Source organism: Bos indicus, chromosome 21, assembly GCF_029378745.1.
Source record: "Bos indicus isolate NIAB-ARS_2022 breed Sahiwal x Tharparkar chromosome 21, NIAB-ARS_B.indTharparkar_mat_pri_1.0, whole genome shotgun sequence".
NCBI classification, from domain to species: Eukaryota; Metazoa; Chordata; class Mammalia; order Artiodactyla; family Bovidae; genus Bos; species Bos indicus.
Window position 1 is genome coordinate 61207196 of NC_091780.1, and position 114905 is coordinate 61322100.

At 40.0% G+C, this 114905-nt stretch overlaps 2 protein-coding genes across 12 annotated transcripts; one reads left to right on the forward strand and one right to left on the reverse strand.

Annotated features, from left to right (window-relative positions):
* Positions 1 to 8467: 8467 nt before the first annotated feature.
* Positions 8468 to 91082, reverse strand: ATG2B (autophagy related 2B). Of its 9 annotated transcripts, XM_070775657.1 has the most exons (44): positions 89703 to 89864; positions 81707 to 81869; positions 78211 to 78363; positions 77415 to 77517; positions 73891 to 74053; positions 72923 to 73102; positions 67422 to 67518; positions 66741 to 66926; positions 65592 to 65746; positions 65396 to 65501; positions 64425 to 64686; positions 63036 to 63186; positions 62212 to 62334; positions 61915 to 62103; positions 60244 to 60517; positions 58788 to 58890; positions 54397 to 54592; positions 53946 to 54088; positions 49933 to 50079; positions 48761 to 48918; positions 48196 to 48368; positions 47588 to 47738; positions 46193 to 46392; positions 45549 to 45629; positions 44238 to 44344; positions 43989 to 44081; positions 43370 to 43440; positions 42364 to 42440; positions 41930 to 42100; positions 41178 to 41195; positions 39213 to 39354; positions 36777 to 36979; positions 35798 to 36024; positions 34857 to 34965; positions 33740 to 33934; positions 30849 to 30950; positions 23150 to 23228; positions 21868 to 22075; positions 18612 to 18681; positions 18209 to 18291; positions 17489 to 17610; positions 16746 to 16900; positions 15943 to 16092; positions 8468 to 13413 (listed from the first exon to the last, which is right to left on the reverse strand). In XM_070775657.1, the coding sequence occupies exons 1-44, from the start codon at positions 89862 to 89864 to the stop codon at positions 13183 to 13185; spliced, it is 6432 nt and encodes a 2143-aa protein (XP_070631758.1). In that variant the 3' UTR covers positions 8468 to 13182. The 9 variants fall into 9 exon arrangements, 8 of the variants coding, with proteins under 8 accessions (XP_070631758.1, XP_070631756.1, XP_070631753.1 ...); XM_070775655.1 differs by lacking the exon at positions 81707 to 81869 and having other exon boundaries at positions 62242 to 62334; positions 89703 to 91078; XM_070775652.1 differs by lacking the exon at positions 81707 to 81869 and having other exon boundaries at positions 41936 to 42100; positions 89703 to 91078.
* GSKIP (GSK3B interacting protein) lies at positions 89728 to 112231 on the forward strand. Of its 3 annotated transcripts, XM_070775663.1 has the most exons (4): positions 90515 to 90539; positions 100351 to 100505; positions 105668 to 105926; positions 110340 to 112231. In XM_070775663.1, the coding sequence occupies exons 3-4, from the start codon at positions 105669 to 105671 to the stop codon at positions 110499 to 110501; spliced, it is 420 nt and encodes a 139-aa protein (XP_070631764.1). In that variant the 5' UTR covers positions 90515 to 90539; positions 100351 to 100505; position 105668; the 3' UTR covers positions 110502 to 112231. The 3 variants fall into 3 exon arrangements, with proteins under 3 accessions (XP_019839110.2, XP_019839109.2, XP_070631764.1); XM_019983551.2 differs by lacking the exons at positions 90515 to 90539; positions 100351 to 100505 and adding an exon at positions 89728 to 89865; XM_019983550.2 differs by lacking the exon at positions 100351 to 100505 and having other exon boundaries at positions 90486 to 90539.
* Positions 112232 to 114905: the final 2674 nt, after the last annotated feature.

The following is a 114905-nucleotide window of genomic DNA, read 5'->3' on the forward strand; positions in this document are numbered from 1 at the left end:
CTCCAGGGGATCTTTCTGACCCAGGGATCAAACCCACATCTCTTACCTCTCCTGCTTTGGCAGGTGGAGAAGGAAATGGCAATCCACTCCAGTACTCTTGCCTGGAAAATCCCATGGACAGAGGAGCCTGGTAGGCTACAGTCCGTGGGGTCGCAAAGAGTCGGACACGACTGAGCGACTTCACTTCCACTTTCTTCACCACTAGGCCACCTGGGAAGACTGATGCTGAAATGCAAATCTGATTCCTGAGAGTTTCCACAAAACTTCTTGGCAAAGCTGGCACGAATGTTCTTGACACCAGACACTTAGAGCAGACAGCTCTTGGTTGGGAGGGCCGTCTTGGGCATCGTAGGCTGTTTGGCAGAGTCTCAGGCCTCTAACAACTAGATGCCAGGAGCGCCCGCCGTCCCCAGTATGACAGCCTCAAAGTCTCCAGATGTGACCGAATGTCTTCTGGAAGCAAAATCACCTTCCATCCCCAGCTGAGAACCACATTTTGGCTAATGTGACTCAGTTATGTCGACAATGGCCTCAAGGAAAGGCTAGCAAACTGGGGGGACTTCTCGGAGGGGGAGGACTTCAGCCCTGAAGGACTGAACTTAACAAAGGGAAGGGGAGGGGCCACGGTCCTAGGAAAGCGTGTGCAAAGGGAGGCTGGAAGGCCAGCGGAGATAAGGGGTTGGGGAACGGGTACCACACATGCCACCGTTGGGACAATTAAATCACATCACTCAGAATTGCACACACGGTCAGCGTTTGCTAATCTCACTGCAGCAGAGGCTCTCCTCCAGTCCAAACAGTGACATCAGTTGATAGCAACTAGCCATCACTGATTCTGGCATCACTCCCCAGGGTTGAACAATGAATCCCCCCTCCACCCGCACCTTGTAGCTGTTCCTGTATCATTTTCCCTGCATCCCACCATAGCCAGCCTTGTGATGTGCCGGGGTGGATAAGATCGGGAAAGAGGGAGAAAAGGCAGGAATGCGATTCAGTCATAATGAGCAAAATACCACATTTTAAGGAAAGACAGGATCCGGCAGACTCGGCTGAGAGGGAGGCCACTGAGATGAGGAGGGAGGTGCAGGGGCCATGTTGTCTTTATTTAAAATGTTCCTGCTTTGTTCATCATGGGTGTTTTGCATGCATTCTGAGTTTTTAAAAACATTGCATTCTGAGGCTTCTCTGGTGGTACAGTGGATAAGGATCCGCCAGCCAATGCAGGGGACACAGGTTAGATCCCTGGTTCGGGAGGATTCCACATGCTGTGAAACAGCTGGGCCATGCACCATGGCTACTAAATCTGCGCTCGGGAGCCCACATGCCACAACTACCGAGGCCCGTGTGCCTGGAGCCTGCGCCCTGCAGGAAGAGAAGTCACCACACCCGGGAGCCCATGCACGGCAGCCAAGAGTGTCTTCCACTCACTGCCACTATAGAAAAGCCTGCACACAACCACGGAGACCCAGCACAGCCTAACTGATTAAAAAAAACACATGGCATTCAGTTACTATCTTGGTCACTGCAGTGCCCCTGAACACGACCCCCTTCTTAAACTTTGTGCCCAAGGGGAGGACCCCGGCCGCCTCAACTTAGTCCCAGCCCTGAGTAGTGGGATTCGGGGACGGGGGTTGCATTTTCCCAGAGGAATGAATCAGCAGAGAAGCTCCTATTTCAGACTCACTTTTACGTACCCGCTCCCCCACCTTGCAAGGAAAACACAACAAAAGATCTTTATCTGAATATAAAGCACGTTTCAATTATCTCAGGTCCCAAATATTCCCTTATCAACTTTCTGTGAACACTGGCAACTTTCACAAGCCCTGGGGATTGAGAGAGGGGCCGGGTGTACTTTATCACCCAACCTGGTATTTACAGGGAGAAATTAATCGTGACATCAAGTGACATTTTTATATTCAATTTGAAGTCATGTCCTCGACTAACAGGAAGCTGCCACAGACTAGCCTTGTGAAAGGGTTGGGATAATTAGGACTTTTCCAAAACCTTCCCACTCTTTGTGGGGCCAGGATTTGCTCAGATTCAGCTGGGCTGCGGGGGCTTTGTGGGGCAAATGCAAGAAATCAAAGCTCCACTCAGAAGGGGAGCGGGCGCCTCCTGCTGGCCTCCAAGGAGGAGCACTCTTTCCCCAGAAATGTTTCTGCACAAATTTTTAAAGCCAAGTCCTTGAATGGGTTACAGCAGATATGTTCCAAAACGTAACAAAACACGAAATGTGAAGAGACAACAATTTCTCTTGAGCCCTGTTGGTGGATACTTACGTAGGTACAACTTCTACAAAACGGAAATTGGCAACAGCCATTCAAATTTTAAATGGATGTCACATATCATTGATTCGGTGTTTCCCCTGGTTAGTGATCCATCTGTGAGATAAAGTAAGATGGTGCAGATCAACTGAGACAGGCTTGGACCTTGGACCCTTTGCTGCAGTGCTGCAAAACTTTGCGTGTGTGCTAAGTCACTTCAGGCGTGTCTGACTTTGTCTGACCCTATGGACTGCAGCCTGCCAGGCTCCTCTGTCCATGGGATTCTCCAGGCAAGAATACTGGAGTGGGTTGCTATTTCCTCTTCCAGGGGATCTTCCTGACCCACGGATCAAACCCGTGTGTCTTACATCTCCCGCATTGGCAGGCAGATTCTTTACTGCTAGCATCACCTGAGAAGCCCGATTAGTATGAAAACCACTGAGAAACTGAGGTGCAGCCAAGTTAGGGGACTAGCTCAAGGTCAGTTTTTGGGGTAGAGAGTGGGCTGAAACCCCAGTTCAGCAAACAGGACATAAAGACTAAAAAGATGACTCAAAATGAAATCTGGTATGAAAGATTAAGGAGGTTTTGAAGAAAATAGTATTTAAAAGAAAACAGGTGGGGTGAGGGGGAAATAAGTAAAACCAGTTTAAACTTAAATAAAGGGAGGTATTTATTTGGCCTTAGAAATGTTCATTATAACATTTCTGTTACATATATGAAAAGAGAATCTCTAACAATTGAGCTATGCTATTGATGAAATGAAGTGAAATGAAAGTCACTCAGTCGTGTCCACCTCTTTGCGACCCCATAGATAGTCCATGACAGAGGATGAGAAGGTTGGATGGCATCACCGACTTGAGGGACATGAGTTTGAGTAAACTGTGGGAGTTGGTGATGGACAGGGAGGCCTGGGATGCTGTGGTCCATGGGGTCGAAAAGAGTCGGACACGACAGAGCAACTGAACTGAACTGAACTAAGATAGTCCATGGAATTCTCCAAGCAAGAATACTGGAGTAGGCATACAGTATTGATGATACTGATAATGCTTTTTAAATAGCATAGTTTTTTGAGGGGTGTGGGGATTGTGCAGAACTTTTACTAAATGTTAAGTGCTTTTCGAGTCATAGCCTTGAGGTCTTCATTGCTCAAAAATAAATAGGTCACATCTGGGCTGACAAAGGCTCACGTTAGGTTTTGGAAGCAACGTTAGTACTTGGCAGTGAGCAGTCATGTTTTCCTTTATACCTCAATGAAATCTAAATGTAAGAGAATGTTTTGCCCTCTTCTGACAGCCTTAGAAATTCTTACTGTAAAGATGTGCTAATGTTCATTTTCCTCAGAAAACCCAAAACTGCAAAGACTTTGCCTCCAGCACCCTCCTTGACTTTTATTTCCACATGCTACCCAAGATGTACCCTTCAAGTCAAATTTCCCTGGAACCAGTCAATCCCGAACATCAGGCTGAAAAGCGAACTGGCTTCTCTGGCTTTCCCAAGGCTTCCCCAGCTCTGTGTTTAATGCCAGGAAAGCAGATGTCTGGATGGCAGCGAAAGAGAGGACCAGGTGGCATCTTCAAAATCAGGAATTCCAGTTCTAAGACTATTTTGAGTGACTTCTCCTTTCCTTGGCTTCATAAAATGCCACCCAATTTCTCAGAAGCAAGACAAACTGATTTTATACGGAACAAAAGGCTGGAATAATTAGCCATGTCTAATCTGTCTTATATTAGATTTTGACATCTTCTCGGGGGTTCCAAGTTCCCCAAAGTCGAGGACCATATCTTTCATAGGACTTGCCAGGTGACGCTACTGGTAAAGGATCCACTTGAGAACGAATGCAGAAGACACAAGAGATGCAGGTTCAATCAATACCTGGGTCGGGAAGATTCCCCTGGAGGAGGAAATGACAACTCACTCCAGTATTTTTGCCTGGAGGATCCCATGGACAGAGGAGCCTGGTGGGCTACAGTCCATGGGGTCACCAGGAGTCGGACAAAACAAGCACACACACACACGTATCTTTCATATCTACCCCAGGGCATTACTCATAGTTGGCATTCAGGAAACAGTAACCATAATATCTAACACTTAGATGGTGCTTACTATGTGTCAGACACTATTCTAAGCACTTAGCATACGTGAACTCAGATAATCCTCATAAAATCCTATTATTAGCTCCATTTTATAGAGGAGGAAACTGATGCACAGAAAGATTCAGCAACTTCCCCAAGGCCACACAGCTAACAAGCAGTGGAGCATGGTTTCATATCCAGGCAGTTTGACTCAAAAATATACATTCTTAGCCACTACCCCGGTGGCCCCCAGTGTGTCTTGCACAGCAGGCACCTGGAGAGCTTCAAAAACACACCTTCAAAAAGGACATTTAATACATTAAACTGTGATTTAATTGGTCTTGGGTTTTGGAATTTTTAAAAGCTCCTCGGGTGATTCCAATATACTGGCAAGTTTTGAGAACCATTACATTATACTATCCTGCCTCATCCCGCAGCCCATGTTTGCTGAATTTAATTTGTTTGCTCCATGAGGAACTGCTTTCAGGAGGTAAACAAACAAGCAGGGGAAAAAAAAAAATGTCCAACTTTGGTTGTATCAAATTACCTTGGAGTGTAACGAATTGTAATTCCAGCAGAGCATGTGCTAAGAGCACGGGTCTGGAGTCAGACATTCTCTGATTAAAATCTCTGCATGTAGCAGGGTGTGAGTGGAAAATGTTGCCTGCCGATCAGTAAACAAACGGTGTTACAGCCACCTAGTCGCTGCAGCTGCCCTGGCGGTGAGGAAATGCAGGATGCAGACAAAGGGGTTGCCCGTTGCCATGTCTGTTGCCTTGCCCGCAGCCACTGTGGCTGCCCCTACCGTGTGTACCCCGAGGGAACTCAGGGCGAGAAAACACCAGGCACTGACCCCAGACAGCTGAGGTGCACACCAAAGGAGTGACTCGAAGGAGTCTAGACTCTCACACCTTTCCACCCCACACACAGAAAACTGCTAAAGTCCTTAACTTCAGACGTTTGTCTTCAATTAACAGCTATCTTTAGATGTCCAACCACCTGGTAGTTGCAAAAACTTCTATTTACCTTGGCTCCCTCCATACCTCTTTAGAGAAGTCGCTCAGAGCTATCTGAGAGGCTGTCTTCTAGGCTTGAAATGCTCAGAAAGGCTACAAAATAAAAAGTAATTCTGGACTTTGAGGTTGTATTTTTTTTTTTTTTTTTTCCGGACAGGAGTCCTGCTACTTCTCAACAACCCCCATTTCCTTCCTGGGCACACAGCAAGACTACATTCCCCAGCTTCCCTTGCAGCTGGATGGGATCATGTGATAGGATTCTGACCAATAGAACGTGGGCAAAAGTCTCCAGCCCAAGTCTCCTCTCTCTCCTGTGAGGCAGAGCCACAAGATGGAAGGAGCCAGGGCTCCTCCATCACCACTTAGAGGAGGGCTGCCAGATATTCAGGAACACTAACTGGACTTGATGTAAATGAGAAATAAACTTTTTTTGTTAAACTGCTAGGATTTGGGGGTTTATCTGTCATCAGCATATTAAAAAGCCGAGACATTACTTTGTCAGCAAAGGTCTGTCTAGTCAAGGCTATGGTTTTTCCAGTGGTCATGTATGGATGTGAGAGTTGGACTATAAAGAAAGCTGAGCACTGAAGAATTGATGCTTTTGAACTGTGGTGTTGGAGAAGACTCTTGAGAGTCCCTTGGACTGCAAGGAGATCCAACCAGTCCATCCTAAAGGAGATCAGTCCTGGGTGTTCATTGGAAGGACTGATGTTGAAGCTGGAACTCCAGTACTTTGGCCACCTGATGCGAAGAGCTGACTCATTTGAAAAGACTCTGATGCTGGGAAAGATTGAGGGCAGGAGAAGGGACGACAGAGAATAAGATGGTTGGATGGCATCACCGACTCAATGGACGTGAATTTGGGTAAACTCCGGGAGTTGGTGATGGACAGGGAGGCCTGGCATGCTGCGGTTCATGGGGTTGTGAAGGGTAGGACACGACTGAGTGACTGAATTGAACTGAACTGTTAGCAGTGACTACTGTTTGTTCACTAGCACATTGTATGGCTTTGGGTAGGTTACTTATCCTAAGCCTCTTGTGTTGTCATGTGCAGAATGAAGAGAATAGTATAAATGCGAATTGTGTCTGAATGCTGGACAGCTTTCATCTGCCCCCCTCCAGATCCATTCTCCACCCCTCTGCTCTGTTTTCCACTGTGCTTTCTGCCAGGATAAGCTTGAGATACTGAACTATAGGCTCAACCTGTGAGAAGCTCCAGCAGGAGATGGGAGGGCGGGAGCCCAAGGGGGTCAAATAGTTGTCACACCCCTCTGGCTCCTTGGCTCCACCTAAGGCCACAGCCACTGTCCGGCAGCCCTGTCCTTCAGCTACAGGTTCTGTGAGTCACTGCTTTGTCCCTCAGGCCTGCGAGGAGGCTTAGCCTCAGTATCCCGAAGGATGGAATAGAGGAAGAGAAGGAGCCTCACATTCCTGCAGCCAAGGGGAGCAGGAAAACGTCAGCCATCACCTGAGTCACAGACCTGAGGCCTGGGGAAGACCCAGAGTCAGCTCTCAAGGCGCTTCGGGTCTCCTGTGCCCCTGTTCACCTATGCTAAGTCCCTTCCTTACACTGCCCTCAGTCACCTCAGTAGCCGTCTGCTCCCTGCCAGGACTCCAGCTGATAGCAAATGTGAATGCCATGTTGTTGAGGGCTGAACAAAGTAGTAGTCACATAGCAAATACTTAACACTCATTGACTTTAAAATGAGAGATGTGCCACAAAGTGTCTTGACAGGAGTGTGTGCTATCGTAAAGAGGTGAGGGTGGCTGGGCCTGTCTGAAAATTATAATCTTTAAGCTAAGAGGAACCAGGCAGAATATTCTAGAACGTAACGTGGGGAAGCTCTTAGGCACTGTTCTCACTCCAGGTTGCACGTGATTTTCACCAGGGAAGCTTTTAACCCAGCCATTTGCACCAGGGGTTTTTTGCCACCCAGGGGACATTTGGCCATGTCTGGAGACCTTTTGGTTCACACAGCTGGGGAGGAGCTACTACCTGCATGTACTGAGTAAGCCCAAAGGACGCTGTGAAACATTTCACAATGTGCAGGACAGACCCACAGAATGTAACCAGCCCCAAGGGCAAGATTCTTTAACTGGAAGGACTCTAATTTAGCCCCATTCCCAGACTTATGACTGTGACTGGAGCCCAACCAGGGGAGGAGAGAGGGGTGAAGATGCAGGATAAGCAACTTTGTCAGACTTAAGTATTCAAAGAGCCTTTAACCTCAACTTTTTAGCAAAACTTCTTTCTTGGTTTCCTTATTAGCGAAGAATTTTCACTAATTTAGACAACTGCACCTCTTAAATGAAATCCTAGAATGAGCATGGGCTTTGGGAGTCAAACCATGAGACTGTGAGCAAGTACCTTGACCTCTCTGAACCTATCTCCTCCTCTGGAAAACAAAAACTATTATAACCACCCCTCAGAGGGGCTACGAGGTTATGCAAATAATACAATACCTGGCTCACAGCAGGCACCTCACAAAGCTTCGCTTCCCTCTCTCTCACAAGAGTTTGGGGGAGAATGGATACATGTATATGTATGGCTGAGTCCCTTTGCTGTCTACCTGAAACTCTCACAACATTGTTTGTTAATTGGCTATACCCCAATGTAAAATAAAAAGTTTTAAAAAAAAGTCGTGTGAGGTGTGTTGTGACCCATGACCTTTCTCTGATGGTGCAAAGTGAACGGTCATGTAATGAGATCTGTCATCAAAGCATCTTTCAAAGTATTGTCTTTAAATATTTCTTTAAAATATTCCTAAATAATAAGATTCCTCCAAAAAGAACAGATTTTTTCAAGTATTTATCTAGGTCCCTAAGACCAAAACTATGTGTTTGCTGCAAGTCTACATTTTAGAGATAAAACAACTAATGCAGCAATTAATATCCAAAAGGGGGAAGGGTTGGCAAACTCTAACAGAATATGCCCTATATACTGACATCTCAGAAACTGGTAGCAGGTAAGCTCTAAGTACCAGGATCAGAGGAAGACCATTTCCCAAGAACAGGATCTGACACAGACCTACCCTCTGCTTCGAAAAATGTTATACAGGTTTTTTATACAGGGAGCATTTCTTGGAGAGAGACCATAGTGTTTAAAGCAAACTCCAAAGAGTAAATATTTTAATTTTCTTCAAGAATATCCTTAAATTCATAATACTTTAAATAGTCACACTAACAAGTTAACATTGCCACAAAAATACTCATACAGCATCAGTATTCTTAAAGTATTTACATTTAGAATTACTTCCATGAGGAAACAGCAACGACGACAGTCAACATACACGACGTGTTTTTTACTTGTGGTGAGATCAATTCAATGTCCAAAATAAATCGGGATGGATTAACATTAAGAGCTGAACTGGAGTCCCTACCAAATTTCACAATGGAAAAGCAAACAGTCCTGTGTGATGGCAAATTATACAAACAACATAAGACAAATCCAACTAGAAATTGGAAGCTGCCATTTCATATACACAAAATACATGTGAAACAGCAAAGTAAACATACTCTTACAGGAGGGGCTGCCATTTCAACCCCACCTCCCCTCCCTCCCAACACACACAGCACTAGAGATGTCCTTGAGTCAGCCAGTATCAAGTCTACAATCTCCTGAAATAATACATCAGATAGCACTCTGGTGTCTTCTATGAGGCTACGTGCTTGAAACCAAGGGGCTGACACTGGGTACAGGAGGCAAAAAAATGTGTAACACCTCTGTTTTTCAAAACTACTGACATTTCAAAATATGAATTGTTGAAACTCACATAAATTTCTTATCCCTCGCCACAAAGAAACTAATTGTGATGTACTAGACGGCCTTCTCTTTGACTTGTAGACACTACCATGAAAAGGAAATTCTTTTGATTAAAACTGACTGACTTGCAACTGTGCATATAAAGTCTATTACAGGGAGCAGAGTGCCTAGCATGATCCTGAAACTATTGTGATAAAAATAAAATGCATTAAAGCACTCAGTTATTCTCAATGAAAAGACTGACTGTATTTTCCATAAAAAGAAACAAGATTTCTTGGTGGTAAGGGGGAAAAAAAAATCTTTTTTCTCCCCCTTCACTATCTACACACTATCTAAACAACTTTCCTTTTCAACCTGAGACTCACAAACTTGTATTTGATTTATTCAATTTGGTACCAATGGGTCCGTCCAATTGATGCATCTGCCGATACCAAGTATCACTTTGTATTTGCATAGGGCCTTTTACTTTCAAGAGGCTTAAAGAACTTTACAGACGTTTTCTCTCATGTCTTAGGTCATGTCAAGAGGACGTGAAGGGAAGCAGGGAATAGACTGCTCACCACAGACCACTACCCCTGCCAGTCCCCATGAAGCTGAGGACACACACCCCACGAAGGTCTGAGAAAACTGAAGCAAAGCAGAGTTAAATGATTATTCTTAAGTCAGGTCATGTGGCTTTTATATATATATATATATATAAGATCTAAATTAATGTTAAGATAATAAATTGTTAATCCTAAAACTACTTAGTGCAAGTGTGGACTTCCGGTTTAAAACTGCTGAACTCCACCTCTGCCCTGTCTCGTCTCTGGTGAGGGCAAGCTTGGGGCACACGAGCTGACTCGACAGTGCCCGCGGGTGGCGAGTGGCCCCCAGGTAGCGGGCGTAGTTGTTTGGCCTGTTCGAGAACTGAACGAAGGCACCAAACCTACACGACACAGTTTTTAAGGAGGTGGTTAAAAAGTTATTCCCTTAAAACTGAAACTATTTCAACAGCATTTAAAAGTGACACATAGCAGGAGCAAGAGATACTAGTGTTTTGTCTTTTTGCCATTTTAGGCACATGGCTACTTGGGAAGATTTTTTTTTTTCTCGAGTTCTGTATTATAAATATATTGATGTTACATACATGTGCTTAATGGGAATCCAAATTGGACTCAAGCCTTACTAAAATGGAAGTCTTTGCTATGATATCTACAAAAAATATGCCATCCTATCTGTCCTAAAAGGCGAGTGCTGAGCGGACATTGTACTTGTAAACGATAGCCATCTGTGGACAGACAGGAAGGGAAACCAGGGGATCCCAATCAACCCGAATCAAGAGAAGACGTCCCCATGGCCCCTGCTGCCTTTATAATGTAAGGCGGTCTTACTGTGTTCCTGTAACCCTGGGAGGTTCTGAAACTCACTGATGCTTCCTGATCAAGCTTGCTTACCTGGACCCTCGGGGAGATACACACACAGACTCAATGCAGTGATACACAGACATGCTCAGTCTGCCCCATGAAGAGGTCAGCCTTGAAGGCACCATTCACAAACACATTAGTCTAAGAGATGAGAGACCTGGAGGAGCCGGGGCTTCCGTGGGTGCCATGCAGCCAGGGCTCTTGTTAGACAATGCCACCTATTCAAGGTGTCCCAGGCCTGGGGCCCACGACTAAGTGCTTCATCCCACACCGTCATTCCCACGTGCATGCTTGCTCGCACACGTGTGCATGCTCCAATCATCTGAAAATCTCTGCTGTCATAAGAAGCCCCTTCATTTACAGACGGGACACTGAGGTTTAGAGCTGAATGCCTTGGCAAAGTCACCACTTGGTAAGTCACAGACCTGGCCGCACAAGCATCCTGCCAACACGCTTTACTGTATCGGCGTGGTGTAAAAGTTTGAAAAGACGCTATTAAAAAAGAAAAAAATTAAGGATATTTAACAATGGCAAAGTGTTCAAACACACACACTTCTTCCACGTAAACACCTCAGGTAAACAGCATCTTGGTTAAAGTGACAATGAACAGACCCTTGACACTAAATCTTTCTGAGACACAAGGTTTCTGATCACACAGGTAGATTCTATCAAAAGCAGGTGCAGGAGGGCAGAAGAGACAGCCATGGAAATTACATAATAAAGATATGCTTAATGGGACTTATAAACCCAATTTGTCAAAAAATCGGTCCATCTGCAACTCAAGAGTTCAGAGAAGAGGATGATTATTTCTCCCTATACTAATTAAGTTCAATTAGATACAATATGGAAAATATATTTAAAAGTTAAGGAGATTTTATATTTTTAAATTTGAGTGGTGAAGTTTGATTACTCATCACAGATACCATACCCAGCATGTTCCATGTAAGGGAAAATGCTGGGATTGATGCAAGGGTGCCCAGAGAGTGCCCCAGAAGCAGGCTGAAGCTTCATACAGTAAACAGCCATGATTCGTGTGTACTCAGGACCACATTCTAGGTGGGCTCCATCCAGCTGGGCTCCAGTAACAAATGGTCCTCTGATGGTTCAGTAGGTGGTTTTCTGAGCACTAGCCTTTCAAGTTTTCCAGCAGTAAAAAGAGAACAAGACAGAATTACATGCTACTTGACAAAATTTTACAAATTTTAAATGTTCGGATTTTTGCTTTCTTGTAGAAAGTTTCAAGAATGAAACTGATTCAATGTCATTTTTCAAACCCCAAACTGAAAGTAGTTCTGAAATTCAACTTCAACTCGAATGCATCTCCCTATTCTAGGAAATGAGAGCGTTCACATCATGACACTTTAAATAGAGGATGAATACAAAGTCCTATGTTTTCTTTCTGCTAGATTAATCTAAAGTCAAAGACAGAGTTCTGGAGAACCATTTCCTTCTCACATCTAGGTAATGATCTGCTTAACATTAAGCAAAATCAATTTTGAGAAAGTGTTCCCAAGGATTTTGGAGTAAACCCTAGCATTGCATCTATGAATATGCTCTAAGAGAAGCAAAATATTCATGGAAGCATAAAACAACTTTACCTTTAAATAAAAATACTTTATTCATTCCTGACAGAATATCAAAATGTACATTGTTAACCAAGTAAAAATGGTGCTTCGAAATAGCTGACTAGGGCATATTTGGAGGATTTTTGGCTAATTTCAAAAGAGTAAAAACCACGTTCAATCTCCCTTTCCACATACGCCTAATAAGCTTGCACTATACCTGCTTAAATTTGAACAAATAAACAATTATATGGGCCCCAGTTCATCACAGAATGCACATTTTCATTATACTTAGAATAAATGAAAGTTACTGCATTTGAGTTACCTTCCTTTGCCAAAAACCTTCAGACTTAGTCCTCTTTATAGTTTGTGTAACTCTGTAAATTACATGTAGAATATAGCACATGACTTGTATTAATCTAAACACACAAACACACACACACACACACATAATAAAGTGCAACACAACAGAACAAGTCTGCGACATTCATGTTCTCAAACTCCCATGGAAGGATTTTCTGAGCAAATGGAAACGACGTTCTTGACTGCGTGAACACTAACTCCAACAGACTGGGATATTTTTTCCTCACTGATATTTATATTGAAAATCCTATTTGCTTTATTTTCCCTGTGGCTTCTGTCTCTCATTTTTAATGAAAGTTTCGAAGCTGTGATTCTCTTTAAACCTGGAGAAAAATCAACTCCTTGGAGCAACATAAATATAGTGCTTTCAAAGTACTCAAAACGTTTCTGAGCACCCTGTACTGTAAAAGGAGGTTTCCAATGATAGCTTGTCTGTAACAAGGAAGATTACAGTCATTTTAATAAAAGCAAGCATTCCACTAACTTGGCAGCAAATGCTTTACAGACTTTTGACACCAGCCACCAAACGTGTCTACTGGAAAGTACCAACTAGCCCTAAAATGTCAAAAGGTTTTGGTTGCATGTTGCTTTGATACTATATTATCTCACTAAGAAATGGTTTTGTTCCTGAGATGAGCGCGGTAACAGTAAATGAGTTCCCTCTGAAGTCGCCGGTGGGGCCCTCTGCTCCACATCTCCCCCCTCGTCTTCATCAAGAATCTCGTCTGAAACATCAGTCGTCCCCATGGCGCCACTTCTGCGACTCGTCCTGCCGAACATCTGGTCTGATCTGGTTTCTCATGCCACCCAAGACATTCGATGTCGCTTCTGTGGCGACGATCAGAGGTTTCACCACGGCCGGGGGGAGCTGGCGCAGGACTTCCCCCACGGCGCCCGTCACCCCCCGGCTCTCGTGTTCCCGAGCAGCAGTTTCGTAAATGGTCTGAGCCGTGTCTGCGATTCCCTGAGGAAAGAGGGGAGAAGGGAGTAAATCACTGCTCAGAAGACTCTCTAAATAATCTCGTAACACATTAACTATAGAGTTCATCAAGAGCAGGTTTGTAACCAAACGGAAATCAAAGCAGAAACTGTACTTTTGAGGTAACCCAGGATAATTACTTCTATGACAATTCTAAGGGAAAGTGGTAGTCCCTCAGTTGTGTCCGACTCTTTGTGACCCCATGGACCATAGCCCACTAGGCTCCTCTGTCCATGGAATTCTCTAGCCAAGAATACTGGAGTGGGCTGCCGTTTCCTTCTCCAAAGGGAAAGTAAGGGACAATTACAATTCAGCATTTTGTTATGACACTTATATACAGAAAATGTAGCTAGACTACAGCTTCACACAGGGATGTGCACGGAAATAGTTAATACTCCAAGAATAGCTTCTCTGGCACAATTAATCACTCTGGTTAAATCAAATTTAGCAAACAAAGCTTCCTGAATAAATACAATCACTAAATGAACATGGCGATAGCTCCTGTGACTCAACTGCAACAGGAAAACCTAATTCTACTGAGCTCCATAAAATAATTTAATTAGTTTTAAATTACTGGCTATGCACTAGAAAAGATAACTGGAACATTCAATTAAGATAAGAGACTAAATAGAACACTTTATTAAATAGAGAAAACTCTGAGAACACAAAGCAGGAACATGTTTAATAACCACAAATGAAGTTTTTGTAGCATTTTTCATCCTTCTTACAACTGTGTGACATGAAAATAATCATGACTGCTGAGCTTTAGAGCTGACTATGTAAATGTGTAGGTCGAGCCAGGGTGGTAAAACGTCACGCTGTTGTCACTGGTCAGTCATCACGTATGGGTTTCAAACCTCTCCCTTTTGTCTAACTCAGGACCCCTAAGGGCCACAAAGCAGTGTCCTCTTGTGATGGTTTCAGTGAAGGGCCTGGAGAGAAGAACTTCACACTCTCAGGGAAATCAAGGAACCTCGTCCTGGCCCCAAATCTAGTCCTCACTTTCACAATCTGTGAAGTGAAGTGTTAGCTGCTCAGTTGTGCCTGACTCTTTGTGACCCCATGGACTGTAGCCTGCCAAGCCCCTCCATTGGATTGGATTTTCCAGGCAAGAATACTGGAGTGGGCAGCCATTCCCTCTCCCAGGGGATCTTCCTGACCCAGGGATCAAACCATCGTCTCCTGTGTCTCCTACACCGGCAGGCAGATTCTTTACTCCTGCACCACCCAGGAAGCCCAAAGTGCTACATACCCAAGTGCTATAATATCCTGCTGCCAGCTGCCCCTGCTATGCCTGAAAGCCCAGGATCGTTTTTACAAACCTGATTTCTAACATGTCTACTGATAACTGGCCCAATCCTGACATCTATAGGAACAGAACTGACAGGTAATCAGCTCTCTTTATTCTAACAACTAAATCTCTTTTTAAGAGAGGTGACCAATGGCCTTGCCTTTATTTAGCCACTAATACATATCCTTACTTCAATGGTCTTCCTGCATTTGGAACCACAGAGGTCACTTTTGTCAGGTAAAAGACTGTCCTAAGGCACTTCTGTCTATCGGAATATGACAGAGGAAAATATCGTTAATGAAATCCTAATACACAAATCATAAGTAAAATGACCTCAAACTTCCTCATATGTCAATGAAAAAAAGAAAAAGATTAAGACAGGGAGGGAATGCTCCTGTCAACATCCATAAAGAACCAGGATTCACTGGTGCAACTAAACTACAATCTGGCAATGCTTAATAAATCGGGCAACATTTAATAAGTCTCAGGATTCAAACGGTTAGAAATCACCAGTTCTACCTTTAACAACCTCTTGCACATGTGAACAAAGGGGCATTTAAATGACATTCCAATAGAAGTATTTTAGGGGAAAAAATGGAAACTGTCCACCAACACAAAGATAAATAAATTATGCTATATTCACACAATGAAACACGATAAAAGTTTAAACCAGACCTACACATATCAACAAGGATGTATCTTTAAAGACAAAATATACAGATATATATGATACCATTTATGCTAACTTTTAAAATATAAACAATAGTATTTGCTTATGATGCCATACTTATATGAAACTATAAAAATATGCACAGAAAAAAAATGTACCATCTTCAGGATTGTGAACGCATGGGAACGGAATTAGGGTTTGCGATTAACCTAAAAAAAATTTGCTTTTTAAACAAATCTGAGGAAAACAGCAAAATACAAACATGGGTAAACTTCCCTGGTGAGTTCATGGTGTGTTTCTACCACCCCTTGCTTTCTTCTGTCCATAAAGAGACCAGTCTTCCCACGAGACTGCTAGTCTTCTTGAGAGCCTGCAGGCCAGGACGTAGCCCTCCCCTCTTCCCTACACACACATCTGCACTCATCAGTGGCAAAACAGTCCCAAAGCCACCCTAGGGTCCTTCAGAACGAAGCCCAAGCCCTGCTGCTCTTTAGACAAACTCCAGGGAAGGACGCAAACTGCTCCTGGTCCATCCCCTGGGGCAGCCACTCACCTCCTTCACGACACTGTAGGCCTTGGCCACCCCTTCCCTCAGGTCCACTGGCTGGTGGGCTAACCGGTGATGGGGGAACCTCCTGACCTTCTTGGGCTCGATAGAAAGGGTGCCTGGAGACACCATGTCATACGCAGTCTCCGCTGCTGCCTGGATCGTTTCATCAGAGAGGAAAGAGTGAGTCAGAACAAAGTCTGGGGAGTTACGCTCCAGCAGCACACTTCCTAAGGGGAGTGAGGAGCGGCAGAGGAATTCTGCAGAGGAATTCTGCAGCGACGGAATTCTTTACAACCAGAACGTATTCCTTTTATAACAAGAACGTTAACGTATACATTAGTATCTGCGTTGAGCAGCTTTTTTCAGTTCCTCATCTCTCTGAGAACACTCTGTTACCAGGCTAGACAAGAATGCATGGTCTGTGCACAACTGGGTAAGGCCAACTGGAGCTTAATACTTACTAGCAAACCTGCATACAACTACTATCGGCTCTCTAGTGCCTTCATTACATTCAGCTATGATCTCTCCACATAAATGTGCTGAAATAAATCTTTGGCTAACTTAATAGTTATAATTTACCTGAAACAGGCAAACAAATTTGACACTGTAGTCCACCACTTTATTCTACTAATTATTTAACAATGGACAGCTAATCAAAAAAAATTTTAATGATACTAAGTCATTACAAATAAAATATTCTCAGTATTTTATACATTTTCATGGTGCCATTTTAAAACCAAGATAAGTCAAGTGTTTCTAATGGCTCTCCCTCTTTCTGGAGATTAAGCTGGTCTATGGAAAGTTACCTGTATGGTTTGAACCATTCTGTTCGTGAGCTCGAGAGCAGCCATCGCTGTCGAGGTGCCAAAGGAGGCAGCCCCTCTCTGAAACCCTCTGACAATGCGGCCGTCCTTTCGGTACTGCTCAATTGGTAACCAGACCAAGTCCTTGAGGCCTTGAACTAGAACAGCAGTCAACATGCAGAAATTAATAGAGTACTGGAGTACAGCAGGTGAAGACAAACACTGCTTGCTTCCATTTATACAAGGTGCCTAGAACAGGCAATGTATATTCCTCAATTCATAGAGTGGGAAAATACACTGGCAGATGTTGGAGGTGGGTTAGGCGGGTGGTGAGGAATGAGGACTTACGTGTTTAATGGGGACAGAGTTCAGTTTAGGAAAGTGGAAAGTTCAGGAGACAGATGATGGTGAGAGCTGCACAACAACGTGAACGTCCTCAGCGCCACTGAAGCGTAGTTAAATACGGTTTAGACAGTGTGTTTTATATTATGTGACTTTTACCACAATCAGAACACATGTAAAAAGAAAAACAGGAGCACTGGAGCTCAAATCTCTGCTATATCCTAACCCTAGGATTTTTAACCCCTAAAATGCGAGGCAACATTTTTTGTGTATCACTAACAGGTAGGTTTTTCTAGAAAGATGATCCTCACATAGATTCTCGAAGGCATCCATAGTCCCGAAAGGGTAAAGAATCACTGATCAGGTAAAATAAATTATCTTCTAATTAAAAAAAGAACACTCACCTAGCTGTACTAGTGAATGCATAGGCCCAACACCTCCCAGGATTCCTGGCAGCTGGTTCTTCTTAATGTCAGTAAGCCACTCGGTGATTGCGTATGAGAATAATTTGTCCACACCTAGCAAACTAGAGAAAATGACTATTAGTATATGGGAAGAAGAGTGAAATTTATAGGTTTACACAGTTTGGGGGATTTTTTTTTTTTTTTTACTTAAGACAAAAAAATCTACAAATTACATGGATGAAATTTTATAGATTTTGAATTTTACTATATATATGTGTGTATATACATACATTTAACCTAATTGTAATGCTAATAATTCCTATAAAAGGCTAAGGTAATATATACAAGTGTGCATTTCCACTGTTTTTACTTCTTTAACATCTAAAGCTTTAACATCTAAAGGATTAATTCAACGTCTCTAATTGTCACACAGTTCTTAGCTAGTAAGGACCATTACCTTGTGAACTTCCATATAGGCTAATTTATAACTTTGCGAAATTATAAAAAAAGTCCTAACTATAGCTGCTTTTGGGGGAAATGCTCTCTTCAAACTGCTACTATTCTCTCAGAATAAAAAAAATAGCCCCTAGCCGGTAAAAATCCTCTAAAAATGAGCTCTCTGCAAATAACATTGTAAAATAATTAACTTATGTATGTTGGCTAGTTGTAAACTAACTTTAGTAACTACATCTTAAAGTCTCATATGATAAATCAACTTACCCATGCCGATAGAAAAGCCTCTTCAGCTTTAGTTCAGAGCAGTTTAACTGGGCGAGACCAATCAAAATCCCAGCTAATGTACCCTTTAAAATAAAAAAAAATTTCACTAATTAAGCTAAAACACCTAAAATATGTATAGCAAAAAAATATATGTATTTTATAAGACCCAACTGACATCCAAATTTTACTTAAGTAAATTAAGTAATTTTACTTAATTTACTTAAGTAAAATTTGGATCCTTAAGTAAAAATTATATTTACTTTAAAAATAGAATTAAATTTTAAAATCTTACACTTCATTTCAAACACATAAACTATGATCGAAAAAGTTTCCTAAAAACTGAGTCCACTAGAAAAACAAATGAGATAATTCTGTAGAGTATATCTGTGCAAAATTTCCAGACCTGATCCATTGATACGTGTTTCCCATGATAATCAAGTCGAATAGGAACTTCTGATGTGAATCTAAATTCTCTGAAGATAAAGAAAGAAGGGGAGTTATTTATATTAAAAATTACTAATAGCTGAAATTAGATGTAAATTAACCTTTTCAACTGGAGAATAAAAACCACAAAATAAATAATGTGGATATATTAAGATCTAAATAAAAGAGAATGTCTTTCAGCCGTATACCTTCTTAAGACAATATACCAACTAAACAATGTTAATCTTATAAATTTTATTTATTTTAAAAACCCTTTCCTTGTTTACTAAACAAAATTTAAGTTAGAGAAATTTATTCTGGCAGGTATTCAATTCATACAGAGAGTAAACTAACAAAAATAACTTTCAAGATTAAACCAAATAATATAATCATCACCAAGAAGTAAAAAAGAAGAGCTAAGGTATTTATTTTAGTTCCATGATGAAACAAACCTCCAGAAGACCCAGACATGAACCCTAGTTTTATCAGTTATATGGGATACAGTCAAGGCAAGTAATTTAAACTCTCTGAGCCTAAGTGTCTTTATCAGTTAATTTTTAAACCCCATCTACATTGGTGAATTCTGACACTCTTGAAATTAATGCTTGTAAACGGGATACTGACACACTTGGGAATTCTGAATGAAATTACAATTATACACATCAAACAAAAGCAGTTGGCTTCCAAAAGTTGGACTGTAAACTGTAAGTTGAAACACATTTTATTACAGAATTAATGTCAGTGGTTATATCCTAAGTTATCCCAAGTCATCCTGGAAAAGTCCTTAACTGACTCTAAAAAGGAAGTGCTAAATCTACATCAGTGACTACAGGAGTCTGGGGTCCAGGTCACCCCTCATCTTCCAAACAGCCGTCTGTATCTGGTTCTACGCCAACAGCCCCTCAACACCTGTGGGGCTTTCTCACTCTGTTCCTCCAAGGCATGTAACAGGGTAGACCAAATATTTTAATTATCTGTAAGCTCAACTCAAGAGAGATTTTTCTCTACTCTGTTCACTGTACCTAGAACAAAATCTGACATACATATACTGTGTTCAATAAATATTTGTGGAGTGAATAAATGTTTGCAGGAGAGGAGACTATTATGTCATTAATTGGAAAATGTACTGAATTTGGGCTTAAGAAAACCTCCATTCTAGTCCCGGCTTGGCAACTGTGTGGCCTTGAGCAAGTCACCTCTCCTCTCTCGCATTAAGCTCCTCACCAGCGAAGTGAGTAATCTAAACCACGTCACTAAGGACTACACTGGGGTCCGAGGCACTCCAGCAGTTTTTGAGAGCAGAAACAGAAATCTACAAGCTATTAAGTAGTCTAATGGAAAAAACACATATTTACCTAAGCAAGTGGGGCTATACAAACTGATTAAAAAGTGCCAAGTTTCCATGTTCTCAGACCAAAATTGTAACGATTTGATTTTTTTTAATAACGGTTATCCAGTGTTCACAAAAAACAAAAATCGGCAGCTTATACGTGATTAATATAAAATGAGAGTTCAAATTATTTCTTAGGATACACAGTTTTTTGGTAGAAAAAAATTTTAATACAAGCTATTAAGTAGTCTAATGGAAAAAACACATATTTACCTAAGCAAGTGAGGCTATACAAACTGATTAAAAAGTGCCAAGTTTCCATGTTCTCAGACCAAAATTGTAACGATTTGATTTTTTTTAATAACGGTTATCCAGTGTTCACAAAAAACAAAAATCGGCAGCTTATACGTGATTAATATAAAATGAGAGTTCAAATTATTTCTTAGGATACACAGTTTTTTGGTAGAAAAAAATTTTAATAAAAAAGCAAAATAGGAAAATAATAAAAGAGGCTCTTCCTTTATGATGGAAAAGTTAAGAATCACCAGAGAACCTCTATCTCAGGATCTTTCCAATTCTCATATTCTATTATATTTTCTGACTATTTTCATCAATACACAAGATATTCAAAACATGAAAACACTTTAAAATAGTTGTACTGCTTAGAACTTCCCAGGTGACTCAGTTGTAAGAATCTCCTGCCAATGCAAGAGACATGGATTTGACTCCTAAGTAAGCAAGATTCCCTGGAGAAGGAAATGGCAACCCATTTCAGGATTCTTGCCCAGGAAATCCCATGGACTGAGGAGCCTGGGGGGCTACAGTCCATCAGGTTGCAAAGAGTCAGACATGACTCAGCGACTGAACGACAACAACTGCCCACTTTGGGCCATACCTAAAGTCTAACCTTAGAGAGAAAGATAGAACTTGGGGAACACTGATGTCAGCAGGAGAGGAGTACAGAAAACCAGGGAAGGGAGTTGTCTCTCATAACAGAGGTGGTTTTGATCTTTGACCTCTTTCCTTCCGATACAGATCCTAGGCTCCATCCCCACCATCAAGGGCTGGGAAAGAAAGAAGGGAAGAATGAATGAAACTGGAAATGACGGACAACAAGCTAGTGGCTGGCTGTAGTCACAGCAGCCAGCAGCAGTATAGGGACCTGGGTTTCCCTATGATGCCAACTTAGCCAGAGGACAGAGGGTCACAAGAGACACAGCAGTGATAGGGAAGGGCAGAGAAATCAGACAGAAAATCCCCATAAGGGAAAAGGGAGGGGTGCTGAAGGTGAGGTGTGTAAGGGAAAAAGACAGCATCATGGTCATGGAGACACCAACAGGCTCTGAGAGTGATCAGAAGAGACGGACAGAAAGAGGAAAAAGGAAGAGACTAAGTGAAGAGAAAATTTCTGCTACAGGTTCAACAGGAGGCTGAGTCCTGAGCCAGGGTTATTATGTGTAAATGAGAGGTGCAAGTGGGGGGGGCCCACGTATAAACGTGTGTGTGTGTGTCTGTGTTTGTGCGGGCTCAGCCATGTCCAACTCTTTAGAGTCCCATGGACTGTAACCCACCAGGCTCCACTGACCATGGAATTTTCCAGGCAAGAATACTGGAGCGGACTGCCATTTCCTCTTCCTGACTCAGGGATCGAACCCGCATCTCTTGTGTCTCCTACACTGGCAGGTGGATTCTTTACCACTGACAGCACCCAGGAAGCCCCATGTAAATAAGTATGCATGCTTGTATGCTAAGTCGTTTCAGTCATTCTGACTCATACCCACTGATTATTTGCCAGGGCAGAGAAAAGCTAAAGTAATTCCACGATTTCTATGTCACACAAACACGTTAAAGAACAACTTTCAAACTCTAAAATAACGTCTTTTGTTATCAAAATTAAATGATTTACCTAAAAAACACAGGCTGATCACTAAACAACGCTTCTTCAGGAGAGAAGTCCTTCTCTTCTTTCCCATTAACCGCTTGCACTGAATTGGCACTGCCATTTGGGGAAGGCTGCTTTGGCCCGGGGAAAGAAAGAACTAGATTTGGCTCTTTTGAGGCGCTTAAATGCCTTGGCAAACTGCAGGTGACATCAGCCCCTGGAGACTTTTTAACTGAAAAGGTAATGTGCACATTTGGAAAATTAGGTACATGCTTCTTTAGAGCAACTTAAACCAAGCTACAGTTAACTTGTTTTACAGTATTTCGTTTAATAAATATAACTACTGCTACAGATAAATCTTTCACAGTAGCCCCCTCTCCATCTTTGGTTTCACTTTCCAACTATGGTCCAAAAATATGAAATGGAAAATGTCAGAAATAAACAACTTCTAAGTTTTCAACCGCATACCACTGAGCAACATGATGAAATCTTGCACCATTTCCCTGCCCCACCGGAAGGTGAATCAGCCCTCTGTCCAGCATATCCCGCCCGTGAGTCACTGGGTGGACGTCTCGGTTATCAGGTCGGTGCTTATGGTAAGTAACCCTTATTTTATTAATAATGACTCCAAAGTGCAAGAACAATGATGCTGGCAATTCCAATACACCAAAGAAAAGCCATAATATATTAAGTGAAAAGATGAAAGTTCTTAATAAGGAAAAAAAAAAACCATATGCTCAGCTTGCTAAGATCTACAGTAAGAACAAATTTGTACAACTGTGATGAAGGAAAAAGGAATTCGTGCCCATTTTGCTGTCATACCTCAAACCACAAAGGTTATAGCCACAGTGCATGGTAAGTGTTTAGCTAAGATGGAAAAGGCATTAAATTTGTACAAGATATTTTGAAAGAAAGAAAGAGATCATACTCACCTAAGTTTTATTATAGTATACTGTTACAATTGTTCTTATTAGTTATTATTGTTAGTCTCTTACTGTGCCTAATTTATAAATTAAACTTTGTCACAGGCTAGTATGTAAAGAAAAAACTTAGTACATTTAGGGTTTGGTACTATCTGCAGTTTCAGGCACCCACTGGGGGTCTTGGAACGTACCTCCTGAGGATAAGGGGGAACAACAGTACTTTTACATAAACTGCATATGCACAACTTAAGAAAAATAATCATGGAACACATTTATATAAATGAGAGAAAAGATCTGTAAGTCCATTCTCAAAAAGGTCTCGTAACAATCAAATCAATCCAAGTACACATTACAGACGTTTTCAGATTCTACATATTTAATACCTTCTGGATCTGGAGTCATGAGCAGCTCTACTTCTGTAGAAAGACTTGTGAAGAAATCCTTCAAGAAGAACAAGGCATCCTAAAATTGAGAGATGTAATTATAACTAAAAGGGTTTAAAAAGGTGCAGCTATTTTTAAAACTGTGAAAGGAAGTAACGTGAAGTCTCTCATTTCACTCATTGTTCATATACAGCTATAATTTATCCAGTGCCAGCGCTGTGCCTATTCTCAATTCCTTTCTCTCTCTCACTCTTCCTTGTTAATTCTCACAACTCTCAGAAAATTAATTTATAGATGTGGAAATTAATGTACAGATGAGTTAGAAATTAAATGGCCATTTCTAAATCAAAGAACATTTTAGTTTTCATAGAAATATAGAAGTCTCTTTCTTATTTGGCATTGGGTCTCTGAATTGGTAGCAGTAGTATTACTAACAATAATAATAGCAGCTAGCAAGTACTCAATACTTAGATGTGACTTAAAAGTTCTTAATGTCTTATTTCTGCTTTTAACACTATGTTATATTGCCTGAGTACATTTTCTTCACTGGACATGATATTCAAAATAAAAACTAAAAGTAAATAAAATCACCCACTCAGTGTGGTCTCTTCTGAAATTGGACTGGTCTTGATGTTGTATATGCAAGCCATATTTGCCCATTATTAGCAGCTTCACAGCAACTGACAAATCCATTTTGGAGAATATGAAAATTAAATACCTGAGCCTGTTCTTTCTTATTCTTCCTTTCCATTAAAAACAATCTTAAATTAATATAAAACATTAAAACTGCACCAAAACACAACGTGAAAGTGAATTACAGGGTCACAATATGCCACAGCACACTGAAAGCCTGAGTGGCATTCCAAAGGGTCTGATCTATTGATCACACTTGTCAGAGGTGTCAATGACGGATGCTAAAAAGGTATTTTTTTAGGTAATGTTGCATATGAGAAACTGGGGGCTGGACTGAAGAACAAGCAGACAGCTTCAATAGTATTAGAATATTCTGGTTCTGCAGTCGAGGAGTAAGTTGGTGAATTGTTCATTACATTATTATTCTTTACACATATGTATTTATGTAGATGTTTATATGTTATTTACATTTTATACATTTATTAGAAATTGCTATATATATGGTACATGTGCATGTTAAGTCACTTCAGTCATGTCCGACTCTGCGATCTTATGGACTGTAGGCTTCTAGGCTCCTCTGTCCATGGGATTCTCCAGGCAAGAATACTAGTGGGCTGCCACGCCCTCCTCCAGGGGATCTTCCCAACACAGGGTTTGAATCTGCATCTCTTACGTCTCCTGCGTTGGCAGGCAGTTGTTTACCACTAGCACCACCTGGGAAGCCCAGATATGATATATACATGTATCAAATATTACATGTTAATAGTATATAAAATGTTATCCTTTGCCACCAAATGGCAATATTTTAATACTATAAATGTTTTGCCTCTATGACTGCCTTCAAAAAAAGAGAAAAGGACAACTAACAAGGCAGTGGTTTTTATACGTTTTTACTACAAACAACAGACAAAGATATATTAATCATCAGCTTTTCAAAATGTTCTCCAAATGGTTGATTGTGGTATTTATGCTGAACTCTTTTGCTGTTCAGTCGCTCAGTCGTGTCTGACTCTGCAACCCCACAGAATGCACGCGGCACGCCAGCTTCCCTGTCCTTTACCATCTCCTGGAGCTTGCTCAAACTCTTGTCCATTGAGTCAGTGATGCCATCCAACCATCTCATCCTCTGTCGCCCTCTTCTCCTGCCCTCAATCTTTCCTACAACTCAGTAAGACAAACAACCTAACTTTGAAACTAGAAAGATACAGAGACTTCAAAACAGATGTACAAGTGTTGAATAAGCTCATGAGATGATGCTCAGCATCATCAGTCATCAGATCAGATCAGATCAGATCAGTTGCTCAGTCGTGTCCGACTCTTTGCGACCCCATGAATCGCAGCACGCCAGGCCTCCCTGTCCATCACCAACTCCCGGAGTTCACTCAGACTCACGTCCATTGAGTCAGTGATGCCATCCAGCCATCTCATCCTCTGTTGTCCCCTTCTCCTCTTGCCCCCAATCCCTCCCAGCATCAGAGTCTTTTCCAATGAGTCAACTCTTCGCATGATGTGGCCAAAGTACTGGAGTTTCAGCTTTGGCATCATTCCTTCCAAAGAAATCCCAGGGCTGATCTCCTTCAGAATGGACTGGTTGGATCTCCTTGCAGTCCAAGGGACTCTCAAGAGTCTTCTCCAACACCACAGTTCAAAAGCATCAATTCTTCGGCACTCAGCCTTCTTCACAGTCCAACTCTCACATCCATACATTACCACAGGAAAAACCATAGCCTTGACTAGGCGACCTTTGTTGGCAAAGTAATGTCTCTGCTTTTGAATATGCTATCTAGGTTGGTCATAACTTTCCTTCCAAGGAATAAGTGTCTTTTAATTTCATGGCTGCAGTCACCATCTGCAGTGATTTTGGAGCCCCAAAAAACAAAGTCTGACACTGTTTCCACTGCTTCCCCATGTATTTCCCATGAAGTGATGGGACCAGATGCCATGATCTTCGTTTTCTGAATGTTGAGCTTTAAGCCAACTTTTTCACTCTCCTCTTTCACTTTCATCAAGAGGCTCTTTAGTTCCTCTTCACTTTCTGCCATAAGGGTGGTGTCATCTGCATATCTGAAGTTATTGATATTTCTCCTGGCAATCTTGATTCCAGCTTGTGCTTCTTCCAGCCCAGCGTTTCTCATGATGTACTCTGCATAGAAGTTAAATAAGCAGGCTGACAATATACAGCCTTGACATACTCCTTTTCCTATTTGGAACCAGTCTGTTGTTCCATGTCCAGTTCTAACTGTTGCTTCCTGACCTGCATATATTCTCAAGAGGCAGGTCAGGTGGTCTGGTATTCCCATCTCTTGAAGAATTTTCCACAGTCTATTGTGATCCACACAGTCAAAGGCTTTGGCATAGCCAACAAAGCAGAAATAGATGTTTTTCTGGAACTCTCTTGCTTTTTCCATGATCCAGCAGATATTGGCAATTTGATCTCTGGTTCCTCTGCCTTTTCTAAAACCAGCTTGAACATTAGGAAGTTCACGGTTCACATATTGCTGAAGCCTGGCTTGGAGAATTTTAAGCATTACTTTACTAGCGTGTGCTAAGTGCTAAGTCGCTTCAGTCATGTCTGACTCTGAGCGACCCCATAGATGGCAGCCCACCAAGCTCCCCCGTCCCTGGGATTCTCCAGGCAAGAACACTGGAGTGGGTTGCCATTTCCTTCTCCAATGCATGAAAGTGAAAAGTGAAAGTGAAGTCGCTCAGTGGTGTCCGACTCTTAGCGACCCCATGGACTGCAGCCTACCAGGCTCCTCCGTCCATGGGATTTTCCAGGCACGAGTACTGGAGTGGGGTGCCACTGCCACTAGCGTGTGAGATGAGTGCAATTGTGCAGTAGTTTGAGCATTCTTTGGCATTGCCTTTCTTTGGGATTGGAATGAAAACTGACCTTTTCCAGTCTTGTGGCCACTGCTGAGTTTTCCAAATTTGCTGGCATATTGAGTGCAGCACTTTCACAGCATCATCTTTCAGGATTTGGAATAGCTCAACTGGAATTCTACCACCTCCACTAGCTTTGTTCCTAGTGATACTTTCTAAGGCCCACTTGACTTCACATTCCAGGATGTCTGGCTCTAGGTCAGTGATCACACCATCATGATTATCTGGGTCATGAAGATCTTTTTTGTACAGTTCTTCAGTCATCGGGGAAATCCAAATTAAAATGGCAATGAACACCAAATAAGAGAGCCAAAATTAAAAAGACAACACCAGGTTTGGTCAGAGCATGAAGCAGCTGTTGCTCTCATCTCTTACTGCCAAGAACCTGCAATGGTACAACCACTGTGGAAAACTATTTGGCAGCTTCTTATGATCGTAAACACACATTCACCCTATGACCTAGACATCCTGTTTATCATTACCCAAGAAAACTGAAAAATATGGCCATTAAAAGACTTCAAATTTCATAACAGCTTTATCCATTAAGAGCCAAAAACAAGGAAACAATCCACTGTGAATTAGTAAGTAAATGAATAAACAAGTGTTGTACCCATACAATGAAACACTGCTCAGGAGTAAAAATGAATGGACTGCTGATACATGCTACAACACAGAAAAATCTCCCGGGCATAATGTTGAGAACAGGAAGCCAGATACAATTCCATTTATAGGCTGTAGAACAAAAAAAGCTGCTCTACAGTGATGAAATGAGATCAGCGGTTGCTTTGGGATGGTGGACTGACCACAAAGGGACACAAGCGAATTTTGCAGAGTAAAAAAATTGTTCTATATCTCAACTGGTGCGGTAGTTACTCAAGTGTATATATCTGTCAAACTCAAACTGTATACCTAAAAATCTCTGCCTATTATTATATATAAATTATACCTCAGTACATTTTTTTTAATTTTAAAAAGTATGGTTTATTTATACTAAACTTGAACTATAAAACAGTTATTTCTAGCTTTAAGGTCCTATGATAAAGGCTACTATCAGTGAGATACGACTTAAGGTTTAAAAGAATTACTTTCAATGTCATACTCAGGTGATGCTGAAAAAAGTCACAAACATGCAAACTGGTGCTGCTACATGCTCACCATTTCCGACCTCCACTGGGCACCTGTCCTACCCAACGGCCTCACGTCTCATCTCATAACCTGCATTAGGCCGTCAATGCCTTTACAAATATTCACAGTTGTACATTCCTTAGGACCAGCTTGAGTGTTACCTCCAGAAAGCCTTTCCTGATCACCCCTTATCTTCCAAACTCCCAGCCCAGGCTAAAAGTCCTCTTTCAATGGGACTTATCTTTATGCCTACTTCATCACAGGGTGTTAAAGTCCTCTGTTTTTTTGGCACTCTCTCTATTACATAGAGATCTCTGAGGAAGGGATGTTTCTTCATCTATGTATTCCCAGCATCCTAGTTCAGACCTGGGACAGTTACTCAGCAAATGATTTGGAATTAATATGACTCACTGGAAAAGATCTTGATGCTCAGAAAGATTGAGGGCAGGAGAAGGGGACGACAGAGGATGAGATGGTTGGATGGCATCACCAACTCAATGAACATGAGTTTGATCAAGCTCCGGGAGTTGATGATGGACAGGGAAGCCTGGCATGCTACAGTCCATGGGGTCACAAAGAGTTGGACATGACTGAGCAACTGAACTGAACTGATGTCTTCCCTACACAGATTTACAGGCAGTTCAATACTAAAATGATCACCAGACTAATAAAGTCAGGAAATCTGGCCCCTTCAGATTTTGAATCTCCAGCATCCTACTTACACAACCTCCATCATCTCCTCACCTCCCCACGTGGAAGTCACTCCATCTTAGTGACCCCAGTGTCCTGCCTGTCCTACAGGTACCCTGAGCTGTGGAATCAACTGCACCAAATGTCAACAGCAATGCAGCTTTTTAAAAACATGAGCAAACAACATGTTGCTCTGATCCAGTTAAGATAAAGTCAGAGATATGCTTGGTAAAAAACATATTACTCAAAACATTATCATCATCAACTGATTTGTTTTTAAAAGAAAAATACAAATTTGGCTTGCTATTCAAATGACTGCTTGGCATAGTACGTCAGTCTTAGAAGAAAGGACTCTTTTGTATTGTAATATTCCTCACTAAGTCATACATTTGTAGCATGGCTTTGTTTCCATAGGTTTCACATCTTGGGAAATGATTTCCCATTCCTCCTCAGTTTAGTCGTAACATTTATTTCCCTGATTTTTTTTTTCTAAGATTAATATTTCTCCATTTTAAAATCATACTGTTTAATAGTTCTACAGAAGAAATTAACATTCAATATTAAAGAAAAGGCTTATTAGAGAAAATTGGGCTTACTAAGTCTGGTAAAGTCATGCCATAAAGATAAAACTTGTTCAAATTCTTGCTCACACTGGTGATTTTTCAGACTAAATTTCCCATAAATACTGCATCATATTCCTACTAGGCCAATATGGATAAATTAAATTAAAATACAGATTTCAAAAGATTGTTACCATAATGAGAAAACATAAATCTAAGTACACACTGGCAAGTCTGACCCAGCTCAGAAGCTACACATAGTAATGTAAAGTTGTGCTACACGTCTGTGCTTCACAATACATTTTCTCTGAGCTAGGCCTATAGTTTGTTTACAATATAAACATCATTTAAGATTATTCCTGATATATCTGCTACTTATTTAAATAGTGAATCAGCATTAATCAATATTATTGAGCAAATAATATTACCCAACATATACACTGCTTCCAAACCTGAGCTCACACCAATATATATGATACAACAGGAAGGCTTTGTTATTTCAAAAGCAGATCATTATAAAAACTCCATTTATTTTATACAGTTGTTATATGCTTCAGTTAATGACGGTAACAGGTAACACTTGTGATCTTTAACACTGTGTGTCAGGCACCAAGGTAAGTGTTTTATAGACGCTGCTGCTGCTAAGTCGCTTAAGTCGTGTCCAACTGTGTGCCACCCCATAGACGGCAGCCCACCAGGCTTCGCCGTCCCTGGGATCCTCCAGGCAAGAATACTGGAGTGGGTTGCCATTTCCTTCTCCAATGCGTGAAAGTGAAGTCACTCAGCAATGTCCAACTCTTCGCGACCCCATGGACTGCAGCCCACCAGGCTCCTCCGTCCATAGGATTTTCCAGGCAAGAGTACTGGAGTGGGGTGCCATTGCCTTCTCCGTTTACAGACGCTGCTGCTGCTGCTGCTAAGTTGCTTCAGTCATGTCTGACTCTGTGCGACCCCACAGACGGTAGCCCACCAGGCTCCCCTGTCCCTAGGATTCTCCAGGCAAGAACACTGGAGTGGGTTGCCATTTCCTTCTCCGATCCTCATGTTTTAAAAAATGATGCTAAATGTACTATGTTTTCCATTTTATCAGCGAAGAAACTGAGGCTTAGAGAGTTAGTTACTTACCCAAAGCCACACAATTAGTAAAAGAGAACTGAGATGTGAGCCCAGGTCTGACCGCAAACCCATGCTTTCACCACTACACTGCAAAGCATCCCGTCTTCAGAGGCCTTGAACAGAGCTTGTAGAGGAGGCACCAACTATGCCTTAGACTGCTCTCTGGGTGAATGCAAAACCCAGAACTGTTTGATGGGGTGCTTGCTAGAATATAGGAAAATGAATTTCTTTATTTCCATAAATTTGTTTCGTTTGTGACCTGTTTAAGTGCCAATCTACTAATTTGTCATTTTGCCCAGGAATTCCTTTACAGGTGCTGTGATTATAGCCCCCTATACCTTTCAATAATATATATCAAGGAGTCCTTCCATCTCCTGAAAACACCTGTGTATCTGCATCAGGAGTATGTGTGTAAAGATCAGAGAATGTAAGAGGCAGGTATTAAGTGCTCTGTCACGTAGACAGTAAGTAGGAGACAGAAGGATAACATCTAATGTTTACTCACAGTTCAGATTTCAAACACCAAATGTATCTGTCCTGTCCTTTACCAGCAGAAGTCTGTTTTAATTATGCAAACTCCATAAACTTTAAATAATAAACAACATTATAATTCTAATAAATTAAATTTCTCACTCTGAACACAGGATATCTATTTAATCATACCTCCATGCAATTCTGCTTGCAATACAAACCTGGTCAATATTGAGGCGAAGTGGCATTAGTGATACTCTGAGGCAGCACTCCTGTGGGGACCTGCCAGACTCTGGACGCACGTGTAGTGCTTTAATTGTCAACTGCAAGGCGAGAGAGAGAAACACGTTTTTCTCCAATGACATTATGACCTTGTTTTCATTAAAAAAAAAAAAAAGAGAGAAGAAAACCATGCTATATCTAGTCCCTATATTAGACAGAAAGTCGGTTTACCCTCTTTCCTTAGAATCCGGAATCTAACTTTTTTTGGTCAGATACTCTTTTAAGAATCTGATGCAAGATACGGATTCTCTTTAGCGGGGAAAAAAAGCAAATGATAATGTTGTACTTGCAGTCTCAGAGGAGTCTGCTATGCCCCTGAATCTAAATCCATAGATCCATACTCCAAAGGTAACCTCTATAATGTTTTCTTCTGAAAGCCCTCAGCTGAGAATTTCTATGCTACTAAAATTGAAAAAGTTAGAAATCTGGAACACTGCTAACAATTCTGTGTCAATATCATGTGTGTGTGTGTGTGTGTGTGTGTGTGGCGCACTTGACCACATTGTGTGGCTTGTGGGGTCTTATTTCCCTCTGTGTCAATATCATGTGTGTGTGTGTGTGTGTGTGTGTCGCGCACTTGACCACATTGTGTGGCTTGTGGGGTCTTATTTCCCTCTGTGTCAATATCGTGTGTGTGTGTGTGTGGCGCACTTGACCACACTGTGTGGCTTGTGGGGTCTTATTTCCCTCTGTGTCAATATCGTGTGTGTGTGTGTGTGTGTGTGTGTGTGTCGCGCGCTTGACCACATTGTGTGGCTTGTGGGGTCTTATTTCCCTCTGTGTCAATATCGTGTGTGTGTGTGTGTGTGTGTGTGTGTGTGTGTGTGTCGCGCACTTGACCACATTGTGTGGCTTGTGGGGTCTTATTTCCCTCTGTGTCAATATCGTGTGTGTGTGTGTGTGTGTGTGTGTGTGTGTGTGTCGCGCACTTGACCACACTGTGTGGCTTGTGGGGTCTTATTTCCCTCTGTGTCAATATCGTGTGTGTGTGTGTGTGTGTGTGTGTGGCGCACTTGACCACACTGTGTGGCTTGTGGGGTCTTATTTCCCTCTGTGTCAATATTGTGTGTGTGTGTGTGTGTGTGTGTGTCACGCACTTGACCACACTGTGTGGCTTGTGGGGTCTTATTTCCCTCTGTGTCAATATCATGTGTGTGTGTGTGTGTGTGTGTCGCGCACTTGACCACACTGTGTGGCTTGTGGGGTCTTATTTCCCTCTGTGTCAATATCGTGTGTGTGTGTGTGTGTGTGTGTCGCGCACTTGACCACACTGTGTGGCTTGTGGGGTCTTATTTCCCTCTGTGTCAATATTGTGTGTGTGTGTGTGTGTGTGTGTCGCGCACTTGACCACATTGTGTGGCTTGTGGGGTCTTATTTCCCTCTGTGTCAATATCGTGTGTGTGTGTGTGTGTGTGTGTGTGTCGCGCACTTGACCACACTGTGTGGCTTGTGGGGTCTTATTTCCCTCTGTGTCAATATCGTGTGTGTGTGTGTGTGTGTGTCGCGCACTTGACCACACTGTGTGGCTTGTGGGGTCTTATTTCCCTCTGTGTCAATATTGTGTGTGTGTGTGTGTCGCACACTTGACCACATTGTGTGGCTTGTGGGGTCTTATTTCCCTCTGTGTCAATATCGTGTGTGTGTGTGTGTGTGTGTGTGTGTGTGTCGCGCACTTGACCACATTGTGTGGCTTGTGGGGTCTTATTTCCCTCTGTGTCAATATCGTGTGTGTGTGTGTGTGTGTGTGTGTGTGTGTGTGTGTCGCGCACTTGACCACATTGTGTGGCTTGTGGGGTCTTATTTCCCTCTGTGTCAATATCGTGTGTGTGTGTGTGTGTGTGTGTGTCGCGCACTTGACCACACTGTGTGGCTTGTGGGGTCTTATTTCCCTCTGTGTCAATATCGTGTGTGTGTGTGTGTGTGTATCGCGCACTTGACCACACTGTGTGGCTTGTGGGGTCTTATTTCCCTCTGTGTCAATATCGTGTGTGTGTGTGTGTGTGTGTGTGTGTCGCGCACTTGACCACATTGTGTGGCTTGTGGGGTCTTATTTCCCTCTGTGTCAATATCGTGTGTGTGTGTGTGTGTGTGTGTGTGTGTGTGTGTGTGTGTGTGTGTGTGTGTGTCGCGCGCTTGACCACATTGTGTGGCTTGTGGGGTCTTATTTCCCTCTGTGTCAATATCGTGTGTGTGTGTGTGTGTGTGTGTGTTGCGCACTTGACCACATTGTGTGGCTTGTGGGGTCTTATTTCCCTCTGTGTCAATATCGTGTGTGTGTGTGTGTGTGTGTGTGTGTGTGTGTGTGTGTGTGTGTGTGTGTGTGTCGCGCGCTTGACCACACTGTGTGGCTTGTGGGGTCTTATTTCCCTAACCAGGGTATCAAACCTGGGCCCTTGGCAACGAAAGTTCAGAGTCCAAACTATTGGACCACAAGGGAGGTCCTTGCGCACGTGTTTCGTGTAGATCACAACGGACTTCTGGTTTTCCTCAGGTAATCTGTTATAACAGAGTTTCTGTTTCATGTTTTGGTCTTCTGGCTGTGAGGCATGTGGGATCTTGGCTCTATGACCAGGGATCACACACACACACCCTGTGTTGGAAGGCAAAGTCTTAACCACTGGGCCACCAGGGAAGTCACAAAATAATTTTTTAAAAATAAAACTTTAAGCAGCATATTTAAAAGGGATTTTAATAGTAAAACGAAAATCTCATAATTTTCCCCAAATCTTCTGCAGTTAAAATAGGTATAATTTATATATATTTTAGATATAATAGAAATACTTTTCCTAAACAAATATAGCAACAAAATATATGAAGTTTTAAATTTTACCATGTTGGAATGAGCTTTCCGAGGCATTTCTTTACTGCAATACAGGTACAAAAATTTATTCATTTGTGACGTTGCCAGACGATCTCGAATTTCAAGATCCTGCACGATGAACACCTGCCGGGACACCGGGTGCTCCACAAGGCTCGACTCGCATTCTGGTTTGCAGGGCGGGTACACCTCGTGCTGAAACTTCACCTTCACAGACGGAAAGAATACAGAACCACCTCGACACTCTATTTAAAACAGATTTTCTCTTTAAAATGTAAAATATCACACATTTTCGTTAAATTCTCAGCTTCTGATTCCGCTTTCAGAGAACAGTGTAACAATCCTCCATTTGTTCACATATTTACTTATTAATCCACGTGTATTGGATCATACAAGGATAAGCCTGACTGACATTTCCTATCTGACCTTGGTAAAATCCCCATCCTCTTCAAGCAAAACCTTCAATAGGATTAACTCATAAAATTATCATCTTGTTCCCCAAATGAAACTGCTTGGAGGCAAGGTTCAAGTTCCAAAAAGGGGCAAGGATACAGTTAAGTATATGGAGCTGTCACCATTGCCATATTAAGCACCCTAACATATGACACCTATCAGAACCCCAGACAAGCTGACAGAATTAAATGCATCAGTGTCCCTGGCAGCCTGGCCCTCCTGGTCTCTAGATGTTCACACCGGACCTGACCTGTGTGCTTATTCCATGGCAGGCCTCCCCAGAGACACTCCAGGGCGGTGGTTCCCCAAGTGTGGTCCTGGGTAAAGTAGTATCAGAATCACCTGGGAACTTATTAAAAATGCAAATTCATGGGCCCTTCTGCAGCCCTACTGAACTAGAAACTCTGGACCCAGCAACCTGTGTTTTACTAAGTCCTCAGGGGGATTCTGGTGCTTGTTCAACTTTGAGACATTGTTCTGGAGGGTAGCCTGGAAAAACAAAAACTAAATCTTTTCAGAATATCTGAAAAAGAGTAAGAGGTAAGATTTATACAAGTCCGCTGCACTTTTCCACTTAGGCTCCAAGATCACACAGGGCAGCGGGCAGGATAGAACCAAAGAACCGTCACTAATGCTCTTACTTCAGTGGATTTTTCCTTTTAAAATGCCATCTTACCTTGCTTAACTGTATTTCCATTAAAAAGTCATGGTTTCTTCCTTTTCCCCCACAAACCATATTATGTCCATGTCTTGTAGGTGTGTGAGAAGGTGAGCTATGGGGACTACTATAAATGAAAAAATAAAACCTTTTATTAAAGGAATAGTCAAAGGAAGGCAACGAATGACATCAGGAAAAATAACAAGATGAAAAGAGAAAACAAGATTACAGACCTATCAAAACATTGCCAAAAACTGTATTGTTATACATTTAAAGTACATCTTTTATACCTTGGAGGCACTGAGAGCATACATTTTATTACTGTCATCACAGCAATCATCTACTTGCTAAGTATTTAAAAGTACAGAAGAATCTAACTATGATGTTGGTGTGCGTATCACAGACAGACTTAGAAATGAGACCTCCTTGTAAGTTCCTACTACTTCAGAAACCCGAGAATCAGAAGACAAGTCTGAGAAATTCCAATTAATACATAAAAGAATTACAGGAAAGTGTCAAGTTTTTTAAAAAGCACTTTTAAATAGAAAAAGTCCTCACAATGTCGTGTCCGAGGTTCCTGCTACATGAAGCCTTTTCTGACCCTCCCACCCCAAGAGAACGCTTGCCCCCAGTCTCCACCTAGTCTCTCTGTCTAGTTTTCTTTCAGAACTAAAGGATAACGCACTCACTTTTAATAGGTACTTCAGAGGCATCAACTCTGTGCTTGGTACCCTGCCGGGTGCTGGATGCTAGAGAACCAGGGGCACGTGAGGTCCCTAACTCCTGACAGACCCTTCACTTCACTGCCCTCATTTGCTCATGTAACTGTTTCTCCCTTTTGAACACAGACAGGCTCTGGGTCATACTTATTAATAATTCTTGAAAGAGTAAATCCTATGTATTTTTAATGAAAAGAATATATTGGCCTGCCAAATAGACGTATGTAGAAATTTACTTACATGTAACTTTTAGCTGGAGAAGTAGGAGGGGCTGTTCCAAAATCTTTTCCTCCATAAAGATGCCAAACAAGAGAGACTTCTTTAACCAGGTACCGAACGACAGGAATGGGAAAGTGTAACGGGGCTTTGCTCGTATCTGTCTTCTTAACAGGCAGACTAAAATAATTCTCTTTTATCACAATTGGATCATCAACCATTATTTTTACAACTGGTTCTTCTTCCTTCTCCTAAGACAAAGGAACAGTTAATACATACTCTCTTATCTAAGTAGAAACCATTGAGTACCATTCCCTTCTCAAGGGAAATTCTTGACTCTGCATTCTTTTGAATAATTTCCTTATATAAAGTGGACACTAAATACTGACAATAATTGTCACATAATACACTTTGCTTCCTTCACTACAAAATGAATTTGCTCTTCTATGTGAATCATTCCTAAGAATTTTTTATAGTCTACAATTTGGCTTTTACTACTTGTTTGATAATAAAAAGGCATAGAGTCAGTGCTTAACCATTTTGTTTAGTGAACTGTGGATTCATTAAATCCAGACTATGCTTTTTAAATGTAAGCATGACAATAAAGTGGAAATTACATCTATTAGTCAACCATCAGCCTTCACACAAACCACATCTTATCTTTCCCAATTCTTGTGTTAACACCTCTGTATAGAACTCTTCTGCCATTTAATTTCATTACCCTGAAGAGGTACTTTAGGGTACAAACTACACACTTCCTCTGTAGTTCAATAAACCATGCAGGAGATTTTAAAAATAGCATTCTTCCGAGTCCCTCACAGACGTGTCATAAAAAGGGTAAAGTATAACAAACATTTACAAAGCATCAACAGTAAATTACAAAAGCAAGTAATTCTGAATTGTGAAGAGTTAACAAAATCTAAAGAATCTTTTTCAGATGACCTTTGGTCACTTCTATTTGTAACATTATTTCAAGACTTTAATTTTGTTATCAATTTACTACCTGAACAGTTGCTCTTGGTGCAAAAAGAATGCAAAAGTCGTCATTTTCCGTGGGCACGCCTGTCACTGCATCACTAATCAAGTGGTGGGTGAATGAGGCGTAAGTGGGGCCAGGCTCCTGGGACACGTTTCCACTCTCATCAGGAAACAGGAAGAGGTCTGAACAACATGGTTCCTGAACTTGAGATTTTTCATCAGAAACACCTAGGGGAAAAGATTACAACAGTCAATTTCGGCACATTTCGGAACATCAATAATAACAACATTTATTAAACACTTTAGTCATGAGTCAGTTATGCATTATGTTAGCGCTCTTACCCACAGTATCTCATTTATTTCTTACAATAATCTTCTGACTTCTAATAAAAAGACTAATAATAAGTTTTAAGTTTCCTAAGAAAACAGCAAACGATGAACTCATAAAGTTACAGACATCTCCTCAAAGTTATTCAGTGTCAGAGAAGTTCAGGAATTCGGCAGCAAGCAGTGAGTGTTGATTGCAGTTCTACTTTGGCCAGAATTGCATACTGAATTATGTCCTGTAGGTGGCGTTCTGGAACAAACTCTCCTTGGACGATATAGCAAGGGGAAGGGAAATCGCTGCACCCAGTGGTGCCTCACCTACAACTGCGGGAAATCTCTACCTGGGGTCCGGGGGTGGGGGGATTGGAACAGTTCCCAAGCATGTCTTCAGCCAGGCAATGATTCTGAGCAATAAAAAGACTCCTTGGGGCACTGGATACACAAACAGGACACAGATCAGCTATCTCAATATAAAGACAAAAAGTTGCATGTGTGCAAAAATCTGTATGTAGGAAATTTCCTGCTGGTCCAGTGGTTAAGACTTGCTTCTACTGCAGGGGGCACAGGCTGGGGAACTAGGATCCCGCATGCTGCAGAGGTGCACCCAAAAAATAAAATTAAAAAAAAAAAATCTGTATGTGAACACTTATTTTTACACATTTATATCGCGTATTAGACACATTAATTCTTTCCCCATTCACTCATTCAAACCAAATCCTGTGATATGGACTAAAGACACTAAGATGAATATGGTGATATCTTAGCTTCACAAGGCTCACAAATTAGACTTTAAATTCTTCTGTGGCAGCATGTTGAACCCGTTCACACTTGTAAGTGCCCAGCACTCAGTACAGAATCTTGGGTAATGAAGCTGCTCAATAAATACTCATTAAATGTTCTTTCCAGTATAAGTAGGTTAGTTGCAAACATTTATTACAAATAATGCCTAGTACATAGGGAGCTAAAAATTCCCATTTGCTTCCTTAGCTCTGATTTATTCTAAATTAGAATGTAAGCAACATTGAATGTGAGACTTTTACCACATTATGAAACAATTTTTTAAAATTAAGATTTCACAACATGTAGAAATTAGAATGCTCATCTAAACAGAAAAAAATGTTTTCTATATAAATACTTCAAAAATATTTAGACACTTCACTTGGCTTTCAGAATTCTCCGTCTGGCACCTCCCAATTATCTAATGTTATTAGCTAATTCTTCTCAATAAGAAGGGAACTTTTGCTACAGTATTAATAGCCTGAGTTACTACATCATTAAGGCTCACACATGCCTATCTGTGATTCTTGGCATTAATGACCTTGCTAAAATTATCTTCTCTTTTACTCTACACACCTAAGTCCTATCTACTTTTTCAAAGCCAACTCATCTCAGCTTTCACGAGTCTAAAGAGAGGATTCCAAATTTTTTCCAAACTGATTACAGAGTATATACTACCTTTTGAAGTGTCTTCTTCGATCATTTCTCAATCATTCTAAATACTAGCATCAGTCTGGTTTAGCGCCAGTTTGTTTTACTAAACTATAAGCTACCAGAAAACATAAGCTTTGTCTTGCAACTTATCTGTGTCTCCTATAAAAATCTGTTGTTGTTGTTGTTCAGTTGCTCAGTCACGTCCGACTCTTCGTGACCCCATGGACTGTAGCCCGCCAGGCTCCTCTGTCCATGGGATTTCGCAGGCCAGAATACTAGCCGTGAGTTGCCATTTCCTCCTCTAGGGCATCTTCCCCACCCAGGCAGCAGACCCACATCTCCTGCATTGGCAGGCAGATTCCTTACGGCTAAGCCACCAGGGAAGCCTCTGCTAAGTCACGTCAGTCGTGTCCGACTCTGTGCGACCCCATAGACGGCAGCCTACCAGGCTCCGCCGTCCCTGGGATTCTCCAGGCAAGAACACTGGAGTGCGTTGCCATTTCCTTGTCCAAGGGAAGCCTCTAGCCAGTATTATTTATTTATTTACTAGATACTCAATAAACACAAACTGACTGACTAATAAATACCCACCAAAACTCAGACTTGTCTTTTAGTTACTTATTGAGCAATCTGTAAGAATGCAAACACTGTCAGCCTCAACTACATCGCAGCTCTCAGGGAAAAAGTCCTGGGTCTGTCTCACCATTAGACTGTGGTTTTACAGATGAAGCTGCTTCTTGCATGTCAATCTCCTCCATAGCATCACTCATCAAATCTCGTAATATCTGTTGATCTGCTTCAGGAAGTACTGGACCGCGTGAGGATGACCGACCAACAGAATCTACCTACAGCCAAAAACACTAATTAGAAACAATTGAAAATGCTCTAAACAGCACACTACTTGAAAGTTATTTTGTCCTGGAAATAGACCACATTTTATACAAACATCAGAAACAGAAATGTGTTCATTTTTCTATATTCTACTCAACAGCTGTTACATTTTTAAGTCTTTAGTATCATTGTTTTCACACCAATGACTGCTGGCAAATAGAAATAAGTGTGTTATCATTTCAATGCCAGCACAGTTTAACTGAATTTTGAAGAGGTAACAGATTAGAAGAGAAGAAAGGTGAAAAACGCTGCACTGAAGCTGGGGGATAAGGGATCTCTCTGCAGAGTCTGATCTGCTCAAATCTGACTGCTGCCATGACCTTCACCTTGGAGGCAAAGCCACTGCAGAGCCAAGTCTCATTTCTTGGAACAAACATATACCTAAAGACAGTAGGGGGAATATATGAGAGGGGAGATCTACTAAATGGTGGTTCATGAGGTTATATTCTAGCACCAATGCTTAACAATTTATGTTAACGAACTATGGATTCATTAAATCCAAATCATGCATTTAAAATGTCAGCATGACTCTAAAATGGAAAGATTTCATTTGGAAGTGAAAGTGAAGTTGCCCAGTCGTGTTCGACTCTCTGCAACCCCATGGACTATAGCCTACCAGGCTCCTCCGTCTATGGGATTTTCCAGGCAAGAGTACTGGAGTGGGTTGCCATTTCCTTCTCCATTTGGAAGGGATAATTTAAAATAATTTCTAATAAACTGTAGATTAACTTCTATGCAGTGTACATCATGCAAAATGCTGGGCTGGATGAAGCACTAGCTGGAATCAAGATTACAAGGAGAAATATGAAAAACCTCAGTAACGCAGATGATACCACCCTTACGGCAGAAAGCAAGAGGAACTAAAAACCCTCTTGATGAAGGTGAAAGAGAAGAGTGAAAAAGCTGGCTTAAAACTCAATATTCAAAATGAAGATCAGGGCATCCAGTCCCATCACTTCATGGCAAATAGATGGGGAAACACTGGAAACAGTGACAGACTGTATTTTCTTGGGTTCCAGAATCACTGCAGATGATGACTGCAGCCATGAAATTAAAAGATGCTTGCTCCTTGGAAGAAAAACTATGCCAAACGTAGATAGCACATTAAAAAGCAGAGTCATAATTTTGCCAACAAAAGTCCGTAGAGTCAAACCTGTGGTTTTTCTAGTAGTGATGTGTGGGGGTGAGAGCTGAACCATAAAGAAAGGTGAGCATCAAAGAACTGATGCTTTTGAACTGTGGGGCTGGAGAACTCTTGAATCCCTTAGACAGCAAAGATATCAAACCAGTCAATCCTCAAGGGGACCAACCCTGAATATTCACTGGAAGGACTGATGCTGGAGCTAAAGCTCTAATACTCTGGCCACCTGAAGCAAAGAACTGACTCATTGGGAAAGACCCTGATGCTGGGAAAGACCGAAGGTGAGAAGAGAAAGGGAACGACAGAGGACGAGATGGTTGGATGGCATCACTGACTCAATGGACATGAGTTTGACCAAACTCCAGGAGACAATGAAGGGAAGCCTGGTGTGCTGCAGTCCATAAGGCTGCAAAGAGTTGGACATAAATGAGCAACTAAACAACAACAAAAAAACTGGAAATTGTTTTTAAAAAGAGAAGAACCAGTAGGGAGAGTATGTCATCAATCACTTTATTATCAACGAGACAATAGCAGGAACAAGGAAACAAAAACAGAAGTGTCACCTAAATGAGGAGTAAGATCAGCCTGAGGGAAAGGTGACACGAGGCCTGTCAGATCGTTAGTGAGACTACTGACCTGAGGGGGCTGAGAATTCTGTCCACAGAAGAGGCCACGAAGAAGAATGAAAACACTGAAAAACAGAAAACGCTAAACAAACCGGACACTGTTCCATCTGGACATAGAGGGCAAAGAAGTGACAGCTAGGGGCACAGGAAAGCCCTGAACTGGGAATTGAAACATAGGCATATTGTGGCTGTATCTGCTCTTAATTAGGGTAAATTCCCTAAATTCTCTGGGTCTTGACTTATTCATCTACAAAATAGAGATAATAACCTTTAACCTGTTGACTGTGCTGGGTAAGAGGAAATCACATTGAGAAAGTATACTCAAAATTGGATCCTTTCAAACATGAAAGGGAATATCACATAAATGAGTCTTCTGGTAATAATACTAATTCCTGCCATCTACTTTCTCATAGCATTTTTACATACAACTTGCATATAACAGGCTCTCGCATGATGATAAATGTTTTCTTTCTTCTCTGAGGACATACAAAAATAACGTAAGTCTGGGAAAACGTTTGCTGGTTGAGAAGATGAATGTTCTAAAATCAAGAGCATCAAACAGCAGAACTGTTTTCCCAAAAGGCCTGTGGAATCACCTTTCTAGGCCCCACTGCCTTAAAACTAAGGAAAAGACAGATGATTTTTCAGTTTCCTTTTTACCCTACAACTGCCAAGAAGACCTCGCTAATGTCCCCATGCCACTCATCTGGATGGAACCGGGCCGGGCTAGTGATTTCTTAAGAATATGGTTGGTGGCTGTACCTTCACCTTTCTTTGAGGAGCTCCTGGCTTCACGTCTGCCTTGTTAGTGGCATGTAAGTCCCCATAGCTTGCAATATATTGAATTAGATTCATTAGAGCAGCACAAGAGTCTGAGCACGTTCTAACATGGACGACGTCACTCGAACAGTGCAATTCAAAGTGCGGTTCAGTCTGGACAGGAAAGAGGGAAAAAAAGGATAAGAACGTTTACCAAAACAAGAGAAGAAACATTTTCGCAGAGGTTTACATTAAATAAAATATAATTTGTTTTGCCACAGGAAATATGTATTTATAATAACTCAATCTTAATTTTAAAATATTTTATCTATTTCTGACCAAATTTAGGCAAGTAGAAAAAAGTTCAGTATGTTTTTAGCCTCTTCTATAAAATAAAAATACTCAAGTAAAAATATCTATTTATTTTAATAACTTACTTGCTCTCCATCGGAATCAGACTTTACTGCAGTTATGGTTAATTCCAAAAGTCCCATATCCATCACACGAACATAATCTAAACAAATTTTAATTAATAAAATATCTGAGTATAACTTTTAAAAAATGCTTATCCAACAGACATCTAATAAAACTAGCATTTCTTTAAAATTTGTGGCAGGCAGTACTGCAAATACTTATAATGGAAATACAGCTTCAACCTACAAAAATCCTACAGTTCTCTTTTAGTTAGAAACAAAATTTGCCTTATATTAATTAAGTATATATAATTTGATACATTTCATCAATGTTAGTGATATTACAAACTGGTATTACAATATTCAAACTGATAAGACCCTTCAGTTCAATTCAGTCACTCAGTCGTGTCCAACTCTTTGCCACCCCATGGACTGCAGCACGCCAGGCCTCCCTGTCCATCACCGACTCTTGGAGTTTACTCAAACTCATGTCCGTTGAGTTGGTGATGCCATCCAACCATCTCATCCTCTGTCGTTCCCTTCTCCTCCCGCCTTCAATCTTTCCCAGCATCAGGGTCTTTTCAATTTAGTCAGTTCTTCACATGGGGTGGCCAAAGTATTGGGAGTTTCAGCTTCAGCATCAGTCCTTCCAATGAACATTTAGGACTGATTTCCTTTAGGATGGACTGGTTGGATCTCCTTGCAGTCCAAGGGATTTTCAAGAGTCTTCTCCAACACCACAGTTCAAAAGCATCAATTCTTCGGTACTCAGCTTTCTTTATAGTCCAACTTTCACATCCATACATGACTACTGGGAAAACCATAGCCTTGACTAGACGGACCTTTGTTGGCAAAGTAATGTCTCTGCTTTTGAATATGCTGTCTAGGTTGGTCATAACTTTTCTTCCAAGGAGTAAGGGTCTTTTAATTTCATGGCATTATTTCAGAGTTAAAATATTTAAAAAATATTGAGATACAAAAAATAAAACTGCATTCATCTATCCTAGATACTGTTTTTTTTAACTCTTACCTCTATTCAAATTTATAGTAACAGTATTACACTTGTCAGACAGGTGTAAAGCAGCTTCATCCAAAATTATTCTGGGGAGAAAAAAAAGATAAAATCAAGACCTGAAAAACTAACCTCAAATATACGCTGCATGATCACTTAGTTGTACCATTCTATCTCATATAAATGTTATCAAAGTCATATGAAGACTCTAACTTATAAATGTCATCGAACATTTTCTTTAAAACTCACTGTTTATGAGTAACAAATATTTAAATGGTGTGACTGAGATTAAACATCTGCTCAAATTAATTCTAAATTTTTAGCAGTTTTAATAGATGACCAAATCACAAAGTTTAAATTAGGAAAATAAAGTGCATCAAGTCTTATAGGAAGTTTATACATAAATGTTTTAAAAAGTAAACTAACAATCTCAAGAGTTAATTTTCACCCTAAAAAATGAAATACAGTAATGAACTGAAGAGATGTGATGAATCACCTGAGAAAGAAAAATGGAAAACTTAGATAAAGGAACATGACTAACAGTAAAAGAATGTTGCTTTTAACACACAATTGAGACTTTAATTAAAGGTATGTTTTGAACAGCTGCATTCAGTGGACAGTGAGGTTTATATGGTACCTGAGAGTAGAAGATGATTTATCCAAGGCGACACTACTTGAAACGCTGAATGTTTCAACAGTAAGAAGAGATCGGATTGGCAAATAAAGAGGCCTAATATGACACAGAAACAAGAGAACATTAGTCTATCACAACAAAAGAAACCCCTTTAAAGAGCATTTTGAACCTTAACTCTACTGAATATTTTTTTCAAAACTCAGTACATATCTTAAAGAGTAAAACTTTATTTTGCTCCACTTAGGAACTCACCTGTAATCAAGTGCACAGCTCCAGAGATGAACATGAAAGGTTGTAAATGAAGTTGGAGGATTATATCCCAGAACAGGTTCATCAGCAATATTCAAGAAGTATAAAATCTATAATCACAAAAATATAAAATGCCCTGCTTTAGAAGAAAAAAAGAGTTTTGATATGATATCCTTAATACCAACATGAAATAAAATCGCTTATAAAAAAAATTAACCATTTAATGAAAAATCATAATGTTAGAAGAAAAAAAAATCATCATTTGAAGGAATTTACTTCAAAAAGTATTTGCAAAACTAGGATTTGAAATGAAGAGATTCATCTAACAATCACACTGCTACAGGGATCTTGGAAAAATCATCTCCTATGAAACTACAAAAGTATGTATAATCTACCATCAACATGATTTTGCTTGGAATAATTTTTTTTGAAAAAAATAAATAAATAAAAAAAAATTTTTTTTCCTAAAGTCTGTTTAAAACTCTCCTTCTGGTTTTTTGTAAACCCACTGTGGGGAGAAGTTCCTTTCCCGTTCATTTATACCCAGGTCGGTCTGAAAACCAGTCCTCTCACCACCATTTACCCTCCTATATTTCTATCTAAATTAAAAGGTTAGGCTGAATCTCTCTCTTACCGACAGCCAGCAGACTAACCATCTCTCTATCCCCTCTCTATATACACTTTATGTTTCAGGATGTTTCTGAAAGCATTTAAGTTTAAAACAACTTATTTTCCAAAAGCAAAGAAAAGGTTTCTCTTTCTAAGAAAAATGAACAAGAATTACATAGAGTACAGTTTTTATTCTCAGGTAAAGAAGAGTGAACTTTACCCAAAGTTTCCTCTGAAAAAATATAATTAACCAAATACAGTTATTACATTGGAAATTTATTACATAAATCCTTATAAATGCCTCAATGTATGTTGTTGGCCTAGGGAATAATTCTGAAACTATGATACTTGAATATATGGTTATTAAAAAAGGAAAAAAAAGAATATACAGTTATAAGTGCAAGTCAACACATCATTTATTTTCCTCTATGACAGGCACTGTATTGGTCCTGTCCCTTTAATGACAGAAGATAACTCTGTTTTCGAGATGTTTAAGAACCAAACATTAAGGTAAAAAATCAATTACATTCTGGGGTGGTGATAATGTCCTATTTTCTAACATAAGAGGCAATGTTTATATAGGAGTATTTACTTCATGAAAATTCAATGAGCACTGAACATTTATGATTTGTGAACTCTTCAGTAAGTGCAGTACATACTAACAGAGTAAAAAATAAATCAATACATACGTCCCAGCTGTCTTACCTGCTCATGCCAGCTAAGCCCAGAAGGAAGCATTCTATGCTGGAGAGTAGCTCCTTTTAGCCCTACAGCAATGAGAAACTCCTACACAGAACAACACAAAAAGGTATGTTTATTACCTACATGACCTTCTAGTTCAAAACTTGAAAAGTTTTTCTAAGAAAACAAATATCTTATATTTATGCAATCATTTTTATTAGCTAGTACTTGAATCAGCTGAGAGCTGAAGAATTGATGCTTTTGAACTGTGGTGTTGGAGAAGACTCTTGAGAGACCCTTGGACTGCAAGGAGATTAAACCAGTCCCTCCGAAAGAAGATCAGTCCTGAATGTTCACTGGAAGGACTGCTGCTGAAGCTGAGGCTCCAATACTCTGACCACCTGATGTGAAGAACTGACTCATTTGAAAAGACCCTGATGCTGGGAAAGATTGAGGGCAGGAGGAGAAGGGGATGACAGAGGATGAGATGGTTGGATGGCATCACTGACTCAATGGACATGAGTTTGAGCAAGCTCTGGAAGTTGGTGATGGACAGGGAAGCCTGGTGTGCTGCAGTCCATGGGGTTGCAAAGAGTCAGACATGACTGAGAGACTAAATTGAAGTGAATCAAATCAAGAACAAGTATTTGATGGTATAAAATACACACCTTTGTATTGGACTCTGATTTATCAGACACTATTTTAACTGCAACAGACAGCATATTCAAAGTGTCTCCTCCAACACCATCTGAAGAAGCTCGACTGAGGCCATCTTCTTCAGAGGAATAAATAGTAGGTTCTAACCAATGTGGGCGGGTTGAACTAGGCAGTCGTGTTTCTGTAGAAGGAACTGCTCCATCCACTATGCCTATATCCACAATGAGGGGACAATATAACAGAATGATTACATGAAATTAACTCACGAACTTCTGTAACCCAAACAAAAATCCACGTTCTTCCACTGAACATAACATAACCCTGGAGGCAAAATGACCAAGAACTAGCTTGGCATTAATAATTCATTCTTCTCTACTAATGTTGGAATAAGTGAATCTTCAAGTTTACAAACAAAAAATTGAGATTTGAAATGTCAAGGAAGTTACATTTAAATAGGGAAATCTGATAAACATTAAGAATGTCCAAGTATCCCACTTCTATTCATGAAGTAACACAAGGAATGTACTGAAAGACCAGTATATTCTGTATGTACTACCAAAAGGAAATACCACTTGAGAGAAAATAATCAACTGATCAGTGTATAATAAGATATGGTATATCCATAAAATGGGCTATCCCTTGGCAGTAAAAAAGGAATGAAACACTGGTACATTTGGATTAACCTTGAAAACATCATGCCAAGAAGCCAATCACAAAAAATCTTCTATTGTGGGATTCCATTTACATGAAACATCCAGAATATGCAAATCCATACAGACTGAGAATAAATGAGTGGTTTCTTAAGGCTGGCTTCCCTGGTGGCTCAGATAGTAAAGAATCTGCATGCAATTGAGGCAACACAGGTTCGATCCCTGAGTCGGAAAGATCCCCTGGAGAAGGGAATGGCTGGAGAATCCCATTGACTGAGGGATTTCTTGCCTGGAGAATCCCATTGACAGAGGAGCCTGGAGGGCTACAGTTCACAGGGTCACAAAGCGTTAGACATGACTGAGTGAGTAACACTTCTTAAGGCTAGAGGGGACTGCAGGACTTCGGGGGTTTACAACTGAAGGTTACAGACTTTCTTTTGGGGGTGATGAAAATGTTCTCAAGTTGACTATGATAATGGTTACACAACTCTATGAAATACTAACAACCACTGAAATGTATACTTTCAATGGGTGAATTGCATGGAATGTGAATTATATCTCAATAAAGTCATTGCAAAAAAAGAACATAAAAGCCAACTTTTAATTTACAATAATTATTACTTTGCCAGTGGAATAGGACACCCCATGGAAAATAATTTCTAATATCGATTTCTGTTCTCAGTAAATTTTATTAAGCAAGATTTAAACGCGTCTAACCAGCAGTGAACAAGCACACCTTCTCCACACTTGCCCCACCTTTGTGGTAGAGGCTGAAACTGCCGCAGTGAAGGCACACGTAGTGCTTGTCGTCGAAGCCTTCATACTTCGTCACACAAAGTAACGAGCCGCTGCTGAACTCTAACCAGAATTCACCATGCTTGTTTTCCAACAGATCTCCATTATCTTGCTAATAAGAAGATCAGAAAACACAGAGAAGTCATTAGTTAAGTGCAGAAAAGTAAGAAGGACCCTCAAGATGCTCCTTGATTCAGGTCAGGAGGATCTCCCCACTGCGGCAAAGCTGTCTGGTTCCTGAACCATCCAACATGGCGGTATGAAAAATGCTAGGTCAGGCCTCTTCAGCCAAATGATCCCGTCCTGCATCCTCCTTTACAACAGGTAAATTACTGTTACCACTTCAAGAGTACAACTGCCATGTTTAGAAGGTTCATATAATGTCTATCTTTTGATCTGCCATGAAAGCTAAATTTCCAAAGCTGCTGTCATCATGGCACACCTCAGAAAACTGACTTTTATCACTCACTGAAACAACCTCAAACTACCTCAATGACTGACTGGGTGTATCATGGTAGTTTTAAAATGAGGTGCACTTGAAAAATCACTTTAGATCTGTAAATCCTTACCTTTACATCTGTAAACACTGCAATTAACCCATGATTAATACTCAGAAGAACTGAGAGAAAACTCTGTGAGTTCTTGTTCTGGGAGTCTAGTTTTTTTTTCCTACGAGAACGATAATTGGGATCAACAGTAGAAAAATACTGCAAAGTCTCCTCCTCAGATCCACTTTCCTCATCTATGAGAAATAAATGGCACAATTACAGCTGTTCTAACAGCTTATTAAAATAAAAGGACATTCAAACTTGAACATTATCACAAGAATATTCATTTCACCTGTTTATTTTTACAAAGAATCAGGTATGATAATAAAAATGTACCTTCTATGTTTTTCTCTACCACTGAACTTCAGACAGTGTATATACTATCACTATAAATATAACATTTAATTAATAACATTATTAATAAACAGAAATGGGAAAATACTATGTCAGTAAAAGATATAATAAAATATTGTTATAAATGGGGAACACCAAACAAACATTTTTAAATCCATCAATTTAAAAGGTTACTACTTTGTTTACTGGTAAACCAGGCATTCTAATTCAGAAGAAATCTAAAATATATTACCATAGTGAACTGTAGATTTAAACGGACTAAAACTATCCTTGCTGAAGGTATTAATCAGCTGACTGGCTACTGAAAGCCCAATACCATACGAAATATTTTCAAATGTCTCTACTGGCGAAGGAGCTGTTGGTTCCCAGAGCAGCAAATCATTGAAGATCCTATGAAGACAAAAGTTGAAAAATAAATACATAACTCCTACTTCAACTAAAGGCAAACCACAGGATACTCCTTTAAGAAGTCACATGAATAGCAATTTTTCTAAAGGGTGAAATGAAATTTCTTTCAATGGAAAAATAACTGATATATTTTTCAGGGCAGTGAGAAAGGCAGCTGTACAATTACATACCTAGTTAGCTATCTGCCTAGTTTTACCAGTGTTAATACAGATCAAATTACATACATCTGAACGCATTTAAAGGAGGTTTATTAAAAATAAAAACACATAAATAACAAAAGGAAGACTATTCATGTATATGAAAACACTCTGTAAACTACAGCCTCAAACCTATGGGACAGCCAAGGGAGAATTATTTTCATTTTACACTTGAAGGAACTGCCTCATAAAGGTTAAGTGACCTGCCCAAGGTCACAAAGCTAATTAACGGGAGAGCCAGGACCAGAGCCCAGATTACGTCCGGCTCCCTGCTCAGTTCTTTCCATTGCTCATGGTCTCTAGGGATATCTGCTTTTTCTTTCTTCAAGAGAAAGCACAGCTTCACTGGGAAATTTGTATGAGATGAAGAAGCATATAGAACAGGGAATAAAGAGAGGAAACTCTTCTAACTCACAGAACAGCCAAGTTAATACTGATAACTACTGGGGTGATACATGTTCAGCCAGGCTAATATCACATCCCACTTTTTGAAAGAGATATTTGTCATTTCTCAGATATCCCCAGCCCCACCACTCACCTCCACGTTGTCATGAAAACCGAGACTTTACAATGCCCTTTACAAAGATTTTTGTTAGGCCTGGACCCATTGAGTATCCTTCACAGGCATAATGCAGTAGTCACTGCACCTAGAATACTCTATTTTCTGGTTTCCCTTCCCTAGACTGAAGCCCCTCAGAGAGAGGGACTTGTGCCTTAGTCATCTTTACATGTGCCGAGCACGGTGGCCGTGACACAGCGGGCACTGAAGGTTTGAAGGGAGGACCAGCGGATGACTCACATGAAGGACTGCCAAAAGCACAGGCTCATCGTAAAGCCTAGTGTGAATGCCAGCAAGGTGACAAGCGATGACGCAAACCCTGGCCCCTTCCTGCGAGAAGCCACTGGTCTAGGAACTTCCTGGGCCAACTCCTGAGCTTCTGAGGCCCTAGAAAGTACAAGCCAGGACTGAGTACTGTCACTCTCCATAAACTGCAATCCCAACCCAAAAGGGCTCTTTTTGGAAGCATCACTGGGTAAAGAACACCAGACACTCAGGGCAGAAGCATGTCATCTCAGACACAGACAGCGATGCCCACACCTGTTCGGTACTCATGTGGCTCATCGTCTCTTGGGCACATTACTCACAGGACAAAGAAACAAGAGTCTAAATCCAGGTCGTAGTCTAAACTCCTGTATGAAGAAACAGTGAAAGTATAAAATGAAGAATTTCCTCAGGAAATTTTCCTTTACCTTATTCCCTACAGCTATAGGTTAAAGAGAAATTATTACTTTGAATAAAACCTGGAGTTTGTAGTATGAGACCTGCAAACCTAAATTTCATATGATTTTACATTTTGGTCTAAACACAGTCTTGACACCATTAATACATTAAGTGATGTTTTAAATCAAGAAAGGAAACATTTAAGATATTTAGAGATATCACCGTGGTTTTGTGGCTATGAGCCTGAAACATAATGAAGGCTTGGTAAATATCTGATTTAATAAACTAGATAGAGAATTTTTTGTATTCTATTCTAAAGGACTTTTGACATAGGAGAAAAAAAAATCTTCCTGTATCTAAGACTGTCTTTCTAAGAAGAGTGAGAGCACTAAAGGAATGCATGCTCAGTCACTCAGGCATGCCCAACTCTACAACCTCATGGACTGCAGCCCACCAGGCTCCTCTGTTCATGGGATTTTCCAGGCAAGAACACCGGAGAGGGTTGCCATTTTCTCCTCCAAGACTAAAGGAATAAACCATTATTTTAAATGTATGCAGTAAAGGCAGAGTTGGTTATAATTCCTGCTCAGAAAGATATTTTTAAATTTTATATATAGTAAAGGGCATTACTGAGACATTTAGCAAAATGTTAATGGGGTCGGAGAGTTAGATGTTAATGCATAATATTAATTTTCTCATTCTGATGGCTGAACTATGGTTAGGTAGAAGAATGTCCCTGTTTGTGAGAAATACACATTCAACTGCTCAAGGCTGAAGGGACAGAAACTCAGCAACTTACTCTCAAATGATTGAGGGGATAAAAAGCTCTTTATACTGTACCTGCAACATTCCTATAAGTTTGAGAATGTCTGAAAATTTTTAAAATAAAAAAATGTAAATACAAAGCCAAATGAAGGGCAAAGAATTCATACTGAGAAACTGAGATACATGATTTCTATGATCCAGAGGGTGGGAACACTGCAGTATTTATACAACCCTAGGGGCCTCGGAGACAGAGAAGTGAGCAGAGTAAGAGAGAACAGAAGCTCTCTTAAGCAACCCTACCTAACCAGCTCCCCAGATGAACAGGTGATCTCCAGTTTGCCGATTTACTACCCCAGCTGCCAGACTGACCGGCCCTCTAGATGCTACCTGTCTACTGCTGGTGGACGAATCCCCAGCCCACCTAAGAACTTCTGCCTCCAGAGCTGTACTGTATGCTTCGTCTAGTCACCAATGACTATACTCCTTGTATATACTCCTTGTATACTCCTTGTCCATTGCATTTGGCTCCAGATCCACTCATACCAGCTATATGCAATTGTAAGCAGTTTAATTCAGTACTGTGCTAACTGATGACTTTTAAGTATATAGAATGAAGGGAAAACATCTTAAAAACCTGAAAGGATTCTGCACTCAGACTGGCTTCAAACTATTTTTTCACTCTACGTTAAAGAAATTGAAACTGATAGCTGTAGCCAAAGCCTTGAGTATACATCAAGAAAAAAAATTCTAACCAGTGGCTCATAATCAAAAAAGGCCTGGGCCTGTATTTTAAAAAGAGGTGGTAAATGAACAAATATTTGTAAATGCAATGTTTCAGGTGTGTATTACAATTTTGATGTCCCAATTTAACCTGCTCAATCAGTGCAGGAGACAGAAGCGGATGAAGGCCTCTGACCTCTGGGCTGGACCTTGCACTAACTGTTTCATTTTGCTCAGTCTTAGCCCTGCACATTAGTTAGTTTGGTAGACATTCCTCAGCCAAAAAATAAGGAGAGTGATCTAGAGATTAGTGATTTCCAAACTTTAGATCATGTATAAATCCAAATCCTATTTGGCACTAAATCTACAGCAGGCTTCCCTGACAGCACAATGGTAGAGAATCCACTTGCCAAAGCAGGAGACGCAAGAGATGAAGGTTCGATCCCTGGACTGGGAAGATTCACTGGAGGAGGAAACAGCAACCCACTCCAGTATTCTTGCCTGGGAAATCCCATGGACAGAAGAGCCTGGCGGGCTACAGTCCATGGGGGTCACAAAGAGTTGAACACAACTGAGTGACTGAGTACACATACACGCAAATCTATAGCAGAAACAACAGTGTGCAGTTTCAAGATTAACAAAAATTTGGAAAACTTGTTTACATGTGGGAAGCTACAATAACAGACATTAAGGACATCTTTTTTTCTAGAAACCCACATCGCCACCTTTCAGCTCTGCCAGAGTGGATGGGAATGGCAATATTAGAGGGCTGCGGGGTGTTTGCTCTTTGCCAGGCGCTGTTCTCAGAACTTGCCAAACGTTATACCATCTAATGCTCCAAACCAGCCTCTGAGGCCTGTACAAGTCTCACTGCCATTTTATAGGTGAGGAAACGGAGCTCCTGGGGACTAGGTACATTGTCCAAGATCTTCATCTATGATCTTTCTACTCTAGAAGGCCATTTATTTCAACATATTTGCTTGATATATATGTTTAAGGGTATTTAAATATGGTAAATTTAAGTTTTTATACACAAGTTGTAAGTTAAGAGTTTCTAATTCTAACAAGATGTGTGTGTGTGTATGTGTGTGTGTGTGTGTGTGTGTTTTAAACTCTCAGGAGGGACAATCCTTGTACAAAGACTCTAGGACTCTGATTCTACACCAGTGTCTCTTGGCCCTCTATCCAAGTATCTTTCAACTCTTTTCACATCACTGTCAGTTCAGTTCAGTTGCTCAGTCGTGTCCAACTCTGCGACCCCATGGACTGCAGCGCCCCAGCCTTCCCAGTCCATCACCAACTCCCGGAACTTGCTCAAACTCATGTCCATCGAGTCGGTGATGCCATCCAACCATCTCGTCCTCTGTCGTCCCCTTCTCCTCCTGCCTTCAATCTTTCCCAGCATCAGAGTCTTTTTCAGTGAGTCAGTTCTTCGCGTCAGGTGGCCAAAGTATTGGAGTTTCAGCTTCAGCATCAGTCCTTCCAATGAACATTCAGGACTGATTTCCTTTAGGATGGACTGGCTGGATCTCCTTGCAATCCAAAGGACTGGTTAAACTTAGCAGCTCTAATTTATAACTTGTGTATAAAAACTTAAATTTACCATATTTAAATACCCTTAAACATATATACCAAGCAAGTATTTTGAAATAAATGGCCTTCTAGAGTAGAAAGATCATAGACCCTGAAGAACTTGGATAGTTTACCTAGTCCCCATGAGCTCCGTTTCCTCAGCTATAAAATGACAGTGATACTTGTACAGGCCTCAGTGCATTGTCGTATCACTGTACACAGAGGCATTTTCTCAGTACTCTGCAGTAAAGGGACAGAGGGCAACCAGGCGACCTAGGGTGGAGGGAATAAATACTTCACACAAAGAAACCCTGTTACCAGATGCATTGGTTAGGAAACTCTGCTGTGACAATAGCCCACCACAACAGTACTGGTTCTATAATCAACACCATACAAAGTACACTGAAAGAGTCAACAATATTAAAACAGGAAAAGAAAAGAGGGAAGAGGGAAATAGCGAGGTAGGGTGGGAGAGAGGCAGTGAGGCAGGAAAGTTCAATCCCAAAGATTTAAATTAACATGTTTAAACTCACCTATTATAAAGCTTCTCATAAAAGCTTTTATTAGGTAGTGTTATATGAATATTGGGTAATGTAAGTTCCAGCACATAGTGAGAATTGCTGATTGCTTTATTCTGAAACTCTGTCATTTCTACAGGGTCTCCTGGCATCACCATCTAGAACATAACAGTTTAGTGCAAAAAAAAAAAGCATCAAATAACCATTTTATATTTAAAAGAGTAATAGTATGCTTATAGTAAGCTTAATAAATGCTTATCCTACCCATATGACATGGTATGTGAGCAAATAAATAAGCATGTAACTTTTAACCAAGGGGGGAAAAAAACATATGTTATTCAATTTTGGAGCTAAAAATCTAGCAAAAACTGTATACAAAGTATTTTTTAAAAGATAAAGCATTAAAACCATGGCTATCTGACAGAGGGGGCAAATCTGTTGTTGCTTGCTCACACTTTTACTTTACCTGTTCATTTTCAAACATTACTCTACGGGAAGAGAAGGGAGACGGAGCTGGCCTTCTCAGATCACAGACATCCTTCAGGGAATGAGCGCCTCCCTCCTCTTCCTCCTGATAGTGGCCGTCACTTTCCTCTTCCTCCTCAGCTGCTATTCTCTCCAAAATGGAATGCATGGCTGGTGGGTTCACTTTTAGTACAATTCTGACAGCAAAGAGGATTTTAAAAAGCAAGATCTAAGTGTAAACTGCAAAACTAACTTGTATACAACTAACACAAAGGCCACTGATTAAATCATTAACAACAGGTGTAAAGTTTGATTATGTCGAATGTAACCCACTCCTATAATCTTAAAAGTGGAATTGATAAAATAAGCAAATAAAAGAAAGGCATTAACATTTTACACTTGAATAACCGGAAACACTCATCTTTTGAGAATAAAAGGGATACTGAAAATTTCATTAACAAAGTTACAGTTACCAAAGGGGTAAGGAGGTGGGGGAGAGATAAATGAAGAATTTAGGATTAGCAGATACACACTAATATATATAACATCAAGCTCCTACTTATAGCAAGGACAATTATATTCAATGTAATAAATTGTAATGGAAAAGAATATGAAAAAGAACATGTGTGTGTGTGTAACTGAATCACTTTGCTGTACACCAGAAATCAACAGAATATTATAAATCAACTATAAATCAATAAAAAATTTTTAAATTTCATTAACAACTAGCACATTTACCTTAGAATTCTATGTATTATCATTAAACCAAATCCTGCATGCCAGCTGTTTGGCTATCATGGAATACTCTCGCATACCTAAGAAACCTCATCTTATATACACTGCTCAAATGGAAAAGGAGAGATTGGTAGGGGAGTATTTTAGAACTGCAATAACAAGAGTAATCTTCCCCTTTAGAAATATCAGTAATAAAAGGCTAGTGTTATTGGGTGCCAGGAGCCGGCATATTGCATATTGAGTGCATATTGCATATTGCATATTTAGTGCAGCACTTTCCACAGCATCATCTTTCAGGATCTGGAATAGCTCAACTAGAATTCTATCACTGCCGGGAGCCAGCGTGAGGAACTCCGCCTGTGGCAAAGGTCATGAGGAAGGAAGCTCGGCATACGCAAAGGCGGGATCGAGCCTCAGGAGTCCGCCTGGAAATTCTCGAGCACCTACCCCCAAAACCAGAGTCTGCCTACTTTCTGCTTTGTGCTCTCACCTACACCTCTGACTTTATGGGGGGGGAGGAGGGGGTGGCTGTCCCCCACTACCTCTCTCTGAAAAAAGAGTTAGCTTACAGCTTCAGTTAATAAAGTTCCTGGGTGTGATAGTGTTTCAACCTACATACTCCTTTGGAAGTCCTCTAGCCTGCCTGAATAGGTTTTTCCGGCCACATGTGATCGCTCAGAGCCTCCCAACTGTGAGAGGCATGAAATGTTCTAAACTGTCTAAATACAGAGTCCTTTGAGCAGTTAAAAGATTGATTAGAAATTGTATTGGTAAAGGGTTTTTCACTTGTTGGGCCAATGTTTGCTGCTAAGTCTCCATATCCCTTACCTGCTGTGTCCCTGGCAGTGTATTGATTAATATAATTGGTGTAAGTAGTAGCTTTAATGTTTGTAACCTTGGACCCTTGAGTTAATTCTTTTCTTGATTGAGCCCACCACACGTTTTCCCTATAGGAATGCAACTTTATCTAATGCTTTTGGAGGGTGGCTCCTGACTTTGGAATAATCACCTTTAGAGAAAAATAAGTTTCTTAAAATGTTAACAGGCCTCCTGGCCAGAAGATGATGTAAATCACCTGAACTTTTGCATATGATAAGTTTGAAAGTCTGGCTTCGATTAGGATCAGGAACTGCTGTCCTTGCATGACTCTACCCCTTCCCCCATTATCCTCTGTGCATAACTTAAGGTATAAAAACTACTTTGGAAAATAAAGTGCGGCCCTTGTTCACCGAAACTTGGTCTCCCCATGTCGCTCTCTCTCTCACTCTGGCTGAGTCTCCATCTGGAACGCGGAACCCACCATGCTTACTAATTACGCCTGGGCTTCTAAGATCCAACCGGGGAGGCCTCAGTGTCTCCTCTCCTTCGGGAGAACGGAAGGACGCCTGCGGCCTACGTAAGTGGTGCAAACTTCTTGTCTTGAAGTTTTATTGGTCTCCCGCGTAAACCAAGCTACTCAGCCTCTTTTCTCCACTGAATTTCCTCACTGAGCTATCCTCATTCTATTACTCTTTATATCTTTGATAAATATTTAAATAAATAGGTCACCTATGCCGTCTCTCCTTCGAATACCCTGGATCAGCCGGGGCTGGACGCCGGCAATTGGGGGTGTTTTTATTACAGCTACAAACCCCAAACATCAGGAGCTAACAGTTTTTGAAGACAGGCGCTTCTGTCCAGAATAAGGCCAGTCCTTTCCTAACCCACTGCGGCACATCACTAGCACCAGGCTCTGTGGTCTCCTTCTCACCACACCGGCCTGCGCCACGAGGCACGGCACTCTCAAACAAATCAGCTCTGCTGCATCTACAACAGTTCCCTTGTTTTTCCTAAGAAGGCGGTGCCAGTTGCTACTAGTTATAAATTAAAACAACTGGTTCCTAATTTATAGATATGCTAATGTGAACTGTGCTTTCAAATTACCTAACTGAAATAGATTCATTCATGATGAAAACCCCTGGTTGTTACCAGCCATGCACTGATGTGCCTGTCCTAGGGTCTGACAGGTCTCATACACAGGGCATGGGGGTGTGGAAGAAGGCAGGCAGAAAAATGGCACAGGAACGAGCACAATTGTTTGCTTTGTTTGTTTGTCTTTGGCTGCACCACGTGGCTTGTGGGATCTTTAGTTCCCCAACCAGGAAGTGAATCTGCATCCCCTGCAGTGGAAGTGCAGAGTCCTAACCACTGGACTGCCAGGTGAGTCCCACGATCACCGTAATTTTTTACTCATAGACTCAGTTTTCTTTATTCACATACTAAGTTTTCAGTATAATAAAGGATCATTCCTGCTGCTGCATTCCTGCTAAGTCAATTCAGTCATGTCTGAGTCTCTTCAAACCCATGGACTGTAGCCCGCCAGGCTCCTCTGTCCATGGGATTCGCCAGGCAAGAATACTGGAGTGGGTTGCTATGTCCTTCTCCAGGGTATCTTCCCGACCCAGGGATCGAACCTGCATCTCTAGCAGCTCCTGCTCTGCAGGTGGATTCTTTACTGCTCAACCACTGGGGAAGCCCACTATCAGGCTAATTTAATTTTAAAAAATCATTTCTCCTGCCTAAGAAACCCTGAAGCAGTAGTTCTCTAAATCCAACTGCACTCTGGAATCACCAGGTATACTTTTTTCCCACTGAAGTGTAGTTGATTTACAATGTTGTGTTAATTTCTCCTGTTCATCAAAGCGATTCAGTTATACATGTACATGCATTCTTTTTGTATATTCTTTCCATGATGGTTTACATAGGATACTGAATACAGTTCCCTGTGCTACACAGTAGGACCTTGTTTATCCATTCTGTATATAATAGAATCTGCTAATCCCAAACTCCCGCTCCATTCCTCCCGTATGCCCCTCCCCCTTGACAACCACAAGACTGTTCTGAGTCTATCCCTGTATCCTAGATACGTTCATCTGTGTCATATTTTAGATGCCACTTATAAGTGATACTATATGATATGTCTTTCTCTTTCTGACTTACTTCCCCTCAGTATCTCAATCTCTAGTTCCATCCATGTTGCTGCAAAGGGCATCATTTCATTCTTTTTTACTGAGTAGTCGAAGGTATACAGGTGGAACATCTTTTTTAATCTATTCATCTGTCTATGCACATTGAGGCTATTTCCATGTCTTGGCTATTTTTAATAGTACTGCTATGAACATATCACCTGGTATAATTTTTAAACTATACTGATACACAGGCTCTATCTCATAATCTCAAGGTGGAGCCCAAGAATCTGTTTTGAAAAAGCTCCCCAGATATGAAAACACTTTTCTGAAATAACCGCTGACTACAAAATTCATCTGACAATTAACCAAACAGTGCTGTATGATTTCTCTTCTACTAAAGCCCTTTATAAAAATGAACTATTTTTAGAATGGTTAATGATTCTTCTGTCCATCTAATTAGGCTGGGTAACCTGAGGCAGAGAACACACTATGTATGTCCATCTCTGCCAGTTATCTCACAGTCACCTCTGATAAAGCAGTACTCACTACATATCTTTAATTTTTCCATTTTCCTCTGGGTTCTCTCATCAAGGCTGGATACTTTTAGCTTAAATTTATGGCCAAAATGTCAGTCAAAAAAGCTACAGTAACTTATTTTTAAAAGAGAAGTCTCATTAAATGCGTGTGTCATATACACTGGCTTACTCACCGCGGCCAGTCAAAGTCATCTGATGACGTTGTATCTCCATCTCCTCCACTAGCCACATGGAAAAACTTAATAGATGGTTCTCCTTTGTCTTCCTGGAATGACCCTAATAAAACAAGACTGATTAATGGAAATGCATTTCTTCTCCCACATTAAGAGAAAAGATACTTGCTTCCTTAGATGAGCACAGATCCTCTAAATCAGGGACATGGTGCAGCATTAAGTCCAACAACATGTAAGCATTTGTTTCTGCTGCACATGTACACATGAGGAGACAGGATGAGCAGATAAATTAAAGACGCTGTATTCTGTACAAACTCAAATTCTTAGGCACTGATGGTTAACCAATGGTGTAAGGTGCATAATCATATTAAATATAGTAATTGCCACTTACTGAGTGCCACTTACGATCACCACTGCACAAAGAAAACTCACTGGAGATTAGTATGATGGTTCAAAGTTCAAGCTCTAGAATGAGACTTGGGTTTGAATCTTGACTCTGCCATCTACTACACTGACCTTGGGACGTACCTCTTAAGACATCTGCAGATTCTTCACATATGATAAAAATAATTGGAAATAACAAGCCTCCTGTAACTATGATGATTAAAGGAAACAAGATCAGGTGTGTGCAGTGTTCAGCACACAGCAAATAGAGTGACAGTGAAAAACTTTGACTACTATTAACCCTACAATAAGAAAGTGGTAGGTGGTACTGAAAGGCAGGCTACTGGAGCAACTAAGTCCGTGCACCATAACTACTGAGCCCATGTGCCGCAGCTACTGAAGCTCACGCACCTAGAGGCCACGCTCCACAACCAGAGGAGCAATCACAGTGAGAAGCCATGTACCACAATTGGAGAGTAGCCCCTGCCCGTCGCAACCAGAGAAAAGCCCATGCAGCAATGAAGACCCAGCACAGCCAAAAATAAATAAATCTTTTTTAAAAGTAAGCTGCTGCTGCTGCTGCTGCTGCTGCTAAGTCACTTCAGTTGTGTCCGACTCTGTGCGACCCCATAGACGGCAGCCCACCAGGCTCCCCCATCCCTGGGATTCTCCAGGCAAGAACACTGGAGTGGGTTGCCATTTCCTCCTCCAACGCACGAAAGTGAAAAGTGAAAGTGAAGTCGCTCAGTCGTGTCCGACTCTTAGTGACCCCATGGACTGCAGCCCACCAGGTTCCTCCATCCATGGGATTTTTCTAGGCAAAAGTACTGGGTGGGGTGCCGTTGAAGCACTATTATTCACAAAGTGAATAAATTCTCATGCACTGTAGTTTCTTTTAAAAAACTGACCTATATCATATTTGTATACAATAATGGAAAACAGTCATTACTCTTGTTTTCTAACATATGTCCTTTAATTTTATTATATTTGGGGACTATCATATACTTCTTACTTTAAGTTTCAATAGCAATTGTTTCTATTCTGACTCTTTTAAAGACACAGTCAATCTTACCGACTAGTTCTCTAAATGTAAGTTCCAATTTAACTTGTTCAGGGGTTGATCCTCCTAGGAATTCAGTTTTAAACTCTAGATCTGTGAATGCTAAATGAAGAATCTCCTTCTGAAGTGACTTCTTAAACCATGGTCCTCTCTCTTGATCTGATCGAAGATCAGGTATTGGGAAGCGAACAGAAAGGTTTAATGCTGGCGTGGCAACTTGTACTGATACCCGGCAGTTTGCAGGATTATGTGAATCATCTAGAAATACTTCAGTGAAAGCTTTGTGCTGAAATACAAAAACATCAAAAATATGCCAAAATGTTAAATTAAGCAAATAAACACAAATGACACTGGCATTTAACATTACGATGTATATAATCACTATTTCCTCATTTAGGTTAATGCATTAAAATACAATTAATAGTACTATATTACTTTAGTGTAATGAAATTTATAATGCAACAGCTACCAACAAAAGTCAGAACTACTGGCAAAAGTTACACCCTCATATAAAGAAATTAATTCAAATAAAAACTGAACCAAAGGAGAAGATGCAGGTGCGTTAGATGTATATAATATTTTACTACAGACTAAGGGGCAACGTGTAAATTAGCTTATCAAAAAACTCAGTATGATTAAAAATCACTACAGAACTGAGCATTCAATCTGAAGGATTTCCCCACCAATATGCTATTTCAAAGATTCCAATGTAAAATCAGGTGAATTATGCCAAATGCAAAGGCCCATTCCTGATTCATCCTTATATTTCCAGAACTAAGTCCAAGCCTGGCACATCAAAGGTTTGAAATAAATATTCCCTAAATGACTCACTCTGAGCTCCCATCCAACCCAAGGATGTGACCCCATCAAATGACCCTTAGAAGCCCAAACATGCATGCAACATTGACTTAAAGCCACATTATAACAAAACAGTCAAAGTACATGCCTTTCAGATAAAAGTCTATTCATATTTTTTTCTCTGCAATGAATTACAACTTGTAAAGCTTTAGTCCAGAGTACAGTGTAGATGACAACACTCCTCAATTTCATGGATCAGTCTCTGACAGCCTAGATTAGAAAGTTCTGCTTTTATGCTAAGACTTGATCTGATTCTTTCTCTCCCCTATTATGACTTTCATATATTAATCCCTACTCTCAGCAAAAGTTGCTCCTTTTATAGGAGATTCAAGCGGTTCACTATAGGCGTGAACAAATGAAGTTTTGTGAGGATATTATAGTCACAGTTTATAAAACTCAGATAAACACAGAAAAGGAAATCTAATTCTACTACTCTACTGTAATCGATGCTACCGAATGGTATATACTTCCATTCAGTCTTTTTCTACACGATCTTACTTACACATTTATAATAGAAGCTTATGTGTACTCTACTTTTTTCACCTCATATTTCTTTAGGAGTCGTCTTCCTGTTGCTATACCCTCTTCGTAACCGTCACTTAAAGAGGCAGCATAACATCCCATTCAGTACACGATCACAACTCATTCAGCTATTCTACTACCTAGACATAAAAGATGCTTCCATTTTTTCATTATTACATATAATGCTATTTTAATAACAAATGCTACTTAATCTATTAAGACTACTTAACTCAGAAATCGTCTCAATAAGTCTATTAGCTAGTTATAATTATGATGAGTATTTGCAACTTTTGAAACACTTACCAAACTAATATGCTTATTATATGAAGTATACATATGCGATGCCATCATCTCCACTGTAGTGAGTTTCTGTGGTTGAAGCAAGGAATTTAACCTGTCCACAATACTGATATCCAGCTCACAAAACACTGGATTTAACTTAACCTGTAATTCTGCCTTCTGAGGAATGGAACTAAGTCTTGCTTGACCAGCCTTAAAAAAAGAGAGAGAAGAAAAAGAAAGACTTAATATGATCACTGATAATTCTATAAAATTAAATCCTTGTGACTATGATACACTAGACATCAAATGAAAACTTACCGGTCGTGACCACACAAAAAGACCTCTTACCTGAGGTCCTTTATTCTCAGAATGCTTATAATGAAGCTGAAGACACACAGGGAGGTGAGAATCAGTTCGTTCTTTGGAATGGAACATCAAAAGCTTAAAAACAAAGAGGACGGTAACTTAAATGTACAATATTAAGATGAATTAACAGAGGTGATAATATAATAGTGGGGAGAGTTTTTTGAAGTTGGAAAGGCTGGTTTAAGCTTCAGTTCTGTCGCTTACCAGCAATGTGACTCTTACACAAACTAGTGAGCTTCTGCAATCTTCAGCATCACATTTGCAAAATGTATGCAAATGTTCAAATAAAACACATTGAAAATAAGTCACCAGAACAAGGTAAAAGCAATAAAAATGTTACTTTGATAGCTTTTAAGTTTCTCTAGGACATGCTATTAAGGACAGGGGAAAAAATCAGATTAATAATAAATGAGCACAAGATATTCCACTTATCTTGCACAGTGCTTAGCACATAGTAGACATTCAATAGTATTTGTTGAATAATAGAATCTTCTAAAATTAAGCATGCTTGAAAAATGAGTGAAATTAAATCATCTGTCATAAACCTGTCTGATTCTAGAACAAGTCAACTCTAAAAATGTAACACATTCCAATAGTGGCCTTGAATATCACACTTAAAAATCTGTTTCCACAAAACACAAATGCAAACACACACAATAAACTTCTGCCGATACAACTTCCTATGCCTTTTTAAGAAAATCACTGCTGTTCACACAATTCTTAAAAAGCAAGACAGATGCAAAGAATAACCCTAAAGGAAAAGTATCAGCATTTACCTCTGTATAGTGAGGAGGAACAGAATGAGAATCAGTTGGAAACAGGCATTCCAAAAGTTCCATTTGCCCAATGGACATATCAGTACTGAAATATCGGGACGCCGATCTTTGTCTTTGTTCATAGGACACTTTGATGCCAGTGCCTATAAATCTGTCATAAAAAATGCAGCATTTGAGAGTTTCCGTATAATTCTAGATTAAATGATGTGTCAAAGAATACTGTACAGCTGTTAATGCCTACCTGTGCTGCCAAGTTCAAACAGTTAGTAATAACTAATATTCTTAAGGATATTAACCAGAAAGATTACTTTAAATTCCCTGTTCCCTGATATAAGATAAAAAATCATATCCGTTGATAGGAAATTATCCAGGATTTTTTCCCCCAACATTGTCCTTCCCTCTTCTACATTTTAAAATTTACAATGCAGTGAAAAGTATCTTTAAAATCTGGAAAACATATGCATATAGTTTGTTAAAAATATCTAGAAGGATCATGCAGTATTTTAAAAACTTTAAAGTCAGTAAAACTCAAATGAAGGCCTACCTCTAGCTTTTGTTGCTTTTATTGTATTTCCTACTGGTAGATATTTGCAACTGTCCAAAATGGGAAGGAAAAAAAACACTTTTGCAGTTTTATTATAAATATCATGGTTTTAACCTATTAATTTAAATACTTAAAATAGTTAAAGATAAAACAAAAGCCCAAAGTGTTTTCTAAAAATATTAATATATGTCCCTAAGTCATTATATATGACAGGACAATTTATAGGCTACTTTGAAGTTAAAATAGTAGTTACATGCTAACAATATTACACATAGTATACATTTCGTTATCTCCTTATCTATTAGGACTCAACCTATGGAAAGACAGGTAGCTATTTGAATAGCTTTAGTTTTTTTTTTTTAAGCAGCAGTTGAAAATGTAGCATCCACGCTCAGGATGGGCCTCAGTTATCATTTCCCACCCAACGGTTAGTGGCACAGGAATCACTCTCGAGTCCCTTTTCTCTAGTCCATCTACTCTCACCACCACTGCCATCTCCGCTACGCCACTGAGAGTAAGAACTATTTTTATGATCATAATGGTGTCAGTGGAGAATGATGGCAAAATGTGGTCAAAGAAACCTGAGAAGAGCACCTCAGGGAGCTAAAGATAACTTAGACAACTCCAAACAAATAGATCTTACATCTATATATTTCACATGCCAAATAACCTGAATGGGAGAGTCTATGGTAAACATCTTACAGTATCGCAAGAAATCCTCATTCATTCCACTCATTTACAAATCAAATGTGACTTAAAAAAACAAATGGAGATAGGTAGATAGATAAATGTAAAATTCACATCTGGTTCTTTTTCAAGGATTATTAACAAATTTAAGAGTTTACCTAAGGTGATCATGTGAGCAAGCTTCTGCAAATACTGCTCGGAAAGACTTAAAATCTTCTGTTGAAAATTGTGCTGGATCAATCTTTTCTATACAAGTAAAGAAAGCTATCGCCATTGGTGTCAATGGATTAACATTCAGTGATGATTCAGGTGGAGATAAAGGATCAATGTGAAGCACAGAGATTGAAAACGTTCCCACAGCTACTCTAAAAATAAGTTCAGGCCTGGATTCATCCACTGAAACAGACCTAGAGGGGAGAGCTGAAATACATGTGTTAAAATTATATTTAGAAAGTTAATACGTAAACAATCCATTATATCAAAGCTATAAAACATTTACTCATGTGTTAGTTTTAAAACTAAACTTGAGATTTTAGTCTTCAAAACATATGATCACACACAGTTTCAGTGATATTAAAAAAGGAAAATAATAAACTGTAATCTTTCTACATTTGATATGCAAGATCCTTGATATGTGAAGTACAAAAAAAACCCTGCTACAATACAAACAAAACTTTTGAATTAATAAAACTATACTGTGGAAATAAGTCAGAGATTAACTAGAAGCTGCTCATCAAATTTTCCTTTAATCCTGTGTCTATTTCAATTAAATTTTGCCAAAAGGAAACCTGAGGTTCTCTTTTAAGGGATGTGTAAACAGAGAAACAAAAATTAGACCAGTTGATTGAGACTCCTAAATTATAATAATAATATGAAACTTAGGGTGTACTTTTTACTAAATTATTTAATACACGAATACAATAAATAGGCAACTGTTCTAAAACATTTCATAGTGAATTGTTCAACAGTGCTTCATTTTCTTTCTAAACTTTGTTAAAAGGTCTACACCAAAAAAATATTTATGAAGAAAGAGAAAAGAATCAGTAGAATGGCATATTTTTTTAATAATTATTTTTAGATTCCAGTGGAAACTATCAACAAATGTCTTTTTTTCTTTTTTCTTACATACCAGTTTTTTGTAAAGATGCTGGGTGAACCAGGTTGGAGGGTAACGCTGATCCTCTGACTGGCTGTTCCTTATGATGATCAAGGAAGTCTCCCCATGTTGGCTGAAGCTAAAGTATAATTTTTTTAAGCATATGAATAAGGTGTAAAATTTTAGAAGTAACTTGTTAAAGAACAGAACAAAAAATTAAATACTTTACCACAGTAGTACTTAATGGAGATCCTGCTGGGGTGTTTGTATATGTACTAGTTAATGATAACTCAAGGTCCATATTTGGGGGTTCCCCAAGGGGTGGAAGAGAAGAGAGACTGTGCGACATGTCCATATCAGCCATGGAAAAGAAGACTTCTTCTTCTAGAGAGAATTAAACTTTGTCAGTTTTATTATAATTCCACCAATTCACATATTTAAATAAGATCTTCACATATATTAATGTATATTGTTCCCTCAGATCATCTGAGATATAGTGATGTTCTAAATTTTATGTTACTTCCAATGGGGTCACTTCTTTGCATTCAAGATATTAATGTCATAGTAAAAACTCAGCTGAACATAGATTAACAAAACGTTAAGCTAGCCCACTGGTGAACTTTTTAAAAAAATATATGATAAGCTGCTTCACGTGGTATAATGTGATGTCATTAAGTGTCATATGATTTTCAGATAGTATCTTGTAATCTCTGGTGTCATGGATACAGCTATTTCTTGAAAGAAAAAAAAAAGAGTTGTAAATTTTATTTACAATTCTATTTGTGTTTTACTTCTTTCTGCAAATTGTTTTACCTTCAGGCAAATGAAGTTTGTTATGGCCAAAATTTCTTGAATAGATTTTAATTTTTTACTTAGGTCAACATTCCATATTGAAATTGATTCTTATTATTTAAATTGATTTGTATTAGTGCTTACACATTAAGACACACCTATAAATGCAAAGTAAACTGGGTAAACATTATGTTGTTTATTTACATATAACTGACAGAAAGATTAATGGACAAAGGTTTTTATTTAAAGGAATCTACTGTAAATCATTACGTAAGCACATAATTTGACAAAATGAACAATTATTCCCATTTTATCTTTTGCATAAACCCACATTTTTAATTGACTTTCCTTAGAATAAATCATGTTTTACAAAACAAGACTACACAATCAAAAAAGGATCCCGCACCACTTGTGTGCCAGCCACTATCAAGCTGTGGTTCGATCAACTTATACATTTAAATGTTCTTAAAGTGTAGACCGTTGGTTTTTTCATTACTCAACTCCATTTTATGGCGGCCAAAGTCAAATGTACTTTGCTCTATGATGATGATGTATCAATCTAGAGTCAAGTTTTTGAGTTGCTTACCCCGGCTAGAAGGTGTACGAGCCGTTTCTGTCTCATAAAAGCTTTGCTCTGAGGACACACCGGCAGAGAGGGAGTCTTTCCTCAAATAATACCGGTTCAATTCCATTTGAATTCGATATTCATCTTCTTGCTGCATGGGTCGGTTTTTTCTATCTTTATTAGCTAATCCAATTTTGCTTGAATTTTCTATGTGTATACAAAAGAAAAGCAAAAGAGTAATTAAATTTGGAGTTACTTAACTAAGCATTCTCTCCCAACCCACTTATCCAATGCCAATGGCAACTTAGTACCAGTCAGTGCAGAACCACCAGTATTTAATGTTATTCGGAGATCTAGGCAATAGCTCTAAACAGCTAGCTAGGAATCACAAGATCTTATCTATTATTAAATATACATGTCATTAAAAATTTTTTAAGTGTGTGCTATTTACTGAGTTTAACAATTATACTTTCTCAGTTGTATGAAGTACTACCTCCAACCAAGGAAGTCAGTCAGTCTGAATGCTAATCTGTTGCATCATAATGCAATTTGAAAGAATCAAATTTAACTACTGAGGATTCTAATTCACAATACATCTTTAAGTTCATACATTCCTATACAATAATATAATTTCCCATTTCTATGCTATATATTTTAACTAAATTTTTTTAAAGAACTAGAAGTAACAACAATTATACTTGCCTGGCCCAGCAATAGCTGCTAACATGTCCAAAAGTAAGTGCACCTGCCTGGGTGACAGGAACAGATGTATAGAGTCTATCTGCCCATCAATATCCAGCTTCAAAAAAAGAAAGAAAGGAAACTACTCAGAATGAACACTCTTTATAAACTCATCACCATAAATCCCAGTATTTTTCAGAACACCGAGAGGAATACTAATTAGTTAGCCTTGGATTCCTTCACCTCAGATTCTCTCTACTAATTCACACAATCTAAATGAAAAGACATATAAGGTCATCAACTTTTATTTTAAGAGGGAAAATCCTCCTGAGAAATTCCATGTCAGAAAGACCAATGTCACTCTTTGTGTCTCTGAGTTTTCTGAGTATTTAAGGTGCTTGAGGAGGCCTTAAGACATAGTCTCCAAGAAAATAAAGATAGCAACAATCTAGTATTCATTCCCATTATGGTTTCAAAAGACTCAAATCACAATCTTTAAAGCTTGATTCAAACCAAGGACAAATAAATGTAGCCTTCCTAAGTTTGCCCATGGATCAATCACACTCCTATCTAGAACAGCAAGGACCTTCTCTATCAACAGTGTGCCCCTCCAAATGCCCACGAAACCTTCTCTCCACTGACATGAAGCCACAGCAGAGAGGATGCTCATGTGGAATTCCCTTCTCTTTTCCACCTCTTTGTCCGTCTTTCCTTCTAAAAATAAAAGCCCAATCCCACTCTCACTCTTGACTTCCGTAGCATACACTCTGACAAAAACAAACATTCTATTCCCTAAGTCACATTCTGAAAAGCTAAATATTCCTGCCTTACTTTTCATTCGTCTCTTCTTAGTCCTAATGTTAATACTGACTCCTATGATCTTTATGCCATTTTACAATTTAAAAATAATTCAATTAAGAAAACACTTATATTCAGGATATGGCATCTTTTACAGGAGAAAAACAAATTTCTGATTCTAAGAACATAAAATAAATTACATAGTGACTTTGAGAAATTTCCATGGTATAACTCATAAAGCAACAAATTCTCCAATAATAATCATTATTATCACCTTTTTTTGAGTATTGGGACACTGTGTTAGATGTTTTTATTTTATTTCCTCTAATTCTTAGTAGTTTTCCTGTTTTACAAATGAGAAAACAGGTTCACAAAGATTAATTGATTCACACAAGGCCATATAACAGATTCAGGGCCAGGATTTTAACCTAGGCTGACCCACAAAGTACTGGTTTTACGGGGCTCCTTACTGACTGCTGACTTCCCAGTCCTTAAATCAGCAAGGAGTTATGGCTGGGGACAGTGGGGAAATCTCTTTGTGATTATATGCTGAGCTTAAAAATTGATTTTTAATTTCTTAGCATTGAAAACATAGTCTCTAATATGCTTTCAGAATACATGATTAAGAGTTTCACTTCTAATTGTCATAGAAATATGTCATTATTAGTCATTCTGAGTTTGGCATACAAAGAAAAAAGTACATATAACTTTCCTCTGGAAATATAAAAGATAAAACATTTTAACAACTAAAATTTGTTGTTGTTGTTCAGTCACTCAGTCGTGTCCAACTCTTTGTGACCCAATGGACTGAAGCATGTCAGGCTTCAAATTTCAAACTCAGTGTAACACAGCAATTAAAACAAAATGTCTCTAAATTCAATTGAGGCAGGGCCCTATTTTCATATATAATGTATTTCTGAAGACATCTGATAAAACTAAATATGTGAAACACCAAACTTACACACAATTTGAGTGGTGAATAGTCTCAGAGAACTGAAAAAGTAACATGAAATCTCTCGTAACATTTTGATCCCATAGTTGAAAGACTTAAGTGCAAAGAGAGAGACTAAAGTTCAGGAGGTCTGTTTCTGGATGCTGCTATTCAGAACTTTAATTTCTCTGTTTAGCACTCATTTTCATCAAGAACAAAATGTACTCAAATATTCCAGTTGCTAACAAAAAAAATTACCATATAGGCAAGAAGAGTTATCTCCAAATATTAAACCCTGGCTAATAGTTCCAGAGGTTCATCTGTCACCTAATACACAGATGTTCAAAAGTAACACCTAAAAGGCATTTATATAAATCAGTTCATAATGTGCAATAAGTTTGGATATGCACAAAAATCAAAAATACAAATGTTGAGAACTAGCAATAATTAACCAAAACAACCCAAGAAGGTATCGCCATGGTTCTTCCTTCTTAAAGGATTAGAAAATGCATTCTACAGAGGCATGGATGTACTCAGTTTCCCAAGGATCTTGGCACAGAGTAAGGATTCCTGTAGTGTTTACACATACCCGGGGCTCTCTGCTCCATTAACCATTCCATCCTGTTATGCTGTGAAGAGGCTTAAGACCTATGAAAGGGTTTCATACCACCTGAGGTAGAACAGCCATGAAATTAAAAGACACTTGCTCCTTGGAAGAAAAGTTATGACCAACCTAGGTAGCATATTAAAAAGCAGAGACATTATTTTCCCAACAAAGGTCCATCTAGTCAAAGCTATGGTTTTTCCAGTAGTAACGTATGGATGTGAGAGTTGGACTATAAAGAAAGTTGAGCGCAGAAGAATTGATGTTTTTGAACTGTGGTATTGAAGACTCTTGAGAGTCCCTTGGACAGCAAGGAGATCCAGCCAGTTCATCCTAAAGGAAATCAGTCCTGAATATTCTTTGGAAGGAGTGATGCTCAAGCTGAAACTCTAATACTTTGGCCACCTGATACAAAGAACTGACTCATCTGAAAAGACCCTGATGCTGGGAAAGATTGAAGATGGGAGGAGAAGGGGACAACAGAAGGATGAGACGGTTGGATGGCATCACCAATGAGTTTGAGTAAACTCCGGGAGTTGGTGATGTACAGGGAAGCCTGGCACGCTGCAGTCTATGGGGTCGCAAAGAGTTGCACACGACTGAGCCACTGAACTGAACTCTACTGAAGGAGAACAGAACAGTAATCAAAGAGGAGGAGGGATAATCAGTAAGAATAACATCAGGGAATTTCCCTGGTGGTCCAGTGGTTAAGATTTGGGCTTTTACTGCTGTGGACTCAGGCTCAATCCCTGCTGTCGACCGGGGTGCAATTCTTGGTCAGAGAACTAAAATCCCACAAGCCACGTAATGTGGCCAAAAAAAAAAAAAGAAAACCAATCATAGTAATAGGAACATCAACATTTCAATCTGCACCTTCCTCCCCCTCCAACTCTAATCAGGTGCTCCATTTCAGAGAAAGAGTTCCAGGGATCCTTCAATCTTCTGAAAAGTTTTTTATGTGTGTTCACATGTATAGAGTGGTTCCCTCTTACACATTCCCACAGCCATGTCTATGCCTCTTATACTTTTATTAAGACAAAGATTGCATTCCTTTCATTTCTATGTCTGTCCCAACAACCAGCACAGGCTCTGGCATACAGTAGTCAGTCAAATGTCTAGAGCTAGTTATATCTGTGAAAATACAAATGAATAAATCCTGATATTTTCCTAAAGTGCATTTTACACAGATTATATGGTAAAATTAGGTTTCAGTTCAGTTCAGTTCAGTCGCTCAGTCGTGTCTGACTCTTTGCGACCCCATGAATCGCAGCACGCCAGGCCTCCCTGTCCATCACCAACTCCCGGAGTTCACTGAGACTCACGTCCATCGAGTCAGTGATGCCATCCAGCCATCTCATCCTCTGTTGTCCCCTTCTCCTCCTACCCCCAATCCCTCCCAGTATCACAGTCTTTCCCAATGAGTCAACTCTTCGCATGAGGTGGCCAAAGATAGGGATCAAGACCATCCCCATGGAAAAGAAATGCAAAAAAGCAAAATGGCTGTCTGAGGAGGCCTTCCAAATAGCTGTGAAAAGAAGAGAAGCAAAAAGCAAAGGAGAAAAGGAAAGATACAAGCATCTGAATGCAGAGTTCCAAAGAAGAGATAAGAAAGCCTTCCTCAGCGATCACTGCAAAGAAATAGAGGAAAACAACAGAATGGGAAAGACTAGAGATCTCTTCAAGAAAATGAGAGATACCAAGGGAACATTTCATGCAAAGATGGGCTCAATAAAGGACAGAAATGGTATGGACCTAACAGAAGCAGAAGATATTAAGAAGAGGTGACAGGAATACACAGAAGAACTGTACAAAAAAGATCTTCATGACCAAGATAATCACGATGGTGTGATCACTCACCCAGAGCCAGAAATCCTGGAATGTGAAGTCAAGTGGGCCTTAGAAAGCATCACTATGAACAAAGCTAGTGGAGGTGATGGAATTCCAGTTGAGCTATTTCAAATCCTGAATGATGCTGCTGTGAAAGTGCTGCACTCAATATGCCAGCAAATTTGGAAAACTCAGCAGTGGTCACAGGACTGGAAAAGGTCAGTTTTCATTCCAATCCCAAAGAAAGGCAATGCCAAAGAATGCTCAAACTACCACACAATTGCACTCATCTCACACGCTAGTAAAGTAATGCTCAAAATTCTCCAAGCCAGGCTTCAGCAGTACGTGAACTGTGAACTTCCAGATGTTCAAGCTGGTTTTAGAAAAGGCAGAGGAACCAGAGATCAAATTGCCAACATCCGCTGGATCATCGAAAAAGCAAGAGAGTTCCAGAAAAACATCTATTTTTGCTTTATTGACTATGCCAAAGCCTTTGACTTTGGATCACAATAAACTGTGGAAAATTAGGTTTAAGAACCTGAAAACAATAACCTGAAAGACACATAATTAACTAACTAAAAAAATTCAAGTTTCCTGACTCTCCAGACTGTTCAGTATTGCTCCCTAAGAAAGAGGTACAGTTGTCTTTACAGTGACTTCTACAAGCTATGCAACATTATGGAAAAAACTCATCTCTTTTCATAAATATTATACAATTATAAACATGGACATTCTGTTCAAAATACACATAGGTGGATAGTTTTATATACACATAATTAAACATCTCCTTCAGCTAACACGGGGGCTTCCCCGGTGGCTCAGATGGTAAAGAATCTGCCTGCAATGCAGGAGACTCAAGTTTGATCCCTGGGTCAGGAAGATACCCTGGTGAAGGAAATGGTAACCCACTCCAGTACTCTTCCCTGGAGAATTCCATGGACAGAGAAGCCTGGCAACTATAGTTCATGGGGTTGCAAACAGTCGAATATGGCTGAGCAACTAACTTTCACTTTCAGCTAACACGCTTTCTTAATTTCTCCTTCTTTTAACTTTTTAATTTCATGATGAAAATGATTCTTTAAGAAACTCCTAGTTATCTGAACTAATGAACATTTTTGAAAGTGGGGGAAAGTTGAGCACAGGAGACAGTTTCAAACCCTGAGCTGCAGCAGATGGGCAAAGGTGGGCCTCAGGTGAACTCCAAGATATGCAGACAGAGGCACCAACTGCGGGTAAAAATGCTGACTCCAAGGCAGTGGGTAACCTGGTCACAGGACAGTCTATGTGAACCAGTCAGAGGGCCACAGCATAAAGAATGCCTCCAGGTTTACTTTATCTACAGAAAATAAAGCAAATACTGACCTTAGCTCCAGGAAGTACTTCATTCTGTTTCAATGTGAGACTCAACTCCAGCCTACCATTGAGCCCTCCTATCTGCACTGGGTCAGAAGGTGCTACTTCTGGCAAGTTCCTTGTTAGTTGTGGGTGAGGTTCATAAACAATTTTTGGATTCCAGCTAGGTGACAGCTTTGGCTCTGTTTCCTACAGTAACGCAAGAAGAAAAAATGTAATTCCTTCCAATACTTTAGTGTAAGTAAACTGAGATGTAAAACACGACTGTTAATTTAAGAAGAATACAGTATTTACGTGACAACTATATTGTGACAATGGATAAACCAGTATTGCAGAACTAGCATAAAACATAGCACAGTAGCTTAATAAAGGCAAGTTATGGAAAAGTACTTTATGAAAAAAAGCACAGCATCTGTTCAAATTACATAATAAGAAAATTTAATATACATCCAATAATTAAGAAAATACGATTTGTGAAATAAAGTAAAAGACAAATTATGAGGTGATTGATTTATAAAAGGGCTCTCCAATCTAAGAAGGGATGAACACAGTTCTTTTTCCTTAATTATAAAATTCTTACAAGATATGACTTGTAACATAACATTTTCAACAATACATGCATCATGGAAGGTAAATGTGAATATTGCTTAGTTGCCTGTTTTTATTATAAAAAAGATATTAGATGTTAATATGCCATTTCTCCCTAGGACATAAAATCCAATGTTTCTCTATTAAATTAATACACAGCAAATGTATTTCTGGTAGAAATGGCATTAATTACAAATGTATTTTTTTTACAAATGTATTTTTAAATCTGAAATATATGTCCCCATTACTGAATATTTGTGTTAACTCTCAGATCACAAGGAAACCCATCAGTACACATCACACATCCTAGGAAATTTTAATAGTTCTCAAGTAAACCTTCTGAAAATCTGTGAATTCATTTTCTGGCTTCTCTGATTTGTTTTCCTTACCACTGGCACAGTTGAACACACTGGGGAGGATTTTGCAGATGCAGAAAACTCATCCCAGAAGAGAGACACTCCAGAGAGCTGAAGTAACTTGTGAGCAAAAGCTGTGGGTTGATGTACGTTAATTCCTGAGGACTCGTCAGCAGTTTCATCACAGTACATAGTTCTGAAAGTTAAAAACAAAAAGAGCATTTGCATAAAACTCTTAGGAAGACCTATTTGCAATTATAAGAAATAAACTGCCTTATGATCCAGCAATCCCACTGCTGGGCATACACACTGAGGAAACCAGAAGGGAAAGAGACACGTGTACCCCAATGTTCATCGCAGCACTGTTTATAATAGCCAGGACACGGAAGCAACCTAGATGTCCATCAGCAGATGAATGGATAAGAAAGCTGTGGTACATATACACAATGGAGTATTACTCAGCCATTAAAAAGAATACATTTGAATCAGTTCTAATGAGGTGGATGAAACTGGAGCCTATTATACAGAGTGAAGTAAGCCAGAAAGAAAAACACCAATATAGTGTACTAACGCATATATATGGAATTTAGAAAGATGGTAACAATAACCCTGTGTACGAGACAGCAAAAGAGACACTGATGTATAGAACAGTCTTATGGACTCTATGGGAGAGGGAGAGGGTGGGAAGATTTGGGAGAATGGCATTGAAACATGTATAATATCATGTATGAAACGAGTTGCCAGTCCAGGTTCGATACACGATACTGGATGCTTGGGGCTAGTGCACTGGGACGACCCAGAAGGAGGGTATGGGGAGGGAGGAGGGAGGTGGGTTCAGGATGGGGAACACATGTATACCTGTGGCGGATTCATTTTGATATTTGGCAAAACTAATACAATTTGTAAAGTTTAAAAATAAAATAAAATAAAATTAAAAAAAAGAAATACACACAGCTGCTGAAATTAAAGAAATTTTTCAAGTGTTAGCTCTTCTTAGAATATACCTATCACATATGTGTCAGCATTATCATGCTTTACTCTCGTAAATATTTTCATGAAGAAACATTAAATTAACCCCAAGAAGGTACTATTTTGAGGCTCCTAAATTTGGGGAAAAAATGAATAACTTCCTAAAGTTAGCTCCAAGGAAAATAATTCCTGTGCTCTCTCACAAACATCTCTTGAAACACTGAGACAGCACTTGACTCTAAACAAGAGTGTGATGTGTCATTGCTTGAATTTCTGTAACTATTCTATGAGTCCTTACCACTCATCTTCAGCTTAAATTAAACTGTTGTTGTTGTTGTTCAGTAGCTAAGTAGTGCCTGATTCTTTGTGCAGCACATGCTGTGTGCCCTGCAGCATGCCAGGCTTCCCTGTCTTTCACCATCTCCCAGTTTGTTCAAACTCATATCCATTGAGTTGGTGGTGTCGTTCAACCACCTCATCCTCTGTCATCCCCTTCTCCACTTGCCCTCCATCTTCTTTTCAAATGAGTTGGCTCTTTGCATCAGGTAGCCAAAGTACTAGAGCTTCAGCATCAGTCCTTCCAAAGAACATTCAGGACCAATTTTCTTTATGATTGACTGGCTCGAACTCCATGCTGTCGAAGGGACTCTCAAGAGTCTTCTCCAGCACCACAATTTGAAAGCATAAATTCTTTAGCGCTCAGCATTCTTTATGATCCAACTCTCACAGACGTACATGACTACTGGAAAAACCATAGCTTTGACTAGACGGACCTTTGTCAGCAAAGTGATGTCTCTGTTTTTTAATATGCTGTCTAGGTTTGTCATTGGAGAAGGCAATGTCAACCCACTCCAGTACTCTTGCCTGGAAAATCCCATGGACGGAGGAGCCTGGTAGGCTGCAGTCCATGGGGTTGCTAAGAGTCAGACACAACTGAGCGACTTCACTTTCACTTTTCACTTTCATGCATTGGAGAAGGAAATGGCAACCCACTCCAGTGTTCTTGCCTGGAGAGTCCCAGGGACGGGGGAGCCTGGTGGGCTGCCGTCTATGGGGCCGCACAGAGTCGGACACGACTGAAGTTACTTAACAGCACGTTTGTCATAGCTTTTCTTCCAAGAAGCAAGTGTCTTTTAATTTCCAGGCTGCAGTCACCATCCACAGTGATTTTGGAGCCCAAGAAAATAAAATCTGTCACTGTTTCCAAAGTAATACTGTTCTAAATGCAGAAGATTTTAGATACTTTTTAAATACACCATTTTAAGGTAATGCAACTTAATTTCAAAGATCTGTTAACAGTAACTGATTCACTAATAGGTATATTTTGTCAAAGACAGAAATCAGAACATATCTGTTTAAAGCTCAGTAAAGGTTCCCAACATATCCACAAACAAAGTGTCTTTGGTGCTCGGTGTACATACTTCACTCTGCTCATCTCTGCTGGCAGTTCATGTGGCATTAAGACACTGGTGAAGAGTCATAACCTCAAAACAACACTCTGCAGTGTGTATGTAAATCAATCCCTGTTTTAGTCTATTTATAGGAGTTCCAGGTGGTCATACAGTGAAAACTAAAAGTGATGTATTTATATCTTTTTAACTAATCTCTACTGTACATACTGACCTTAAAATACCCTCACAGAATCCCCCAAGAAAACAGTAGTCTTAGCCTAAAGCAGCAAATAGATAAAAGGAAGCAATGCAAAAATCCTTTCACAGTAATGAGATACATCTAAATAGTACATTGTTCATATGAAAAACCTGAAATACTCCAACAGGGTACCTTAAATTTAGTATCACTCAAATAGTCATTATTTTGACTTGGTATCAGCTAAATGAGAATTACTTTGTGAATTCAAATATTCAAATAGTTATACCCCAACTGGTACTTTGTTTTTAATAACTGGATTGGAACACAACTTGGAGAACAACACTTTACTCTGAAATAATGTAATATATTAACTGAATATAATCACATCTAATCTCCTAACAGCATATTAAAAAGCAGAAACATTACTTTGTCACAAAGGTCCATCTAGTCAAGGCGATGGTTCTTCCAGTGGTTCATGTATGGATATGAGAGTTGGGACTATAAGGAAAGCTGAGCACAGAAGAATTGATGCTTTTGAACTGTGGTGTTGGAAAAGACTCTTGAGAGTCCCTTGGACTGCAAGGAGATCCAACCAGTCCATCCTAAAGGAGCTCAGTCCTGGGTGTTCATTGGAAGGACTGATGTTGAAGCTGAAACTCCAATACTTTGGCCACCTGATGCAAAGAGCTGACTCATTTGAAAAGACCCTGATGCTGGGAAAGATTGAGCGCAGAAGGAGAAGGGGACGTCAGAGGATGAGATGGTTGGATGGCATCACCAACTCGATGGACATGGATTTGGGTGGACTTTGGGAGTTGGTGATAGACAGGGAGGCCTGGCGTGCTGCGGTTCATGGGGTCGCAGAGTCAGACACGACTGAGCGACTAAACTGACTGACTGACTGAATCTCCTAAAGTATCCTGAATCTGATGAGTCAGATCTTATTATTTATAAAGAAAAGAACTGGGTAATTTGTTTTCAGATATAAGAAGTCTTACCTTTCTATTCGAATTTCAAGTGCAGTTCCAGTTTTGGAATTTTCTGGCACGTGTTCAATTCTCAAGACAGTGTCTATAAAAGTGACCTTTACTCTTCTTAGTACTAGAATAAACCAAATAAATACTAAATTAGTTTAATAAGAACTTACAAAATAAAAGTTGAATTTCGTACCTTAAAAAAAAAAGCCCCAAATTTTGAGTTTTGTAATAAATATTTTGTGGGCTGAGAACATACAGCGTGTTACATCTTATCCTGGGGCAATGACTAACACTGTCTGTTGAATTCTAATCCCTTCATTATGCAAGCGTAATAAAATAAAGGAGAAACTAGGGTGAAAAAACAACATGATTTAAACTGAATACTGTGTAATTTTTTAAATTATTTGTTTGCTTTTGGTGGTGCTGGGTCTTCAGTGCTGGGCTCAGACTCTGTCTAGGTGGGGCGTGACGGGGCTACTCTTCATGGCAGAGCATGGGCTCCAGCAGTTGCAGCACACGGGCACAGGAGCTGTGGCACAGCAGCCTAGTTGCTCCGCAGCATGAGGAATCTTCCTGGACCAGGGATTGAACCCATGTCCCCTGCATTGGCATGTGGGTTTCCATCCACTGTGACACCAGGGAAGTCCAAATACTGTATAATTTTTTAAATAACTTCAATTCTAAAGTTCTGAAGTAAGAATAGCAATTTTTTAAAAAACTACTCCAATGAGTTTTTCTTACACAATACATACTAAATCAAGGTACTAAATTATTAAATACAATCTAAAATTTTTTTAAATACTCAATAATGCCAAACCTGTTTCGATGGTTTCAGCAAACTTTTCAAGTCCTTCAAAAGGCTGAGATCCTTCTCCTTGTTCATCTGTTAGTTTCTGGCTAAGACATTCTTTTGCCAATTGCATACTGCTGGTCATGAAGCTTGACCAATACATGGGCTCAGAAGCAGATGCTGCAGAAAATACAGACAAATCCTCAATAACTTCTCATGGTTACAACTAAGCCATTCCTTAAAACTACACATTTCAAACTAATAAGTTCTTAATCCCCCAAGAGATATTTAGCATCATGGTATCACCCAGGGATACAGTATTCTAGAACTTACTCCTGAGATTTAAACATCACCTTATAATATCCAAGAAGGGAGGAAAAAAAATCACAGAAAGAAGTTGAGACACATGTTCTCATTACATGGTATATATCTGCCAAATACTTATTCACATATTTACTCAAGTATTTAATGGATATTTTATATGGGTGGTATTGTTCAAAATGCTGTAGAACAGAGGTCAACAAAATTTCTGCAAAGGATCAGATAACAAATATTTGAGGCTTTGAGGCCATATGGTCTCTATCACAACTACTCAGCTCTCTCACTCTAGTACAAAAGCAGCCAGAGAGAATTAATGAATGAGAGAATACGTACACCAGGTGATATTTCAATAAAAATTTATTTATAAAAACAGGTAACAGACCAGACTTGATCTGCAGGCCATAGTTGGCTGACTCCGTTTATAGGGTAGAAAAATACAATAATTATTAAATCTGCCCTCAAAGAGACTACAAGATAGTGGAAGAAACGAGATATAAATAAGAAGAATTAATAGACAACCACAGAGTGTCAACAGAAAATATCATATCAGGTAAGAGAAGAGGCTAAATCTTCTAGTTAAGGGAATTCAGCGGAAAGTAGAGGTAGCAGCCGACGTGGGCTTTAGAAGGTTAGTATAAATGCAGACAAACCAGAAGAGCAGCCTTGGAGAAGGAACACACAAACTGTGTAAAGTCCTTTCCAGGTATATCCTTATAAAAGAACTCTATCACACTTCCTTATGTTATCTAAAACAAACTGACAAGAGATTACTAGAATTATTGCCTTCTAAAATTAAAGTTAAAAGTCCTTCTAATGAAATATTTTTAAAATAAGGGTAAAATATTTCACTTTCCATAGGAATGTACTAGTATGTCTCCTCAGCTTGGTTAACATATAAAGTATTCTTGTTAATTAAATACCAGGTTACTAATAATTTCCATGCACAGATGTTTTAGGCAAAACTTGGGATCATAACTCTTCAAACATAACATCTTTACAAACATCAATTGTCACTGGAAGCATTTACGCTCATAATTTAAGATGATTCACCATCACAACCTTACGAGCTTATAACATGCCAGACACAACTACTCTTCAGTAAGTCCAGTACACAGCACAGCACAGTGGTAAGAACAGCCGGTCCAGAACTAGACTCCCTGGGTCCAGACCCTGTCTTCTCCACTTAACTAGCTATGACCTTGGTCAAGTTATTAAATGACAATTTATGCATCAATTTCCTATTCAGTCCAATGAATACAATTAAAAGGATCTATTTCAAAGAGTTATTGTGAGGATACTACTTGTAAACTACTCAGAACAGCATCTGGCATGCAAGAAGCACAATATCCAGGTTTGATAAATCAGAACCCATCATATGCATAATTAAAGCTACTATGTGTATATACTCGTGAACAACGGCTTACTACTACTTTAAAACTTTCCCTCCCAAAGTTTTCTTTTGAAAATGTTCAGTCCTAAGATATGTACAATGCATACCCTGCACCTAGATTCATCAAGATTACACATACGTGCACACACACTCACACACTCATAGACTCACACACACAAGCTTTCGCTAAACTAGATTTTGTAACACTCATCCCTAACAACTGGAGTATGTGACTCCTAAGAATGAGATCAGTCTCCTGCAAAAGCTCAGTACCATTAACACACCCAAGTGATGTGACATCAACACAATATATTATATACATTCAGTGAGGTGGCTCAGCAGTGAAAAATCTACCTGCAATGCAGGAGACATGTGTTCAATCCCTGGGTCGGGAAGATCCCCTGGAGGAAGCAAGAATCCTGCAACCCACTCCAGTATTCTTGTCCGGAGAATCCCACGGACAGAGGAGCCTGGCGGGCTACAGTCCAGGGCGTTGCAAGAGTCGCACACGATTTAGCTACTAAGCCACCACTATCACCACCATACATTCAATACCCCAATCTTCCCACCTGCCTCAACATACCCTCCACAGGAAAAAAGAAAAAAAGTTACATATTGCAATTAGTTATCAAGTCTTTAGTCTCCTTTAATCTAAATAGTTCCTCTACCTTCACTGTCTTTCATAACTGAACCTTTAAAAAAAAAAAAACAAAAACAGTACCGACCAGCTAGTTAACAGGCTTTCTCTCGTTTTGGATTTGCCTGACTGCTTCCTCAGTGTCTGACTCAGACTAACCACTTTTAGCAAGAACAGTACATAAGTGAGCCCCTCCTTCTCGGTCCATCACCTCAGAACACATGTGCCGTCAGTGTGACCCACTGATGATGAGATCAAGTCTGCTCACTCAGTTATGGTGGTGACTGTCAATTTTCTCCACTGAGAAGAAACTTTTTCTCTCTGCAAATAATACGTAAATGGAAGGAGATATTCTGATACTGTCTAAATATCAAGATCCTCAAACCTTCAGAATGGTGTCAGCATCAACTGATGATCCTCACCTGCATTAATTTCTACTATGGTGCTTGAAAACATGGTGATATTCCATCTTTTATTTTTTATATGTTTATCAGTAGTGGCAATCCTTCTTCTTTCCCCCCTTACGTACTTATTTACTTATTCGTAGTAACATGGACTTTGGGTTTTGGTTTTTCTTTTAGTGCGTTATAATTCATTATTGTCATTATCCTTTCTGATACTCAAATTTTCCAGACTTGGCCAATGGGAGCCCCTTCAAACCCAATCCTGTGTCCTTTTAACATTTCTCCATCAGTCTTTGAGCACTTCCTTGCTTCTGGCACAATACTTTGAATTTTGAAAACATAAATCACTTTTTATTCAATATCTTATAATAACCTACAATGGAAAAGAATCTGAAAAAATATATAGATCTATATAAAAGAACATGTACACACACACACAGATAAATGAATCATTTTGCTGTATACCTGACATTGTAAATCAACTATACTTAAAAAAAAAAAGCATATGTCACTTTAGATAACTGGTAACCAATAACTAAACCAATCATCTATATACTCAAGTTCTTATGGGTAAGGAGAGAGAGAAATAACTCTGAAGATACAATCACACCCACCCCCCTACATGGGCCACATCCTAAAATTTTACCTACTGAGAATCTTACAAATACATGCAAGGTACTAAATTAAATACTCAACTTAATGCAATTAGGCTACTTTCCCAATCTCTGAAAAGTAAAAATAGAAACAAACAGAAATACCTAACACACCTACCTAGGCGGGGTCGAGGTCGGAAGACCATTTCTAACCCCCTCACTTCCAGTGCACAATTGTCCTGCAACAAGGAGCCCCATGGAACGGACAGAGAAATTGACTGTATGAATCCTTCTGTGACTTCTAAAGGTGCATCTGCTGACTCCAGGATCTCATTGAGACACTAAAGAGAAAAAACAAGTGCATTTTGAAATCACAAGAACAAGAAAGTAAAACTGTTAACTTACTCAAAGAAGAAAGAGAAGAGTGAAAAAGCTGGCTTAAAGCTTCACATTCAAAAAACTAAGATCAAAGCATCCAGACCCATCATTTCATGGCAAATAAATGGGGAAAAAGTGGAAAGAGTGACAGATTTTATTTTCTTGGGCTTCAAAATCACTGTAGATGGTGACTGCAGCCATGAAACTAAAAGACACTTGCTCCTTAGAAGAAAGGCTATGACAAACCTAGAGAGCATATTAAAAAGCAGAGACATCACTTTGCCAACAAAGGTTCATATGGTCAAAGCTATGGTTTTTCCAATAGTCATGTATGGATGTAAGAGGCAGAGCACTAAAGAACTGATGCTTTCGAGTTGTGGTGCTGGAGAAGACTCCTGAGACTCCCTTGGACAGCAAGGTAGTCAAACCAGTCAATCCTAAGGAAAATCAACCCTGAATCTGCATTGCAAGGACTGATGCTAAAGCTGAAGCTCCAGTACTTTGGCCACCTGATGCAAAGAGCTGACTCACTGGAAAAGACCCTGATGCTGGGAAAGACTGAGGGCAGGAGGAGAAGGGGACGACAGAGGATGAGATGGCAGGATGGCATCACCAATTCAATGGACATGAGTCTGAGCAAACTCTGGGAGACAGTGAAGGGCTGGGAAACCTGGCATACTGCAGTCCATTGGATCACAAAGAGGTGGACACGACTTAGTGACTGAACAACTGAACAACAAATACGTTTATACATGTCTCAGGCACTAAGGATAAAGAAATCAGAGACCAAGACACAGATGATTCCTGGTCCTCAGTAAGCTGACAAAATAGCTTACTACAAAAGACATATGTGATGAGTTGAATGACAGAGGAAATACACTGTACTACTTTAGCTTGTAAAAGAACCTAGTCTGGAGATTCAAGGCAGGCCACCTGAGGAAGTGCTATTTAAAGCTGAGACCAAAGAGCTGAGGAGTTAATTGCACACAATGGTCCAGACAGATACAGTAGCATGTAGAAGGATTCAAGAAAAGCAGAGGTCAGTATGTGCAAATACATATATCTGAGACACAAGAGTATTTGGGCAGAGGGAAAAAGCTGCTTTAGGCTTCAGTGTAGCATGCCAGGCTGATGAGCCAGAGATAAGGCTACACAGATAAGGGTGAGCGGGATCCAAAAACCCTTGTAATTAATGTTAAAGAGTTTGAAATTTATCTCAAGGGCAATGTGAAACCACTGAAAGGTTTTAAGCAAGGGCGCCATGATGAGAAAAGAACTATCCCATGGGCCACTCACAGGAGGAAGCAAAACTCAAGCAGAAAGGCTGTTACAAATAAGAGAAACTAAGAGAAATTGGCTTGGCAAGGATAGGGACAATGAGAAGAGCAAGAGGTGGATGGATATTTTTTATAACATATTAAGAAGTAGAAATAACTGGCATAATGAGTGGAAAAGAAAAGAATCAAAAATAATTCCCAAGTTGCTGGCCTGGGCAACGGCTTTGACAGTGATGCCATGTACTGAGTTAGGGGAGGGAGAGGTGAGAAGCTCAGTTCCAGAGAGTGTATTTGAGCAGACTCCCAGGTGGAGATGTCCAGGACACAAGTGGGTGCTCTGGTCTAGAGTTCAGGAGAGCCATGGGGGCCTGTTATACAGAGGGGCTTTATAAACACAGAAGGTAAATGAAGCCACAGGAGTGAGGAGAGACAGACTTTTACAACTAACATAGAGTAAAAAGGCCAGAGACCTAGGACAGAATCCTGATAAACACCAACATTTAAGAAACAAGTCAAGAAAAAGGAACTTGCAAAGTGAACAACAACAAAATAATAATAAGCAGAGAAGTAGAAAGAAAATCAAGAGAAACTCTTGTCCCAGAAAATTGTGGAAACATAACATAAAGAATGATCAAGTGCAACAAAAACTACAAGAAGTCAAAGACCTTTTTAATGTCCACTGAACTTAGTGACAGGGTTTAGGTGATCCCACTGAGAGCAATTTCAGTAAAGGGTTAACTACAACAGAAGGACGACAGATGGATATAAACACAGTTAGAAGAATAATTAAACGGGCTTTTTTTAACAGACAATATACTTTTACATTAAAGCAATAAATATTTATCAAATGCCAGTCTACATGAAGATGCTTCCTATATGCCATGTTGCATAAGGGTAGTGTTGTAATTCTTCATCTACAAAGCTCACATTGAATGTGGAGATTTAGAATGGCGCACATTATTTCACTGGAGGTTACTACTTTAACAGGCTTTCTTCACACTGGTATTTGTGTGATCCTACAGATTTCCTAAAGAGTACATGAGCCTGGCTGGTTTTAAAGTATAAGTATCCAGATCCCTAAACTCCAAATGGGCTTTCCTGGTGGCTCAGGGGTGAAGAATCCACCTGCCAAGCAGGAGACTTGGGTTCCATCCCTGGGTTGGGAAGATCTCCAGGAGGAGGAAACGGCAAGGCGCTCCAGTATTCTTGCCTGTGAAATCCCACAGACAGAGGAGCCTGGAGGGCAACAGTCCGTGGGGTTGCAAAGAGCAGGACATGACTGAGAGACAGAGCACACACGCAGTCTCCAAATATGTTCTTTCCTAAAATGGACCTTCTGAGAAGCGGCATGGGGTTGGGTCCGCTTTCCCACATTCCCTTGTACAGTCCCCCTCTCCCACTGAGCCAAAAAAACGCGCTATCTTTTCCCCCTCCTGAATCATCCCTTAGGCACTGTCTAGGATATAAAAATCTTCAGGCAGAACCACCAATTAAGTCTTCTGGCCTTTTCCCATTTGACACACATTTTTTGGCATTGCCATAAAAAAGATCAAAGAACTAAGTGATTCTGTTACTGCAAAATCCCTACAATTCTCATCTACTTATTAATGACAAGTGTTTCTCAAGCTTATGACTATCTTAAAAGTTTAGAATGCAATTTATGCTGAACCCTATCAAATTCTAGTTGTAAGTATATTCATCCAAGGATACCTGAAGAAAGAAGGGGAAAGGAGAAAACACACCCAAAACATCAATAAATATATTTCTAATAAAAGTTCTTATGTTTAGTTATTCAAATGTAAAATATATTATATTGTTTTGATCAACTGCACTTATAACTGTAATAACAAAACAATCCAGAAGAAAAATTTAATACTTAAAAGTTTAATGATATGTGAAGGAGATACTGGTAAGATCAACATGGTAAGTCCTGGAGCAAACCAATTAAATGACCAAAAAAATTCAAAAAAAAGAAAAAGAAAAAATAGTGAAGAAATCATTGTGGGAATTAAAATGTTACACTAGAAAAATATTCACTTAATGCAAAAGAAAGCTTGTGACAAAAATTTTCAATATGATAATTTAAATTTAGTTACATGTCTTATTATAGAGAAATGACAGCATGATCAATAAAAGATACAAGAACAAAATACATGAATTAGGATAAAATACATGAATTATGAAAAAATTGTGCAGAGAAGTTGAACAGACATATGAGTTCAACAGAAAAATATACACTGTTAAATTTCCAGCTACTAATGATGACCTTGTTTAAATATGTTTATATATATAATGGTGGGAATTTAGATCTTACTGGGTTAAAAAAAACTATATTTTTATTATATAAGTATTTACAACACAACAAAAATTATCCTCAACTATTTAAACTTATATGGAGAAGGAAATGGCAAGCCACTCCAGTACTCTTGCCTGGAAAATTGCATGGATGGAGGAGCCTGGTAGGCTACAGTCCATGGGGTCGCAAAGAGTTGGACATGACTGAGTGACTTCACTTTCTTTCTTTCTATAGTTCCTTTTGGAGAAGAAGTGGCAACCCACTCCACTGTTCTTGCCTGGAAAATCCCATGGACAGAGGGGCCTGGTGGGCTGTGGTCTACGGGGTTGCAAAGGGTCGGACACAACAGACACACACACATTTAAACTTATAATGAAAACGTTTTAAGTCAATTTAAAAATGGACAAGGTATATAGTAGTTTTAAGACACAGTAGCTCAAAAAAAAAAAGAAAAAGAAAACAAAACACAGTAGCTCACTTATGAGCTGGGTGGTTCTGGACAAGTTTTTAACATGAGTCTCAATTTCCTCATCCATAAAACAACCAGCCCGCCCGCCAGCGCATGCTCAGTCATGTCCAACTTGCTGCAACCATTCCGGCAAGAATAGTAGAGTGGGTTGCCCTTTCCTACTCCAGGGGATCTTCCCAAGCCAGGGACTGAACCCGTATCTCTTGTGTCTCCTGTACTGATAGGCAGCTTCTTTACCAACTGTGCCAGCTGGGAAGCCCCATCCATAGAACAGGGAAAACACCAATTTCTCAAGGTTACTGTGAGTGTAAATGAAATAACACGTAAAGGTACCAACGTGGTTCCTGGTACGAAGTCAATACTTTATGCCAACTATTGTTTCTTGTCTTCCCCAGTGCCTAGCTAGCACAATGGTAAGCACTATTAGGAATTTAAGGTGTGCTTGGCAGAAGAAGAAAAGCAAACAGTTAAGTTGTACGCTTCTTTTTAATACGTATCATAAGACTAACTCGGAAAAGAATACATCCTTACTAGTTTAAACCCAGGCATCACCATTCAAATAAAGTTAGAGCAGATGTAAAAGTGGTACTATACTTAATATACAAATAGATAATCTGCATTCTGCCTCAGGCCTCACACCAGACCGGCACCAAGAGAAGACAATGGGAAGGGTGAAGAGCGGCACCCTTGGTTGGATGTTCCATTTCAACGCACTGACACTTGAGCATACAGTCTACATAAAAAAACAGACCTTCACACAGTAGAATCTCTGTGACAGACAGAAAATGACAGTAAGTTTCTGATTTTCTTATGATCAAACATTTAGAAGTTGACTTTAAAGATAATAAGCAATTTTCCTCTTCACAAAGATTAGAATTTTAAATACACTTACCTTTTATGTGATGACACTTGACTATCAGTAGTATATGCCATTATACTTCAATAGCAGTTATACTCCAAAAAACCAAACATAACTTTTTTTTTTTGATAGGTAAAAAGTAATTTAGAGAGAAACACACTCCACAGACAGAGTGTGGACCATTTGCAGAGGGTGAGTCTGGCAGCCCACAATCTGTCATTTAAAAGTAAAGATACCACTTCATTAATGAGTGAGAAAAGTAGCTTCTGAAAGGGTATTTCTACTATGGAGAACATTTTTAAAACTTACATTTGGAAATGTTTCCACTGTTATATGATTTTGTAGCTGAAAAAATATCTATTAAAACCCTATTTTTTAAGTCATCATCTAGACAGGTTACAAAGGTTTGAAAACATGAAAAATTATCTCAATAAATTTAAAGTATTTTGAACAAAGCTCTTAAAATGGGGTTTTAAAGTTTATAATATATACATATATAAACGTAGCATCATCCAACTAATTAGCAAGAATAATTGATTGAGATCAAGGAAGAAGGGAATGTCAAAAGTGATTTCAACACAATCTTGTGCATAACTGACAGTTGAGAATTGAAACCTCAGAACGTTGTCAGTGACAGTATTCCCCCATTTGGATCTACGAATCTCTGTGAGGTATCTTTTTTTTTCAATCATGAAAGTCATTAAAATCAAATGTCAGAAGTAAATGAATTTGGAATCAGAAGTTTAAATAGGTATATCTAAATGTCACACCAGGATTTATCTTAGTCATGAACACAGCACATGATAATTAAAGAAATCAGCAACAGCCAGTGTGTACTGGATATTTTATTCGACATTATCATTTTGGCTGGGCATATTCTTCACCTTCAAGAAGCAGAATAAAACATCACCTTCGGATTAAGTCCAACCATAAGTTATTTTTCCAATGATCCTGAAGTCAAATTGCAAAATTCAAATATTACCACTTGTGATTTTCCTATGAGGATTAAATAAAACCTCACAAATGAGAGTGCCCAGACAGTGCCTGAAATAAACAAATGCTCAATTATATTAACTGCTCCTTCCTTGGCTTGAAGCCATGTGATTAATGAAGAAATAGTAGGCTTAGGAATTAGACTTGAGTTCTCACTATTCCCCTCGCTATATGTGTGATATAATAATCTCAGGCATATTATTTACTTCCATCTGTAAAATGGAAATATGAATACCCATCTTACAGGGTTAACATGAAAAGTCATTAAAGAATAACGCATACATACAGCACTGTAAGTCAACTATACTTCAATAAATAAATGAATACTAAAAATTAAAAAATAATGCACTAAAGTCATTTGACCTAAACAAGACTGTTAATAAATGTCCAACCTTCTCCTTCAAGATAGCCTAGTCATAACTGTACCAAAAGGACAGACTTACAGGTCAATGAATTTTAAAATATTCATCAGAATCCCTATCTTTTGGTAAGAATTACAGCAATGGAGTTCCCTGACACAGTGCCTGGCGAGGAGAGGATACTCCATTAATATTTACTGAACTCAGGTGAATTACTATACCCACTGTCACCATGATAACTGTGGCAGCATGGGCTGGCCTGGGAGGGTGGGAGGAGGACGTGGTCCTTCTGTTACTCAAGCCAGGATTCTTCCCACTCTTCTGTGTGTCCTCTCCCTAGTTGAGGTCATCCACTTGCTGATAAAATTATATGCTTATTTATAACAGTACAAATTCATTCAACAGTCATAATAAGGTGTTACCATAATGTGAGTTTTTTGGGTTTCTATGACTAAGAAAGTCATTACTCTGTTAAAATGCTTTTAAATAAAAGGAAAAGACAAAACACTTGAGCTTTTTACACAACTTACACTGAAAGAAAAAAAAAGTTTCCTTTTCTTTTGCCCAATTACCACAGAAAAGTCACCTATATTGATGATTTCCTTAATGTAAACCCTGTTGGAAAGGTTTTAGAATAGTAACAGAACAGTAAAACCGATTCAAACTGTGAGCAGCAAACTCTAGGGGAACAAATAAAGAGTTTGGAAACTTGGGAGAACCCCTTCATTCTTGCCAAACTCAAAGCTGAAATATACATGAAGTAAAATACTATGCGCTGAGCACACGGATGCAGGAACAACGATACATGAAGCACCTGTTAATATGAGTCAATTCACAACCTCTGGATGGCAAGCAGAACACAAGAGTGCAGCTTCAGCGCTTTTGCAACACCCACTTTTACGATCTGTCACAGTGAAGCAAACAAGCACAACCAAGCATCCCTATTAGGGCCACACGACCATCGTGCGATTGGCCTTTACAGGATCCAAAGCAAACAAACCGGCAAAGGAGACCTAACTTTCTTCTAAATGCCAGACGCTGGACTGAGGCCGTGGGGTGAAAGCGACCAACCCCAAATAAATAAAGGAATACCCCAGGCATTCTGACATCCCCACAGGTCCTCCCCACCCTCGGTCTTTCTGGGGAGTGTCATCCCACGAAATACTACTTGTCCGCACACAACCCCAAGAGCCCTCCTACCCTAAAGGGGCAGCAGAGCACGGGTCACTTCCTTCCACGGACTCCTTTCAGCCAGCTTCACAGACCCCCCATCCCAAATCACGGATTCCACTGATTGCCGCAGTGTGGACTCCATTACCTCTGCTAAGTTTCTGGAACACGTGATTTGGAAGGGCAAACTTGCTAGAAACGGACTGAACGACACTTGTTAACACATTTCTCGGAGTCCTACCCTACCTGGAGCCAAACAACACCCAGGGAGGGACGGAACGTCACACGTCCTCGATGACACTGGTTCAGATCGCCCTGAGGAGGAGACTGTGTCCCCCTCCCTCCACCCCGGCTGGCCGCCAGCACCTCTTACCCATTTGTCCAAGGGGACCTGAGCGAGGGACCCGGTGCCCTGGTACAGGTCCAGGCTGAGCTGCTCCAGGCTCAGCTTCTCCTGCAGGAAGTGGCCCAGGTACCTCTGCAGGAGGTACCGACAGGCCCTCTTCTTGATGGACTCCGAAAACGGCCAAGGCATGGTGAGGGCTGGCAGCTGGGCTGGCAGGGCAGCGGGCTGCTCCGGCCTGGGGGCTCCGGCCAGGCTCCGGCTCCAGGCCGCGGCGGGGGCAGCGGCGGCGTTGGTGGCGGCGCCTCGGATCCCGGGGCCGGCCTGCCCAGGCCTCGGCGAAGCCTAAGCCCGGGGAGGCCCCTCCATGCCCGTTCGGCTCCGAGCGTCCCTCAGGGCGACCCCATCGCCTGTGCGGCGCCGCTCGCGTTAGGCCTGGGGGGGGACAAGTCGCGGAGGAGTCCCCGTTAGCCCCAAGCCCGGGGGGTTTTCCGAGGAGGGTCCTTGGCGGCAGTAGAGAAGGGTACAAGAGAGCACGCGGGGAGACGGCAGGGCCTAAGGCCACAGTGAGGTGGACACCTCCACAGCGCCCGCACGACGAATTTGTTGTCATCCGCGGGGCGCGCGCTCCCGGCTCTGTGACGCTCCCGGCGCGGCGCGTGCGCGAGACCCGGACAGCCGGCGCGCCGCCGGGCACAGGCGGAAGTGACGCCACACTGGGGGGCCAGGGAGGCGGGGAAAAGGGCCCGGAAGGGAGCAGTTCCGGCTCCGAGGGGGCGGGGCGAGGGCTGGGAGGGCAGGGGGCGGGGCCGCGGGTCGGTTCCAGACGCCGGGGGAGGGAGGAGACGGAGGACTTGGGGCGCGCAGGTGAGCGGGCTTGGGGCCGGCGGCGGGCGTCTGGCGACCGGCCGACCGAGTGGGAGGGCTTCGGGGATGAGCCGAGGGCCTTCTGAGGGGGACGCAGCGCGGAGGACCAGGCCGTGAGGGGACGGCTTGCAGAAGGGGGTCCTGTGCCCGGGCTGAGGGGGCTCTGGGGACGGCTCTGGCCTGGGCCGTTCCCGCTCACCTTAGACTTGGACGCAGGAAACGGGCGCTCGGGGCGCCTCCGGTTCCCCGGGGAAGGGCTGCAGCCTCTCGGGAGCATCCCTGCCCCCCCCCAACCCTACCCCCAGTTATTGACCGGTGTCCGTTGTCAGCAAGTTATTCGTTGCCCGCCTCGTCCAGGTATTGTTTTCCGAAGCTTCCTGTTCTCTACCGTCTTGTCTGGTGGCTTGCAGCTTCCAAAGCGCTTTATTCATCCCTCACCCCAAAACTTGAGTTTCCGAGGCGTTTGTGGGCAGAACCGCTTTCTCGGATCCATGCCAAAGCCTTCCGACCCCGCGGAGACCTGGGCAAAAGTACGTGTGCTGGTCTGGCAGTCTGCGCAATCGTGTTTCTGCCTTTTAGGAGGCAACTCCTGCAAAGGCGGAGCCGGCTCCCAACTTGGTCCACCCAGAGGAGGCCTGCGTGTGTCGGTCGGTATTCGGTGGCCCGAAAGCCAGGTGTCCCGGGTTAGAACCCTGTGCCCGGCGCCTGTTAGCCCGGCGTTTGTTCAGGAAGCTCCTTGAGCCGGCCACCGGCCGCCCTGTCTGAGTCCTTGCCACCTTTAAGCATGTTGTTGTTCAGTCGCGTCCGGCTCTTTGCGACCCCATGGACTGCAGCACGCCAGGCCTCCTTGTCCCTCACCATCTCCCGAAGTTTGCCCAAGTTCATGTCCATTGCATCGGTGATGCCATCCACTTCTCATGCTCTGACGCCCTCTTCTTAAGCGTGTTAGTAATATCTTATCTCCAGAGATTGTTAGGATGCTTAAACGATTTCCGTAGGGTCCCGATTGTTGTTGTTTAGTCGCTCCCGTCCCTCTCTCTTGCTGCCCCATGGACTGCAGCACGCCAGGCTTCCCTGTCCATGGGATTCTCCAGGTAAGAATAGTAGAGTGGGTTGCCATCTCCTCCAGATCTTCCCGACCCAGAGATCGAACCCGCGTTGGCAGGTGGGTTCTTGACCACTGAGCCAAAATAATGGGAAGATACCCATTATTTTGATTTAAATCAGGAATAACAAGGAAAAATGTGTGGTCACGAGCACAGACTCAAGGAAGAACTGGAGGAAGTAAGATGAGCATGTAAAAATGAATGTATGAATTAAGAAACCAGGCTTGATACATGCAGTTTAATCAAGAATAGTAAATTAAACCCTTCTTTCCCTTTGCCAAGTTATGTCTTTATTGGTTATTCAGGTGGGGTAAATGAAATATCCTTTTAAAACTCAAGCAGTCTGGGGGCATCCCTGGTGGTTCAGTGACTAAGATTCCTTGCTCCGGGTGCAGGAGGCCTGGGTTCAATCCCTGGTCAGGAAGCTAAGGTCCCACGTGTGGCAACTAAGACCCAATGCAGCCAGATAAATAAATATCTTAAAAACTCAAGCAAACTGGATGTTTGTCTTATAACCTGTCAGAGGAAACTAATTGTATAAACTTACTGGAAAGTCTTGTGGGATTGTCACTAAGAGGTTCTAGTTTTCAGAGTGTAAAAAGTTTAATAAGTTATAAATTCTCTTAGAGGCCTGGTTTTGCTTAAATTATTTGGTATTTCAGAATCTATCACTTCATTAGAAGAGAGCTTAAAAGCTGGGATGGTTGCCTCAAGGCCTGCTTCAAGTAAGCTTTAGTAAATGATTGTAAATTTGCCATCACTTTGTTGATTTGTCCTGTCTGAGTTAAAAGGATCCTGGTTTCATTAATAAATACCAACTGTGGAAAGGAAAAAAAAAAGATTAGTGAATTAAGAATACTGGTTTAAGATTTTATTTACACATGGATAACTTTCACAATTGCCTTGAAAGTGAAAGTGAAGTTGCTCAGTCTTGTCCAACTCTTTGCGACCCCATGGACTGTAGCCTACCAGGCTCCTCAGTCCGTGGAATTTTCCAGGCAAAAGTACTGGATTGGGTTGCCATTTCCTTCTCCAGAGGATCTTCCCAACCCAGGGATTGAACGTGGGTCTCCCGCACTGCAGGCAGACAGGATAACTTTCACAATTGCCTTAGAAATACTAATGGAGCCCAGAAATGTTGGCAGGTGGGGAAAGCTCTGGTTCCCCTTCCACAACCATCTTTTCATTTGAGAACCATTGTGCTTTCCAGTGTGTGTAGGTGCTGGGATTCTAGTCCCCCGCATTCTCTGTAGATTTGTCCCACGCATTCTTTTCTTGGTAACTTCAGTTCTTTTGTTCTTTAGTTTTAAATGTTTGTTCAGGGTCCACTGAGTGAAAGTCTTCACAATCGGTGATGTGAAAAAGGTACAGAGGAATTCAGGGAGCTATGATCTGTAGTGAAGGGGTCATTCCTCTATTCAGTAAATATTTATCGATTGCCTACTGTGTGCCAGGGATTGTTCTAGGTGCTGGGGGGTACAGCATTGACCAGATTAAGTCCCTGCCCTCGTGGAGTGCTTACATTTTATTGAAGGAGGGGGAAGCAAACAACAAATATATGCAGTAGTAAACGCTATAGAAAAAAATAGTATAAAGGAGAGGAGATAGGTTTGCCACTTTTATATAGGGAGTAAGGGAAGGCCTCTCTTGTTTAATAGGTGACATTTTGGCAGAGACTTAGAGAAAGCTGGGGAGCAAGGTGGGTGATGCCGGCAAGAGTTTTCTGGGCAGGGGGAATAGCGTGCAAGGCCCTATGGCAAGAGATGCTTAGCGAGCTCAAGGAACATCGGGAGGTAGTGAAGGAAAGAGAAGCTGGAGGCTTGGGGGTGAGGGGGCAGTCTCTATAAGGACTTTGCCTTTTTACTCAGTCAGTGAATGGATTTGAGGAAAGAAGTGCCATAACCTGGCTAAAGTCTTCGCAGATCATGCTGGCTGCTGTGTTGAGAATAGACTTATATGGAGGTAAGAGGCCCACAGATGAAAAAGCAAGACCAGTTTGAAAGATATTGCAATGATTGAGGGCATCCCTTGTGGCTCAGCTGGTAAAGAATCTGCCTGCAATGAAGGAGACCTGGGTTCTATCCCAGGGTTGGGAAGATCCCCTGGAGAAGGGAACGGCTGCCCACTCCAGTATTCTGGCCTGGAGAATTCCATGGTCTGTATAAGTCCATGGGGTCGCAAGGAGTTGGACACGACTGAGAGACTTTCACTTCCCAGCAGAAGTGACAGTGGCTTGGGTGAGAGCTGTAGAAGTGAAGATGGGAAAAAAACAGTTGGATTCTGGATATATTTGAAAGATAAAAAACTGTACTTATGAATAATTCTAATGCTTCCCATAAAAGCAGAGTAAACAAAATAATATGAAAGTGCAGGAGCCCGCCTGACAGGGAGTCAAGATTTGGGGAGGTTTGAACCAGACTTTTGATGAATGGACAGAGTTTACTTTTTCAAGTTGAAATGTTAAATAATTGATTTCTTTTTGGAATATAGAATTACATTCAGACTGTCCACAGAATGTGTGAAATTTCAAATATCAGAAAAGGAAAATAAAAACTGGGAGATTTTGTAAAAACAAACATACTGTCTTAAGAGTGTTAAGTGTGTTGCTGGGTCCGTTTTATGCTTCCTAGGAGAAATTCAGCATAAATTATCAAGGTTCAAGATCTGTCGTTAATTCTACCTCTAGCTCAAATAGGGTACAAACTCATCCTAACAGCGTTTTATGTTTTATCAAAGACAAAGAACTATCACAAAATGTTAACAGTTAATCATTAATTAAGTGAGGGTGATGAAAGTAATTAGCAACCAAACATTGTAGTGACAGGTCAGAGGCTACATACCAGAGGCTGAATGGTTATGACAAAAAAATCATCCTTGCAAGGAATCCATGTTAACATGTAAAATAAAAGCTGAGATGATTTTGGCCTTTTAAGACCTGCGCCTGCGGTGACAGGAGTAAGATGGTAGTGTTCTATGTCACATGCTTCTCAGAGCCACAAGAGGCCAAAGCCATAGCCACTTCACATACTATAAAGAGCCCTGAAAGTGGAAATGATAGTCCATCAATCGTGTCCGAGTCTTTTGTGATCAGGCTCCGTAGAATTCTCCAGGCAAGAATACTGGAGCGGGTTGCCATTCCCTTCTCCAGGGGATCTTCCCAACCTAGGGATTGAACCCAGATCTCCTGCACTGCAGGCAGATTCTTTTTTTTTTTTTTTAATTTTTTTATTTTTAAACTTTACATAATTGTATTAGTTTTGCCAAATATCAAAATGAATCCGCCACAGGTATACATGTGTTCCCCATCCTGAACCCTCCGCCCTCCTCCCTCCCCATACCATCCCTCTGGGTCGTCCCAGTGCACTAGCCCCAAGCATCCAGTATCGTGTATCGAACCTGGACTGGCAACTCGTTTCTTATATGATATTTTACATGTTTCAATGTCATTCTCCCAAATCTTCCCACCCTCTCCCTCTCCCACAGAGAGACACTGATGCAGGCAGATTCTTTACCGAATGAGCTACCAGGGAAGCCCAAGGAGCCCTGAACTTGGAGTCAAAGAGCTTAGGTCAAAGGTCAGCCTTGGGACATCACTGGTGGTCCAGTAGCTAAGACTCCAAGCTCCCAGTGTGGAGGGCCCAGGTATGGTCCTGGTCAGAGAACTCGATCCCACATGCTGCGACTAGAACCTGCGCAGCCAAATAAATATTTTTATTTTTTTAAAAAGGTCAATCTTTCTTCTTTAAAGATATGTAAGTACTTTTATTTTTAATGTATAATAGTTAACAGATAATATTTCTTGCTTACTGTGCCCAGTACCATGCCAAGCGCTTTCCGCATAGTCACTTATTTAGCTCTGTCAGGATCCCTTTAAGGTAGTTGCTCCTTTTGGCTTCATTTTAGGGAGGAGGAATGTGTGACTAGAGTGATTAAGATCTTTCCCCAAGTCTCCGAACAAGTGACAGGGCTGAGATTCCAGCCCTGATCAGTCTGTTCAGAAGAGCCCTTTAAACATCACACCATGTGGCCACTTCTTGTTCACAAGAGGATTTTTCCAGACTGTGACGTGTGAGACAAATAAAAGTACAGTTGACCGTTGAGCAACACTGTGGTTAGGAACACCAACCCTCCCAAAATTCAAAATTCACCCATAACTTAAATCAGTTCTCTAAATATACAATGTACATTCACCAGTTCACTTAGCACAGATTATGTAGTACTGTGGTATTTATTATTGAAAATAAATCTGCACATAAGTAGACATGTGCAATTCAAACCTGTGTTGTTCAAGGGTCAACTGTGATCATGATTAAGATATTACATTCTAGCCCTCAGCTGACTGTTGTAATGGCAACTGGAAAATCAAACTTTCTTTCAAAATGTAAGTTTCATGTCTGTACACTGCCTTGAAATCCTTCTGGCTCTGTTCTTTGATTATGCTGTATGTATGACTCTTTCTAGGCCCGTTCTTTTGCCATCAAGGAAAAATCTACAGTCTGTTGCTGGCTCTTTGATGCTGTAAATTTGAGATGAAACAAAGTCCACTGAATTAAGAAGTGGAGAATAAAGAACTTTGTGATCTTGATATCTTGGTTTTAGATATCTTGATAACTAGTTTCATGAGTTCTCCCCAAACTGCTAACACAGCCCCCAAATTATACCAACGGATGAAGTAAGAGCTGGTTCCTAAATAATTTATGTATGATGTTATAAGGAATCATTTGGAAACTTTATGCAAGGTGATGCAATGTACCAGATTAAAATGCCTGTAAGGTATTCCAATTTTTGAAGGTGCTGGCAACAGAATATTGCCCAGAGTCTGGTAGACAGCCAGATTTTAAATGGAAAACAAAGAGGTTTTCTATTTCTCTATCTCTTTAGATATAAATCTCTTTTAGTTAGAATGTACCTTATACTAAATATAGTACCAATCCTCTATATAACCTAGAGGGTTATATAAAAACAAAAAGCTAGTTCCCAGTGTTATCTTGGTTTTGGTGGTTACGCATTCATTTTTTAGTCTTTTCTTAGAAATCTCATTTAGTTTCTGGTTTTGAAGGAAAGGTTGTTTATGGGGTTATAGTTTGGTTGCTTATTTACAGTTTAAAAAAACTTCTCCAGGAGTGTACTTCTCGTTGCCAGATGGAATTCTGCCTGATTCATGAGCTGCCTAATTAAATTAAATCTCGAGAGAAAAAAAAACTTCTCAAATGAACACTATGTATTTCTTTACCCTCACCTTCTTCCTTAATCAGCTGAAGCACTCGGCTTGATTTTTATTATGACTAGGTTGTGTATGTGCGTCTTTGTTGAAAGTAGGGTGCAGAGTAATTTTATAAATGAGTGTATAAATGGAAAAATAAGCCGTTTTTATCTAAATTACAAGTACTGTGCGTTAGTAATGCTGCAAGTGATACTGATTTAAATTTTTTAATTTCAAAATAAACATCTCAGAGCTCTTGAAAACATTAAATGTTATGTGTTATGGAAAATAAAGGTTAAACTAGCTTTGTTGTTATTGTTTAGTTGCTAAATCTTTCTGACTGTTTGCAATCCCATGGACTGTAGCCTGCCAAGCTCCTCTATCCATGGAATTTCTCAGGCAAGAATCCTGAAGAAGGTTGCCACTACCTTCTCCAGGGGATCTTCCTGACCCAGGGATTGACCCGTGTCTCCTGCATTGGCAGGCGAATTCATTACCCTGAGCCACCAGGGAAGCCCAACCTAAAGAGGACATGGCTTGAAACTGCCATTTGCTTTAAAATTTAGGCAATTTTGCATCAAACTTCATAATATTGTTACTTTAACAGTGATACATATTTCCAGAAGTGTCTACCATGTTTATCCTGTAGCTTTTTGCCCAGTGTCATGGAGCTAACTTAAGTACTATAGCTTGAAAAGCAGAAAGTACTTTTTCTTTGGTTTATTCATCCAGAAAGTATTCATTGAAGACCTGCTTTATGCCAGACACTGTGCTCATGATAGTCATACCACAGACCTCCATTTGCCATGAAGTATGATATGTACAGAAAGGAAGCAGGATATAGTGGTTAACTCCACCTTAAGATCAGATAGAGAATCCTAAAATACATGTGTCAGAGCTGAATTTGGAAGGATTAAAAAGTCTTAAAGCAGTGTTAAAATACAGTTTTTTAAGTAAAATAGTATGGGTCTTATACAAATATATAGTAAGCATGTGTCAAAAATGTAATTAACTCATTGATGAAACAACAAACAATATGGTAAAGTTGATTCAAAGTCATATAAGAGAGATGAAAATCAATGAAAGAACTGATGAAATAAGACTGCAGGGGCTTCCCTGGAAGTGGCTAAGATTCCGAGCTCCTGATGCAGGGGGCCTGGGTTCAATCCCTGGTCAGGGAACTAGATCCCACATGCCACAATTAGGGTTTGCATGCCATACCTAAAACCCAGTACAGCCAAATAAATAAAATTTTTAAAAAAAGATTGCAAAATTAGCTCAAAACTGGGTAATAGGATTCTACATCTGGCTAAGATAAAGTGACAGGGACCAGATTTACGCTTCCACCTGAATCAAAACAGTGAGCAGAAATAATGTGAAACAATGGTCTTAAGATTTTGGACGTTAAGCAGCAAAGGACAGTGATGCCTGGAGAGAATGTCTAAGCATGGCCTTGGGAGGAGAAGCCCAGGTAGAACCCAGGGGTCTACTTGAATTGAAGATATGAAGCTAGGAGTCCAGGAAGGCCAGGCAGCTGGGAAAGAGTATTAGATGGTAGAGAGCTTCTTAGTGAGTGCCATGGATATGTACAGAGGATCCCTTCCAGTCTGCAGCTAAACACACTGATCAACAACTAGGTGTGAAGAAGCTACCCAAAAGAATTAGAGGAATTTTCACAGTTCAAACAGGACCAGCAATAGTTCCAGTTCCTCTCACCCAGAATGAAAAAAAATGTCATAATTCATAGACCATCAGGTAGAGTACCCAAAAAGGTTTTACCACCACAGTGGGGAAAAAATTAACCAGAGACTAAATCAGTTTTGCTGCTGCTTTAAAAAGCCTAAAAGCAGAACCTGAAAGGATCAAGCTTTTCACAGATAACTGCATCCCAGAGCAATGCTCAATAATATTTATAGGAATAAAAAAATATATCCAGCAAATACAAGGTAAAATCCGTGAAGTCTGGCATCCAGTCAAAAAATGCGTGTAAAGAGCAGTATACAACCCATAGCAACTAGAAAAACTATCAGTTGAAACTAACCCAGAAATATCCATGACATTAAAACATTTATTACAATTATTCCATATATTCAAAAAATAGAGAAAAGATTGAACAAATTAAGAAGAGACATGGAAATTGTGTTTTTTAAAAAGGACCCAAGTAGAAGAGATTAGATACTGCAAAAAAAAAAAAGAAAAGAATGTGAATACATGGCAATAGAAACTGTTCAAAGTGAAAACAAAGAGGAAAAGAGAGTAAAAAATAAGCACAGATAAAAATAAATTAAAAAAAAAAATAGCAACTAAGAAGTTAATTCTAAATAAAAGAACAGTTGAAGATATTATAAGTTAAAGATGTATACTGTAAACTCTAAAGCAACCACCAAAAACATTCAAAAGTTAAAAGCCATCAATAGGTTTAAAATAGAATCCTAAAAAGTGATCAGTTCAAAAGTAGAAAAATAAGAAAAGGAAATAAGGTACAGGTGGGACAGATAGAGAACAGCAAAAGAGATAGTAACCGCATCAATCATAGTAATCATACTAAACATAAATGGTCTAAACAGTCCAATTAAAAGTAGAGTTATCAGTTTGAAAAAGCAAGACCAAACTATTTGTTGCTTATAGGAAACCTACTTTAAAGACACCACTCTTCCCGTTGTCAAGAGCTTAAAACAGCCAATTATATAAAAATCAAATTCTGTTGTTTTAGGCATTAGCTCCCTCTCAAATTGGGCCATTCACATTTACTATTCCCTTAGCATTTTCCTTGTTGTAGACTACCTAAGTTAGTCTCCTTACAGTTCCTGGCACTCCCTGGATTTTGCTTATGCATTGTTCCCTCTGAAGAATCCCTCACAACTCTCAAGTCTTCTCTGCCTATTAATATCTCTTTATCTGTGCCCATTCAAGCCCAGTTTTGACTGACCTCTTTCATGAGTCAAGCTCCATAGTAACTAAAAATTATGTAGTAAATCATGGAATGTCAGAGCTCTCAAAAACAGTCAAGAATTTCCTGTTCATTCCCCCTTGTTCTATAAACAAGAACACCATGAACCCTTTGAGGTTGTATGGCCAGCCCAAGTTTATACATGTTTAGTGGTAAGTTTGTAGTAGAACCAAGGCATGTCATTGTGTTCTCTAATTATACATTTCTTATGTTATAATTATGTTGCATGTATATGGCATTAATATTTGTGTACATATTTGATGTGCTTGTCATATATCCCAAATGAGGCTGTAAACTATCAGTGAACATAATTAATCTTCTAAGGCTTAGAAAAATGCTGGATACATAGAGTCTAAATTGACAAGAATTAAAAACTAGAAGTAATTCATTAGTTTTTACCATTTGAAACACTGGTGCTTAATTTCCCTCCATAGAATAGCTAAGATAGATTTTCTAACATGCTTGTTTCCGAATTTTGCTACTCATATATAAAATAAGCTGAATTTAGTACCTTATGTCTATTGATTTTTTTCAACAATGTCAATCCTAAAGGAAATCAACCCTGAATAGTCATTGGAAGGACTGATACTGAAGCTGAAGCTCCAATACTTTGGCCATCTGATGTGAAGAGCCGACTCATTGGAAAAGACCCTGGTGCTGGGAAAGACTGAAGGCAGAAGGAGAAGGGGACGACAGAGGATGAGATGGTTGGATGGCATCACTGACTTAATGGACATGAATCTGAGCAAACTCTGGGACATAGTGGACAGAGGAGCCTGGCATGCTGCATTCCATGGGGTCACAGAGTCAGACAGGACTTAGCAACTGAACAACAACAAATTCATTATGTTATCCACAAGTATTCACAGAGGTCTAGTCCTGTGCTACCTGATATAGTAGCCACTGGCTTTTTAAATTTAAATGAATGAAAATTAAATAAAATTTGAAATTCAGTTCCTCAGTCACTCTAGCAAGACTTCAAGTGAGTAGAAGCCATATATGCCTGGTAGCTACTATGTTGGACAGCACAGGTAAAGAACTCAAAACATAGAAATATGAATTTAAAGAGAAGGTAAAAATATGAAATTTTTGAAATTTTCATATGTAAATATGAAATGTGAAACTTTTTACCTTCTCTTTAAATCCATATTTCTATGTTTTGATAGGCTAATTGTAGTAGTAAATATAAATAAAAATACATATAATGAGGTACCTGCTCAAAATACTTTTAGTTACTGGGATGCATAATCAAAATGTAGAAACTTCTTCTCTAGTGCCCCATCCATAAGGCTCCCTGCTGCGCTTCCATGGCTCCTGTCATCACACACTGAGTTCATGCTTTTTGGCTCTCTGTTCACTCTAGAGAGGATCTGGTTGGATGAGCCAGTCACCGTCCAAATCAGATGATTGAACAGAGCTCCTGATTCAGGACAATTCATAACCCCCTTACAAGCCTCAAAATGTTGCCCTTAAGTAAAACAGGCATCCCCAGTACGTTTCTCTGTGATTATGGTGCTGGAGTTAACAGAATACAGGTCATGAAACCTGTGAGTAAGGAACCTTCCCAAAGAAGGCAGTGGACTGGACAGGTACTCCTTTTGAAAGTAACTTACGACTGTTCCAAAAAGGAAAGTCAGAAAAGGAAGATTCTTTGCCTACCTGTATACTCCTTTCCCTGCTTATAGGATATGGACAATGATAGGCAGGTTAATGACGACCCCCCTCCCCAAAGATGTCCACGTCCTAGTCCCCGGAAACTGTGACTTATTACTTGCTGTGACAAGAGGAACTTTGTAGTTCCTTAACCCTAAGCCTCGGAAAAGGCAATGGCAACCCACTCCAGTACTCTTGCCTGGGAAATCCCATGGACAGAGGAGCCTGGTAGGCTACAGTCCTTTGGGTCGCTAAGAGTCGGACAGGACTAAGCGACTTCACTTTCACTTTTCACTCTCATGCATTGGAGAAGGAAATGGCAACCCACTCCAGTGTTGTTGCCTGGAGAATCCCAAGAACAGAGCCTGGTGGGCTGCCATCTATGGGGTCGCACAGAGTTGGACAGGACTGAAGCGACTTAGCAGCAGCAGCAGCAGCACCAACCCTAAGCCTCGGCTGGGGAAATATGCTGGATGTTCAGCTGGGCCCAATATAAAAGGGAGTACAGGAGAAAATGGAGATATGACCACAGGACCAGAGACTGAAGTGATGTGCTCTGAAAGTGGAGGAAGGGACCATAAGCCAAGAAATGCAGGTGGCTTCTAGAAGCTAGAAAGGCAAGGAAACAGATTCTCCCCCGAAGGCTCCAGAAAGACTGCAGCCCTGCTAACACTTTGATTTTAGATTTCACACTTCCAGAATCCAAGGACAATTTGTATTTTAAGTCACTAAGTTTGTGGTAATTTGTTACAGCAGCAATAGGAAACTAATATACATGTTGATACTCACATTCTACAAAGCTTTCACTAAGCACTTTCTACATAACAGGCACAAAAATATCAGGGTTCCTTTTTTAAAAAATATTTTAAAAATGTTATTTATTGGCTGTGCTGGGTCGTCGTTGCCGAGCAGGCTTTCTTTAGTTGTGGCCAACAGTGGCTTCTCTCTAGTTGCGGTGCATGGGTTTCTCATTGTGGTGGCTTCACTGTGCAGCACGGGCTCTATGCACACAGGCTTCAGTAGTTGAGGTGCGTGGACTCAGTAGCTGTGGCTCCTGGGCTCTAGAGCACAGGCTCGGTACTCGTGGCACACGAGCATAGTTGCTCCGTGGCTTGTGGGGTCTTCCCGGATCAGGGATCAAACCCCAGTCTCTTGCATTGGCAGGCTGATGCTTTACCACTGAGCTACCAGGGAAGCCCAGGGCTGTTTTGGGGGTTTTTTTTTTAAACCTCTTTGTAAAGCTGATGAAGTGCTGGGGTATGAGTGCTTTTCATTTGGGGGAGGCGCCTAATTCAGTGTGCTTTCAGTTGCCAGTAAAGTAACAGGAATTTATTGGCTGCACAAACTGAAAAGTGCGAAGACTGGGCAGCATCCAGGGCTCTGGCTTCATTTCTCTGTGCATCTCTTGCCTCTGTTCTCTCCCCATTGTCAGCATCATCCTCAGATTTCCCTCGTCTTGGGGTGCGTACCAGGAGCAGCCGGGCCCGGGTGCTGCCAACTATTCTGCATGAAAGTGACTGGGAAGATTTCTGTGTGTTAAGTTCAGGACAGTCTTCAAATGGGATTGGGGTCAATCTTGCTCAAATTTCTTGGTGACTCTACTCAGTAGGAGAAGGGGAGGTATTATAATTCCACTTGGAAAATCTGGGTACTATTTGGAAGGGGAAATGATATTGATGAATAATCAAAAGCTTGTCATAACCAACAAAAGATAATTGTAATAATACCTTAAAATAATGATAGCTTAAAATGTTATTAACTTATATAATGCTTCAGTATGAAAATCTATTGATTTATATGTATCATCGAAAGTTCTGGATATGTCTGCTCTTTTATGCATCATTCAGAAGCATTTCAGAGAAACATCTAAGTTACAGTCTTGGGAAAGGTGTCTTTCTCTTTTTTTGCCCCCTTGGTGCTAATTACTCCACAACAGTTTGATGACCTGCTTTACTGGCCTGTGAGGATTTCTTACGTTCTAGTACTGGAGTCTTCAGCTTTCCGTGTCCTCGTGGTCCTAGTTGCGATGAATTAGACTCTTTAAAAGCTTGGTTGTTGTCAAGCTTTCTCATGTAAACATCTTTTTCATGTAAGTTATTATTTCTGACATCTGTAATTGAGATACTTGATTGCTTGAGCAAAATAAAGATGTCTGGCATTCAGGATATTGAGAGATTTATAGTAGACAGGCATGTTTCAAAATCTTCAAACCGGACTTTGTGGGGGGAAGAAAAATGGGCTCATTTCTTATACGTAAAGCCAAGTAAAATATTAAGGAATATAATGATTATTTCTAGAGAAGGGAGAGATTTTTAGAAAATCAAATATTTTCACTTTCATATGTAGTAAGTCAATGTGAGATTTCAGTTATCTGACAAATTCCTCTAGCAATAATTGATAAGTTTATAATTGTATTGTTAGTGACTAATTCTGTCAAGTGTTGTGGGAAACAAGATAAAGGGCCAGTTACAACATATCATTACTTGAAATAGAGTTGAAGGATTATATTATTTGTGCATTTGCTAAGTAGTTTTTTGAAATAGCTTCATATAGTTTATCATAAACGGTCTTTAGCAAATAGTTTTGACTTTTATAATATGCAAATAACCTGCAGTTTTAGAAACTCTAGTCCCTTAAGAGGTTTGCTAATAATTCAGAGCATTGGCCTGACAGTAGAATCACCCAGAAACTCTGAAAAAATACCCAGAAATATCTCCCAGAGGTTTTGGTTCAGTTTTCTCTGAGATGGGGTTTCTGCCACAGTTGAGAACCACTAATTTTGAACACTACACAAGTAGAGCACAAGTTGGTAACTTTAGGAAAAGGGATGGAATTTGTAAAGTAATAGAAAAACAGTACAAGTAAATGTTCATAGCAAGTTGAAGAGTCGTCCGACAGTTAGGACAGTTGATGCTTAATCCATATAGAAAAATAAAATCTTAATTTACTTTCATAAAGTCTACTGGTAAAAAGAAATTATATCTTATTCTGAAAAGCTGTTTTTACATTCCAAAGCAGTTTCACATTCACTTATTCATATATTTCTAATTTTTAACAGTCCTCAACTGTTCCACTAGTCACAGAAGAGAGAGGCAGAAGCAGACTGGCAATAATATTGGATCAAATTAACACAGGAAATAATATTTTTGAAAGTATAATATACGAGCCAATTCAAGCAAACAGTAAAAAAAAAAAAAAAAAAAGTAGTTATTCAGTAAGTGGTGTTGGGACAGTAGGCTATCCACTTGGAAAATAAAGCTATACAGAATAAATTCCAGACCAATCAGAGAGTTAACTATAGAGATAGAGAATGAGAATTCAGAAGATGATGATTTAGAGGGCTTTAAAATATAATCATGGAATGGGGCAGGTTGCTTCTTAGGCAAAACCCCAAATCCAGAAGTCACAAAAGGAACTATTGAGTGTCCTGTAGTAGGTAAAGACTTAAGCTCTGACTTAAGGCAACTTTAGTTCATTACCATTTCTGTTTTGTTTTGTTTTTTCACAGCTATATGATCTTGGAACTAAAAATATACCATAAAAAATAACTTTAAATAAAATCTTATAAATACCCCAAAAGTTGTTTAATCAAGGAAATGCATATTCAAACAATGAGACATCATTCTTTGTCTCTCATACTGGCAAATATTAAAAAGAGTCAGAAAGGGTGCCGTGAAAAAGAACTCAGTCCCTCGTACTCTGTTGGTGGAGTATCAATCATGCAGCCTTTTTTGAAGGTGAATCAGCAGTATCTATCGAAGGTTAAAATGAGCATGTACTTTGACTCAGCAATCCAGTTCTAAACATCCTTCACATTTATAAAGAAATAGGTACTAAGATTTTTACATTGGCATTGTTTGAAATAGCTAAAAGCAGTCCAGTTCTAAACATCCTTCACATTCATAAAAATAGGTACTAAGATTTTTACACTGGCATTGTTTGAAATAGCTAAAAATTAATATTCTGAATTCTTACCAATATGGGGTTAACCTTTTGGGAAGAAGTGGAGAAGATTTTTTTTTTTAACCTATAAGTATCTGTAGTTGTGCTATGAAAAACTACTGAAAATGGTTTTAGGCAATATTTTTCCTAAAAATTGTTAGCTCATTATGATGTTTTCTAATAAATGGCAGTTGCAAGGCACAACTGCTTTTTAATCAAACATTAACGTGTGAATATCTTTTTATAAGCCTGTTTCATACCCCGTTTTCTGCAGAATGGAAACAGACTGTAATCCCATGGAACTGAGCGGCGTGTCAGGATTTGAAGAAGAAGCTGAGCTTAATGGCTTTGAAGGAACTGATATGAAAGACATGAGGCTGGAAGCCGAAGCAGTTGTAAATGATGTTCTCTTTGCTGTTAACACCATGTTTGTCTCAAAAACCCTGCGCTGTGCAGACGATGTGGCCTATATCAATGTGGAAACAAGAGAAAGGAACAGATACTGCCTGGAGCTCACTGAAGCAGGGCTCAGGGTAAGTCCCTTTTCCCTTTAGAAAAAAAAAATCTTTACCACTTGATCCAAAAGGTTCGGGAATCAGGGAATGAGAAAGAGTTTTAGGTGAGAACTTGACACCCAGTAGTTTCCAAGATTTTTTTTTTTTTAAGAGAGTTTTTTTTCTCCCCCCCTAGGAATTTTTTTATTAATTCTGAAGTCTTTCAGTCAACATAAGAATAGATTTTTTTGGGGGGGGAGGGGGGAACAGATTTGATTCTGAGTATTTTGTTATAATTGTCTTCCCCCGAATAAACAGATTTCTTATCTCTTGCTAAGCATGTCTACCAGAATTATGCATTCTCTGCACTGGATGAATTTTTCAGTCATTGTGTTGAATCTTTTTCCACCTCCTATAAATATCTCTTCTACTAAAACAACATACTAGAAGGAATTCCCTGGTGGTCCAGTGGTTAGGACTCCATCCTTTCACTGCTGGGGGCTCGGATTTGATCCCTGGTCAGGGAAGTAAGATCACACAAGCTGCTCAGCCATGCATAGAGAAATAGATAGATCATACTTGACTCCGCCATTCACTAGCTGTTAGATCAGAATTAAGTCACAGCAGAATGCTCTGCCTCCAAATTTCCAAGAATAAATTTCCATTTATTACATGTAAGCTTTTCTAGGCAGAATGACCTCTCTGCATCCTTTAAACCAGAATCCTGACTTTAGAATAATAGAAAGCACTACCTGAGAATAACTTTTTATTAAAATTTTTTTTTTAATTTTAACCTGTGGAACAAAGGAATGAACATTAGAAATGTCTAGTTTAATGTTGCTGCTGCTGCTGCTAAGTCGCTTCAGTCGTGTCCGATTCGGCGACCCCATAGACGGCAGCCCACCAGGCCCCGCCGTCCCTGGGATTCTCTAGGGAAGAACACTGGAGTGGGTTGCCATTTCCTCCTCCAATACTAATGTCTATTTAACTTTACTAATTAACCTTGGGAATTCCCCACACAGTCCTGTGGTGAGGACTCAGTGATTTCATAGCTAAATTCAACCTCTGGTCAGGAGCTAAGATCCTGCAAGTCACACAGCACATCCTAAATAAACAAATAGCCTTCGAGCTTGGTCAGAAATCTCTGACTTTTCTGTTTCTAAATCCATTAAGAGTAGTTCTCCCAAAGTTGCACAGGATCATGAAGTAGTAGAGCACATGGTTTAAGCAAGTAAGAATGTCATGTGATACATTAAACAAGCATGTGAACATCTCTTTTATTTCACTGGATTCGGTTTCCCTAAGATGTGTGTGAGTCACATGTTCTGTGTGTCCCCTGGTGGAGGCTCACTTACGTTGAAAGCCGAGTTGTAACTACTCTCATTTCCCACACAACTGCATCTTGGCTTTGAGAATAATCCTGGAATTAACTAATCTTTATGCTTCCCTTCCTAAATCCCTAAATTTGTACCCCAAACTTGCAGTGTTTAGAAGTGGACCTTAAATAGAAATAGGCAAAGCAAAAGTAGAAATAAATAACCCTAGGTAAATTCATTTTCTCTGACACTGTTTCATTCTGGTAAGGTAGGAAAGGTTTTATTGACAGTTAGAAATCTTTGTGAATTAGTGACCTTGGGTGAGTCAGTCAGCCTGAGTCCCTGCTTCTTTATCTGTAACTTGGAGATTTAAAACAAAAACTGAAAAAAGATTTGGGGGATGTTATGTGAATAAAGTTTGCACAAAGATCTGGGTCAGTTATAAAACCTGGCATGTAGGTACTCAAATATTTATTTTTTTCTGTCTGATTCAGTTGACATTTATTGAGTAACTATCCTGTGTCGGAAATTAGACATCAAACCATGTAAGTAAGACATGATCCCTGTTCCCAGGAAGACCACAGATACCAGGCATAAGAGAGGAACAAACAAAATCATAGTACGCTGTAGACTGGACTGAGACAGAGTGTGCACGGGTTCACAGTGGTGCAGTTCATCTTCCTTAGGTGTCTGCCTCTGCTTTTCATTAGAAACAACAGCACTGCTTCTGTTTCTAGCATAAACATCCATCTCCTATGGCTTGAGTAGATGTCATAAAAATTTAGAGTTTGTATGAGGAATTCACAGGCTTTAGTGAAGTCAGCAAATCCGATGTTGATTTTGCCCTACACTGTGCTGGTGAACCAGGGTATAGGTCTTATAATCTTGTTGGAAAAAAAGCTTTAGCTGTGTTTAAAGGAAAAAACAAACAGGAAAAACACACACACAGGATAGCATTGCCTTTTATCTCACAGAATTGAGCAGATAAGTCATGTATTAGTAACATGAAAGTGGCATTTCAGATAACTAATTATAAACCAGAATTAAAACTGTAAGTAAATTTTAGAATTCTTTATTTTAAAAAAAAGCCCAAATCACATAAATAATGATAAAAGTATGAACTAATAGGGACTTCCCTCATGGTCCAGTCCACTTGCCAATGCAGGGGACACAGGTTCCATCCCTCATCCAACAGGATTCCTTATGCCATGGGACAACTAAGCCCATGTCCCACAACTATTGAACCAGTGTGCTCCAACTACTGGAGCCCAGGAGCCCTAGAGCGTGTGCTCTGCAACAAGAGAAGCCACCGCAATGAGAAGCCTGCTTACTGCAACTGGAGAGTAGCCACTGCTGACTGCAGCTGGAGAAAACACACTTACAGCAGTGAAGACTCAGTACAGTCATACATAAATAATTTTTTTAAATAAGAATAAAAAAGCCCCATGGTATTATAATTATTAATTATAGTAAATATAATTATTATAGTGCTTTTATAAAAGGCCCTCAGTATATGTAGAATTATGTAGAAACATGTTTTAGACTATGAAAATGAAATACTGTTTTTGTATAGCTTTTTCAACTCTTTCCGTATTTTCAGGATCAGTTCAGTTCAGTTCAGTCACTCAGTCGCGTCCAATTCTTTGTGACCTCATGAATCGCAGCACACCAGGCCTCCCTGTCCATTACCAACTCCTGGAGTTCATTCAAACTCATGTCCATCGAGTTGGTGATGCCATCCAGCCATCTCATCCTCTGTCATCCCCTTCTCCTCTGCCCCCAATCCCTCCCAGCATCAGAGTCTTTTCCAATGAGTCAACTCTTCGCATGAGGTGGCCAAAGTATTGGATTTTCAGCTTTAGCATCAGTCCTTCCAATAAACACCCAGGATTGATTTCCTTTAGAATGGACTGGTTGTATCTCCTTGCAGTCCAAGGGACTCTCAAGAGTCTTCTCCAACACCACAGTTCAGAAGCATCAATTTGGCGCTCAGCTTTCTTTATAGTCCAACTCTCACATCCATACATGACCACTGGAAAAACCATAACCTTGACTAGACGGACCTTTGTTGGCAAAGTAATGTCTCTGCTTTTTAATGTGCTATCTGAGAAGGCAATGGCACCCCACTCCAGTACTGTTGCCTGGAGAATCCCATGGACAGAGAAGCCTGGTAGGCTGCAGTCCATGGGGTCGCACAGAGTTGGACACAACTGAAGCGACTTGGCAGCAGGCAATGGCACCCCACTCCAGTACTCTTGCCTGGAAAATCCCATGAACAGAGGAGCCTGGTAGGCTGTAGTCCATGGGGTCGCTAAGAGTCAGACATGACTGAGCGACTTCACTTTCACTTTTCACTTTCATGCACTAGAGAAGGAAATGGCAAGCCACTCCAGTGTTCTTGCCTGGAGAATCCCAGGGACGGGGCAGCCTGGTGGGCTGCCGTCTATGGGGTCACACAGAGTCGGACAGGATTGCAGCGACTTAGCAGCAGCAGCAGCAGCAGCAGCAGCAGCAGGTTGGTCATAACTTTCCTTCCAAGGAGTAAGCGTCTTTTAATTTCATAGCTGCAGTCACCATCTGCAGTGATTTTGGAGCCCAAAAAATGAAGTCTGACACTGTTTCCCCATCTATTTCCTATGAAGTGATGGGACCAGATGCCATGATTTTAGTTTTCTGAATGTTGAGCTTTAAGCCAGTTTTTTCACTCTCCTCTTTCACCTTCATCAAGAGGCATTTTAGTCATAAATGCCTTCTCATAAATGACCTTGTCAGTCATAAGGGTGGAGTCATCTGCATATCTGAGGTTATTGATATTTCTCCCGGCAATCTTGATTCCAGCTTGTGCTTCTTCCAGACCAGCGTTTCTCATGATTTTCAGGATCAAGAGTGGGTAAATCAAACCTTTTAATTTTTGAGGAAAAAAATGGTAGAGCATTTTGCTGGTGATGTTCCTTATGTTATAAATTGCTTAAATATTATAGGTTGAATGGATATTTAAAATATGTGTATTCTGACTATTGATTGAGAAATGCATAATGTCATTAGAGAACGACTCATGTAAAAACTTGTGTTTTTTTTGCTTTCTGTACCAAGATGAAATCTGATTATTTAATTCACTGTTGCATTTTTCTCATAGGTGGTAGGGTATGCTTTCGACCAGGTGGACGATCATTTACAGACTCCCTACCACGAAACAGTCTACTCCCTGTTGGATACACTCAGCCCTGCGTACCGAGAAGCATTTGGAAATGCGCTTCTTCAAAGACTGGAAGCTTTGAAAAGAGAGGGACAGTCATGACTAAGCTTTTTCCTGTTAGAGGGGGCTGCTGCTGGTGCATAAGGTTGACATACAGCTTGAAACTGCTGCATATGGTCATAGCAGAAAATGCATCTTTGATTTTGTATCTTATTTTTTTTTGCTTCACATGTAGGCTTTTGATTGATGATTGATCAATGAATTGTCTTTCTTAGTTTCTGATTCATTTAGGAAATAGAAATCGTAAGGTCACTGCTGTGACACCATCATTAAGACATTCAGATTTCTTCATATAGTATCTCTGCATTTCAGAAACCTAAGCAGTATTTCATTAGCTTATTACAGGACTTTGAGGCTGCCAGCGCTCTCTCTTACCTAGGAAATTCTAGATTTGCACAGTAATAGAGGAAATAAAGTGATCTAACTTCAGACTTTGATTCAGCTCGCTAAATCAGGGGTTTACTACTAGCTCAGACTAACTTTGTAGTAATTATCTTGCTACTAGCCTTATTGGAAACAAATTATCAACTAGTTTCCCTGGCACAAATTTTTAAATTCACTGCTTCATTGAATCTATTTATATTATTAATATGGACTGATAAAAATGAGTTCATTATATATTACGTAGCTAGTATTTACATGAAAAACAAGTACTGAAATAGTACTGTATTCCTTGTTTGCAACAGCCAGCCAACGAAGAGGACAAACCGTTAGCAAATGAATGTAACAATTACTTGTTTCCAAGATATTTAAGCACATAAACAAATACAGGAACAGGCTCCATTCTCTTCCTAACAAAAAGCATCTTCAGCGTGTGTGATTTAAAAGAAAGGAGATTCTGATTTCCTAGAAAATGATATTTTGGCCTGTGTTGATTCTTATTATGAATGTTTGTTTACATGATGTACAGTATATATTCAGAAAGTATTTTTGCTTCAGCGTTTACTTTCTATGATGTAGTGCTTTGGTATTCCCACAGCACCCCTCCTTCCCAACAGATGTACAGTGTTCTGTCTCGATGCAAAATCTACAATGTCACATGAACGCACTGTATAGGTTTGAAACCAAAGGATGAATGAAGCATTCAGAGACTTACTATTTGAAAAAGGGAGACTCTGTATTTTATATTTTATTACAGGTACTAATATTTATAATAAACTATACCATGCTGCTACATCTTTTCAAGTACATGTTGAATATTAAGAATTGGGAAGTTGTTTTTTTAATACTAGTCAAAGCAGCAGCTATACAAATGTTGAACTAAAATTCTGCATCTGGACATACCTTCATAATTTGTCATTTGAAGACTTTTATAAATCATTATTAAACAATAGTATTTTAGACTCTTGAAGATCATGTAGACCAGAGCAAGTTTAAAGTTTGGTTTGGGTCATTATTCATTGTCAGAGTTCATTGGAATGCTTAAATTATGTTTGACAAATGAATATTCATCCTCAGCTTTATTTTCACATGCTTAAGTGTTTGGGTAATGAAGTCTAACTTCAGCTTGAACTTTCTCATGCTTAATCTCAGGCTAAATGTAAAGGGTATTTGTACAGTTTGAATAAAATTCTGTTTACTAATTTTGAGTTAAGTATGGAGAAAAGTGATTGTATGTTTAAAGTTGAAAGTGTTCATTTTGTGATAAATATTTGATTCCAAGAGCTTCCATTTTTGAATTTGATGTTCCATTTCATTGTGAAGTGATTATTACTATGAAAGAGCAACAGAGAGAGAAGACATTAATAAAACTACAGATATTAAAACCTCCACTAGTTATTAAATCCTTCATTTTATTTAGGTTTTTTAAAGACTTTAACCAGATAAATTAAGCCTTAATTTCACTTCCAAAAGAAAAAGAACCTCCAGATAAGTAACTATTATAAATCAATAAAGAAAAGAAAGAATAAGGGGCAAATAATATATGATCAACTCAGGAAAATATACAAATGTCCAGTAGCCACTTGAAAGACATTCAATCAAACCAGTAACTCAGGAAAGGAAAATAGGTTTTAGCTATTTGAGTCATTTTATCTAATAATTTAATAATGTGTCAAGTTTAAATTATATCAATAAAGATTTAGTGAAGGACACACAGTTACCTTCTCATGGAGGCTATGTTGGTGAAACCTTTCTGGAAGATACTGGTAATAGAGCCTTTACAAAGCTTATAAATTACATGCTGGTAATAGCCTCGCAGGCTAGAACAGGGACATGATTCAGCAGAATATATACAACAAGGATGTCATTTTCACTAATGAAAAATTGAGAAGTCTCTATAAAAGTGGTTAAGCTATATCAGATCCTCTTGATGGAAAAATATGCAGCCATTAAAAATTGGGGAAAGTTATACTACAGGAAAAAAATAAGCTTTTAGAAATATTTGAAAATAATTGTATACGTAACAAAAATGGAATAAAAAATATTCTGCAGTTAACATAGTAATCACTAGGCGGTAAGATAGGTTATTTTCACTTTCTTTTGCATATATTCTACGTTACCTTAAGTATACTAATTAGAGAGGGGAAATGCAACAGACGATGGTGTCCAAACCAGCTGAAGAACTCTGCTTTCTAGCAAAAGCACAAGTTGTGCTGAGTTGAACCTGCTCCCAGGATCCTTGAAGAGGCAGTATGTTTGTGAAGAGAATGCACACACCTCATTTCCCATGATAACTCTTCCCACCTTTCCTCCAGGTCCAGAATCAATCTTTACACATCCCACACAGCTCAGCAGCAGTTACCGGAGTTCTGAGCCTTCATTCGCGTCTTCCGACACAACGCTGCACTGTTCTCTCCCCCAGTGTTCAAAAACCACAAAATACGCAGTCCGATTGTTACAGGGGAACAGGATAGGAAAACACGGAGATTCTGATATGTGCCACTTTAACTTCAGAATTCTGCCTTCTACCCCTTCATTTGTGTATGACATGTTCCACTGAAACTTGGACAGATTGTGGCACTTGCTCAGCAGCCTACCTGTGAGCAGGAAAGGAAGGTTAGAACCCAGGTCTTCTGACTCCGTCAATCATCCCCATACAGTATGTCAATAAAAGCATCCCCGGAACTTTGTGGTTGTGTGAAAGCTAATTTTGAAGAGGAAAGGAACAGGGAACTACACTCAGTATCTTGTAATAATCTATGTATGTAACTGGATCACTGCTATACACCTAAAACTAACAAGATTGTACAGTAAATCAACTATACTTAAAAACTAAAAATATATTTTTTAAAAGGAATAATAGTAAAAGATAACTGGCATAATAGAATTGATCAATAGTATCTCCTTTCCTAACCTACCAATATGCTATACAATTCTCTGGAAGGCATCCCCTTGTAACTATGGCACTAGCTCATTTACCTGTTACCATAATGTAAACAGAATGAAACAAGTCAGTAATATTTTATAGTAGCATGACCGGTTGAATAAAAGTATTTACCTGCTTAACAGCATTTCATTTGGGACAAACTGAAAATCCGGAAATGAGGCATCTAGTGAATTTTAGAATATTCCATCTAACAGGCCTTTATAAAAAATGAACAATATTTATTCCAAGTTCTGTACTGGTCTTGCAAGAGTATTTTTACATTTAAATTGACAGCACTTTCATTTTAATAATTAAAAAGAAAAAAAAATGTTGCTGTGAGCAAGCTGTTCCCAAATTGTTTCCAGAATTTCAAAGTGTTATCAAAACAAATAAGTTTCAATGAGACAAAGGTATAAAAAGGAAAGGGAGAGGGGACAAAAAAAGGAATGAAAAGGCTCCCATTTGTGCAAGTGTGCTTTAGCATCACAGAAAAAAAAGCAATTTCACTTTTGGAGACCATTTCAGAAAATGCTTACGTATATCTTATTTAATCCTGACAGCCCTGTTAGGTTGGTGGTTTCACCCCTGTTTTATAGTCACTTTAACAGCTCATGTAAGGTTAAAAGTTTGGCTCCAGTCTCCCACAAATAAGTGCCGACGTGGAAGTCGAAGCCAAGTCTCCCAAGTGTCCAGAATCCCCAGGCTGTCCAGCTCCCTGGCCATTTCCATTTTTTGAGGCAATTAGTATTTTTTTTTTAAGAGAAAGTAAAGTGTTAGCCACTCAGTCATGTCCGACTGTTTGTGCCGGGCTCCTCTGTCCATGGAATTCTCCAGGCAAGACTGGGTAGCCATTCCCTTCTCCAGGGGATCTTCCCAACCCAGGGATCAAACTCGTGTCTCCTGCACAGCAGGCAGATTCTTTACCATCTGAGCCACCAAGGAAACATTAAAAAAAAAAAAAAAATCCATGTGTTACATATTTACATTTAAGAAGTTAATATTTAAAGCACAAAAATATCTCCCAGTCTAAGATAACAGGCTATATATTCAGTCCACCATGACCTTTGTGGTTCTGTGTTAACATCTTTTTAATTCGGCGGCAACCTCATGTACAACCTGATTTGGAAAGGGCAGTCTAC

Bases quoted from the DNA above. Each gene is read 5' to 3' on its own strand.
- ATG2B (XM_070775651.1), bottom strand. From the start codon at position 90,816: ATGCTCCCGAGAGGCTGCAGCCCTTCCCCGGGGAACCGGAGGCGCCCC. The intron at 48,919-49,932 runs GTGAGTCATCCG...TTGTCTTCATAG, and splicing joins TGCTTTTGGCAGTCCTTCAT to GATCTTCAATGATTTGCTGC. The intron at 18,292-18,611 runs GTCTGGAAATTT...TTTATTTTAAAG, and splicing joins AACACGTATCAATGGATCAG to GGTACATTAGCTGGGATTTT.
- GSKIP (XM_019983551.2), top strand. From the start codon at position 105,669: ATGGAAACAGACTGTAATCCCATGGAACTGAGCGGCGTGTCAGGATTT. The intron at 105,927-110,339 runs GTAAGTCCCTTT...TTTTTCTCATAG, and splicing joins TCACTGAAGCAGGGCTCAGG to GTGGTAGGGTATGCTTTCGA.